The following is a 144,179-nucleotide window of genomic DNA, read 5'->3' as shown; positions in this document are numbered from 1 at the left end:
GATTCTGTGTCTCCCTCTCTCTCTGCCCCTCGCCCGCTCATGCTCTGTCTCTCTCTGTCCCAAAAATAAATAAAAAACGTTGAAAAAAAAATTTAAAAAAAAAACATGGTTAAGATAGTATTTAAAAATAAAAATAGAGACAAAGTTTAAAAAAGGCAAAAATAAAGATTATTAGGCAAAGCTGTACTTATTCTCACGATCTCTTTTTAAAACCAGACCATGTGTCTGTTACGTGAGTATGGTCAATGTATGTAATATACTGATTTTTATATTTTATTTCATTGTGACTATGGTGCATACATTGTTACTGTATAATATACTGAAGCAGTTGTATTTTAAAGTAAAATCTCACTTGCTGTGTGTATTCATCAATATATCAATATACATTCACAAAGAAAAATCAGAAAATGAAAAACCAATAAACCAAAGCAAATAAAAATATGAAATTCTAAGGGATAAATCTGATAAACTCTCCATATACACTGAAAGCTAGAAAATATTGCTGGGAGAAATAAATGAAGACCTAATGAATGGAGAGAATACTGTGCTCAGAGATCGGAAGATGCAACATTATGAAGATGACAGTTCTCCCCCATTGTTCTATAGATTCAGTAGTCTCCATCAAAATTCTAGCCGGCTTTCCTTTGGGTAAGAACTAATAAGCTATATCTCAAATTTATGTGGAAATGTAAAAGATACAGAACCGACAAAACAATTTTAAAGAAGAGCAATGTTGGAGGACTTATATCAAGCGGTTTCAAGATTTATTATACGTTTTCAGCAAACACAATGTGGTATTAAAAAAAGAACGGATGTATAAATCAATAGACTAGAATAGAGTCCAGAAATAAACACATATAGAGCGCATTGATTTTTGCACAGGAATGTAAGGGAAGTCTAAAGTAAATGGAAACATATACTATGTTCTTTGATAGCACAACTTATATTGCAAAGGTGTAAGTTTTCATAAATTAATCTATACATTTTGATTATAAGCAAAGTTCATTTGGAAAAGTAAGTCTGTGCCAATATCCAGGTAGCTTTTTTAAGAGAAAAATGAGTGCAGGATCCGTTCTAATATGGAAGCTTATGAAGCTATGTGGAGATCATATGATAGAAGAAATATATATCCAGAAAATCAATAAACATAAGTTCATAAGATCCATATTGAAACTTAACTGATTACAGTAATGGAAATATTCTAACCATAGAGACAGAATTATATCCAGACAAATCAATAGATATAAAGTCCATAAAAAAATATTTTCTTTAAATGATAAATGTGTTAGGTGAAAATCAGTGATGGGAGGAGGGACTCAATAGAGTTAAAACAGCTAGATAATCATTTGGATAAAACAGCTGGAATTTCTACCTTATTCCTTGTATCAAAGTAAAGTTTAAATAGATCAATATTTAAGAATTGAACTATAAAGTTTTACAAAAAAAGATGAGAAAATGTATGTGTAAACAGGGCTTGCAGAGAAGGGTACAAAACCCAAAACCATAATGGAAAATACTGAAAAATTTGATTGCATAAAGACTCAAAACTTCTATAGGTCATAAATAACATAAGGTTAAAAAAATAAAACAGAAAAAATAGTTGCAAATATATGACAAGAAACTAAATTGATTACATACAATTAGCTCATACATATTAAAAGAGGAAATAGTCAAAGATCGGAATAGTCAATTGACAGAAGATAAAAAATAAGTGGCTGATAAAATACAAAATATGCCCAATCTTCCTCATAATTGAATAAGTGAAAATCAAAACAAAAGATACGCTGTCAGATTGGTAGAGGTTAATTTTCGTAGGCTGGGGAAAGTGTGGGAGTAGAGTGGCGTTAATTTTGCAAATTTTTAGAGGGGAATTTGGAAATATTTTTTTTTAATACTGTGATCCCAAACATCTATTCTAGGAAGTAAGTCAATAAAATAGAGTATCATGAAATTATTCTTTGTAATCAAAAGAACGCTTATTGAAACATTTTTCAACAGTAAAATGTGGGCTATAACTTGGATGTCCTTTAATACGGGCCTTATTAACAAACCCATTATATTTATCCAGTGGAATTATATATCTTCTATAAATGGGTTAGTTTAAATGCAATGATATAACAAATTAAGAATGAAAATGTGGACTTCCATTTCTGGACATAATGGAATAATAGAGAACAGATGTGCCCCTTCCCCCACCCAGCCTCCAACAATTAGATAATTGAACAAGGTATGCGAAAAAATGGTTTTCAGCACATAGACCACACCTGCTTTTGATCCCTAAGAAAAGGGAATTAATGGGGTAGGTGAATGCTATGAGTTCTTATTTTTCTGTCTGGAGGTAATTTCCAGGCTCAATAATGAGAAGGGAAACTTAAATATACCCTGGGAGTTTTACTGAGTTTAGGAGATGGTGAATGTATTTTCAGAAGGTCTAGGTGGCTGGAATTTACTGTCAGGATACCAGAGAGAAAGGAGCTACACACCGACAGAGCTTCGATATCCATAGTGGGGTCGTTTTTAGTCTTTGGCTAAGTAGTAATCTGTGCATGTAGAGGAAGAAGATTTACCCAAGGCTGGAGAAAGAATACTAAGAGACGGTAGGCTTAACAATTCTTGGAACTCACATGGGGCTGAGAAAAAAATTGTGATTCCAGCAGCAAAGTAAAAAACATGTCTTAATGTGCAGGGCATTGGGTAGATCCTTGAGAAGCACTGCTGTATTACTTGAGCCAAAATATCCTAGACTATAAGCTGCTTTGAACCTAACCTGTCAAACCGTATGAACAAGCCTCAAAAGGGTACAACCGACTCTAAATAACTTAATAACATTCAACAACAAAGTCAAACACTATTTATAGAAACACAACCAAATCCAGAACCTCAAAAGTGTAACATTAATATTAAAAGTGTATGTTATCCGGTAAAAAAATTACCACACATGCAAAGAAGCAGAAGAATATGTTTTACACTAAGAAAAATTAAGCAATAGATACAGACCCAGAAATAATACAGGTTATGGATTAGGAGACAAGGTCATTAAAACATAAATTGTAATATGCTCCATTTGTTCAAGAACATGGAAGAAGGCAGTAACATGATAAAGAGAGAAGTGGGGGGAATAATGACATCACTAGAACTTCTACCGGTGAAAAATGCAACATTTAAAATGAGGAATAGTTTCGATGATGTATCAGCTTGCTAGCGCTGCCATAACAATGTACCACAGACTGGGTGGCTTAAACAAAAGAGATTTATTTTCTTATGATCCTGGAGGCTAGAAGTCCAAGATCAAGGTGGTGTCAGGTTTGGTTTAATCCTGAGGCGTCCTTGTCTTTGGCTTACAGACAGTCATCTCCTGGTATCTTCCCATAGTCTTCCCTCTGTGTCCTCATATCCTCTTCTTATAAGGATACCAGTCACGTTGGATTAGGTCCCACCTCAGTGACCTCATGTGACCTTAATTTCCCCTCTAAAGAACTTTTCTCCTAATACAGTCACATGCTCAGGTACTGGGGGTTAGAATTTTAACATTTAATTTTGGGTGGGAGACAACTGAGCCCATTATAGGTGGGATTAAACAAGACAGAAGTGGGGCGCCTGGGTGGCTCCGTCGGTTAAGCGTCCGACTTGGACTCAGGTCATGATCTCATGGTTCGTGGGTTTGAGTCCCATGTTGGGGTGTGTGCTGACAGTGCAGAGCCTGCTTGGGATATTCTCTCTCTCTCTCTCTGCACTCCCTCCCCCCCAGCTTGTGCGCTTTCTAAATAAATAAATAAACAAACATTAAAAAAACAGATAAAACAGGGTGGGGGGAATGGTATGAGATGGAGCAAAATAGGCAGGATTTAGATCATGATGAGCCATATAAGTTGTGGGAGAGTTAGGATTTGATTCTAAGTGCAGTGGTAAACAACTAGGAGTTTTAAGCAATTTGGTGACATGATCTGATTTAAATTTTCTTTTAAAAGCAGTTTTTAGAGGAGGCAAGATGGCAGAAGAGCATGGAAGCATTTTGTGTGTCTCGCATCCATGAAATACAGCCAGACCAACACTAAACCATCCTGCACACCTAGAAAACTGATGGGAGGATTAACACAACAATCTGCACAACCTGAACCACAGAATTCAGCAGGTACACGGTGCGGAGAGCTGAACTTGGGGAACGAGAAGCTGTGGGAAGGGAGGTGCTTTTGCATGTGGAGAGAAGACAGAGACTGGGTTGGGGGGGGGGGTAGAGAATATGGGAAAATACCCTTCCCCAAAAGCAGCTGGGGAGAAAGTGGAAAATTGGAAACAGCCACAGGGACTAACTTAAAAAGGGAGAAAGGAGAGAGTTTAAATTCCATTAAGACTGTAAACAAGGGGAGTGCAGTCTGCAACTCCACAGCTCCATACCTGTTGGTGCTCTGGTGGGAAGGGAGAATCTCCAGGAACAGAGTGGGGTCGAGGAGGTTCTCGGGCCACACGGGGCAAAGTGGTTCCACTGCTGGAAGGACATCTGGTAGAGAATGTTGAAGCCACCTGGTCCCAGCAGCCTCAGAAAACGGCGACATTCGTTGGTGCTGGAACAAGGTCCTTAAGGGTGAAGGCTGGTGCCAGATGTGTGTTGTGATTTTCCATAATCCCTGAAACGCTGCTACTACACTATCTCTTGAACTTTTTCTGGGGCGGGCTGGCACCTGGCCGTAGTCTCAGGGCACCGGCAGTAGCAGGGTCCAGCAAGCGTTCCTGGGTGCAGCCGACATTCAGCCCTTGCTCATTCGGCCACTGCTCGGTGAGACCCTCCCGCAGAGAGAAGGAACGGGTCAAAGCCACAGTCCTTCAGAAGTAAGGGGCCGGGGAAAACAGCCGCATCTGAGACAAAACTCGGGAGAGAGATACTGCCTGGGGCCTGGTCACGGAGAGTGAAAAAGCGGGGAGTGGATGAGAGCTAAAGACAGAGGAGGAGTGCATGATTGCTGATCCCAGGAGAACAGACTGGGTAGCTGGGTGCCACCATTTTCACCTCTGCCGCGCATGCGCATACACACCTGGGAGCGCCGCAACAATCCACCCCAGTAGGCTAGCAGCACCATCTAGTGGAGAGCAGAGCTGTTACACTGAGCCCCGCCCAAATGGGCCAATTTCGCTCTTCAAGAACACGAGTCTCACCCACGGACTATAAAGCACTACATAGACTTCTAGGGGAAAATGAAACAATTTCAGTCCTGTTTCAATCTGTTAGCAGGTTCATCTATTCAATTTTCTTTCTTTTTTGTTTTTTTTTTCTTTTTCTATTTCTCTTTTACACTTTTCTTTTTCTTGAATACAGAAAAAATGCATTTTTATTTTCAATTTTTATTAAAAATATTTTTCTTTAATTTTTATTACTATATATTTTACTTTTGTGTAATTTTTTTCAAATTCTATTTTACTTCCATCATTTTTCTTTAGTCTACTTCAGTGTATTCACCTTTTCACATTTGCAAACAATTTCCTTTTCTTTCTTCCTTTTTCGTTTCTTTTCTTTTTCTTGAATGCAGAAAGAGAAAAACTTCATTTTTACTTTCAATTTCTATTAAAGTATTTTTATTTAATTTTCTTACTATATTGTTTGCTTTTATGTAAATTTTTTCAAATTCTATTTTACTTCCATCATTTTATTTTAGTCTAGTACGGTGTAGTCACTTTTTCAAATTTTCAAATTACTTCTTTTTTTCTTTTCTTTTCTTCTTTTTTTATCTTTTTTTTCTTTTTCATTTCTTTTTTCTTAAATACAGGAAAAGAAAAAAATCAGATTTATCTCTAATTTTTATTAAAAATATTTTTCTTTAATTTTTTTGTCTACTATATTCTTTACTTTTGTGTATATTTTTTCAAATTCTATTTTACCCCCATCATCTCATTTTAGTCTACCTCCGTGTATTCATTTTTTCAAATTCTCAAACGATTTCCTTTTTTATTTTCTTTTACCCCCTTTTTGTCCTCTAATCTGTCAAACCACTTTCAACACCCAGACCAAAACACACCTAGGATCTAGCATCATGTATTCGATTTTTGTGTGTGGGTGTGTTTTTATTTTTTAATTTTAATATTTTTTAATTTTAATTTTTTATTTTAATTTTTCTACCTCATTAATTCCTTTTCTCCCTTCAAAATGACAAAACGAAGGGATTCACCCCAAAATAAAGAGCATGAAGAAATGACAACCAGGGATTTAACCAACACATATACAAGCAAGATGTCTGAACCAGAATTTAGAATCATGATAATAAGAATACTAGCTGGAGTCAAAACTAGATTAGAATCCCTTTCTGCAGAGATAAAAGAAGTAAAAAATAGGCAGAATGAAATTAAAAATGCTATAACTGAGCTGCAATCATGGATGGATGCAGTAGCAGCAAGGATGGACAAGGCAGAACAGAGAATCAGCAATATAGAGGACAAACTTATAGAGAATAATGAAGCAGAAAAAAAGAGGGAGATTAAGGCAAAAGAGCACAATTTAAAAATTAGAGAAACCAGTGACTCATTAAAAAGGAATAACATCGGAATCATAGGGGTCCCAGAAGAGGAAGAGAGAGAGAAATAGGAGTAAAAGGGTTATGTGAGCAAATCATAGTGGAAAACTTTCCTAACCTGGGGAAAGACACAGACATCAAACTCTAGGAAGCACAGAAGACCCCCTTTAGATTCAACAAAAACCAACCATCAACAAAGCATATCATAGTAAAATTCACAAAATACTCAGGCAAGGAGAGAATCATGAAAACAGCAAGGGAAAAAAGTCCCTAACCTACAAGGGAAGACAGATCAGGTTTGCAGCAGACATATCCACAGAAACTTGGCAGGTCAGAAAGGAGTGGCAGGATACATTTAATATACTGAATCAGAAAAATATGCAGCCAAGAATTCGTTATCCAGCAAACCTGTCATTTAAAATAGAAGGAGAAAAAAAAATTTCCCAGACAAAAATTAAAGGAGATTGTGACCACTAAACCAGCCCTGCAAGAAATTTTAAGGGGGACTCTCTGAGGGGAGAAAAGATGAAAAATAAATAAATAAATAAATAAATAAATAAATAAATAAATACCAAAAGCAACAAAAATTAGAAAGGATTAGAAAGGACCAGAGAACACCACCAGAAACTCCAACTCTACAAGCATCATAATGGCAATAAATTCATATCTTTCAGTACTCACTCTAAACATCAATGGACTCAATGCTCCAATAAAAACACAAGGGTAACAGAATGGATAAGAAAACAAGATCCATCTATATGCTGTTTATAAGAGACCCACTTTAGACCTAAAGACACCTTCAGATTGAAAATAAGAGGATGAAGAACCATCTATCATGCTAATGGTCAACAAAAGAAAGCCAGAGTAGCCATACTTATATCAGACAATCTAGACTTTAAAATAAAGACTGTATCAAGAGATGCAGAAGGGCATTATATCATAATCAAGAGTATATCCATCAAGAAGACCTAACAATTGTAAACATTTATGTGCCAAATGTGGAAGAACCCAAATATATAAATCAATTAATCACAAACATAAAGAAACTCATTGATAGTAATATCATAATAGTAGGAGACTTCAACACCCCACTCATAGCAATGGACAGATCATCTAATCAAAAAATCAACAAGGAAATAATGGCTTTGAATGACACACTGGACCAGATGGACTTAAAAGATATATTCAGAACATTTCATCCTAAGCAGCAGAATATACATTCTTCTCCAGTGCACATGGAATGTTCTCCAGAATAGACCAAATACTGGGACACAAATCAGCCCTAAGTAAGTACAAAAAGGTCGAGATCATACCGTGCATATTTTCACACCACAATGCTATGAAACTCAAAATCAACCACAAGAAAAAATTTGGAAAGGTAACAAATACTTGGAGACTGAAGAACATCCTATTAAATAATGAATGAGCTAACCAAGAAGTTAAAGAAGAAATTAAAAAGTATACAGAAGTCAATGAAAATGATAACACCACAGCCCAAAACCTCTGGGACGCAGCAAAGGCAGTCATAAGAGGGAAGTATATAGCAATCCAGGCCTTCCTAAAGAAGGAAGAAAGATCTCAGATACACAACCTAGCCTTACGCCTTAAGGACCTGGAAAAAGAACAGCAAATAAAACCCAAAACCAGAAGAAGACAGGAAAAAATAAAGATTAGAGCAGAAATTAATGCTACCAAAACCAAAAAAGCAGTAGAACAGATCAATGAAACCAGAAGCTGGTTCTTTGAAAGAATTAACAAAATTGATAAACCACTACACAGTTTGATCAAAAGAAAAAGGAAAAGACCCAAATAAATAAAATCACGAATGAAAGAGGAGAGATCACAACCAACACACCAGAAATACAAACAATAATAAGAGAATATTATGAGGAATTATATGCCAATAAAATGGGCAATCTGGAAGAAATGGACAAATTCCTAGAAACATATATACTACCAAAGCTGAAACAGGAAGAAATAGAAAACTTGAACAGACCCAGAACCAGTAAGGAAATCAAATTAGTAATAAAAATCTGCCAAAAAACAAGAGTCCAGGGCCAGATGGCTTTCCAGGGGAATTCTACCAAACATTTAAGGAAGAGTTGACACCTATTCTCTTGAAGATGTTCCAAAAAATACAAATGGAAGAAAAACTTCCAAACTCTTTCTATGAAGAGAAATCATTACTTTGATTCCAAAACCAGAGACCCCATTAAAAAGGAGAACTGTAGACCAATATCCGCGATGAATATGGATGCAAAAATCCTCAACAAGATATTAGCCAACCGGATCCAACAATACATTAAAAAATTATTCACCACCACCAAGTGGGATTTATACCTGGGATGCAGGGCTGGTTCAATATCCACAAAACAATTAACGTGGTTCATTACATCAATAAAAGAAAGGACAAGAACCATATGATCCTCTCAATAGATGCAGAGAAAGCATTTGACAAAATATAGCATCCTTTCTTGATAAAAACCCTCAGGAAGGTAGGGATAGAAGGAACAAACCTCGAGATCATAAAAGCCATATATGAACGACCCAATGCTAATATCATCCTCAATGGGGAAGAACTGAGAGTTTTCCCTCTAAGGTCAGGAACAAGAGAGGGATGTCCATTCTCACCACTGCTATTCAACATAGTATTGGAAGTCTTAGCCTCTGCAGTCAGACAACACAAAGAAATAAAAGGCATCCAAATAGGCCAGGAGGAGGTCAAACTTTCACTCTTCACAGATGACATGATAGTCTATATGGAAAACCCAAAAGATTCCACCAAAAAACTGCTAGAATTGATTTATGAATTCAGGAAAGTTGCAGGATATAAAATCAACACACAGAAATTGGTTGCATTTCTATACACCAAAAATGAAGCGATGGAAAGAGAAATCAAGGAATTGGTCCCATTTACAGTTGCAAAAAAAAAAAAAAACCCATTAAATACCTAGGAATAAATCTAACTAAAGAGGTGAAAAATCTATATGCTGAAAACTATAGGAAGCTTATGAAAGAAATTGAAGAAGACACAAAAAAATGGACTAAGATTCCATGCTCCTGGATAGGAAGAACAAATATTGTTAAAATGTTGATACTACCCAAAGCAATCTACATATTCAATGCAATCCCTATCAAAATAACACCAGCATTCTTCACAGAGCTAGAACAAATAATCCTAAAATTTGTATGGAACCAGAAAAGACCCCGAAGAGCCAAAGCAATCTTGAAAAAGAAAACCAAAGCAGGAGGCATCAAATCCCAGACTTCAAGCTATACTACGAAGCTGTAATCATCAAGACAGTATGGTACTGGCACAAGAACAGACACTCAGATCAATGGAACAAAATAGAGAACCCAGAAATGGACCCACAAACGTATGGCCAACTAATCTTTGACAAAACAGGAAAGAATATCCAATGGAATAAAGACAGTCTCTTTGGCAAGTGGTGCTGGGAAAACTGGACGGCGACATGCAGAAGAATGAACCTGGACCACATTCTTACACCATACACAAAAATAAACTCAAAATGGATGAAAGACCTCAATGTAAGACAGAAAGCCATCAAAATCCTTGAGGAGAAAGCAGGCAAAAACCTCTTTGATCTTGGCTGCAGCAACTTCTTACTCAACACGTCTCTGGAGGCAAGGGAAACAAAAGCAAAAATGAACTATTGGGACCTCATCAAAATAAAAAGCTTCTGCACAGCAAAGGAAATAATCAGCCAAACTAAAAGGCAACCGACAGAAGAGGAGAAGATATTTGCAAAGGACATATCAGATAAAGGGTTAGTATCCAAAATCTATAAAGAACTTACCAAACTCAACTCCCAAAAAACAAACAATTCGGTGAAGAAATGGGCAAAAGACATGAATAGACACTTCTCCAAAGAAGACATCCAGATGACCAACCGACACAGGAAAAAATGCTCAACATCACTCATCATCAGGGAAATACAAATCAAAACCACAATGAGATACCACCCCACACCTTTCAGAATGGGTAACATTAACAACTCAGACAACAACAGATGTTGGCAAGGATGAGGAGAAAGAGGATCTCTTTTGCATTGTTGGTGGGAATGCAAGCTGGTGCAGCCACTCTGGAAGACAGTATGGAGGTTCCTCAAAAAACTAAAAATAGAACTACCCTACGACCCAGCAATTGCACTACTAGGCATTTATCCAAGGGATACAGGTATACTGTTTTGAAGGGACACATGCACCCCAATCTTATAGCAGCACTATCAACAATAGTCTAAGTATGGAAAGAGCCCGAATGTCCATTGATGGATGAATGGATAAAGAAGGAGTGGTATATATATATATATATATATATTATATATATATATATATATATATAGGAGTATTACTTGGCAATCAAAAAGAATGAAATCTTGCCATTTGCAACTACGTGGATGGAGCTGGAGGGTATTATGCTAAGTGAAATTAGTCAGAGAAACACAAAAATCCTACGACTTCACTCATATGAGGACTTTAAGAGACAAAACAGATGAACATAAGGGGATGGAAGCAAAAATAATATAAAAACAGGGAGGGGGATAAAACAGAAGAGACCCATAAATATGGAGAACAAACTGAGGGTTACTGGAGGGGCTGTGGGAGGGGGGATGAGCTAAATGGGTAAGGGGCATTAAGGAATCTACTCCTGAAATCATTGTTGCACTCTATGGTAGCTAATTTGGATGTAAATTAAAAGAAATAAAAAATTAAAAAAAAACAGATAAGACACTGCAGACAAAAAGAATCAATGAATATGAAGGCATAACAATATAAACCATTTAAAATAAAACACAGAGAGGAAAAATGACTGAAGAAAATGAACCCAGCATAGGTGAGCAGTAGAATAAAACAAGCAGTTTAATTTATGTGTAGTTAGGTGTGGGCATAGAAAAAATTCCTAAAGAAATAATGGCTAAAAATGGTGAAGACTGTACACTCACTGATTTAAAAACTCAGTGAATATGAATAAGAGAAAACCACACCAAACATTGTAATCAAATTGTTGAAAACAAGTAGCAGAAAGAAAATCTTCAAAGCAGCAAGGGGGAAAAAGAATCATTATCTATAGATGAACAAAGTACAAATTATTTCTTTTCAGAAATTTTGCAGGTGAAAAGACACAGTGGTAACTCCATTAAAATTCTGAATGAAAAAAAATCTACCAACATGGACTTTTGTGTCTGGAAAAAGTATGTTCCAAAAATGAAGGTAGAGTAAAGGTTTTTTTAGACAAATAAATGCTAAGAGAATTAATTATCAGCAAACTTGTACTCCTATTAACTTCAAGTTAAAAAAAAATGATACCACATGAAAATTTGGATTGATATAAAGGAATGAAGAGCACCAGAAATTCTAAGTATGTGTACACATTGTATAAAATGTATTTTTTCCTAATTTTAATTTATTTTAAACAAATATAATAAAACTATAATATGTAAAGAAATGAAATGTATGAAAGAGTAAAAAGGCAGAATGGGAAAATTTACATGATGCATTTTAATATTATTTGGTATTGATACAGAAAAACTATATAGTAAATACTAGAGAAATCACTAAAAACATAAAACAAAGATATGTACTAATAAACCACTAGGTAGAGGTTAAAAACATCAAATGCAACAGAGTAGATATTTCTTTTGGAGAAATATTGATTTTAAGAGTTTCAGAAGACATTAACAGTGATTATACTTAGAGTAATAAACTCTAGGTGGAGATAGAAAATTATTTTTTTACATTTCATTATATACTTTTTTGGTACTGAATGAATATTCTTTCAAGACTGGATGTATTTGTTTTACAGTTATTGTTTTATTTATTTTTAATTTTTTTTTTCAGTGTTTATTTTTGGGACAGAGAGAGACAGAGCATGAGCGGGCGAGGGGCAGAGAGAGAGGGAGACACAGAATCGGAAACAGGCTCCAGGCTCCGAGCCATCAGCCCAGAGCCTGACGCGGGGCTCGAACTCACGGACCGCGAGATCGTGACCTGGCTGAAGTCGGACGCTTAACCGACTGCGCCACCCAGGCGCCCCTGTTTTATTTATTTTTAAAAGCTAGTTGTTAGCTGGACTTACTGGGCCATTTTGTTTTCTTCATACTTTTCTAACTTAAAAACTACTACTACTACTTATTTTATTTATACAGTTTTTAAAAAAATGTTTATTTATTTTTGAGAGAGACAGAGAGAGAGACAGAACGTGAGCAGGGGAGGGGCAGAGAGAAGGGGAGACACAGAATCCAAACCAGGCTTTATTCAGTCTCTGAGCTGTCAGCACAGAGCCCTACACAGGGTTCAAAGTCACAAACCATGAGATTATGACCTGGGCCAAAGTCAGACGCTTAACTGACTGAGCCACCCAGGTGCCCCCATAATTATTATTTAAAATGCATATAGAAATAATTACCCACATCTCACATTTTGACACTCAAAAGAGTGTCACAAAGCAAATTATAGTCCTCCTTTAAATGTTAAAATTCTATGTCATTTATGAATAGATTTACCTGAATAATTTTTCACTTTTATATGCATTTGTTGATCTTCTACTCAATACTTTTCTTTTTATGAGATACCCAAAAGTAAAATAATATAAAAGATTGCATATGTAATTTAACGAAATATTACAAAGTATTATTTGTCCATAAAACATAATAAAATTAAGTTTGAATTAAACAAAGTCTGCTGAATTACATATGAAACATCCATTTACCATTCTGAAGCTACTTCCTGGGAAAGCACATGTTTTCAGATGACCACCATAAAGCTTTCCAAGAAACGTGTAATTAACAAGGATCTGTTCCATCCCAGCATCCATTTGGTAAGGGAAAAACCACAATGGGAACTCTAGAATCTAAATGCCATTTTAATGGAAAGAGTATTATCTTGGGTATATTTCCTGCTTTGATACCACATCCAATTTTGATAAATGCTTCTGTTTCGTCTCTACATTTACAATGACATATAAACCCGTAATACAAAGAGACAATATTTGATTTGATATAATATATTACAGTAACTAAATTTTTATGATGGTTTTATCAGATCACATGGTTGCAAGTGGAAATGTATGCGAAATGCTATTTTAATAGACCAAGGTATAAATGCTACATCATTATAATTATAAAGCACATAGCAATTCTTAATTTTTCTCTTTGTACAGAAAATGAAGACGCTTTTTTGTTTTTCTTTAGTTTACCTCTTGTTCATAAGAGGGCTTAGAGAAGTATGAATGTTGCCAATGGACAATTGTTGTGTAGGTCTGTTTCCAGACTTCCTTCTCCAATTAAGTTCTGAGGGAAGAAAGTTAAAAAAAAACGGTAATAGGTTCTAGGACAACATTATAAAGTATAAATATTGTTGGCACACAATGTTACCATTTGCTTCAGCTGTACAACATAGTGGTTCCATGAGTCTATACATTATGCTATGCTCACCACAAGCCCAGCTACCATCTGTCACCATAAAAAGCCATTAAAATACCAATGAATATATTTTCTAGGCTGTACCTTTCATCCCGGTGACTGTTCATTCCATAACTAGAAGCCTATATCTCGAGCCTATATTGCCGAGTTTCTTCCTATTACTGATTAACATTTTACTGTATGAATGAACCAGAGTTTGTTAATCTGGATACCAACTGAAGGGCCTCTGAGATGCTTGCACTTTTCAGCAATTATGAATAAAGATGCTCAAACATTCATACAGGTTTTTGTGTAAACCTAAGTTTAATTTCTCTTGGGTAAGTACCTAGGAGTGAAATTGCTGGGTCATAAATATTTAGACATAGGACAAACTAGCACACAGTTTTCTGAAGTGGACATTACGATTTTACATTTTCACCAGTAAGGTTGAGAGTTCTAATTGCTCTCTGTCCTCATGAACACTTGATATTATCAGTATTTTTAAACCAAGTTAATAGGCATGTAATGGTATCTCATTTTGGTTTTAATATGCATTTCCTTGATGAGTAATAATGTTGAGCATTTTGTCATGTGCTATTTGGATTCATATCATCTTTGATGAAGTGTCTATTCAAACTTCCATCTCATTTTTTAAAAAGGGCTGTTTGTATTCTTACTGAGTTTTTAGAAATCTTTATGTATTCCAGGTCAAGTCCTTTGTCAGATAGATAATTGGCAAATATTTTCTCCCAGTGTGTGGCTTGTTCTTCATTCTCTTAACAGGGCAAAGTTAATATGTTGATAAGGTCAATTTATAATTTTTTTTCTTTTATGGATGGTGCTTTTCTTTTGGTGTATCTAAAATCCCTTGTCTGGTGTTACCCAGTCACAAAGTTTCTCTTTTCCTCTCCTATAAGTTTATTTTTTTAGCTTTTCCATTTACGTCTATGTGTTATTTTGAGTTAATTTTCATATAAGGTGTGAGGTATGTACAGAGTTCATTTTTTGGCATATGTGTACTTAATTGTTCCACCACCATTTGTAAAATAGGCCATTATTTCTACATTAACTTGGCTTTGTACTTCTGTCAAAATCAATTGACTGTATAGGTATGGGTCTATTTCTGCACTCTTTATTCTGTTCCATTGACCTATGTGTCTATTCTTTCACCAATGCTACACTACTTTATTACTCTGGCTTTTATCATAAGTCTTGCAATCAAATCATGCTCAGCCTGAATGCTTTTATTTTTAGTTTTTAAGAAATTTGTTCTTTCTCATTCCTTCAGCTTTCCGTATAAAATTTATAATCGGCTTGTCAATATCTGCAAAATAATTCTGCTGGGAATTTGGGCTTGTAAAGAATTTATTGATCAGTTTGGGGAGAAATGACCTTCTACTGATACTGAGTTCCCCAATTCATGAGCAACATGATTTATTTCTCTGTTATTTCAATCTTTGATTCTTTCTTCAACGTTTTGTAGTTTTGAAGATACTGATCCTAGACCCATATGACCTTGTATTTTGTGATCAAGTTAAGCACACTTTTGAGTGGTAAATGATTATTGGTCAATTTCCTGTTATTATTTAATATAGTCATATCTAAAAATAGAGTTTTATTTCTTCCTCTCCAATCTGTACACTTTTTATTTCTTTTTATTGCTTGATGGCACTGCCCAGAATTTCCAGTATGATATTGAATAGAAGTGGAGAGAGTGGACATGGATTGGATGATGCCCACCACACTGACAGGGGAGCAATCTAGTGATTGAAGACAGGGGCCCAGGATAAGTGAAGAGTGACCTGGGCTTTGGATGACCCAGTAAACCAGGGGAGGAGACTAAAAAGTACTCGTTTGGAAAGCTGTGAGGGAAGTGATGGCTACCACAGGAAGCCCAGGTTTCAGTAGCGGCGAAGGAGATGAATGGCATATCCCATGGAAAATTTCAAGGAAACGGAAACATTTCCTTGGAGTGCATGGTAGCAATGAATAAGATTTCCAGTGCATGGTAGCAATGAATAAGATAATCAACATCAAGGAGAAGACAAAGGGCGAAGGGGAGATCTAAACCAAATGGAAATGAGGTTATGGAGGAAGTAGGTGGCTTCGGCAGGAAGTTTGGGGATGGAAATAAAATAACAAAATTAAAGCTGAAAAATCTCCACCATTCAGTTGGATCTGTGGTTGGAGGCACTTCCTGGCGGATGCCACTTTGCTCCTCAGATGACTGTAAGGCCTTAATGCCTCAGCAGGAAGTCTGACTCTGCTTTGCGGTGAGGTCACTAGCAATTTATTTTGCCTCTTGGAAAAATCTTTCTTTGCTAACCAGCTAGTAACTATTACTCGTTCCTAAACTCCTCCCCCAAATTCTATAACTTCCTTCCCATCCATATACTGAACTTCTGTCATCCACAGATGTTTTGGTGCCACTTGGAGAACGAAACAGCACCTCTGGAGGGTTGCGTGACTTCAGTAAATTGTTCAACCTCCCCCAGGTGAAGTTTCTTCAGCTGTAAAATGAAGTGACTGAGCTAGATGATCGCAAAGGGTCTTTGTGGCTCATTCTCTAATTGTATCCTTAGCATAATCATTTCTGTAAATCTGTTTCATACACATTTGGAGAATATAAATAACACAAGCGGCCTGGTGAATTACTCATCCAGCCCTTGATCGTGAACCAATTCCATGTGCATTATTACCAGATTCAGCAAGAGCTTGCAGACCAAACTATGAATATTGGAGAGATACTGCTCATGAGTAAATTGTGCGTTAGGAATTGTGGATAGGGAGGTGGAAGCTATGCTAAATCGTTCCAACCCAAATTATATTCACCAAACTGATGATTTTGGCATTGGCAATGAATGGCACCTGTTTTGCAATTGACAATTAAGACTCTGTAGTGGGGGCAGGGTGCATGAAATTCTGAACCTTTAAAACTTAATATAGAGGTACATCAGACGCAGACAGCATTTAGGGAGTGATTGTATAATGAGTGGGTAGAAACACAAAGATCAACATAATATTGTGGGAGCAACTCAGTTATTTGGGTTTTAACAAAGACACTCTAGGGACCCCATGAAATATTCTTTATATTTATCCTAAGACTGATATTTAGGTGTGGAGCTACTGGATTTAGAATATTGAGATGCTTTCAGGTATTTTGAATGTCCTCCCCAAATTCTCCATGCCTGGATCCCTTTTTTGGGACTTTCTGAACCTTCTTATGACTCGGCAACTAATAGTATAATATTTGCAATATCTTGTTCCCATGCATGACTGTGACACTGATATCCATGTGTCTGGGCTTTACAGGTGATTACATACTTTGATTTCTAACTCTTGTCCATACTTGGAACCATTTTGTTTTAATTTTTTTTTGAAATTAGTTTCCAACATTAAAACATCAGGATATTTCAGGTAAAATTAAGATTTCCTATTTTTCTTGATAAATCAGAAGATCTGATGAGACAGGGTCTGTATGCCAACATGGTAACAGTTGTCTGGAGCTGCATCTTGCTGCCATCTCCAGATCAATGAATAAGCAAACAAAAAACCTCAAACATTCTTGTGCTTTATTTGTTTATAAGTAAAAAAAATAAAGGGAAGGTGACCTAAGGGAAGGTGACCACACTTCCTGGTGTGCCTGCAAGTGTCCTAGTTTAGTCCTATTGATCTATAATTCATTAATATTATGCCCTTTGCCATAAAAAATGTCCTAGTGTAGATGAACAATTATATGGTTATGCTATCCAGAGGAATCGAATCTATGTTCTCTGATGTAAGGAAAATGTAGGATTAGCTATAAAGGATTTATATGCTTAAGTCATATTTTTTATTTGGGATATGATCATTTTATATACAAATTTTATTAAGTACCTACTAATTGCAGGGCGCTGTACTAGAATCTGGGGATAGAGTGAGATCAAGAAGAGAACATATAGAGGACAATCTGTGTTATGGGAACACATAGAGGACAATCTAAACTTGTCTATACAAACCAAAGGGAGGCTTCCAGAAAGAAGCAGAGATCTGACAATGTTAAGGATTTCCCAGGTTAGAGGGGAGTAGAATGGGAGAAAGATATTCTAGAGAAAGGGAATTACATAGATGATGTTCTCACCATAAGAATGTGTCAAGTTCAAAGACTGAGGAAAAATCTCTGTCATTCTACAATAGTCTGGACTAGGAGAAAGAAATGAGGAGTGGATTGGAGATACAGGTGGAGACTTGCAAACTGTGTTAAAGAACTGATCATTTATCATAAGGGCAATGGGCAAAGATTTTGTCAGGGGAGTGACAGGACTATATTTGTGTTTAGAAAGATCACTCTAGATCAACTTGTAGAATGGCTGGGAAGGTCAGGAAGCAGTTCTAGTAATTCAGGGAGATAATGGTGGTATGACCTAGAATAGAGACAGTTAGACAGATAGAAATGGGTAGACCTAAGAAGCAATTAGAGGATAAAATTGGCAAAGTATAGTGGTCAACTCAATATTGGAGATCAAATGTGGGGAGGAATGAAGGACTATTTCTAGACATCTGCTTACAAAATGAAGTGGATGGAATTTCCTTTCATTGAGATGGGAAAGAATTGAAAATAAAATAGATCTGGAGGGGGAAAAGTCAGTCAGTTTTGGACAAGCTGAGTGTGGAGTGCTGAGAGACACTCAGGAGAAGAAGTCCAATAAGAAGTCATAGATATTAGACTGTATGGCAAAAGAACAGGCTGGGGATGTAGATTTCATCTATGGATGAAAACTATCTTGATACATTTTATACACAGAAACAATCATGATACAGTGCATTCAGGGTTGTAATGGAATATATTAAGTACAAGCAGAACATTATTTGATTAGACAAATACATACTGAGTATTTATTATGTATAAGACACAAGGAAAATATTTTCAAGAAAAATTGGCTATAAAAATTAGATTACACAATCATTAGTAGAGGTTGTGGGGTTCAGAGGGTTTTGCTTGTTTGTTTTAAACAATTGACACATTGATCATGTTTAAATGTTGATGGAAAGAAACCAGTAGAAAGTGAGAGGCTGAAGATCCCAGTGAGCAAGCAAAAAGAACGGTAAAAGGAAGCTGAGAGGAGTTGAGAAAATAAAATTAGCAGCAACCCCAGACATTGAGTTAAAACTCTTTTTTTTTTTGATTTAGAGGGACTATCTCCTGTTAATTATGAACTACGTGATTAGCTTTTAAAGTAATACAAGGCACAAACAGTCTCTAGTGCATTCAAAATCCATTTACAAACAACCCATTCCCCTGTCAAAAAGACATTTCTTCATCTGAGCTTGTCTTCTGGGTCACCAAATTAATGACATCTTCAATACTTTTTAAAGTTAAGTATGTTCACTTGGAATATTGCTAGGTCCATTAACAGTAACTCTCCCCACCCACCCTGCCCCCACCCCCAGTTTATGTCCTTGAAAGGTAGCTCTCAGATTTTGTCAGGACAATCTCTTTAATCTTCACATCACCTGCTCTTACCAATAGCTTCTGAATTCTTATTAAATTAATCTGACATCATTGTGTAGGACCAATACACACACACACACACACACACACACACACATACACACTAAAGCTATGGAATTCAAAGGATCTTTCTTCGTTCCTAGAAGGCCAGAGGTAGGATTTAAAGTATTAACTGATTGTTGTTCTTATTTAGGCACTGAAGGGTGGCTTCATTTTTCTGGAAACTAATGGACTCAACAGCTCCAAACAGCTTAGGCAAGACCTCAAATGAAAGGGAAAAAAGAGAATAACTTGACTTCTTTGTTTAGCCATTTCTTTCAAGGAACTCACAGGACATCACATGCATGAACTCATTAATATCTGAGAATTTTTTCATACTCTCAAAAGCATTTCATAGTTAGAACAAGGAGATATTTGGGTAGTCTTAGGAAAGTTTATCAGTAAAAGCCCAAACTAGAACAAGAATCCTTAACTCCTTTGGTGGTCTAACATTGGTTATGTTGTATGAGAAAGTTTCCATTCTATGGAGTTCCTGGATGGCTGAGTCGGTTGAGCATCCGACTTCGGCTCAGGTCATGATTTCGCAGTCCGTGAGTTCAAACCCCGCGATGGGCTCTGTGTTGACAGCTGAGGGCCTGGAGCTTGCTTCAGATTCTGTGTCTCCCTCTCTCTCTGCCCCTCCCCCACTCACACTGTCTCTCTCAAAAATAAATAAGCAAAAAAATCTTTAAAAGAAAGTTTCCATTCTAGAACATAATTATCATTACAAAAAAATAATAAAAAAATCTGGTAATTTGAATAAAACATCACTGAGTCATTGAAAAGTAATCACATCTTTGTTGTTTGTTTAGAGTCTTCTGAAACAGCATACAAATAGTTCCTATTTTCTGGTGTGTCTGTTCTTATCAGACCCCTATTCTCCTATCTAGAAGGGAAGTTTCTCGAATCATACTGATGTGGATTCCATTCACATAGCTTGGCCACTATGGGATCTTGGATCTTTTTATTTAAGTTCAGTTCTTTCCTCTATAAAATGGAGAATAATGATCTCCTATACATTTTCCATTAACATTAAATAAGATTATTATAGGGTGTGTCACATGGTGGAGACTCCATTATGACTTGTTTTTCCTCTTTCTTCAAAATGGAAATTAAACTTTCAGGCTAATGCACACTCTACCCTCCCTGAATTAGTCCCTTCCATTGTGCCACAGATAATCCCTGCCCCTTACATATTCCCAAATCCACATTCCCTACCCTACTCCGTATCTGATTCTTTTATCTTTTGGCTTTTATATAGTGTCTGTATGAAGAAATTAGGGAATATTACTTTTAGGAAACCAGAGCTCAATTTACTAAAACCAATCACTTTCATCTTTCTAAAGGCGTTTCAGGAGTAAGAGGTCATGTCTCTATTAAGGTATACCATATCAATAAACCAAAAAGAAAATTTTTGTTCAGAATTTAAAATTTTTAACCAGGAAGGTTACATAATACTCTATTTGCTATGTTGATTTGACACTGATTTTAAATTCTGGAAATATATAGTGAAGAATTCAGAGATGGATTTGTAAATTATCCATACTTTCTCCAGCTTCTTCCCACCTCCTCCCCCCACCATAGGATTGTGGAAAATTGATACAGGGAAATCATTTTTGGGTGATTTCCAAATTTATAGAATGATTGCTTTGACAAATGAGGGCTTTTTTTCTGACTTATATTGAAAGGTATTAATTTTACTTTTGAAATTGATCTCTTAAGATGGAAAACCAGGTTACCAAGAAAGGGATGATGAGTTATAGGTAATGGTAGAACCAGCACAATTCCTGAATATCTTTACATTTCTAGAAGCTATCAGCTCTTACTGATGGCCTTTTCCAGTATGGAAAGTGTTTAAAACTATCTATATTCATCACAGCTCTTATTACAGGGTGGGAAAAGAGGTATATTTCTACCTGTAACACCTGTACATCCACTTAATGTATTTGTTGAACTTATTCAATAATGCTGTTGAATAATTTGAAATATTGCTTTATCTTCAAAACATATGCAGACATTTAATTATAGTGCACAGTGATTTGGTGGTTTTGTTTTGGTAAATAACTTGCCAATCAGGGGATGAAAACCTGAAAATTTAAGTCCCAAATGGCTTATAGTATGGAAAAATGACTAATTTATAAAAAATGTTTGCAACAATTACACAAACACTTGACTTAGTAATTAGTTTCAGACAATCATCTGCTTTAAGGAAACATGCATTTGTCTAATTTCTCACCATGTTAACAAGACTATATATAATTTAGTGACTCAAAAAATATGAGCTAGCTATAAATTGTCTTAAGAATAGTTGCTGCTGCCTTTTCTCAGGCACATTATTCTAATGCCTACCCAAGTGTTTCTTTAAAGGAATATTTCTTCTTGAAAATTCCATTAGAATAATATAAAATCAGAAAAAATGTGCATACTTTGATTTTTTGATATTTCTGTAATATCTATATCTGTATCTATAGTTATTTATGTGTTTAGATAGACTTATAAATAATATACAAGTGTATGAAGATATTTGTATGTTGGGGGGTAGGTGTCTGCATATGTGTGTATGTGAGCTTTCCATTTCAGTGATCTACTTTTTAAAGGATTAAGCCATTTCTTTGGTTGAGTGATGTCTCTGTTTAAAGAATACAGTTTGTGTTTTTATAATGGGATTCTTGCCCCAGAAATTGATAGAATATATTTAAATCTATTGTAGCAGTTACATAATTCTGGAGGATTTGGAGTACATTTAAACACATTTTTCTACATTTGCCATTGTAAAATTTCCTTTCATATGTGTACTGCTATATTAAGGCATACTACGGTGATTTCTTTTAAATATTTATGAGAGAATTACTTATTTTAACTTATAAGGAAACAATGCTTAGCATAGCAATTTGAAAGTTTTTCTGAGCAGATGAAGTAAACAAAAAGCAAAATTTGTAATTTGTGATCTTTAATGTGAATGCAAATCCTTGTTGAAAGTATTTTGATGCAAAAACTGTACCTTACCTGTATAGCGTTGCTGGGGCCCAGCTTTTGGTTGTGTCTCAAATACTAGACCAGTTTCCTATTCTCTTTCCCTGTTTTCTAGCAGCCCTCGAGGTACAAACTCCTTCCCCTTTCTTGTTCAAATGCTCACTATGTACCCTATTTTGGGGGTTGTCTCTACCCATAATGGCTGGTAAATGCTGGCTTTTCTTATACCCTAATTCACTAAATTCTATTGAAAACAAACATTGAGACCATTTCTCCTCTAAGACTTTGGTTATAAATCTTCCCTCAAGGAAAAGCTTTGGGCAAAGCAGAACCCTGGAGTGTTTGCCTTGGGGGTCTTTTCTCTCCAATTTTACAGTGTAGGTAGTAATGAACTACACTGTATCTTACTTGATTATCACAGTGGGAGGGATTGTTTTCCCCCCACATTACAGATGAGGAAAAGAGAGCAGGGGTAGGCAATTGATTTGCCCATTAATCTCTTATGTATGAGAATTGAAACCCAGTGCTCTGAATCTTAAGTCTAAGACTTATTAAGATGTATGTACAATGCCTTATTTGCTTTTGTGTGTGTGATTTGCAATCTATTCCTTTGAAGTGCAATCTGTGGTTCTGAGAAGTACAGAATATTTTCCAGATTTCAGGAGAGCATGCATAGTATAGCCACTTCTGGAAGCGTGCAGCTGGTCATGTGGTTTCCTATCAGCATAAGCATCCCTAAAATGTTGGGTGAGGAATTTGTTAGATTTAGGGGACATTTTGGATTAGGCTGGGAAAGAGAGAGAACACACAGAAATATAGGTGATGTCAGTGGACATAAACTCTGTTATGGGACACAGAAAAGGTGCTTGTGTAAGGGAGCATAGGCTAGCAATAGCTTCTGCCATTTGGTTTCTTGATGAGTCTGCCTGGATTCCTAAAGCAGAAAATTATAAACAGTGATATGGATTGTGGGACCTGAAGACATGTACTTAATTAAAGTACAATGCTGGCCTAGACCACAGAATAAGGTCTTTTCTCCCTGAAAAACACAGAGCTTTACTTTTTTTCTATTGCATTCATGCTTCCTGGCAACAATATGCGTATGAACAATATGGGGATGGAAACATTTCTGGAAAAACTTCCTTAAGAGCAGGAAAGAGGCCTAGGGTTAGGGGGATGGGTTGAGTAGGGTGAGGACAGACTCTCCACAATAGCCCACTCTCAAGGCCATTCCTCTCTCTCCTTGCCCATGACTGCTCTCAGAAAGTCACAGTTAATTCAGTTCAACCCTCAAGCATTTACATCAAATGTTTACTATTCATGGAAATTATTATGCAACACAACAACCAACAATTTCATATAGCCTTAACAATTGACTATAAGATTTGCATATCATGTTCAAACATTGTAATGGTGCTGCATATTATGAATTTATTAAGTGAATTATTATAATTTATACTGTGTTTTCCAGGTTTTTTTCAAAGTAATATGTGGATTCACTCAATAATTCCTAAGTGCTTCTTTGTTCATACAGAGTTATTTTTTTTCTCAAATATTGGTAAAAAAAGACATAAAAAATTATAATTGATAAAGATAAAAATTTACATAAAATTATTTTTTTAAGTTTATTTATTATTATGAGAAAGAGACAGAGAGGGCAAATGGGGGAGGGCCAGAGAGAGAGAGAGAATCCCAAGCAGACTCTGTGCTGTCAGTGCAGAGCCCTACATGGGGCTTGATGTTTATGAAGCGTGAGATCATAATCTGAGCCAAAATCAAGAGTTGGACACTTAACCAACTGAGCCACCCAGGTGCCCCTAAATAAAATTAATTTTTAAAAGTTAAAATAATTAAAAAAAACCCACACTATTCTGTGGCTCGGGGTCATCTAGTTGGTATATGAATCACGTTTTCCTTTTTTTGTTTTGTAATTTGATGCTTTGACAGCTGGGGCCTTCGAGGGGCTGCCCCCCTTCCCAGGGTTAGCCAGTAGCTAGAGACAGCAAACAACTTGCCTGTGAGCGTGCTTCTCAAGGACAACCTAACCAATACAGAGGCCACACCCCAAGCACCTTCTTTCTTGAGTTCTCACGCTCTGGGACACTATCCACCTGCCCCAGTCACCCCAGGTACCAGATATCGAGGAGCAGCCCTGATACTTCAGAGCCCATTGAAATTATTTAAACTCACCAATTCGACCTAAGCCTGCTTACCCTGTTTCACTTCTTTCCCATGGAAACCACAATAAAGGCTCTTGCCAAGAGCTGCTCTCTCTCCTTCTATCTCTTGATCAACACTGGTACTTCTCCATGTGACCATAAGTAATGTGGTGTAACCCTTCTTGGAAACTGTGTGGCGATAGACTATCTTTTAAATGGCAATGCTTTCCTGATCTGTCAGCCTTACTATGACTTGGATTTTTTATTAATATACTATATTTTTAAAAAGTTGGCAATGTAAAGCACTGCTACTGTGCTTCCAATCTTAATTTTGTATCCCATATTGAATAATCAGGCCCTTGATTTTTTCTCCTCATTCTGGTGTCTGAGTCTAGTATTATGTTTCTTTCTGGGACTAAATTTCTTCAATGGTGGGAATTTTTCTCACTTCATTCATGCAGGAGAAGAGGACAAACAGAATGTGCACTGTATCTCCTAATAGTATAATCAACAGAAGGCTCTTAAGGAATTTCAGAAATCTTTGTTTGTGCCTCCAGTGATTAAAAATGAAGGAATATTGATCAGCACCAACAAAAAGTAATATTGAAAACTGATATCTATTTATCTATCTATTAATATTTATTTGTTTATTTTTAGGAAGGGAGAGTGTGAGCCATGAAGGGGCAGAGAGAGAAGAAGAGAGAATCCCAGGCAGGTTCTGCACTGCCAGTGCAGAGTCTGATGCAGGACTTGAACCCACGAACTGTGAGATCATGACTTAAGCTGAAATCAAGAGTTGGATGCTTAACTGACTGAGCCACCCAGGGGCCCAAATAATTGAAAACTGATATTTAAAAGAAAGAAAGGAACATACTGATGTGAAGACATCAAGCGAGGGGCCTAATTATCCAATATGTGATTCAAAATAGAGATTGGGTTACAAGGAATAAGAAAAAGTGAGCTTGGTGCTTGGAACCACAGAAGAGAAGCATTAAGTCAACTTTGAAGAAGCCCACTTGACCATGGGTGAAACTGTTTTTATATTTGCTCTTGGTAGAAATCACTTTGGTTTCAAAGTACTAGGGTAGGGCAATGTTTATAGAAGTGGGTAATAACACTAGTGGCAAGATTGAGAAAGAGAAAAGACTTATGAGATGGAGCAATTTAATAAACTTGGGAGACAAAACACTTATTCCAATAACATTGCCAATGGGCCTGAATATTGTCCCCCAAATTACTGGCAAGATGAACAGGACATAAACTCGGCAAGCCTCAATTGTATGATCTGGAAAAAAAAATTATAAGTCATGACTTACACACACAGTATTCAAAGAAATTAAAGGAGATAACCTATGAAATCAGAATACACAGTGTTGTGTATGCAGCAAGTACTCAATAAACATTTCCCCCGCTCTTTTCATCGTGATTAGAAAACTTACTAGTTGTATGACTATGAGTAAATTCCTTGATTTTTGTGTCTCACTTTCTTCAGGATGATAACAGAACTCATTTCAGTTTGTTGTAAGGATTAAATGAGGTAATACATGTAAATTTGCTTTTAAAAATAACTGTCATAAGTATTAAATAATCTTCACTATACATATATTTTCTTATTCTGGCATTGCCTCAGGAAATTGTGGTGCATTCTTTTTAAAAATCAGAAGTGGTTATATTTAGAAGGGATTTCAATTTTTCTAGAGAGACAAATGTTACCATAAAATCATGTCTTACATATTTGTATGGTTTATAAACAGCTCTTAACTCAGGAGAGAAAAATGCTGATATTGAGAAAGAGTAGTAGATTCTTATACCACAAAAATATGTAACTTGAGAGACAGCAAAGTCAGAATGTTTAAAGAAGAGGACTTGGGTTAATGGCCAAGTTTGTCATGATAAAACATTGAGACAGAAGTGCTGATGTGCTGATCAAGACTCAGAATTTAAAGGCCTGAGGAATTCCTTTGACTCTCTTCCCAGCGTGCATGTGGGGGGAGGGAGGAAGGGTAAGGAAATTCAAATAATGAGTAGAGGTTGCAAGACTCCTTGTATTCCCTCTCATAGAGTTTGCTAAGGCTGCCATGATAAAGTACCACAAACTGGGTAACTTTAGAGAAATTTTTGGTCTCACAGTTCAGCAGGCTAGACGTTCCAATGTCAAGGTGTCAGCAGCACTGGTTACTTCTGAGGAAAATCTGTTCCATGTCTTTCACTTACCTCCTGGTCATTTGCTGGCTTTGGTGTTCCTTGGCCTGTAGAAGCATTTCTGTGCTTCATCTTGATCTCTGCCTTCATCTCCATATGCATTCTCCCTGTATATCTGTGTCTGTGTCAAATTCCCCCTCTCAGTAAGGAATTTAGTCATATTGAATTGAAGTCACCCTAATGACTACATCTTAACCAATTCTATCTGCAATAAACCGATTTCCAAACAAGGTGACATTCTGAGTACTGGAGGTGAAGACTTCAACATGTGAATTTTGAGGGAACACCTATACACCCCTGTTTAGGGCCATTTTAGCTAGTGGTGGTACTGGAGGTGGCCAGAATCTGGAGATGAAGCAGGAGGTGAATTCCATCACAGGAACCAAATGAAAGTCAATGCTTCTAGAAAACATGGATGTATTCTTACCTGCATGACTTGGTGTGTGTCATCCTCTCTCCTGGAAAATACTCTCCTCCTTTTCTTCTTATCCAAGTCCTGTCTTTTAAAGCTGAGATCAATTTCCATTCCATGGAGCTTTCTTTGAGAACACCAGCTCCTTGGTCATTTCTATCACCTCTAAATTCTTACAGCCCGGTTGTTAGGAGAACTCATTTGTGTATGCAAACCTATAGGTTGAAATTGATAACATTCAACCATTATCTGACCAACAAAAACTGCAATTTCATGTTTTAACATAATACTTGTACTGTAGTAGTTAAGAGCCTGAGAGTTTCGACTCAGAGTTTATGCCAAATAATAGATCTGGGTCCTAGACTGGGCAAGGCTGCTAACAGTCTATGGCTCAGTTTTCTTATAAAATGAAGATGGTAATGCTAACAGTCTCATGAGGTTGCTATGAAGATTAATATATATATATATATGTATATATATATATGTATAAGATTAATTATGTACACAGCTCATTAATATATTTAATGAGCTAATAGATATGTATAGCTCATTAATATATATATGTTTGTGACAGTGCTCTGGGTATGACATCCCATAATTGTTAGATATTATTATTTACTTAAGATTCATGTTTCACCTGATGTAACATTTTTAGTATTGCAGACATTTTATAAATATTTGTAGAAAGAATGTCTCCTTAAATGAATACATAATGTCATCACAAATCAATATGCAATGAAGATAGTAAGTGTTTGCTGATAATTATTAATTAATGGTTAATGATTCATTACATTACTAATTGGAAAGATAAACTAAAAATACAGCTGTGCACAAATTGTAACTCCCATAAGTTCACTCTGACTTGTTTTTCTTCATGTTAAGATTTTTTCAAAGTTTTAACTCACTTTAAATAAAAAAAGTAGGTTCTGCATTGCAGTCTAACTTAACCAGTCTGTCAGGTGCAAGCTCTTGGCTCTCCCTTTTTCTAGAGTTCTCATGGTTAGCTTTCAATCATCACCGAATGAAAGAACAAAGAAAAGCCTTTAGCCAGTTACTGTGGCACTTGTAATGGAAGTGCCCCATTAGTTTACTTACCTGCGGTGTTTACAACATTCTCTGAAGTTGCGTTGGAATCTTGTCAACCCAAGATTGGACAATCTTGACTGTCCATCAGCCCGAAACTAACTCAAGATTGGTCCCCTGACTCCTTACATTAGTGTACTTGTCTCCAAGGATAAAACTATGGACCTGATTGGAGGAAATTTAAACTTAAATTATAATATTTTTCCAAATGTTTCTGTACAGTCTAGAGTTGATAGGAAAGGGTTTGGTGTCTGAGGTCCAGGTAGTCTCTTATTTTATCTGGCTTCTCAAAACAAATCTATTCCAGATCCAAGCTGCTGGGAAATGCAGTGATGGGAGTCATCCAGTCTCCTGTTCCTATGCAAAGTTAAGGAGCACCTTAGGTTCAGAAAACAGGGTGGAATCTGTCAGACAGACTTCAGAGATCATCTGCTCCGGTGTTTTCACTTACACATATGGGAACCTGGAGTCAACACAGTGACTGTGGGAGCTGAACTAGATTTGGGACTTCAGTGATTACTCTGTGGCACTTTTTGTGTATCTCTGTTTCCCAAAGGGTTAAAATAAAAGATTCAGGCGTGCAATGCTGAAAACCCCAACAGAGCGCATATTTCTAAACTGTAATTACTCGAAGATCTTTCGATTATTAAGATGAATGAGGGGATGTGAAGGACAGTAGTATGGTGATCTATAATCTAGACAATATACAAGGGAAGGCACTTAAAGAAACTCCAGAGAATACTGTAAAATCAACCAGCATAAAAACACTTATTCATATTTTAATGAGATTAATATAAATATTTTGATAGGTAGAATGTAATCAAATTAAGGAGCTACAGATAACTTCATTTTGTGCTCTTTTTAAAAATAGAGATTGAATCCAGGGAAAGTAAAACACAAACACTTTTTGTTATTAAAGCACTTCGTTAAAAAAGTTCAAACTGTCAGAGAGAAACTTGATTATAGGGAGAAGTGATAACAAAATACCGTGGCCTTTAGAAATGTATTTCTAAATCATAAACATTAAAAATATTCATGGGGCGCCTGGGTGGCGCAGTCGGTTAAGCGTCCGACTTCAGCCAGGTCACGATCTCACGGTCTGTGAGTTCGAGCCCCGCGTCGGGCTCTGGGCTGATGGCTCAGAGCCTGGGGCCTGTTTCCGATTCTGTGTCTCCCTCTCTCTCTGCCCCTCGCCCGTTCATGCTCTGTCCCTCTCTGTCCCAAAAATAAATAAACGTTGAAAAAAAAATTAAAAAAAAAATTCACTTAAAGGAATTTTGATTGGCAGCCAAGAGCTGTAAGACTGTTTCTCAGTGTTTCTGGGAGTCTTTTAATTTGATGTAGACAGAAATTTCTTCTCCCTTTGTCTCTTTTAACTAATTCTAATACTTTTGCATCTGAGAAGATGAAGGGAGGCAATACTGTCCTGACATCAGATGTCAGAATGGTAGGGGTGTAGGCTACCTGTTGGATGAGACAGAATAGAGGGCCATTGTTACACGTTTGGAAAAGAAAGTTTGTGTCAGCTGGGGGAATTGAGAGGTTTACAAGAGAGCCTGGAAGAAAGTGTGGGCAGAAGTAGACTGAGTTTCTTTCAAGGTTTTCTTTTCAAGCATTCTGAAAGTCTATAGATGTGACTCTTAAGCCATATCAGCCTTGGACAGCGTTATTTAAATTCTAAAAGTTCATGCTCATTGTATAAAATTAGAAAATCCAGAAAACTTAGAGAAAATCCAAAATCACTTATAATCCAATCACTCAAAAAATATCTCTATTTGCATTTTAACACGTTTTCTTTGCAAATAGTAATTAACATAATTAAGAACATAATCCATGCACAGGTTTTGGTGTCATTTTGTTAATAAGATTGAGTAAATATTTCTCAACAACTGTATTTTATTTAATTATTAATTTATTTTTTAAACAAGAATTTTTAAAATGTTTATTTATTTTGAGAGAGTGAGAGTAGGGGAGGGGTGGAGTGAGAGAGAGAATTCCAGACAGATTCCAGACTGTTAGCACAGAGCCCCATGCAGGGCTGGAACTCACGAACTGTGAGATCATGACCTGAGCCGAATCAAGAGTGGAATGCTTAACCCACAGAGCCACCCAGGCACCCTCAACAAGCATGCTTTATTTAGGCATATGGATGTATCTACATTTATTTAGCTACTTAGTTTGCATTCAACATATTTGCTATTGTGTTTAGAACCACAGTGTTTGCGACTCTGGTATTTTCTTTAGGATAGATTGCTGGACTGGAAATACTGGGTGAAAGGATATTTTCAAAATTTTCTCTCCTGACAGGTAATACCAGTGAATCCAGTGTAATTCCCCACAGCAGCATGGGAAAGGTCAACGAATTTAGGAAATTGTAAAAGAGGAATCTACACAGATTTGAGCCAGGTGTGGACAGAGCCATACAGGGGTCTCAAGAAAGAAAGCTGGAAACAATAGTATAGGGGTGGGCATCAGGATTGTCCTCGTCCAGTGCCATGTTTGTGTTTCCAAACCCTGGCTGCACAGGGGAAGGATTTTTTTATAACTTTCTATTTTGAAATACAGATTCACAGGAAGGGGCAAAGGAGTATAGAATATAGAGAAAGCCCACGTACATGTTACACAGTTTTCCCCAATGGTTTCCTCTTACATAATTATAATGCAATTTCTAAAATAGGAGATGGAGGTTGGCACCATCTGTGTATATGAGTCTATGTCACTCATTGCATGCTGGTCCCTCTACCACCACAATTAAGAAAGAGAAACATTCCATTACCACGAAGATCTCCTTTGTGCCACCCCTTTATAGTCACTCAGCCCCCAACATCCCCAATCCCTGACACTAATCTGTTTAACATCTCCATAACGCTGTCATTTCAAAAATGTTAAATAAATGGACTCATACAGTATGTGGCCTTTTGAGATTGGATTTTTTTTAACCCTGCAAAATAATACCTTTGAGATCTATTCAATTTGTTGGCTGTGTCAGTAATTCATTCCTTTTGATTACTGAATAGTATTCCTTCGTATAGATATACCACAGTTTGTTTATTCACTTGTTGAAGGACATTTTGGTTGTTTTCATTTTGGGCCTGTTAAAAACAAAACTGCTATAAACTATTGTGTATAAGTTTTTGTGTGAACACGTATTCATTTCTCTGGGATAAATAAATGCCCCAGGGGTGTAATTACTGTATTGCATGTTAAGTATATGTTTCATTTTTAAAGAGACTGTCAAAACATTTTCAAACTTACAATCCAATCAGCAAGAGATTCAGTTTCTGACCAGCATTTTATATTATCACAATTAAAAAAATTTTTTAATGTTTATTTTATTTTTGAGAGAGAGAGAGAGAGAGAGAGAGAGAACAGGCAGGGGAGGGGCAGGGAGACATAGAATCCAAAGCAGGCTGGAAATCAAGAACCTCGAGATCATGACCTGAGCCGAAGCTGGCGCTCAACTGACTGAGCCACTCAGGCACTCCTGTACTGTCACAATTTAAAAATATTTCCTGCAGCATCAGAATCATCTGGGAACTTGTTTGTAATGCAAATTCTCAAGCCCTACCGTAGACTTACTGAATCTTGATAGTCTAGGGTTGGGACTCAGCAATCTGTTTTAACAAGTCCTCATTCTAATGCACCTTGAATATACGAATCACTAACCTATAAGGTAAAAACAAGAACAAGCTATTTGGACAGAAGACGTCCTCAAATTCGAAAGGAGGGGAGTCAGTCATGATATAAGTATAGACTCGGTGGTGGTAGATAACAGCTGTCTAGGATGGGGAGATTAGGGGCTAAAGAAAACACAGAGAACTGTCTCACGTATTTAAAAACCTCAAGGGCCAAGGGTCTGGGTTTAAGGAGTGGCTCTGGGAACAAGTGACAAATGCTTAGAACTCTGAGGACACCTGCTTGGACTGGCCATGGAATATGTCTAGAGGGATGTTCTTTAGCGTCAACTAGTTTGTATTTTAGAGTTGATACAATCTGGAGAACTAAACTTAATTCAAGTGATATTGAGCTGCAAATAATCTGGGCCACCCTAACAATCTTTAAGTTGGTGTTTACAGTTCATGGTGTTTACCATTTGTGGATTTATGTAAGTACACTAATACTTGCTTGGAACATATATGGATGAAGGTGGAGAAACTGGGGGATAATCAGAGGGAAGAAGTGAAAGGCTACACGGCCTGGGGTGGAAATAGACACTGTTTTACTTGGGAAAAATATGGCCTAACACGTGGTAGCTGGAGGGTCTGATACAAGTGTATCCCCTCTGCTTCCTTCTCTGTAAAATGGGCATGCTTGAGTCCGGCTACAGTGAGATAGTCATGGATCACCCACTGGCTTTTAACTGCAAGTTTTGCTCATACCTTATTAAAACTGCTTAATAATTTTATTGTCACTTGGACTATTTGCTTGCATTTATGCTGCATAGCTTGTTTTATCATTGGATATAGTTCTCTTGCTTAAATATGTTCTGAATGATTTAGATAGAAATATCTTTGGGTGTGAAACCACTCTTATATGGACACAAAGCTTCCTTTAGGGTTACTATCCAAGCTCTAGAAATATTATGATTTTTTCTTGATTTCATTTAGCTGTAGAAAAGGTCATTTTTGTTTAACAATCTATCTACAACACCTATAACAATTACTGGCACATGGTAACATGGGCTTAATAAATATTTGCTAATCACTGAATGAATGAAAAAAATGGCAGCCAATGTTTCTTAAGTAACAGGATTTGCCTCTGACCTGGCCCAAATTTGAAGTTAAAGCATTGTTTTAATTGGAGAGATCTTATGCAGCTAGACCTATAGGTTACTGTCTTATCATATGCTATGGCACTACACCTGGACATTCAAGTAACTTCTATCAGTCTTTATTAACAGGAAATCTTTGGAAGCTACTGTTTCCTGATCCATAAAAAAGCTGAGGATGATGACGTCCTCAGGATGATGGTTTTCTTAGCACCAGAGCCGTTACACGGCCAATGTTCTGCAACCAAGCTGAGCTGTAGGGCTGTCTGTGGGGAAACCTAGCTTCCACGTACGTTATTTCTTCTTAGATAATAGAGTAAACATTATTCTCTATTTAGACCAAGGATGTTGCAAGAGAATAAATGTCTTCCTATGTGGAAAGGGGAAGCCAGCTGTCCAAGCTATCCTTGATCTTGGAGTCAGAACTGAACTTTGGGAGTAGGTGGCATTTGAACCTTGAGTGAAGTTGCCCTTATTGTGTGTGTACCACTGTTACGATGCCCTGCAGAGGCTCATGGGCTTGATCCACCATTGGCAAGGATCTAATGTCATTTATGATTGACCAGAATCCAAAGTAGGGTACAAACCATTCTTTATTCTTTGCCTTAAATATTTATTTCTTAATATTGCGCAGACTTCTCAGAAGTACTAGAAGTCTTCTCTCCTTTTGATTTTTTTCCTCTCGTCTACTCCTCTTTCTGTACTTAATCCTGTAGCAATGCCCTGCGCTTCTGCTGGTAACCTCTATTTCACGTTGATCCTTGGGTTTCCCAGAATGGAGACAAATACCGCTCGACAAATAAACACTTCATATCACCAATATCCATCAGCTCTCACAGAAAAATTTCTATCAGTTATTGAGTTTAAAAACACCCTTGCCACCTAGGGTGAGGCTAGGGTGGGACAAAAGGCTGAAGCAGGCAGAGACCTGTGATTACCATCTCCTTGTCTCTTGGGACTGAGATTCTCTTCATGCTCTAATAGTAGTTTGTCATTGCCACTTGGTGTCACTTCGGAAGCCATCAAATTTTCGCTGTAGTCAGTGAAGTCAGCACACTATAGTCTCATGTGCTGAGGAAAATGAAAGATAATATCATCTCTCATTTCTTCTTTTGTTTTGAGAGAGAGGAGAGAAAGAGAAAGTGCAAGTGGGGGAGAGGGGCAGAGGGAGAGAGAGAATCTCAAGCAGGCTCCATGTCCAGTGGGGAGCCCAATGTGGGGCTTGATCCCACAACTCTGGGGTCATGACCTGAGCTGAAATCAAAAGTTGGACACTCAACTGACTGAGCCACCCAGGCATCCCTCAACTCTCATTTCTTAAATCTGATTCTCACAGAGAAAGTTATTCTTTAAATCTCATTCCTAACACTGAGTTTACCCACCAACACATTAATTGGCTGGGACAACTTAACAAGGATTTATTAATAACAGTAAACAACGAGTTGTCAGGACAAGAATGGGACACTAGATAGATAGGTACTTGTGGGGGTTCTCATGAGCGTGCAAGGAAGAGTGCCATAGCAGACCTCTGGGAGCCACTGGCTTGACTATATCACAGTTTCTCTTTCTTTGAGAAGCAGACGAGATTAACTGCCTGAGAGCACTGCCATTATTCTTAAGTGAGTTATTGCAAGGATCTATGTGGTAGGCTGTTTGCAGGAAATAACCAAGATGCCAAAACAAATGTTTAAGAAATGACGTTTCCAGAAACTGAACTCTTAGGAGTTTACTGGCTTTCTCAGAAGAGGAAAATTATGCAAATATGACCTGTTTATTCAGATATTCAATTTAAACACTTTCTTCAGTGTGACTATGCAAGCTCCAGAGATACTACATATCATTTTTGTCTTTAAAAACATAGACAAACATGTGTGGAGGACACTGCTGGTTTCTATTAGCTTTCATTCTTTCTTTCCTTCTTCCTAAAAGAATCCTTTAAAAAATTATTCCCAGATACTTACCTCTTCCTCTACCAGCCATGTACCTCTGGAAAAACTGATCACATCTCCAGCTTCTGTAGTGGATTCATTGGATTTAAGATAAGCCTAGTGACCCTTTGAGAAGGCTCATGAGCCAATTTTGGCCAATGAAATAGGAAGGCAATTTTTCTAGGGGGATCTGGAAATAGTTTGCCTCATTTCAAAGAAAATTCCACAAGAGAAAATAATATCTCAAAACACTGTCATGTCTAGATATGTTTCTCCAAATTCTGGGTGCCATACTGCTCTAAGTCTAAGGGTAGAGCCAATGTCCAGGACAGCTGAACTGAGCAGAGGAAGGAACCTGGGCTCCTGATGTTATCATTGATCTGCTACATCAACCAATCCTGGAAGGTCCCCATCTCTGGACTTCCTGTTATGTGAGATAATAAACTTTTTCATGGCTGAGTCTGTCTGAGACAGGGTTTTAATTCCTCATGGCTAAGAGAATCCTAGCTGAATTGATACCCTAGTGTATGGTTGGGTGTGGTATTACTTAACCTAATGTCAGTACATTTAATTTATTTTTAAAAAGTGGACAAAGGAAGTGACGTGCTTATCTGATTCCAAATAGGACCAAAAAGAATGGGGTGGGGGTGGGGTGGGGACAACAGAGGTCAGAATGAGAAAAGAATTTGGATATTTGGTGTGAGATTTTCATGTGAATATTCAGAACACCTTTTCATCTTCCAACTGTTGTGGAAGTCTTTAAGATCTAAATATTTGCAAATTTATTAAATTCTTTCTTCGCCCCTTGGCTATTTATGCAAGAAAATAAGAAATGATTTGCTTTCATAGACTATTTCATACATTCTTTTCTCTTTAAGACAACTGTGCTTTGCAAAATAAATACTTGTTTCTTGAATATTGATGAAGATATGGAAAAAGACATTAGGGATATGTTGTACTCTGAAGTTGATTGAAGTTTACACAAAGAACGTGCTGTCTGTAATTTCTTGTCCTGAGCCAGAGAGTACCTTTATATTTTATCTCATTGCTAATAAGCCACAGAACATTTCAGGCTCTGGTTACTGTTTTCTCTGCCTCACAGACACATCTGGATTCTCTGACTCTTTCTCTTTTCATGTTGTTCTTTCTTTTACTCTTGTGTCAACTCTTCTATAAAATCCTCCTTCTCTAAGCTACTTTCAAGCAGGTCAGCTATCCTATTTCATTTTTGAAGTCATTTTTGAAGTAACTATTTTTAAAATAGCAGTTGATTGCTTATGTTTGAATATGATTGTAAAATATTCAGTTTTATTACCAAAAAAGGTATCTTCATGAAAATTCTATTGCATAATTTAAAAATTTAAAGGTATTATAAACTATGCAGATTATTTCTCAAAATAGTATGTTTTCATAGATGTAGTTTCATCTCATTTTATATAAAATATATGAGACACCAAATTTTAAAATTAACATTTTTAGGGACAGTAAATATCTGTGACCACATTATAGTCAAGCATACTTTAAATTTGTTTTTTTTTTTTTAAGTTCATTTATTTATTTTTGAGAGAGACAGAGAAAGAGAGCACAAGCAGAGGAGGGGCAGAGACAGAGGGGAGGCAGATGATCTGAAGCAGGCTCCGTGCTGACAGCAGAGACCCAGATGTGGGGCTTGAACCCACAAATTATGAGATCATGACCTGAGCTGACGTCAGGTGTTTAATTGACTGAGCCACCCAGGCACCCCTAATTTCTATTCCTTAATAATTGGTGAAAAATAATTTTAAAATTTTCTATTTATTTTAAGTGATTGCTTTTACTTGGGATGCTAATAGAAGTTTAACAGTGGTAAGACATCCAGATTATTTTTTAAGTTCTGATTTATTTATGCTTTATGGTATTTTTTTTATTTCATGCATTTTCCTTCTGAATAATTACATCTCAAAAATATGTCGCTTTAAATTCTGAAATGTTTTAACTTCCACACAAAGTTCTACTTTCAGAAATATATTTTATTATCGCAGGATGTTTAAGGAAATTAAAAAGAAAGCTGGAATCATATGGCTCCTTAAAAAATCTTATTTTTTTTTCAAACTCAAATGTACCTTGCCATCAAAGAACTTGTAATTTCGGTTTAAATAAAAAAAAAAAAAACCTTCACATTGTTTGAATGGGTTCAAAATGAGCTGCCTCATCTTTAGGGGTTTCACGTTTTTCTTCTCCCCCTCTCTTGTTTTTAAATGCTTAAATCTGACTTCCTGGAAATTTACCCTGTGCCCTATTAAAATGAGTTCTATAGTTAAGGAAATTGGGAAAATGCCACATGCTATTCCCTCTTGATATTAATAATGCACGTTGGCATATGAAAGAGCCAGAGAATCCCAGTAGTAAAGACATTTTATTCAACCAGCCTTTAATCACAGGGCCGTTACTTCCTGTCACAGCTGTGAGCATCCCATGGACCTGTTTTCGTTTGACACACTTTGGAAGATAGCATTATAAATAAATCTTCCCATCAGCCGGAAGAGCCATTGGAGCTTTTTTTGTTAAAACAGAACAAAACAAAACAAACTATAATTTGTGTAGCCATTGAATTGCTTTATTTTATTTTATTTTTTTAATTTATGTTTTAATTGGGAATTGCTGCCTCATGTTGTCACCAGAATCCTTGGTGACAAACCAGTGCCACGGTACCGCTATCAACGGCTCAGCCCTGGAAAGACTGAACTCGACAGGTTACGAGTTCTTTTAACACATTTCCTCATTTATTAATTGCATTCTCTGTCAGTAGCTTCATAGGGTGGGAAAGGACGAGGTTTCCATTTTCTTTTCGCCTGTATCAATTTTTGCTGGATGGTTTATGGGGGAGAGTGGAGACTTGGCCAAATGATTAGTACAAATTGAAGGGTAATGATTATTTCAACGAGGCCAAGGAAATTTTTTTCCTCACGACAGAGGTCATTTTTAAATGTTTTGTCTCTCACATTGTTACACATAACAGTTTCTAAGCGTGACAAGGGAGAGGAAACAAAGAACACAGTGCCACATGCTGACCTTCCTACAGCCTTGAGATTCTGAAGATGTGCTCTGTGTTCACATGGGCTGTCACTGCATGATCTATTGCTTGATAGAGAAAGAGTCTGTATACTCTGACCCCAATTCCTTCAAGTCTGGAACAACGCTTCACATTAGAAATTTTAAATTGACCTATCAAGTTACCATTAACTTCCCACATATATATATAGAGAGAGGAAATGTTACTCAATTTATTTAAAAGAAAATACTTAGTGTTCAGGTTGCTTTGCTCATTCAAAACGTGAAATTCATTTTGTTTCTTTTTGCTTTTCATACTTCTCTAATGTCCATTCCTTAAGAAAAATTTTCTTTTTCAGATTCAGCTTCAATAAGGCACACTGTTAATGAGTTTTCTTTTTAAATTAACACCATAGTGTGACTGAAATCAGAGAAATTTCATAAAAGTATGTAACTAAAGTAGCACTTTCTCTTAGGGTGCTAGGAGTCTGATTTGTACTGGTGTTTTGAAGTGACCCTAGTCAAAATAGAAGGTGTGCCCCAGAGAATTAGTTTTCTGCTGTAACTTTTTCACATCTTATCATTGAATTTAAAGGCATGCAGAAAAAGGAAGAAATTTAATTTAAAAAGAGAATTTAGGGGTGCCTGCGTGGCTCAGTAGACTAAGTGTCTGACTCTTGATTTCTGCTCAGGTCATGGTCTCATGGTGTGTGGGATCCAGCCCCATGTTGGGCTCAGCACTGACAGCATTGAGCCTGCTTAGGATTCTCTCTCTCTCTCTCTCTCTCTCTCTCTCTCACTCTCTCTCTCTCTCCCTCTCCCTCTCTCTCTGCCCTTACCCTGCTTTCATGCATGCACTCTCTCTCTCAAAATAAATAAGCAGACTTACAAAAAAAGAGAGAATTGAATGTTCTCAATTAGTCTCTTTGTAATTTTGGAAATATGATCATTTATGCATCCACTTTTTTCCTTGATTCACTGACTCAGTGAACATTTATGGGGCATCTGACTTTCCCATTTAAACCTTTGTCTATAATTGGATAGATGTGCTGCCCGTCTTACAACTTCAGCTTCTACTGGTCCTGGGAATATGTCATGCCCTTGTTTCCTCTTGGGCTGTAAGGCCTTCCCTTCTACTTTTTCCTATTTAAACCCTATGCATGATCGAAAGCAGTTCTAATTCCATTATATAACATAGTATATATAGTCTCTTAGGTACATATTATATTTAGTCATATCATTTACCTGTAAAATATTTGTCTTCCCAATTGCATCATTACATTGTAAAATCACAGAGGCCAGGGATCTCTGTTAGTATCCTTCACAGCACCAAGAACACAGTACATGCCCAATAAATGAATGTTATTCAACGCACTGATTTTAAAAATTTTTTGGGGGGGTGCAATTCAGTTTAAAGAAATGGGCTATGGTATCAGACTATGTAGATGAAAATTTCAGCCCTGACATTTATAAGGTGTACTTTTGGGTAAATTGCTTAAATAAATGTCCTCTTCCCCCCCAACCATCTGTTAAATGAGGGTAAAAATAGACTCCTCCTCCACACACACCATGTAGTTTTATTGTGAGAATTTAATGGCGCTGCATGTAAAGTATACAGCCAACAGTGCCAAGAATTTGATAAAAACTCAACGAATATTAGTTGTATTGTTACTAACGCAGCTAAAACAATACTCTTCTTTCCATCTGAAATGCAATTGTTGGAAAGAAAACTATTAGACAAGACTCAGGAGTGGGGGCTAAGTAGATTAGGTCAGAGTGGGAAATGAGAACGCGATAACGCTAATAAACCTCTTGCATGTCTAATTCTTGCCTTGATATCTGTTTCTTAGAGGACTCAAACTAACATAGTCATTTCAAAATTGGTCATTTCAAAAAAACACTGTTGACTTCCATTTGCATATCACATATATATAGATTCCTGTCTTTTGTTTAGTTCCATTATTTTGATTCGGATCTATATCTATATTATTATCTATATTATATTATTATATAATATTATATTATATTATAATTATATATATATTATATATTATATATATATTATATATATAATATATATATATTATATATATAATATATATATAATTATATATATATAATTATATATATAATATATATATATATAATTATAATTATATTTATAATATATTATAAATTATAATTATAATATATATATATATAATTATAATAATATAATATAATTATATATTATTATCTATAATAATCTATAATTATAATATATATATATATAATTATAATAATATAATATAATTATATTATATTATTATCTATAATAATCTATAATTAGAAGTAGATTGAAGACCCATAAAGAAGTGACACTTTTTCCCCATGAGAAATAAATGGATTAAGAATCGAGTCACTAAAAAAAAAAAAAATCATTAAGTCACACCAAGAATGTGTGCCTTTCCTTTGTTATTCAGCAAGAGGATGTGTAATGCTTACAAAACTCCTATGAGAAGCTCCTCATTATCCAGAAATTCTGCTTGTTTACAGCTCAAAGTTTCTACTAGACAATGCAGAGAAGCTGTCCTACAGCATCTTAACTGAGCTTAATGTTTGGATGTCACTTTGAACCCACCTCAAATGAGGTAAGAGTCGTGGCTAGATATCACTTAAGGGTCATGACCTCTGTCACTGGGAGGTAAGAAAGGAGGCCAGATAACCATTCTCCTTGAAGCATCTGCTGTTCATGCATCAGAGCTTGTCTTTGGGGGCACCATGTGTCCAAGCAAGTTTATCAACATAGGAATCTGCACTTAAGATGTTTGAAGTAAAGCCCATCTTTGGCTGAGAGCTAGAAGCAATGCAAATGTTATTTGAATGCCTTGGGTAGGGAACAGAGGAATAAGAAAGAAATCTGTTGGGTTTTGTTTCTGGGTAGCTTGAAACTTCTGTTTGGTGACATTTAAAAAAATCACAGCAAATGGCTAGCCCAAATAGGGGAGCTGCTATCCACTTTCGCAAGGTTCTAACATTTTGATCTGTTTCATTTATCACAGAATGAGCCCCTCACTTCGTTCAAGCTACCTTGTAAATACAATTCATGAACACATGCACAACTTGTTAGAAAATTAGGATTTTGGAGAAGAGTTTGTGATTATGTCTGCATAGATATCACTATGCTTCTTTCAAAATTAGAAGAACACTTAAAGAGTTCTCTCAAGTGGTTTCAGAAAGTTTGTTTACTGTCTCCTTTTTGAAGCATCAGCTTTTTTAATCCATGAACATCCCTAGATGAGGTAGGTGGAGGTTGAATGACTTATGTACTTTGACGATTCTGTGAAAACTGTGCAATCCACATTCTTTGATGATGTCACAGTGGAGGAATCTAGGTAGGGGGTGTTGCTTTTTAAAAGTTGGTTGCCAATAACTAATAACAATAATGTACTTGAAATCTTCTTTTAAATAATGATCCAGTAATTTTCTTATTTAATTAATTAATTTATTTATTTATTAATTTATTATTTTATTTATTTGTTTAAGTTTATTTATTTTGAGAGAGGGGGAGGGAGAGAGCATGTGAGTGTATGAGTGGGGGAGAGGTGGAGAGAGAGAATCCCAAGCAGGCTCTGCCTTGCCAGCCCAAAGCCCTATGTGGGGCTTGAACTCACGAATCATGAAACCATGATCTGAGCTGAAATCAAGAGTGGGATGCTTAACCAGCGAGCCACCCAGGCGCCCCAAGAGCTGTTTATTTTTTTAACATCAAGACTGAATGTGGTGAAATAAGAGTAAAATAAAAACAATATTCTCACCATCTTGATTCTGTGTGCCCAAGACACAAAATGACTATATTATGGTCTGTGTTGCTCAACTCTTATCATACTTCAAGATTTCTTTGACTATGTTTTAAAAAAATGATCCTTGCAGAACTGAATTCTCTGTTTCTATAGGTTTCTCAAAAACTGCTACAATACTAACAGGAAATGTGTGCACTTAATTTTAAGAGAATTGCAGATTATTTTCCTATAAATGGTTTACATGAGGAAGATGCTCACTTAGTATTTGTCAGTTGTTGAATCTGTCCAACCTTTAAAAAGAACACAAATTATGAAGTCGTAGAACAGCTCTTAACCACTTCCGAGATCACATCTCTCTGTTTCCATTTTACCATGCTTTCATTTTGTAATAACAAAATCTCTATCTGGCATTTGTACATGTTTTCATGTGAGTTTTTGCAGATGGTACCGTGATGTAATGGTGAAATATTAGAGAAGGTAGGGAAATCTTAGATCATCCATTTTCCAAGTAATCCCCTATCAGAAGCATTTATGTCACCTGGGACACTTGTTAGAGATGCAAATTTGCAAACGCACAGAATCTGAGATTTTAGGAGCCCAACAACTAATGTTTTAGCAAGTCCTCTGGGTGATTCTGAGGCACACGGAAGGTTAAGAACCGCTGATCATAGTCAATCCTTTCATTGTATGTTATGAGATTGAGACTGGGACTAGCTGAGTTCTTTTATTCCATACTCTCTCCAGGGTCTCATATCACACATGGCTTCAAGTACTTTCTTTATGCTGCTGGCTTCCAAATAGGTATGTCTGGACCTTTTCCCTAAGACCCAATCAAGTGCTTACTTGGTGTTTCACAGTGCTTCGTATTTACAGGTATAAACCCCTTTTCCTCTCCTCCAGTGTCACACATCTCAGCAAATGTGCATGCTTTTACCCAGCTGTTCAAGCCAGAAGCCCGGGAATCTTCTTTCACACTTCTCCCTCACCCTTCTTTATGTAATTCATCATAATGTCAGTTCTACTTCTGAAATAGCTCAAAATAATTCTCTCTCCATCTCCATTGCTACGAGGACAGCGCAAACCATCATCCTTCTCCTTTACCTCCTCAGTCCCCCATTCCTCTTTTGATCATTCCAGTGCTTTCTGTAGGGAGGAGCCATAGCAGTCAGTTCTGTCTAACAGCTTTCTGTTGTACTTCGGATAAAATCCCAAACCCTTCAGGTTGCTTACAGAGGGGCCAAGAGCTAATGTCCCTTCTGAACCCATCTCTCAGCACCTTCCTTTTATTTCCTAAATGTGGTAGACTCTTTCTAGTGCTTTGACAAATACCATTCTTTCTGCCCTGAAAACGGTTCCCCCAACTCTCTACTCAGCCTCTTCTCACCTTCCAAAGTCAGCTGAAATCTCTGGTCCTCAATGCTGGCCACAAATTATAGTCACTTAGGCAAGATGTTATTTATTTATTTATTTATTTATTTGAGGCAGGGAGGGGAAGAGAGAGAGAGAGTGCATGTGGGGGAGAGGAGCAGAGGGAGAGAGAAAACCCCAAGCAGGCTTTGCAGGGTTTGGTCTCATGACCCTGGAAGCATGACCTCAGTCAAAATCAAAAGTCGGACACTCAGCTGACTAAGCCACCCAGGCACCCCACTTGGGTAAGATTTTAATAAATAATGCTATCTAGACCTCATTCTTGGATTCAGTTCTTTTGATCTGGTGGAGAACCAGGCACTCATAATTTGTAAAGCTCCACAGGTGATTTCTATGTGAAAAGTGAAGGACGACCAGCTCAAATGTCACTTTCTCAGGCCTTCCCTGATTCACCAGTCTCCCTGTTAGAATCCCTATTTTTTTATAGTATTTGTTGCATATTATATGATCATATTTAACATTTACCAGCACTGATAAATTGTAAACTTCATGAGGGCAGAGATTCTATCTCTTTTGTTCCCTTCTATCTCTAACCCCGAATGGCGTCTGGCATAAGGTTGGTGTTCTATCAACGATTGCCAAATAAATTAATCTACAAGGTTTTAGAGCTAGCTCATGGCAGAACCCACTCTAAAATCAAGCTTCCATGACTTCTGCTTCTATAATGTTAGAATGCAGAGAATCTAATGGGTTTTTTTTTTTTTTAATCTTCCATGCCCCAACTGGGACAGTTCTCCTCTCTCCTCAGCTTCTTCTGGTGGCAGATAATGTGGGCTGTTAGCTCAGTTCTGTTCCTCTTAATAGCAGCTCCACACCAAATGGCTACATTTTGCTTCATTTCTGAATGTTAAATGCCAGATTTGTTCTAATGTCTCCTGAGGATATCCTGGATTCTTCTAATGAATGAAATACCATGGCATTTTTATGATACTTACATATGCTTTAACATGAATTTCAATTCAAATCTTGTGATATAGAGGGCACGTGGGTGCCTCATTCACTTAAGCCTCTGAGTCTTGATCTCTGCTCCAGTCATGATCTCACAGTTCGTGGGATCAATCCCCATGTTGGGCTCCATGCTGTCAGCATACTGCCTGCTTGGGATTCTCTCTCTCTCTGCCCTTCCCCTGCTCATGCATGCTCTGTCTCTGTCTCTGTCTCTCTCTCTCTCTCTTTCTCTCGCTCACTCTCAAAATAAATAAACTTAAAGAAAAATCTTGTGATGTAGAGAGCTAGTGGGAAATAGTAGCTCTTTGGGAAAAAGCTGGTATTAGATGATTTAGGTAGTTTATAGTCACATATGTACTATTTTCCTCTTTAATGTCCGATCTTATATTCTGTTATGTTTTATTAATATGTAGCTGCAACCAAAAAGTCGAAGACACCAATCGGACAATACTCCATTGGAACGGACAAATTCATACTTTTTGAATAATGACCCCCTTTCCCCAAATAACATAACCACTTCGCAATAGTTGGTTGGCAGATAAGCACTGCTTGTGGATATTAATTATTATTCAAGAGGCCATGGTGCTTCTTTTTTTTCTGAAAAAGGAATCTAAACTCAGTGGCCAGCTCCAAGCTATCTTGTCAGCTGCTAACGTGAACATGTTCCTCCATCACATTATTTATTGTTCTATTTGGGTTGTGGTTCTTAAAACAGATCCACAAATTCTCCAGGATAGTCCTGACTTTAAATATCCTACCTTACTAATGCCGTCATACTTCGAAATGCCCTGGGAATTTTCCACATTTGGCAATAAAGAGGAATGACTCAAGCCAGAGGTTGAAGAGAAATAGAAAATTCGCAAAAACATGCATAGGTAATTCTGCATGCTTTCCTAACCACACTCTCTGAGAAAGCCTCCCTAGTATTAAATGCCAGAGCAATTGTTGCCTTTGCCTGAGCAAGGCAAAGCTGAGTCACAGATTCCAGGTGATAAGGATGGCAAATATTGCCAAATGTAATTGAAAGCAGTTACTTGCCTACATTGCTAGCATTCTTTGAAGTGTGTTCAAAAGGAAATTATCTTTCATTTTAATGTCAAAATGAAGGTAAAATTCAAGAAAACGTGTGCTTTCAAGGCACTAAGTAAAAGGAATACCTCATTTAAAAAAATAACCAGTAATCACAAGTGATATTGTGCACATTGTTGAAGCAAGATAAATTTTATTGCTTTCACTGGGAATTTGATAGGCCTTTATATACTCAGACAAAGAAAATTGATTTATTTTAGGCCCTATTAACTTACAGGTAGAAAGAGGAAGACTTTATTATTATTATTATTATTTTTGTAAATTTAAAGAAGATTTTCTTACTTTTAAGGAAATGATCTTTAAATAAACATGTTCTAAAATTGCATTTTAATGAGAGTTTGCTAGCAGAATAAGGCCAGTAGAAAGACTCTACAGAGCAGTGATGGCTAAGAGGATATAAAGATGTTTGGCATGAGGAAGGACATTAGGATTCCAAACACAAAGAGATTATGTGAGTTCATTGCCTCTTTGTTATGTACAAATGCTACGACAGAAAGTTTGTTTTTCCTTAATATTAACTTTCGGGCCACAGAAACACATGTATCTCTAAAATGGGCATAACCCTAGTACAAAATCAGACTTGCCACTGTTTTTAGGAAAAAAGATAAAATAAACAAACAAAAAAACCAGACTAAAGTTTTGCTAAATCTAATAAGATATTATCAACCCTACAGTAGCGAAATAACTAAAATTACAACCTATGTTTAAGTGGTTATGTTATTGAATTTTGCATTTCACATAACTTTATTTTTTCAAGAAAAAGTAGTCATGTGACATAATTTTATATTATCATATAGCCTTAAATATTAATTTAGAGGTATGGAAAACTAGTTTTATTAAGGTGTCTCAAATTTTGTCATGAAACATATAGATAATAAAAAATATGTGATAACTTTCTATTTGACTCCTGTTCTGCACCACAGTAACTGATTTTTTTCAGTTTGGAAGTAAGTCTTTCAACCTAGAGAACTTGGTTATCAGCTCTAGGGAGTGGCCATGGGGTTAGAATTTTTAGACCTTGGTGTCTAGAGTTACTTACTCAGGATAAGGTACCATGTTAAGTGTTGTGGCACACAGAAATGTCCAGAAAATGGTCCTTTCTATGGAGAGGGATCTCATCTGATGAAGAAGGCAGTCATGAACACAATGAATCACATAATCAAGTCAGGTGGTAGGTACCAGTGCTGAACAATAAAGAAAGAAATTTGGGGGCAAATAGGCAAATAAGGTTAATTCTGACTTAGAAGCTGCTGGGTGCCTGGCATCTGACTGAAAAAAATTACTCTTTCTATTCCCATGTTGTTTAGTAGTATGTCTTGCACATATGAGGTAATCAACTGTTAGACAAAATTATACCAGTACAGACACTTGAGCCATCATCCGTGGGATAGAGAAGGCCTTTTGTATTGTTTCTGAGATAGATGCCTGCTCGCCTTAATTTCACTCGGGGGCTTGAACATTAAAGCAGCACATTTTAAGATTAAACAGTCAGCAAGGTAATTTCCTCTTAACCTTACAATCTTTTTTAAAGAAGTTTTTACCGAATATTTTCCATCAACAGACTATGCAGATCTTGAAATGACATGATCTGGAAAGAACTAGTGAAAAACCAGGTGGCTGAAAACATTGTCTTTTTCTTACTTAAAATTCTGCAGCTGAAGGTTAATTTCTTGGTTAAACTCTCAACTCCTTTTGAATGTAAATGTCCCTGGGAGCGGTCACATGTAATTCTGTTACAACATCTAAGTCAATAGATTCCTTTTCAGACCACTGATGTTTTTGTCTGTACAAAGCCAGTGAGGTATGTCCAGGGAAGTTGTAAATATTCATGGAAGGTAGGGGCACCTGCGCCAGTGCGAGACATCCGTAGGCAGACCCAAAGAGGGGAGCAGAGTTTTGGAAAAGGAAAGAAAAGGCGTGTTTGCCAAACCTCATTTGTCCTAACTATAAGGCTGTGCCCCGTGTATTATGATGGCTTGGTAAATCTAGTCACTGCATTCGACAAACATAAGTCCTTCCAGTTGATTTCATTGAAATTTAATTTAATTTAATTGAAGTTGAAATTACCGAAATTGAAAACAATTGGAGAATCTGCAGGTTGTGAGGCAGGTCAAGAAAAATCCCTGTTCAAACTCAGAGGCTGCCTCTAGAGAGAGTGATGCTGGTTAATGATAATATGATGGGTCAAATAATTCATTGTCACACGGAGGGGGAGAGGTGGGGAGTTCCACACCACACATATGGAAGAAGGTGATCCCCCAAAAGAACAAATGTATAAACTACTTAAAATAGCCCACTCTTCCTATTTTTATCCCTTCTGATTATTAATGGTAATTCATATATGTCATATATTGACCTTGAGAATAAATAATATACTGTATATAAATAGCCAGCATTTATTAAACCCCTACACTGCATAAGGACAGGTGGCAATACCTGTCATGCAGTGTCCTATTCAATCCTCAGCATTGAGGCTCAAGTCAAGTGACCTAGATTCACACATAAAGTTAACATAAAGCAGAAAGCAGGATTTCAAAGCAGGACAGTCACAGTCTGATTCAGAGCTCTTAACCATTCTGTACTATTGCCCTTAGAAAGAGATGGAAAGAAAGACAATTGGGGCCTAGAATCTGCCTTGCCTTCACTCCACCTTTGTGTGGGCCACCTACTCTCTGATGGCCAGCTGGATCAGGAGAGCACGTTACATCAGTGCGACAGCTCCTCGAGCTTAAACATTCCACACTTTTCTTTACCTTGGGATTTATTAGAGGTGGTAATGGGGTGGGCATTATCCCCAAGGGAACTTGATCTCTTACTTCATGATAAGCACATTTGGCAAATGAGAAGAATGAGCCATTTGCTCTCTTACCCATGTGGAGCTCAGTGTTCGTGACCTGTGGTCTCCCAGAGCCTGATTTTTCTGCTGAGCCCCTTGGCTGTTAACCACAGCACATGCCATTGCCATACATGGATGGGGCCTTGGACTGCACGGGTTAACTGGGATTACCAACGACTGTAATGTTGGTGTCTTGATCCTCAGCAACTAGGCTTTGAAGCTGAAGGGCAGGGCACAAGCATACTTATGTGTCTTAATTTGGTAATAATAGCGTGCTTTTCTGATGACAAGGCATGCTGTGAATATCCAAGTTTATACTATGCATACTGTTGATATTTGATACAATATTAAGTTAAACCATGGTTTGTCCATTTGTCTAAGTTTTGTCACTTCACCTCCAAACACTTGTCATGAATAGACTTGGGATGACGTGGAAAGTAATTAAGAATTGGACCTTTTACTTCTGTAGCTGAAGTCATACTTTTGTTGCCTTCTTAGAGATTTTCAAATGATTTTGCTTATCTTTGCTTACCCTTAGCTGTTAGATTAAAATGGATATAAATTGGAGGTTGCTCTGAAGTTACTGTTGTGATAGGCAGATATAATAGTATGGATTTCTACACCCACAGAATATTAGCACTGAGAGCAATTTTAGGGATCAGTTAGCCTAATTCATTTGTCAGGACAGTTTCTCCTATCTTAATGAAGTATATAGATGTTAGCATCAGAATTGCCTTCAAAATCTTGCCTTACCCATAGTAGCTGTGCATCCATGGGTGAGTCACTGGACCTCTCTTAGCCTAAATATCCTCATCTGTAAAAAAAAAAAAGGGGGTCAATTATACCTATCTTTAGAGATCTGTGCAAAGTAAAAACATAACATGTAGGAGAGTGCTTAGCCTCAGGGCCTGGAACAGAATATTAGCCTAATAATTGTGGGGTTTTTTTTCCTTTCTATTTTAATTGTATAAAAATATACTTTGTTTCAATTTTAAATTAAAATAGTTATATCATGAATCATTTAAATAAGGTTATAAGATGTACTATCTTTTATCATAGCCCTTTCTTTCCTTTATTCTGGGGATGTAAGAGTAGCCATGAGATCAGATGTAGGGGTTTGGATGGAAAAGGACACTGGTGGGAGAATACATGAGGATCAGCCTTCATTCAGATTTCTAGAGAGTAGATGCAGGAGTAGTGAAGTGAAGAAGGAAGAATGAGCTCCTGAAAAATTTCTGGGGTGGAAATGGGAATGGATTTATACAGAGATCAGAAGTATAATTTAAGAATACTATGAAGGGTAAAGATGTAAGATAGACTCCATGACAATAAAAAATAAAATCCTTTAAAATGAATGGTGTAAGCCTACTCAAAATTTTTCATATTCTAGAAACCATGTAGGAGACAGAAGGTGAATACTTGAACTAAACTAAAAATAGATTCATCAAATACATTGTCTGGAATTCCGTGAAGAAGGTCAGGGGCAAATGTTTTCCTTCCTGTATCTTTTTCTGCAATAAAGATATAAATTGTAAGATTTAGAAACATGGCTTCAAAATTTTAAAACATTTATCAATGTTTCTACTTAAGGTGAGATTAATCCATCATTCATTCATTCCTGCACACTTTATTTTATTCAACAAATATTTACTAAACATCTGTTGGATAATGGGGGAGATTCTTGCTGGGGGGAGTAAAAACTGACAATAACCCTGGACCTCTTAGTGTTTAACAACCTGGTAGGGAGAGAAAGGCAATAATTATGCACATACATAAAATTATGGGGATGGATGATAGGTGCCACACAGAAAGAGAAACTTAAATTAGGGGGGAGAGATAGGGAGTAACAACCAAGGAGCGGGCTGTGGTTTTAAGCAGTGGGGGTGGGGATGCCCCTAAACTGAGAGTGCTTTGTATTCCTGAGGGAAAGCCTGGAGGCTAGTGTGGCTAGGACAGAGCTGGTAGTGAGGGATTAAGTCAAAGGGGACAAGGTCAAAGAGGTAACAGGAATCTTATCCTACATACCTTATAGAGCATTTTTTAGGATTTTGACTTTTACTCAAAATATAGCAATTTATTTATAATATTTTAAAGAATGTCCGCAAAGAAAATTAATTCATGTAGTTGTCCCAGAAAACTCTCAGGCCTTCATTTCTTTCATCTTTTCCAAACCAGCTTCCAGGGCTAGGTTTCCCTTCTCTGTCCTCTCTGACACTCTTGTGGTCCAGACCCTTGCCATCTGTCACCTGGACTCTTGCATTAACCTCTTAACTCCTTTCAATGCCTCTGTCTCTGTATTATCTCAAATCCATCCTTCTCACTGTCACTGATAGCTTTCAAACCACTAAACTGTTTGTGTGGTGCTCCTGAAATATCCTTTGAAGTGTATATTTTTTTTCTCAAGTCTGGCTCCTTACCAGACTATCCACAGCCTAGCTTGTATGCCCACTTCTGGTCTCAACTATACTACTCCTCTACATGGACTCCATGCTTTTCAAATATGCTCTGAGCTTTCACACCTTGGGGCTTGTATGTACACGCTCCCCTGCTAGCATGGTTTCATGTTTTGAGTCTGTTATTCTCTTATTCAACCTTGAGACACAGCCACAATTCACCTGAAAGAGCATCTGCCACCTTTCCCAAGTAGAACCAATGGATCTTTTTACTGGGCGCTCATAAAAGTGTGTCTTTCTCGGTCATAGCATGGATTACTCTATAAATCACTTTTACATATGTTTCTCTCTGCCAGATTCTAAGCTCCTGAAGCATTAAAGCTATGTCTTATTCCCTTCTGTATCCACAATATCTAAGGGCCATGCCTAGTAGTTAGGAAATATTCATTTTTATGTGTATAGATAAATATACTACTATATGAATGGGTATATGTGGGTAGTTGGATATAGCTATGTTCAAAAATATTAACATGAGCAAAAGTAATCAGAGGAGCTTATCAGATGTTTCTATTATTAAAGTTTGCAAAAATTAATTTCTTTGCATCAAGTATTTTGGCCTTGGGATTTGATAAATTGAAAAGGTTGAACCGGACCTTTAAGAACCCTTGAACTCTGAACACTTCATTCATTCATCCAGGCATATTTAAGTGCCTGTTATGTACAGAGCATGTGACTCCACGAAACTATGAATCATTCTTATTTTTAGTTTTGCATTTGACTTAAATAGTTTGATGAAGCTATAAATGAATGTGTGGTATTTCTTTTTAGTCTGTCATAAGCTCATAAGATGACATGTTCAGGTGTACCCTAAACATACAGCATTAAGGGAATTCAAGTGAGAAAATGGATACTAGAAATTTAAAATAGCGTTTGATGCTGACTGACATCTTAATACTGCTAGGACATGGAAAAACTCATGTCATCCTTTCTACATAAGATAAAGGGATTTGGAAGAATATCTTGTTACTATACATGCTGGAACATATCCATAGCATTGCTATAATAGCATTTCAGCCTCCTCAAACAAGTTCTTTACATTTAACAGATGAGAAAATGCATTGATATCTATACTACTTGAACTTGAAATCTCATAGAGTGAAAGCAGGAATGCAATTTATAACAGAATTCACTAACTTAAAATAATCTTCAATCTGTCAGTATTTCCCCAAAAGTAGAATTTCTTTTTTAAACAAAGAATCCTGCCTGTGAAGAGTCTTATCAATATAAGGCAAAGGGAAACAAACTAGAAATGTATTTTCTAGGCGTGAATGGAATTGGAGATTATTTTCAATTAAGAAATACTAGTTATAAATCATTCTTTCTTTTCATCTTTAACTCTCATCTCTATGATCTTCAAATTTTTTAAGCAGAAATATGCTACCATACAATGCCTATCAAAAGACGATTTGGATCCAAATTAGGTATTTCATAGAACTGCCTTTATATATCTGTCTTTATATTATATGTCTGCCTTTATGTACTGGGTGTGATCCTGTTGTTAACCAAAGAAATGATCCTTTGATTGCTGGCTATGCAGAATTTGTCACCATGTGCTGCTCTATAAGTAAAACTATATGGGATTTTTATATAGCAAAAAGGAGCATCTGTAGAAAATGAGGCAAATTCCTGTATATACCAGCTTTCTGAATTTTATACTGTAATTCCTTGCCTCTAGGCCACATCTTCTGCATTCTAAAATAGTCCACAAATATTTCATCATCAAGGACTTTTATATATATATATATTTTAATCAAAGTGCATTCTGTGAATAATAGTTCATTTTCTCCTTTTATTTTTTTAAAATTTTTAACTTTTATTCATTTTTGAGAGAGAGAGAGCATGAGTGGGAGAGGGGCAGAGAGAGGGAGACACAGAATCCAAGCAGGCTCCAGCCTCCGAGCTGTTGGCACAGAGCCCAACACGGGGCTTGAATCCATGAACTGTGAGACCATGACTGAGCTGAAGTTGGGCGCTTAACTGACTGAGCCACTCAGGTGCCCTGATTTTCACCTTCTTTTAAATGAAGCAAGTATATGGTCTTCTCCCTGCCTTTCTGAGCCTATCTTGACCACTTTCCTCCTTATTATCCATTAGCTTTACTGTTTTTCTTTTTCTCCTTTGAGTCACTGAACTTGTTCCTACCTCAAAATTTTTGCTTGTGCTGTAATTTATGCCTGGGATATTCCGCATGGAGATTAGTGATTCTCAACTGGGGGGCAATTTTGCACCCTAGCAGACATTTGGCAATGTCTTCAGACATTGTTTTTCATAATTACTGGGGTTGGGGATGCTACTGGCATCTAGAGTATAGGGATGAGGGATCCTGCTAAACATCTTTCAGTGCACATGACAGTCATATCTCTCATATTTGCCACCAAAATGTCAATATTGCCAAGGTTGAGAAACCTGTCTTTAGATTTCCTCATAGCTTTCTTTCTCGGCATTTAACCTAGGTTTTGGCTCAGACATTACCTATCCAGAAGAGGTCTTCTCTAACCATCCAATATAAACACTTCCACCCCTCCTATTGCCTCATCACTTTTTATTCTATTAACTTGGTCTTATAGCATTTTTTGAGCTTAAAACTTAATATCATGGTTCTTCAATATAAGCTATACACATCAGGGCTTTTTCTCATTTGCTATTATACTCCTTATAATATATACTCCTTATAGGAGTGGCTGGCACACAGTTGACAATAAATATTTTGAATGAATATTGGAAGATGGATGAGAACAGTAGGTCATAACTCAAGGTTATATATACTTAGCTCATGAAAATTTTAGCTTAAAGAATAAAAAAACCTCTTCCAACTCTCCTATGTAATACAATGGCAGAGAATGTGTGCTTTCTACATGTTTAAAACAGATTGGAGTGGTGATGCTTTCAATAATGGTAGAGTAGCTTCTATTAGTCTGTACTTCTCACAGATAATTATAAACTTAAGACAAAATTTTTTTAAAAAACAAAACAAACACATAAATAACTATTTGAAGTCAATAGAGAGTGACAGACACCTGGAAACTGTAGCAGAGTTGACCCTTGAAAGAGAGGCACTGAACTGGATGAGTCCGACTTTTATGTGGCTTTTCACTTGAGGATATTCCCCAGTTCAAATGTCATGGTGCGACTAAAACTCAGTGGCAAGTTATAGTCATACTGGCTTGAGGATCCAAAGCATGGAATTCAGGGCTGCCAGAGTAGTGGAAAATGAGGTGGGGGGGGGGGGTGGAAATCTTGGAAAAGGGGCTGATCATAAAGGATGAAGTCCAAAATCTTTTTATAAACTTTGTTCAAATTTTGGCTGATTCCTAAAATGCAGATACACAGGAAAGACTATAAGAAGATGATTGGGGAAACAAAGTAGTTGGAAGACTAAAGATGATCACAGGAAGGCATACATTGGAATTTGAATTTAGTCAAGGTGACCACCTCTGATAATAAAATCAAACTTTTTTAAAGGATATATAACCCATAATCTCTACAATGTAATACCCATAACATCTAGTGTAAAATAGAGAAAGACATATTAAGAAAGAAGAAAATAGTAAAATGGTATCCATGGTCAAGGAAAATAACAGTCAGTAGAGACAGATGAAGAGCTGAACCAGATGTTGGAATTAATAGACAAGGACTTTAAAGTAGCTTTTATAAATATGAACAAGATATATAGGGAACCATGGCCACAATGAACACATCAGAAATTTTAGCTTAAAAAAGAATCACGTGGAAATTCTGGCACTTAAAAATGCAATATTTAAAATGGAAAAATTTACTGGATGTGCTTAACAAAAGAGGCCAATAGAAATTACTCAGTTTTAAGGGCAAAGAGAAAACAGAGCCTCAGTAACATTAGAGTAGTGGTTTCATTTTTCTCCTCTTGGTCTCTGAGCTATTGGTCTCAAACTTTTACTTCTCCTTCTGTTACAATCCTGAGATTATATTGTTATTTTTCTTCCGTTAGCTTTTAAAATAGTCAATTCTCTTTCGAAGGGCTTTAAATAACAAGAGAAATTTATATTTACACATGAAGTTATCATTTCTGGTGTTCTCCATTACTTTGCATAGAATCATATTTCCGTCTTGTATCATTTTCCTTCTGCATGGAGGATTTCTTTAAATTTTTTTGTCATATGGGTTTGCTGGTAACGTATTATTTCAGTGTTTGTATGTCTGAAAGTGTTTATTTTGCCTTCATGTTTCATAGACTTTGCTTTTTAAAAGTTCTGTATCTACAGAAGAATTAAAAGATATTATAAAGAGTTCCTGAAGATCCCACACCCAGTTTTCTCTATTATTAACATTTGACTTTAGTATGATACATTTCCTAGAATCAATGAAGAAATAATCACACATTATCATTAACAAAAGTTTACACATATTTTCTTTATTTTTAGGTAATGCTTTTTTAAAATTTAGTTTTAGGGCCCCATCCAGGAAACCACAATACATTTTGTTATTATGTCTCTTTAGACTCTCTTGGCTGTGACACTCAGGCTTTCATTATTTTTGATGACGTTAGTAGTTTTGAGGGGTACTGGTCAGGTATTTTGTAAAATTCCTGTCTATTGGAATTTGTTTTCTGTGTGTGTGTGTGTGTGTGTGTGTGTGTGTGTTTCATCATTAGACAGTTGCCTTTACTTTTGAGAGAAATTTTCACTGGGTAGATATGATTGATAGATTGATAAATTTTTTTTAAAAGTATTTTCAAAATGTTTTCCACTTAAAAAAAAATGTTTTCCACTTTATGTATTATGTCATTTTTCTCAGGATAACTTTAAGATTTTTTTCTTTATTACTAATTTTGAGCAATTTGTTTAAGCTGTGACTTACTGTAATTCCTTTCATGTTTTTGTTATTGTTTTGGTTTCATTGAGTTCTTGGACTGGTGGATTTAAATATTTGGAAAATTTTGGCCATTAAGCCTAGAAATATTTTTCTACCCCCTCCTCTCTCTTTTTTTTCCTTTTGTTACTCTAATTACACTTATTTTAGGCTGCTGGAATTTGTCCCATATCTCATTGATACTCTGTTTATATTTGGAATTCCTTTTTCGCTATGTTTCTTTTTAGATAATTTCTATCGTGTCTTCAAGTTCATTAATATTTTATCATGAAATAGTTAATCTGTTTTTAATTCCATTCAGTGTATTTTAACTTTAGCTTTGAGACACTGTCATTTTCACCCCAAGATATTAAATTTCAGCCATGTGATATCTTTTATGTCTCTATTTGTCCTTCCTCCAGCTTGTTGAACAAACAGGATACAGTTGTAAGAACTATTTTCATGTCCTTGTCTGATAATTCTAATGTAAATGCCAGCTCTGTTTTGATTTTGATTGAACTTTATTCTCATTATGGGTCATATTTTACTGTTTCTTGCATGTCATGTAACTTTTTTTTTTAAGTAGGCTCCACACCCAGTTTTGATTGAGCCCAACCTGGGGCTTGAACTCATGACCCTGAGATCAAAACCTGAGCTTAGATCAAGAGTTGGACTTAACTGACTGAGCCACCCAGCACCCCTTATGTCATATAACTTTTGATGGGATATCAGATATTGTGAGTTTTTACTTGTTGAATGCTAGATATTTTTGTATTCCTCAACGTTTTTATTTATTTTTTGGGACAGGGAGAGACAGAGCATGAACGGGGGAGGGGCAGAGAGAGAGGGAGACACAGAATCCGAAACAGGCTCCAGGCTCCGAGCCATCAGCCCAGAGCCTGACGCGGGGCTCGAACTCACGGACCGCGAGATCGTGACCTGGCTGAAGTCGGACGCTTAACCGACTGCACCAGCCAGGCGCCCCAATATTTTTGTATTCCTAAAAATATTCTTGACCTTTATTCTGAGGTGAAGTTAAGTTACTTGGAAGTAGGTTGATCCTTTTGCCTCTTAACTTTTTAAAATGTCTTAGGTGGATCAGAACAGTATTGAATCTAGGGCTAATTTCTCACTAATGAAGCAAGACCTTATTCTTCCTAATGTTCCCAGGAAGGTTTTGTAGTCTGGTTAGTGAGAAGAGGTATTACTATAATTCCTACGTAGACTTTGAGGATTGTTTTGTTTAATCCTTTTGAGAAAATTTTGTCCAGCTTTTGTTAGTTTCCTTACATACAACACACTGATCATTATTCTGTAGAATACTCGAAGGGGACCCTCTGCAGATATCTAGAGTTCTCTCCCTGTGCGTCTCTTCCCTCCAGCACTCTTCCCTGTGAGCTCTAGATGTCTTGGTTTCCCCTGATTCTCACTTTATTTTCTCAATTAAGGTAGTCTCCTCCCTGCATTGTAGCCTGGACACTCTCTCAAGGCGGCTAGCTGGGGAAATTTACAGTTCACTTCATTTATTTCTCACTTTTCCAGGATTACTGTCCTTCATTGCTTGATGTTTCATATCTTAAAAATTTGTATCTTATATTTTGCGTTTTTCATTCGCTTCAGGTTGGAGGGTAAATTGGTCCTTACCATTCCATCTTGACTATTAGTAGAAGTTCATTTCCAGCAGGGTTTTTGTTGTTGTTTGTTTATTTTAAGTAGTATTTATCAGATCATTACACAAGTTTTTGGAAATGCAAAAAATCTTGTGAAAGAAGAACAGATGCAGAGGACCTACATTCTATTTCCAGGTGTCACTATCGGGATAAGGTAATTAAGCCAGTGTGGTTCTGTTCAATAATTTTTTAAAAATAAATCACAAAGCATTTCAATAATGAAAGGAAATTCTCTTCAACAAACACTTTTGGAAAAAATAGATATCAGTATCAAAAACGATAAACAGAACCTCAACCGGTATGTCTCACAAAGTATCAAAATTGATGGCTCATCTAACTAAACGGAAAAGTTTAAACTGTAAACACTCTAGGAGAAAACATTAAAAAAATCTTAGCGGTCTTGTGTGCATAAGTTTTCTTTTAAGACCAGACACAGCAGCAATGAACATTTAAAAATTAATAAGTTAGACTTCCTCAAATTTAGAAATATATGCTCATCTAGACATAGTTAAGCCAGAGACTGGGAAAGTATTTACTAAACATATGTTTCAAAGAGGATTTATATCTGGGAAACGTAATAATATTACTATGATACAATTATAAGACAATTGAATAGACAATAAGCAAAAGACTTGAGCAGACGCTTCAAATAAGAGGTATATGAATGGACATAAGCCCCCAAAGTGGTGACCAGTATCATTAGTTCTCAGAGAAATGAACATTGGAACTACAATGAGATGATTCTACATACCCATGGTAATGGCTAAAATGAAAAGAACTGACAATATCAAATTTGGTGAGAATTTAGAATTTGGTGAGAAAATAGAGGAAATGAATGGAAGTATCATTTGGGAGTGCTTCATGATACAATGATACAATCACTTTAGCAAAAAGGTATGGCAGTTTCTTATGAAGTTAAACACAACCTACTCTATGACTTAGAAATTTCTTTTGTCGCTATTTCTCCAAAGAAATTAAAGCATATTTCCAAAATAAGACTTGTACGTTAATGTTCATAGAAGCTTTATTCATAATAGCCCCAAACTGGAAATACTCCAGCTACTCATTAACAAGAGAATTGAGAAACAAATTATAGTGTAACAATATAATGGAATACTACTTGGGAATTAACTGCTGATATAAACTACCACACCTATGAAACTCATGGAAACACTGAACAAAAGAAGCTAAACACAAAAGAGTGTATATTGTGCAATTTTTTATGTGACGCTCTAGAATAGAAAAACTAATTCATGGTAAATAAAAGCAGAGGAGTGGTTGCTCTGGGAATGGGAGGTTGATATGGAAGGAGCACAGGGATCTTTCTGAAATGATGGAAACATTCTATATATTGATAGGGGTGTTGGGTTACATGAATATTTGCATTTGTCAAAACTCATCAAATTACACACTTAAGATTTATGCATGTCATTATTTATAAATTTTACCTACCCCCCCATAAAAATATTGAACTCTAACTGGTGGGTTTCCTTTTTGCAGTGCTATGATTTAACAGTTCTGAAACTACTTCTGTGTTTCTAGGATTAAGCAAATGAGTAAGTACAGTGAGAATAATAATGGTAGTCAGGTTTTATACAGTTAATAACAGATTTACAAACATTTAAAGGGGTAAGATTTGAATGTATACTATGGTTTTGGATTGGAATTGATATAGTATGAATCCATAATTTTGAATGAATATGTACATATTTATAATATATATATATTTCTAGCACTGTCTGCTGCTGAGAAAACCCAGAAACAATGACAAAACAGTAACAATGAACTCAACTGGTGCCCAAGTATTAGTTGTTCCATATAATTCTGCATTAATTAGAACCATGGATTTTTAGGAAAGTGACTAACACTGGGACTGGGACATGAAGAGTTCAAGAAGAACCTGGAACATCTGTGTGCCAGCAAGTGGAAAAAGGCTTAAACAATTGTGCAGGTATATTAAAAGGACACATGACCCATCTTGAGAAGACCTGTTAGCCAAATCTGGAAAAATCAAAACATTAAAATCAATAGTGATAGCAATAGACTATAGCCTATTAAATAAAATAAGAATACATGAGTTCATATTTGCATCAATAAACAATTAAATAAATAAAAGAAGAAGAAGAGAAAGCTCTTTCCGGACTGTAGAGTGGTAGTTAATGAGGTTAGCAATCATCAATGGATTCTAAAACTAGTGAGGGAAAGTTTGATGAGGATCAGAATGATTATCTCCCCATAGGATTTTTGGTTTTTGCTTTTTGTTTTTTTGGTTTTTTTGGTTACAAAGAAAAAATTAATAACTTTTTAAGAAAAAGTATGGTAGATATCATTTTATCTAAGTGATCAAAACTGGGTGTTCAGTATTGGAATGAATTTCACGTGCCTCCTGACATGATACATAAAGAAGAAATAACACCCTTTCTCTTATTCCTGTCCAAGATATCTGACCTAAATTGAATTATGGAGAAACATCAAATAAGTCAAGTTGAGAGATATATGACAAAAATAACTCTCTATTTTCAAAGTAGACATTTTGAAGAGCTTTTCCAGATTAAAGGAGACTAAAGAGACAATAAATGTAATGTGTGATCCTGAACTGGATTCTGGACCAGGAAAAACATAGTAAGGGATATTATTGAAACAACTCTTAAAAATTGAGTGTGAACTGTCAATTAGATGATAGTGATGTACGAATGTTACGTTTCTTGATTTTGATCATTGAGCTGTGGCTATGCAAGAGAATGTCCTAGTTCTTAGGAAATGCATATTGAAGTATATAGGGGCAGAGGGACATTATATCTTTAGCATACTTTGGAGTGGTTCAGCATGATAGAGCAAAGGGGGCAAAAATGTAAACCATTGGTGAAACCAGGCAAAGGGTGCCCAGGAATTTTTTATAACTTTTTCTTTATGTTTGACATTTTACCAAAATAAAAAAAAAGGCACAAAAAGATTTGAAATAACTGAACGCCCCCATGTCCATCTTGACTGTCCATGTGGGTTCAGGACCCGTGACTGGGAATCATTGATCTGGTTTGTGTATGGGGTGGCCCAAGTGTGTACTCAGAGCTTTTTAACTTCCAACCCTATCATGTTTCCTAATGGAAAGTGGTAATATTCTTTTCTCAGAGAGATGTTTCTATCAGTCATTTGTAAGGCTCTTCTGGAATGTTGAGTAGAGTGTGGACATTATTCTTTCTGAGATGATGGAAACACTCTATGTGAATATTAATGTGGGCAAGTCCTTTTTCAAGTGCGTTATGTGTGTGTTTCACCTCACAACAATTTAGGAGTTGGGGTTTGCCATCACTATTTTAAACGTGAGACAACTGCAACTTGTTCAAAGGATTTGGGTAGTAAGCAGCAGAATCATAATTTGGAATTGATTTATTTAAAGACAAAACCTAAGGCCTCCATCCGAGCACACATTTCTTCCCTGACCTCAGGTTTCACTTCCTACACTGAGTTGTAATCAGTCATCTGTTTTCCCAGTAGGGAGGGCACTAGGGAGATGAGGATTGTTCTCACTTTCTAACTTTCCTCTTCCTTTGTTTCCAGAACCCAGAACATTGCTTTGCCCATGATTACTTAGTGCAGGTAGTGTAATTATGTTTTTAAGCCTCTCAAAGGCAAAGATCCTGTTGTATTTATGTTTTGTATCACCCCTGCAACCCAGTATTATGCTAGAAATACAGTGCCCCTAATCATGTTAGTGGTAGGTTAGAGAGGTAATTTGGTGAAACCGATTTCACTGATCAGGTGTCAAAGGAACCTTTCTATTATTTGTAGTGTAATTTTGCCTATTAAGGAAAATGCAGTGTTTATTTCATGTGATTATTTATATATTCATTTTAAAGAGGATAGCAAGCTGCTGGTGAAGAGATGCCGTTGGATCTGCTTTATTTCCATCACTTTGGCCCTATGTGTTATTTAGACCCCTTAGCCGATTCTTCATCTGACTTCCCATCATTCATTCATGCAGGTTCTAGTGTGGTGGACAGGGTATGGTAGACATTTCCGCTCATCTACACAGCACACACCACCATGTTTATCACTCAGTGGGCATAACTTTCTGTCCTGCTGTTAAGATTCGGTGTTGATATTCTCCCTGTGAGTCAAGACCCTCAGCACATCTGTACACAATGTGCAGAAATGTAGAGATGTCAAAACCCAGGACACATGCAGCCCAACACTTGACAAGCCGAGTGTTATTAGCATTGGTAATAAGACTACCTGGGTCTGTCTGCAGAGGTCCCTCAGCTTGGGCTCATTTACATTCACTGCACACAGCATTCAAACCTGCCTCTTAAATGAGCCAGCCTCAGTGAATACAATGGAAACCCTGACAGTAAGCTGAAAAATTCGGGTAGAAATCCATTCATCCTAATTAAGAACCTCTCAGACCTGCCTTCTGGCAATTAACACACCTGTGTGTGGTCCTATTATTTGAACTGACAACAGCAATCTTAGGTTCTACACACTCAGTGAGCCCTCTTTTCTTCTGAGCTCCACATTCCAGCTATCCTCTCTGTAAATAGATTCTCTTTGACTTGCAACAGCAAATACTTCGAACATTTGCATTTCACTCATTACTTGTGCTGCTACAGGCTGAGCATGACCCCATCATAGAAACAAATCCAGCTGAAAACCACCTAATGGCATCGGTTATATAACTATTAGACTTCCTTGAAATATACTTCTTAGGACCAAAAGAAAGAAGTGGGATATTTGCCCCATGGGATTATCTTGGTCTGGTCTCATTTTTCATTTATTTCAGCAAAATGGCTTTCTCTTTAAACCCAAATTATAAGAAACTCAGCTCTTGTCCGTAGTAAGAAGTCAGTGGAAAGAATGTCAAACTTTGTATTAGAAAGCATGGTGGGAATTTACAACAGTTTCTAATGCATTTTTTTCCTTGACAATTATCATTCTGACAGATGGAGATTGGAGTATTTAGGAATGGTTGGCAACTAGATTTTTTTACGTGTGGGTTAAAAAAAAATCTCAAATTGAGTTTCAAAATCTCAACTGGTGCCCTTCCTTTGATCTGTCACATTGTGTTGCCTTCCATCACATTATTGCACAACTCCTCAAATTTAAAGGAACAGGCTTTTCTTTTTCCAGGTCAGATATTAATTTGGAAATTTGGTGTGAAGTAATGATGAATAATGGATGAAGTGGCTTTCTGAATTGGAGCCCCAGGTTCCGAGGAACTTGGGAAATCTTCAAAGCCAGCTGAAATGTGTGAACTTGATGTCAGGAAGAGACCCACCTGAAGGAACCATTAGCTTCTCCAGCTGCCTGGTCCTCCACTCACTGCCAGCTGGAATTTGTTTCTCTTGGTTTTGAGAGCACATCGTCACATGTGCAATTGGTGAAACACTTCGTTCTAAATTCCGTTTTTATCTAGAAATCTTGCTTTCATTACCTGCTAATAATGCACAGCGCTCCTGGCATAGGTTTGGAAAGTGCACCATACTGCTTTCAGGAGTCTTTGGTTTGCTAATAATATCAACGGCAACCCATTTCTGCTTTCTATGCTTGCTGTTTAATAAGATTTCTTTTTTTTTAAGAAAAATTTGTCTACTTTTTTGATGAACAAATGACACTGAATGGAGATTTTTTTTTTCTTCAGAAGACTTGCAATAGCGCGTCTATAGATTAGGATTACTGAAGTTTGAGTTTTTAAAAAGGTCTGATTGAAAGGATATTAGGTGATATAGAAATTCCCACCCAATCATAATGTTTTTATGGTTTTCTAAATTTTCTATAGCTACATCCCTTCTGGAAGAGGCATTCCATGGTAGCCTCCTAGAGGTGATGAAGAAATAGAGATGAATGAGAGTACAGTTAGAAGATTTGTAACTGGTTATACTACCCACAAAGGATAATGATTGGTGGCTCCAAGTTATCCTTCTGTGGGACTTTGTAAGCCGTGTCCACCGTGGATTGGTAGGTGGCAGGTTTAATAAACAAGGGAACTTACAAAAAAGGTTGTCTTGGGCAGCCACAAGATGAGTAGATCTCTATGTCTGCCTGCCAGAATCTTAAAAGTTTATACAGAGGTCTTAGATTCAGTCCAGATGGTATCAACAACATATTTCTCTCTCGAGGCTACGTCCTTGAAATGGTATAGCTATGGGAACGGTGGGCAGAATGTACATTCCAAGGACAGGGAAGGGGGTGAAGAGCCTTCAATTGCCTGGGTCCAGCTTGTGCATCAACCAGCGGTCACAGTCTCTCAACGACCTCCCCCAACAGCTCTCTTGGGATATTTTTGGGTTTTCACAACTTGTAGGACACAAGCAAACTTGAGTGTGATAAGCAGCAAGCAACATCATATATGTGAAAGAGTTAAAGTTGCTAGAGGAATTTAACCAGGAGATTAGAAGCTTCAAATTGATCTGATGGGTGTGTTTGTAAGAAATGTCATATGGAAGAAGAACCAGGCTTTGTCTGGATGCCTTCAGTGAGTTGAACTAGGAACAACAGGCAAAAGTTACAGGGAGACAGATTTGTTCAATTAAGAGCAAGAAAGGCAAAAGTGGCAAAAGTTGCACAGGCTGCCTCGCTGAAAACATCCAAGCCAAAGCTAAATGACTGCTTTGAAGAACTCTTGTAGGGAGAATTCAGATGCGCAGTTAGATCTGAGAGCTGGTTATAGCTCTTTTTGTCCCCTGAAATTCTTCATTGCCAACCTTATAATGATAATGTGCCCAAATGAACAAACCTAGTTAATTTTGAACTTGAATAAGAGATTATTTATCCCTTACACATGATATAGAGGTGGTAGGAGAGGAATCCCAAGGAGTCCTTGGCCTTGGACACCTTTAGGAGAGACAATTGCTGTTTTAGCTTAGAGACTTTCATTAGTATAGATTGGCATCTGAAGCAGGTAGTTTCTTGGGCTGTCTATAGTTATTTGTGTACCAGAAATCTGTATTCCCTCCTTATCATTATAGCTGACCAGACTTTTTCTACAAAACTTTAAGCTCATTTGACCATGCATAATTTCACTTTCTGATGTGGAATGGGCTTTTATGGCTTCTGGTTCATGCTAAACAGAGAGAAAAACATGGTCTGTGATTGTTTGTCTTCTCCCCATGAGTTGCTTCTCATTCCTTATCTTGAATGGTTTAAAGGATGTGAATTAAAAAATACCACTTGATATTTATTTATTTATTATTATTATTTTTTTAATTTTTTTTTCAACGTTTATTTATTTTTGGGACAGAGAGAGACAGAGCATGAACGGGGGAGGGGCAGAGAGAGAGGGAGACACAGAATCGGAAACAGGCTCCAGGCTCTGAGCCATCAGCCCAGAGCCTGACACGGGGCTGGAACTCACTGACCGCGAGATCGTGACCTGGCTGAAGTCGGACGCTTAACCGACTGCGCCACCCAGGCACACCGATATTTATTTATTTATAAGACATTGTTTTAGTTGATTTACTTATTTTGAGAGAGAGTGAGAGTACAGGTGAGCAGGGGAGGGGCAGAGAAAGAAGAAGAGAGAGAATCCCAAGCAGGCTCTGCGATGTCAGCATAGAGCCCGATGCCAGGCTTGAACTCACAAACTGTGACCTCACGACCTGAGGCAAAACCAAGAGTCGGATGCTTAACCAACTGAATCACCCAGGTGACACTGACATTTCATATTTAATAATATTATACATTATATAATACTAATATTAAGATTCTTTGACATGTGGTGAGAGGAAAATAGCAATACAATTATTCCTAGAGTATAGATAACCAACTTTAATTAAAGTGACACACTTTTGGCTCAGTCACCTTGATATGTACATGTTAGGAGAAGGGACAACAAGATACAGTACCAAGGTGAGGAAAGGTCACAGAAATGTTTGGTGACAGTTGGCTCAAATTTACTGATCATCAAGATTACTTGGAAATTAAAAATTCTGGGAAAGTTCCTGATTGAGTAGTTTGGAATGGGGCAGAGGAAGCTGCTCTGGGGGTTCTTAATGATCAGACGAAGAGAATGCTGTTCTAGACAATTTCTAGTCACAGCTCAAGCAAAGCGGAAATTACAGATGAGCAAGAAGCTGTAAGGGGCAGACCTAGCATAAGAATTATAAAAGATGTTGCTGTTTTTCAACAAAGGTGTCACAGAACTGATATACTCATCTGTGCAAACCTAAAAACATTATGCTTCAGTTTTTTAAATGATGAATTATTGAATTGGTTCTTGTGTTCTACCTCTGCCAGAATATTGCTTTCCACATGCATTCTGGAAAGAGCCTCAGGTAAACCATTCTCCTTGCACGAATCCGTCTTATGACTTTCAACACAAACCAGTTTTCTTCTTTTGAAGTAACAACCAAGCCACCAGTAGATGATGTAATGAGCAAAGGGTCCTTTTCCTCGCGGAAGAAAACAAGTTGCTCAGCAGCTCAGCGGCTGCTCAACTGCAATATGTGGGAAGAGATTCGGTCAATAGTTTCTTCTCTGCTTTGCAAGCTTATGTCCTTGCTCCTCCCTTTCCCCTATTTTTCATAGGCCATTTGGTCTTGCTCCTGTACCCGTATGGGCACGATGTTAACACTGAACTGTGCTTGAGGTGGCTGCTAGTCCTTCTCCCCTTTAGATAAAATTTGAAACAAAAATCTGAAATTTGGAAGGATACATTATAAAAACTGCTTTTCAATGAATGCAAATTATCTTTCTGTCACTGTTTTTCTCACAAAAATACCCATGAGCTTTATCAAGCAGACTTTGTCTTAACTATCTTTTTTTTCACATATGTGGGATTTCCAGGGCAAGTAGGAAGGTTATATACACTCTAGATGACTGTGAACTTTCCATAAACAATTAATTCTCACGAGTCTTTGCTATTCAATAAATGAAGGAACTCAAAGACTACCGTAATTTCAAGGGTTAACAGTAGATGAGGGATCTAGACATGAATGCTAATTTCCTCTTTTCCCCTTACTTTTAAGGAGGAAACATTCAAAAGCATAGGCTGAAGAAATTGTGAGATTAAATAGGGTGGTTCATATTGAGAAATGACACAAAGATGAATTATGGAGAATATTTCAGTATCTGAATTGAAGTTCGTATGAATTGATTCATATCAAATCATTTAAAGAGGCACATAGAATCTGGAGGACTCTTCTGTGCTTTTTCTGGCTGTGACATTGCATGCAAAAGGCGTTAATTATTTTTCTCTTATTATCTACATGGGTATTCCTTGTATTTGAGGCCACAATCTGGCAATATTCTTTAAGATTATTTGAAGGTCAAACAGAGGTTGGACCGAGTTCTATGGTTCACAATATTTTATGGAATTCTTCCTTTTTTTAGTTTTATTTCTCAGAAGGTAAATATCTCTTTTAAATGTTTTTCAAGCTATGTAGTGTTGTCATGTCAAACTGAATATTTCCCTGTAAACGTTTTGGTAGCACTGTTTCAAGAAGTCTTGGTTAAAACATACTACAATTCCTCAGGTAATTTCATTACTTTCTAAAAATGTCTGTGAAAATTTCTTCTGTTTTCTTTTTTTCTTTTAAAGCATCTCATTGACATATAAAGCTTTTATATCATTCTCATCTGGAAACTCTAGTCTTTCAATTAATATTTATATTAGTGTCTGCTGTTTAATATCCCTTTACACTTTACAAACCAAACCTGTCAACATGATGCATGGAATATTATTAATATATTTTATGTCGAGGTAAGTTGGGTAAACAGTTTACACATACATACACACATGCAAATTAGGTAATACATCTTACACATGGCAGACTGGAGACTTAGTGAAGGAGGTAAAGTGACTGTCCAGTATCACATAGCTCGGAAATGGCTCAGCTAGCTGGCGGGCCTTTGTGACCAATGCTCTCTCTGCTTACATCATTCTGTCTAATGGTAACTTCTGCCATTGCTTTTCTTTTCAATATATTGTGTGGCTTATCTGCATTTCTCTTTTGTAATATTTTGGCATTTGTTTCTCTTCTGCTCTAAATTCCAGGACGCCTGTGGCTTATAGAGTGAATTAAGCAATTTCTTCAAAACCTGTACTTCCTGTATTTAGTCAGTAATCACTAAATTGGTAATTTGCCCATGAGTTGTTTCAGGTTTGCAACTTAAAGATCAGCTTATTTAAGTGATAGCTGCTATCCTAATTAGTGATGCCTAGTAAATCAGATGCAGATGTTTAAGAAAATTAGCCCAGGACACAAAAGACCATAAGCCGGTGCACATTTGTGGCTTATGAAGTCAAACTGAACATCTACCAATTTGGAAAATATTGGGAAATTATGAATAAATTGTTAAATTTTCTGAATTATAAAACATTAATTCCCTAAATATGATAGGGCATATAGTCTATCATGATAAAATATGCATATTTAAAATAAATGTGACTCATTTCCATGTGTATGCAGTAAATGGAACTGTCAGGATTATTTACTGAGTGTCTACTGTAGAGAGGTAGTGAGGGGCAATGAAAAGAAATGGGTTTTCCTTCCACCTGTTCTGAATTTGAACCTGAGCAAGCTTTGGAATTCTCCAATGAAGTAAACTTTTTTAGTTTTGTTCATTTTTTCTGAATATAAACTCTGTATTCTAAAAATGATGCTAATAATCCCTGCTCCATAGGAGGTTAAATGAGATCACATTAGTAAACTGCCCATCATAAAGTCCTTGATCAATCCCTTCTCTGCCACTAGTCATTTGCTTTTCTCAGCAAGAGATAAAACAAAGAGAAAAAATAGGCTACAGATTTGAATTATTAGATGGTAGTCGAAATGCACCTTTTTTGGGGGTGCCTGGGTGGCTCAGTTGGTTAAGCGTCAGACTCTTAATTTAGGTTCAGATTATGATCTCATTGTTTGTGAGATCAAGCCCCGCATCAGGTTTGTGCTGTCAGTGTGGTGCCTGCTTGGGATTCTCTCTCTCTCCCTCTGTCTCTGCCCAACTCCTACTTGCATGCACATGCACATGCTTTCTCTCTCTCTCTCTGTCTCTCTCTCTCTCTCTGTCTCTCTCTCTGTCTCTCTCAAAATAAATGAATAAACATTAAGAGAAAGAAATGCACCTTTTTGATAATCTACCCTTCAATTCTTCCCTTTTGTTTTTCTTCATTCATTCATTTATCTATCATATATTTATTAACTGCTTGTGATGTGCCAGGTACTTTGATGAAAGGAAGCAATAAGAAACACAGGGCCTGAACTATTGGTTGAGATCATAGAATTAGTCCTATTACAGGACTTTTTATTTTTTTTAAATGCACATGCTCTATAGTAAGAAAAACAAGAACATAAGCAAAAAAGAATGAACTCTATAAAATAACGTATAAATGAAATCCAAACTGTTACCCACAAATACTTGAGGAATCTCAGCAAACATTGACCAAGCAGGCTGAAGGTGCTTGTAGTGGGGGGAGAATAAAGTCCAGTGGGGCTTTGAGAGATGGGAAACACAGATGTTCCTTGCAGGGAAGGCATGGAGGTGGGAAATCAGATGTTCTTATCTAATAGTGAAGTGGCCCAAGCTAATGAATGGAAGTTCATATTATAAAGACATCTGAAAGAAGTATGTTAGGTTGAGGTGAAGTTTACTTAGGGCATCTTGGAAATTAAACAGAGAAGTTTTGTCATAATAATAATAGCTAATATTTTGCTAATAATAGTTTATATATTGCACGTTGTGTACCAGGCATTGTTCTAAATGCTTTTAATATACTAACCCATTTCATTCTTGTCACAACTCTATGCTATAAATCCTGGTATTATCTCCGTTTTATAGAGGAAGAAAATGAAGCATAGACAGTTCGAATCATTTGCCAAAGGGCTTATAGCTACAGTGTTGCAGAATTGGGATTTGAGGGCAAGCAGTCTGGCTCTAGGATCCATGCTCTTACCACCTCTGTTAACTATCTGATAAGGAGTGGTACAGGTAGGAAATGGCAGCTTTCCATCAGGAGATGGACGCAATCAAAGCTGTGTATAAAGAAGTATGTACTGGGGAAGAGTAGGAGTCAGGGGCCCCCACGTGGCATTCCAGTATGAGTTAATGCATCTGTAGCCTACAGTGGAGTTACTGTCATGGAGAAATTGGGAACTTCGTACATGTGGGCTATGAAGAATATAATTCTAAGTTGCTTCTAGATATTACGACTGACTGGTTGGAAGAAAGATGGTGTCATTGACAAAAACAGGAAAGTTACGGCAGGTGGCAGTTTTCAGGAAGAACACAATGAGTTTGGCTTTATGCACACAGAATTTGATTGGTTTTTGAAACTCTGAGGCTAACACTTGGAAATAAAAGAGAGATGGCTGTGTGAATTTGGGCATCATTAGCAAAGAGGTGATAGTGAAAGTCACAAGAATAGATGCATTCTCTTAGGGAGAGACTGTAAAGGAAAAAGAGCAGATGGCAGAAGGAGTAGGTTAATTAGTAACACCAACTAATGGCTAACCAAGGGTTGCCAAGCAAAGTACCTGCCAGATTTGTTTAAACAATACTTTTTAAATTGTGTTTACACTAGTAATTTGCTTAGCAAACTCTGTACTCCACATAGTTTGTATGAAACAGGGCAACTGTGAATCAGTTTTATCCATCAAAAGTTAAGAGTTTTCAGAGAGCCAAATAAATGAAGTTTGTGCTAAGCACACCCACTGACTCCCTTCCTGGCTATCACCTTTCTTTCTTATGTACCTCTCATCTTCCCAAAGAGACCATATTCTTCTCATTCACACCTTACCTTTCCTGAAAGCCTCTTTTGACTTTTTACCTAAAGGACAATTAAAATGAATTCAATGGCTCAGCATTTTACCCATCATGGATTTAATAGTCCTCATTTATTAAAGAGCTCACACGTACTCTTCCCCCCCCACCTTTGCCCCTTAAAATATGTATAACAATATCTTATTCATTCTGAATTTTAGAGCTTTTAGCTTTCCTTGGAAATATCAATTTACTTCCTCAATAATTTTGTTTACCACTATTCATTCTTCATTCTTCAGTCTTTTTATTTTTTCAATGTTTATTTATTTTTGAGAGAGAGAGAGAGAGACAGAGTGCAGAGTGCAAGTGGGGTAGGGGCAGAGAGAGAGACATAAAATCTGAAGCAGGCTCCAGGCTCTGAGCTGTCAGCACAGAGCCAAATGCAGGGCTTGAATCCATGAACCAAGAGATCTTGATCTGAGCCAAAGTTGGAGGCCCAGCCGACTGAGTGACCCAGGTGCCCTTTCTTCTTCAACCTTAAGACCAAAACCAAAAACCCAAAAAACAAAAAAAAATTTTTTTGTATTTCCTTTGGAAACAGGAAGTGTTTACACTCAGCACAAACTTTCCTTGTACATTCTATATGTTATTTTATTCCAAGGTATAATTCTTTAAACTGTGCCTTATTCCAACCATCATTCCTGAGGTAAGTGTATTCTATTAATCAAAGCTTAACTTGCTAAATACCCAAAACTGTTGCCTTCAGATTACTTACATCTTTTTAAAAACATTTTTAGATTTTTTTCAAGATTACTTATATCTTGATTTGCTATGTGCTGCTGCGTCTTCTTTTTTTTAAGTGGAATACTAAGTTTTTCCAAATGACCATTCTATCTTTTTTGGTGACCCTCCATAAGTCTTTGATGATGCTCAGTTAATAGAATATGTGGTTCAATGATTTTTTTAATAAACGATAAAATAACCTATCACATTACTATAGTTTGAACCTAATTACTGAACAGTAAACTCTATAATTTCATTCTTCTTTTTAATCTTGAAGATCGACTTCTAACTCCTCTCGATAGAGCTTTAGCCAAACATCTGCCTCTTCATAAGCTAATTGCTTATAGGTTCCATGGCGTTTGTTTCCTTTTTCATCAATTCCAGATGGTGAGTGTTCCATTTTGCCAACTTTTCATGAAGAGCTGCCTTCATTTCCCTTCGGACCTCGGATCACGGGGCTGGAAGTGCTGACAGCAAGGCCATCCATCCTAAAGGAGCGGCACTGCCATTAGCACTCCTCTGCCTGCTTTCAATCTCTATAGTCCAGGAAGAGACAGATTGGGACAGAGCTGGGATATCTACCATGTTAGCATTTGAAATGTCATGGTGGAACCCAGTTAATGGTTAGAGTACTGTGGTTTATGGCCACATTTCCCAAAACATATTCCTAAATGCTATATTATATTAAAATGCTACAAATAAAAAAAAAAGTATTCCATGGTCAAATACGTAAAACTCTGGGATAATCAGTGTTAGGAGTCTCTGCTCTCTGACTTCTCAGAGCCCTGAAATATATGTGTCGTGAACTCCCAAGAAGGAAATATTGTATATTTTGCATTCCCAACTTTCTTCCCCTTCTTGCATAGTACAGGCCCATTTCACCAGACTACATTTTAGGAAGTGCATATCTAGTTATAGATTCCAAAATAAACATTTTGATGGGTTGTTTTTCCCCCATTAGCTTTCCTTGATCCCAAGATCACATTTTAACTTTGAATATTTTGTTCCAAATTTATTTTAATTTCTGCATTTCCCAGTGAAGCTGTACACATGTTTAACTTTTATCTTTGTAAAATATTTTGAAATCTCTTTCATATTTTGGGAAACGTGGAACTTTCATAAAATTATATACCTTCTTTTTCCATGATAGGAAATTATTGTGCTCGGTATTCAAAATTACTTTTACTGAAATTGTCACTAAATGCATTTATTTTGGAAATATTTGTTGAGGGCATATACTCAGAGGGCAAATGACCTTTCCAGTCTGCTGGGGCCTGAGACAGTTCCCAAAACACATGATTTTTGGTACTAAAACTGGGGAAGTTCCAGACAAATTGGCACAAGCTGTCACCCTCAAGAGGGATTTAGCAAGAGACAAGTTTCCTGCTTCATGGAACTCATTGGAGATTGGGAGTAACAGACAAGAAACAATTAAACAGGTTAGAGAGTAGCATATTGTATTAAAAAAAAAACAGATGGATATTATTATAGAGCCAGTGGGAATAAGGTAGGAAGGAAGTTGTCATTGAAACTACCTTAGAAAGATGGAAAAGAAAGGGATCTCTGGGAAGGTGATAAGTTTACTGGGACCACAATGATGAGATGAAACCAGCCATTAAAAACCAAAAGGAGAGGAGTTAAGACGGCGGAGAAGTAAGGGAACCCTGGGGTTCCTTATTCCTCGAACACAGCTGTATTGAGGTCAAATCACTTGGAACACCCAGGAAACCCATCTGAAGAATGGCAGAAGGATCTACATGGTTGGTGGCAGACAGAGTGACAGGTGTGAAGTACATGGAAGTGAACTGAGGGAGAGACAAATGGCGGTGCTGTGGAGAGACAAAAGGGAGAGAAAGAGAGAGGTTGAGTGAGTGCGGTATCAGGTCTGCACCAGAGGAAAACCTGTTTGATCCATGGACTGGGGAGCAAGAAGTATTGAAGGTCACAGGGTTTTTTTGTTTTTTTTCAAACAGCATTTGGAGCTCAAACTCTGAGGTTCTGAAGTGCACAACTTTCCCCAGAGTGGAGCTGTGACTCACAGTCCTGGGGAGGAGGGAGCTGGCCCCGGAGTGCATAGCATGGTGTAGAGATCTCTGGGGTGCACTGGGGGAGAATATTCCGCTTTCTGGAGTACATTTGGAAGAGGGTCTATTGCCTCTCCAAGGACAAAAGACCCTGCTGGCACCAGCAAGAGGCCTTTCGTCAGCAGGGGACACAGCACACCCAGAGGGAATATAAGCCATGCTGCTGCTTTTGGTGGGGCTACACTGTGGATTCTGTGCACTGTGCAGCCGTGGGGCAGTTTTTCTGGGACAAAAGACTTCAGACAAAGCATAGATAGGCTCTACTCTGGAGAAGGGGTGTGGGTCCTCGTGGTGCCAGGTCCTTTAAGACTTCAGGTTTTGAATCCCAGCCGTGAACCATAAAGGAAACTCAAGAGAGCTGTGGTGCAGGGTGTGCTGACTGCCCTCACTATTCTTTGAGGGATACCTGAACAGCAGGTGGCATGAGAGGCCCTGGAGGAGAGATGGGGGTGGTGCCATTTTACCCCCAACACCGACACACGGTGGGACTTCAGAGAACAGCACAGAGGTCCCCAGTGGATGCGGGACCTGCTTACAGTAAACCCCTTTCAACTGTGCCTGGCAACTGCTGACATACTAGGGCCACACTAACTCTGAGTCAATGCGGCTGGTCTAGAAGACCAGCACAGGTAATACCCCACATAACACCAAGTATACTGAAAATCGAGCTTCAAAACAACACCTACAGTTCTGGTGGAAATAGGACTAGGCTTACTTTTGTTTTTCTTTCTCGTTCTCTTTTTCATTTTCTCTTTCTTTGTGTTTTCTCTCTTTTCTTTTCTTTTTTTTTTTCATTTGGAATCAGGCTCATAGTTTCTTGTTTCTTTGTTACATTTCTTTAATCTCTCTCTCTTTTTGGAATCAGGCTTCAATTTTTCCTTTCTTTTTCTTTCCCTTTTTGTTTTGTTTGGAATAAGCCTTATGATTTTTTGATTGTCTGTTTGAATTTATTCATTCCCTTCCTTTTATCCCTTTCTGGAAACAGGCTCCCCTTCCCTTTTTTTCCAGGCTTATTCTAACAAATCAAAGCACACCTAACTAAAGGTCCAAACACTGCCCACTGCGAGCAAGGAGGAGCTCTGCAGAGGACTGACCAGTGGGAAGAGGCAGCCAAAATGCAACAGCAGACACCGGAAACACTTCCTGAAGCACCAGGCCCTGGACAATGTATGACCTATTTTCACATAACATTAAGCTCAGGTGCAGGAAACTTAACAAGCTTTTAAAACATGCAAAAGACAGAAACTTAGACAAAATGACAAGATGGAGGAATTCTCCACAAAAGAAAGGTCAAGAAGAAATCACAGCCAGGGACTTGCTAAAAACAGATATAAGCAAATATCCAAACAAGAATTCAGAACAACAGTTATATGGCAACTAGCTAGGCTTTAGAAAACATGGAGGACACCAGAGAAACCCTTGCTGCAGAGTTCAAGGACCTAAAAACTAGTCAGGCTGAAATTTAAAAAAATGCTGTAACTGACATGCAAAACTGACTGGATACAGTCACCATGGAGATTGAAGAAACAGAAGAGAATAGGTGATATAAAAGGTAAAATTATGGAAAATAAGGAAGTTGAAAAGAAGAGGGAAAAGAAACTTTTAGATCACAAGGGGGGACTTAGAGAACTAAACAATTCCATAAAACAAAACAATATCCATATGCTAGCAGTCCCAGAAGAAGAGGAGGAGGAAAAGGGGGCAGAAGATTTTTTTAAACAAATTATAGCTGAGAACTTCCCTAATCTGTGGAAGGAAACCAGTGTTCAAGTCCAAAAGGCACAGAGAACTCCCCTCAAAATCAACAAAAACAAGTCAACACCATGACATACAGTGAAACTTGCAAAATACAAAGATAAAGAGAGAATTCTGAAAGCAGTTAGGGACAAAAGGTGCTTACTACAAGGGCAGACACATAAGGTTAGCACTGAAATTTCCCAGGCCAGAAGCAAGTGGCAGGAAATATTCAATGTGATGAATGGGAAAAATATGCAGCCAAGAATTCTTTATCTAACAAAGCTGTCATTCAGAATAGAAGGAGAGATAGAGTTCCCCAAACAAAAACTGAAGGAGCTCCTGACCACTAAACCAGCCCTGCAAAAAATTTTAAGGAGTGGAATAAAAGAAAAAAAAACACACAAGGACCAAAAAATATCACCAGAAACAGGTAACAAAATGGCACTAAATTCATATCTTTTAATAATCATTCTGAATGTAAATGGGTGAAATGCTCTAATCAAAAGACAAAGGGTATCAGAATAGATAAAAAACAAGATCCATCTATATGCTGCTTACAAGAGACTCATTTTAGACCTAAAGACACCTGCAGTTGAAAGTGAGGGGATGGAGAACTATCTATAATGCTAATGGAGGTTAAAAGAAATCCAGAAAAGCCATACTTATATCAGACAAACCAGATCTTAAAACAAAGACTGTAACAAGAAATGAAGGACATTATATCATATTTAAGGGGTTTATTCACTGAGAAGATCTAACAATTATAAATATTTATGTCTCTAATTTGAAAACACCCAAATATATAAATCAATTAATCGTAAACATGAAGAAACTTATTGATAATAATACAATAATAGTAGAGGACTTTAATACCGTACTTACAACAATTGACAAGTCATCTAAGCAGAAAATCAAGAAGGAAACAATGACTTTGGATGACACACTGGACTGGATGGACTAACAGATATATTCAGAACATTTAACCCTAAAACAGAGAGAATATCAATTCTTCTCATGCAGAAGAACACATGGAACATTTTCCAGAATAGATCACATACTGGGTTACAAATCAGCCCTTAACAGGTACAAAAAGATCGAGGTCATACCATGCATATTTTCAGATCATAATGCTATGAAACTTGAAGTCAATCACAAGAAAAAATTGATAAAGACCACTCATACATGGAGCTGTTAATACTAGGTACATGTTACTAAAGAATGTATGGGTTAACCAGAAAATTAAAGAAGAAATGAAAAAATATATGCAAGCCAATGAAAATGAAAACATGACAGGCCAAACCCTTTGAGGTGCAGCAAAGACAATCCTAAGAAGAAAGTATATTGCAATTCAGGCCTATCTCAAAAAGCAAGAAAGGTCCCAAACACACAATCTAACCTTACACTTAAAGGAGTTAGAAAAGGAACAGCAAATACACCTAAAGCCATCGGAAGAAGGAAAATAATAAAGATTGGAGCAGAAATAAGTGATATAGAAACAAACAAACAAATAAAACCAGTAAAACAGATCAATGAAAGAAGGAGCTGATTCTATGAAAGAATTAACAAAGTTGATAACCCCCTAGCCAGATTTATCAAGAAGAAAAGAGAAAGGACCAAAATAGATAAAATCTTGAATGAAAGAGGAGAGATCAGAACCAACACCACAAACATACATACAATTATAAGAGAATTCTGTGAAAAATTATATGCCAACAAACTAGGGAAATCAGGAAGAAATGTGCAAATACTTAGAAACATAAAAACTACCAAAACTGAAATAAGAAGAAATAGAAAATTTAAACAGACCCATAACAAGTGAAGAAATTGAATCAATGATCAAATATCTCCCAACAAACTAGAGTCCTGGGCCAGATGGCTTCCCAGAGAATTCTATCAGACATTAAAAGAAGAGGTAATACCTATTCTCAAACTGTTCCAAAAAGTAGAAATGGAAGAAAAGCTTCCAAACTCATTCTATGAAGCCAGCATTACCTTGATTCCAAAACCAGACAAAGACCCCACTAAAAAGGAGAACTACAGGTCAATATCCCTGATGAACCTGGATGCAAAAATTCCCAACAGAATACTAGCAAATTGAATTTAAAAGTACATTAAAAAACTATTTACCATGATCAAGTGGGATTTATTCCTGGATTGCAGGGCTGGTTCAATATTCACAAATCAATCAATGTGATATACCACATTAATATAAAAAAAAAAAGGATAAGAACCATATGGTCCTCCCAATAGATGCAGAAAAAGCATTTGACAAAATACAGCATCATTTCTTGATAAAAACCCTCCAGAAAGTAGGGATAGAAGGAACATGCCTCAACATCATAAAAGCCCTATAGGAAAGACCCACAGCTAATATCATTCTCAATGGGGAAAAATTGACATCTCACCACTGTTATTCAGCATAGTATAGGAAGTCCTAGCCTCAGCAATCAGACAACAAAAAGAAATAAAAGGCATACAAATTAGCAAAGAATGAGTCAAACTTTCACTCTTCGCAGATGGCATGATACTGTCTATGTAGAAAACCCTAAAGACTCCATTAAAAATTGCTAGAACTGATACATTAGTTCAACAGAGTCACAGGATATAAAATCAATGTACAGAAATCGGGTTGCCTTTCTATATGCCAATAATGAAACAGCAGAAAGAGAAATTAAAGAATTGATCCCATTTATAATTGCCCTAAAAAGAATAAGATACCTAGGCATAAACCTAACCAAAGAGGGAAAAGATCTGTACACTGAAACTATAGAAAGCTTATGAAAAAAAAATGAAGAAGACACAAAGAAATGGAAAACCATTCTATGCTTGTGGATTGGAAAACCAAATATTGTTAAAATGCCTATACTACCCAAAGCAATCTACGTATTCAGTGATACCCCTATCAAAAATGACACCAACATTATTCACAGAGCAATAACAAACAATTCTAAAATTTGTGTGGAACCAGAAAAGACCCTAAATAGCCAAAGTAATGTCGAAAAAGAAAACCGAAACTGGAGGCCTCACAATTCTGGACTTCATGCTGTGTTAATACAAAGCTGTTGCCATCAAGACAGTATGGTGCTGCACAAAAACAGACCCATAGATCAATGAAACAGAATAGAGAACCCAGAAACGGACCCACAAATGTATGACCAACTAATCTTTGACAAAGCAGGAAAGAATATCCAATAGAAAAAAGACAGTCTCTTCAGCAAATTGTGCTGGGAAACCTGGACAGCGACATACAGAAGAATGAAACTGCACCACTTTCTAATACTATTCACAAAAATAAATTCAAAATGGATGAAAGACCTAAATGTGACACACAAAAAAACATCAAAATCCTACAGGAGAAAATGGGCAGCAACCTCTTTGACTTTGGCCGCAGCAACTTCTTACTCGACATGTCTCTGGATGCAAGGGAAACAAAAGCAAAAATGAACTATTGGGACCTCATCAAGATAAAAACCTTCTGCACAGTGAAGGAAACAATCAACAAAACTAAAAGGTAACTGATGGAATGAGAGAAGATATTTGCAAATGACATATCAGATAAAGGGTTAGTATCCAAAGTCCATAAAAGAACTTATCAAACTCAACACCCAAAAAACAAATAATCCAGTGAAGAAATGGGAAGAAGACATGAATAGACACTTCTCCAAAGAAGACATACAGATGGCTCACAGACACATGACAAGATGTTCAACATCACTCATCATCACGGAAATATAAATGAAAACCATGATGAGATACCACCTCACACCTGTCAGAATGACTAACATTAACAGCTCAGGAAACAACAGATGTTGGCAATGATGCAAAAAAAAAAAGGGGAACCCTCTTCAACTGTTGGTGGGAATACAAACTGATGCAGCCACTCTGGAAAACAAGAGGTTCCTCAAAACATTAAAAATAGAACTACCCTATGACCCAGCAATTGCACTACTAGGTATTCATCCAAAAGATACAAAAACACTGACTCGAAGTGGCACATGCACCCCAATGTTTATAGCAGCAGATAATAGCCAAATTATGGAAAGAGTCCAAATATCCATCTACTAATGAATGGATAAAGAAGATGTGGAGTACATATACAATGGAATATTACTTGGTGATCATAAAGAAAGAAATCTTGCCATGTGCAACAAGATGGATGGAACCAGAGAGTATTGTGCTGAGAGAAATAAGTCAGTTAGAGAAAGACAAATAGCATATGCTTTCTCTCAAATGTGGAATTTAAGAAACAAGGCAGATGAACATAGGGGAAGGGAAGCAAAAATAAGATAAAAACAGAAAGGGAGGAAAACCATAAGAAACTCTTAAATCCATAGAACAAATTGAGGGTTACTGAAAGGGTGATATGTGGGGGGATGGGCTAAATGGGTGATGGGCATTAAGGAGGGCACTTGTTGGAATGAGCACTGGGTGTTATATGGAAGAGATGAATCACTAAATTCTACTCCTGAAACCAATGCTACACTGTATGTTAACTAACTTGAATTCAAATTAAAATAAGTAAATCAAAATCATTTTACATATAAAACAAAAACAACCCAAAAGAAAACAGGAAAACTAACCATATAAACTCCATAGCAAGGACATACTCAGTTAAAGAATCTGCATGTATCAATGTCCTGAGGCATGAACAAGCTCATTGTGATCAAGAATATAAGTTTTAAAGGAGGTCCTTTCAGAGAGATAGGCAGGTGCCAGGTCAAGTAAGGCTTAAGTCATGGTATGAGATTATGATTTTATTTTAGGGACAAAGGGAAGGAACTGGAAGATTTTAGTAATGACATATGTTTTAAATTAAAAAAAAAGATTATTCTGGTGGATGAATGGAAAATAGAGAATAAGTTAAAAAGGTGCTATTATAGAAGTCCAGGTAATAGATGATAGTATCACAGAGAAAGGGAGTAACTATGGAAGAGGATATATTGAGAAATATAATTGACAGGAATTATTTGTGGATACTAGCTGTGTTGTAGATAAAATGGATGGATGGAGTATCATTTACTGACATGGGGAATATCAAAAAAAAGTACAGCTTTAGTAGGCAGAGTATCTGTGGTCCAGGTTTTCCGATTTGGAACTATGAAGTTGAATTGCAAAGCAGCAATCAAATGAAAATGGGAGAGTTGGATATGGAAGTCTGGCCTTACTGGAGAGGTTGGACATAGTGCTATATATTTGGAATCCATCAGCACGCAAGTCATATTTTCAGTGATGGAACTACCTGTGCAGAGAGCTTAAAAAGTGAAAAAAAGGGCCAGGACCGAGCCTTGAGGTTCTCCAACATTTAGATGTTATTTTAGTACTTATGAATAAAATGACTCCCTCAGTTCAGACTGAAAATAAGGATTAGCTGTGGTCTATTTGGAACCATCTTGAAGAGAGTGCATTCAAATTCCTGGTGACCAGCTTTGGTTTTCAAATATTTCTATCTTTAGAATGGAAGAGGTGACCCATCAAGCTACAGTAGCTAGGTGAAAATTACCCCTGATCATCTTCCTTATTTCTTCTGCCCATATTTGATAGTTACATTAAAAAAAAAAAGAACTGGTTCTAAGAATGTAATGGATCCAGAAGACCACCTATGAAGTCATAAAAGCAAAACATAACTAAGTTTGGAAAGGTCTACTGTCATTGTTGATGCTTATGTGTTTAACATGTTCCAAATATAATCCATGAAAAATAAATGCAATTAAAAATATCTGTGTCATTTCTTGAAGTCTATATGAAACACAGGGAAAGAAACATGCTTTAAAAAAACATGGATTCTGTATCCAATATTGGTAAGTAGGAGTCAGGGGAGGGCTTTCATAGAGGGACCTTTGGGGTCTATCACAACTGTTACTGTTCTTTTGGCAGATATATCTTGGCAGAGGGAGACAATTCATCAGAATGGTATAGGTTGATGAAAAATTCCTTAAAGCCATGTAATTTCCTGTGTTTTAGTTTTTACTCACTAATAGCTTTGGAAGTTTATTTAGTTTCTCAAGTAGTTTTTCCCAGTGGGAAGAGAAAGCATCATTTAGCAGTATATCTTTCATAGAAAATTAATAAAGAAACTGGAATTCTTGTACAAATTCATCTTTGGGGCTCAGGAAACATGAGAACATTTTCTCAGGACTGTGTGATCCTATGAGCCAAAGGTCCAGGTTGTGAATCTGAGAGATTCGCTGAAGGAGCCATCAGCGAATGGCGGAACTCAGCCAATGAGTCTTTCCGAAAGGGCTCAGATGCACAGCTGCCTCCATCCGGCAGGCTCAGGTGAAGTCTCTCCCTTACCTGATATCTGCTTTAAAGTATATTTGGAGGATTTGCTTCCTAAACCGGTTTTCTCTTTTTGGTCTGTGACGGGTTATACATTTTTTATTTAGACCATTCCCTTTATATTGAATTTTGCACCCTCCCTTGCTACTACAGACACACTCTCCGCACCTTCTCACAGGCATGAAAACTGCAGCAACCTAGAGCAACTCAACTGCATTCCAGAGCTGGCTCTGTCCCTTCTCTGGTCTTCCTCAGATGTCTTGAGACTCAAGCATAGAACTCTAGGCAATGTGGTCCCAGGGAGAGATCATTATGTCGGCTTGCTGGATTTCTAGAGCTTTTTTTCAGTTTTCTGGAAATAAGTGTGAAGAGAACTTAGATGGAATGAACCAATTTCTTTAACCTTATATCCTTTCGAATGAGCGCCCTTTGAAGTGCAGAGCTTAGTCATTGTAGGAGTTTCTTAGGACTGCCATAACGAAGTACCCAAAACTGAGTGATTTAAAAGAACAAAAAAAAAACTATTGCCTTAAGACTCTGGAGCCTAGAAGTCTGAAATCAATGTGTCAGGAGGGTTAAATGCCCTAGGGGAGAATTGTTCCTTGCCTCTTCCTAGCTTCCGGTGGTGCTGTCAATTGTTGACATTTTTTGGATTGCAGCTTCAGCACGTCAATCTGCTTCCAATATCACACAGTGTTCTCCCCTTGTGTGCCTGTGTTTCGGTGTCTATTCTCTTCTTACGAGGACAACAGTCATGTGGGATTAGGGACTGCCCTAATGGCCTCATCTTAACTTGAATATAAATGCAAAGATCCTATTTCCAAATAAGGTCATATCTGCAGGTTCCGGGGCAAGGACTTCAGTATATGTTTTTGGAAGACACAAATAACCCATAGCGGTCGGTACAGACTGCACTTAAGATCTAGAGTCAGGGTTGAGGAAATATCTCCCCATTAGCTTTACATGAAGATATGGACCTGGCTCCTGTGGCTGCAGATATGTTCAAACATACCCCATTTCCTCTGAGAAGACTCTGCCTTTTAACATTGTAGCAGAATAAGATTTTGCTATTCTTTCATTCTTGGAACTGTATTTTGCCCTAGGTCACTATGTCATTGGGATATCTAGACATAACACATGTACTCCCCAAGTAGATAAAAAAATTTTCAGTTATTTACTTATCGACGTTGGAGCTTCAGAAGGAAAGGACCTTGTCTAAAACAACAGAACTGGAAAAATACTTCCTGATATATGTTTTCCCTGTTCGAGTAGAGATGAGAATTCTATGATCTGGGGAGAAAGAGAAGAGCTCTAGAGGAGTGTAATATAGTGAAACTGAGGAAATGAAAGCAATAGAAGGCATGGATCTCTGAGGGGAGACCCTACCTCTGCTACTTTGGGTTGGTGAGATCAGTAGAATTTCCATAGAGATTTGGTGACCTGAAAGTAAGACACCTGTGCTCCTTTGTCTGGGAGCCCTGGGCATGGCAGCCTTACAGTGTTTCCTGCACTTTCATAATGTCAGCTCTCCAGGAAAGAGAGTTTCAAGGGGTAATGAACTGAGAGGTCTTGAGACAGCCTCCGAATGAGAGGATATTCCGAATATTTCTCATAAATCTGTGAAGGGTGCAAACAGTGGCTGAGGGGGCAAACTTATCTACTTGATGAGGTCTCAAGGGAAGGATGACTGTGTAGGTGTCTATCAGATGGAAAAGTGGGTGACCCTATAGTTGTTGCTGTAAGGGCATAGTGATGTCGGGGAAGACAACGTGACACTCAATCTTTCAAAGAATGCCAGAGTGGAGAGGTGGCTCACAGGGACCAGACAACTCTACTGCCCACATAGCTTAATGCTATGAAGTCTGGGGAAAGAGATGAAAGTCCATGAAAAATAGTGAAGGGGGAAACCATGAAAGTATGGAGACTTCCCTCCAAACTAACCAAGATTACTTTTTGATACCTAGAATGAGGTCTCAAGATTGAAGCTAAGTTAATTTGTAGAAAAAGAAAGTTACCTTCTTTTGATCCCTCCTGAATTTGTGGTCTGAAATATACATACCCAATGTAACATCTTTGCTGGAAACAGCTGAGTGAGTAAACACATTCTCATCTTTCCTGGGGAAAAGGAAACATCTTTTCCCAGTAAACAGATGCGCTCCAAGGTACTCGGCAAACAGGATATACCCGTGCATTAGACAGGAATCCCCCAGGAGGAAAGGGCCAGAGTTTCTGCCATGATTATACATCTCAAGTGAGTGACAAAGTATGCCCCCATAGAAGGTGCATTTTCTAAATAATGAATGTTCTTTGGGTCCAAAGGAATCCTATGGTGAAACTTACTACGTAAAGGAGAGCATTTAAGACAATGACAAATGAAAAGGAGTAAATACAAATAATGTATTTGTAGGAGTAAATGACAATGTAAATGACAATGACATTTACATTGTCAATGACAATGACAATGTAAATGTAGGAGTAAATGACAAATAAAGGAGTAAAATGAAACTACGTAAAGCAGAGCATTTAAGACAATGACAAATGAAACTAGTTATCACCATTTTCCTTCTGGCCAAAGTAGCCAAGACTCTCGAGTTCTTAAGCACTAACTCAAGGAGTAATAAAATGCTCTTCAACATTACTGAGCCCTGATTGCCTTATATCAGTCATAGTTTTTTTTTTTTTAATTTTTAAATATTTATTTTTGAGAAAGAGAGAGAGAGAGAAAGCACAAGCAGGGCAGGGGAAAAGGCAGAGTCACAGATTTTGAAGCAGTCTCCAGGCTCTGAGCTGTCAACACAGACCCCAACGCAGGGCTCAAACTCATGAGCTTCAAGATCATGACCTGAGCTGAAGTCGGCCACTCAACCGACTGAGCCACCTAGGCACCCCTCACATCAGTCATAGTTCTATGTTACTTTAACTCCTCTCTAGCTACCTAGTTATTAAGATAACATAATAATAATGACTAACATTTATGATAAGTACAAATTTGTTAAGCTCATGTCAAGCTTTATGTATTTTATCTCATTTAAAAGGCACAACATGAGGTAGTAATCACTCTTATTCCCATTTTCCAGATGAGGAAATTGAGGCTGAAAGAGAGAAAATAAAAAAAAAACTCAAACATAAAACCTGGGCTTGCTTTTAGCCATTATGTTATATTGCCTCTAGATTGTAAGCCTATATTCGGAAGCCATGTGGCTTTAATTTTTTATTTTTAATATGAAGTACTTAATATTTTAGACGTTTTATTTTTATCTATTCTAAGAGATAAGGAGAGTGTGTGCACAAGCGAGTATGAGTGGAGGAGGGGCAGAAAGAGAGGAAGAGAGAATCCCAAGCAGGCTCCCCGGTGTCAGTGCAGAAGCTGACACGAGGCTGGATCCCAGAACTGTGAGACCATGACCTGAGCTGAGCCATGTACAGAGTTAGGCATTTAACCCACTGAACCACCCAGGTACCCTGAAGTACTTAAAGTTTTAAAAATACTTGTAATATCCACCTGCTTCAGTAGTTGCAACCACCCTCTCTTTTCCAGCCCATCAATATGGCGGAGAGGGAAAGAGTAGTTCTGCTAAGAAGATAACTGCAAACTGGAGAATTGATTGAAGTCATTGAGGGCACAGAGAAAAACTGCTGCTGAGATAGGTCACTGAAACCCATCTTTGATTGTCCTCCTTCGGTGATTGCAGAGCTGGGTCTCTCTGACCATATCTGGGCTGCAAAGTGCTGAAGAAAGCATATCCATTTCCGCAGAACCCCTTGGGTCACACTAGTTGCTTAGGGAAAGTATTGAACAAACATGCCTTTTATCTCTTGCCTTTAGCTTTTCCAGTGCAGCTGGCATGGCTGCTCCAGTGGGGCCCCCGTCACCCTATCAAACTTATCACACCTGGTTTTGCTGCTATTAGCCATTGAGTTTCTGGTTTGCTTAAATGGACAGAATATCATTTCAGCGTACTACTTCATGTAATATTTATATCATCTTTTCCTCCTTAGCTCAAAATAGGACTTTAAAATTGCTTACTGTATTGTTTTCTAACTTCACCATGTGAATTCATCTACCACTTTCCCTACAGTATACAACTCTCAGCATAGCTAGATATGCTGGAGCTAGATATGAGTTTGTCAAACATATATTTCTGAAAACCTGCCCCTTCTGCAATAGTATGGTTCTCTCCATTCCCAGTCTGCTGAAAAGGCCACTTTCCTTCTGAGCAATCTCTTCCCTAACTATTATGAGGAGATACAGGCATGTTCTCAGGGTGTGGATCTTATTGTTAGAATGAGAGCCCTTTTCTGAATATGATGATGATGCTTTATAACTTAACAGTTAATAGTTGCAGCCAGGCTTCAGGTTCCTCCATCTATTATAGGGCTCTGCTTCCAATGCTCAGCACTGGGTGTGTATATTAGGGATGATTCCCCTTTCCAACCTGCCCCCGGCCTTTCTTACAAAAAAAATCTCTCTTGCTTACACTGTAGCTTAGACCAGGATCAGCAAATGATAGCCTGTGAAACAAGTCGGGCACAAAACCTATTTTTGTAAATAAAGTTTTATCAGAACACAGCCATACCTATTCATTTATGCATTGTCTGTGGCTGCTTTTGTGCTATAATGTCGGAGTTGAATAGTTTTAACAGAGCACACTTGGTTCCCAAAGTCTAAAATGTTTACTATATGGCCCTTCACAGAAAAAAATTTGCCAACTCTTGGTGCAGACTATTGCCATGATGCTCATCATGCACTGCTTTTATAACTTCAATGGCCAACACTCACTGGACCAAGAGAACCAACCTGGAAGATTTTCTCCTCTAATCAGAGTCTCCCTCCAAGAATTTATGATGGCATTAGTCAGGTGGTTAATTTGTAAGCGGAGTTAGGAAGCGGGTCCATGTCAAGATTGAAAAATGAAGCCAATTTGCAGAGAGAAAGAGAGATGTCAGATCTTGTTTCCCTAAGAAAACAGAAACGTTGGAAATAACAGCTGTGTTGGCTCCTTCTGACTTTCCTGTTCTTGGTCTTGGTCTCTCAAAGACCCAGCTGCATATTTTGACCTTGGATTTCAGGAGATAGTCCTGTATGTATCCAATAAATTACCTCTTTTCCCTTGAGGTCATTTTGTGACCAAGTCAGTGAGTTTAGGCTTTAGGTATGCTTAGGGTTTTCATTCAACATCCTTTCTTTTATAAAGTTTGCTTCATCTTCCCTTGGCTGAACTATTCTCCCCTTGAACAGCTAAGCCCAGGGATGGCCTACGTGACAACAACATGAATTAGATTGGCTGTTGATTCCTGTTGGTGGAAAGAAGGGTACCAGTGGGAGAACAGGGTTAGGAGATGACTTCCTCGTGATCATTTGAGTTATTTGACAATGAAGAGCATTTCACTCTCTTCACCCTCTGCTTTTGTGACAGCACAGATGGAAAAATATTTTTTATTCACTCTGCAATAACATGGACCTCCTTTTCCAAACCTAATGTTTTTGGCCTCACTAATCATGTGATGATTTTTGGGGGGGTAATATTTGAGGTTTTCAAATATATTCCCCAAAACACAGGGAAGAGGAAAAGTCTCTGCACTTTGGAGGGCTTCTCCAAACATCTAATCATCACGGGGACAGTTGAGAATTTACAATGATACTTTGGTTAAAGCAGGTGGACACGGTGTCTTGTTGCCGCCCCTTTTCTTTTTGTGTTGATTTGATTCCTAATTTACTTCAAAACTTGAGCCTCATTCCCTATTTTAAAAATAAGCAAGGGGCGCCTAGGTGGCTCGGTCAGTTAAGCGTCTGACTTCAGCTCAGGTCACGATCTCGGGGTCCCTGAGTTTGAGCCCCATGTCGGGCTCTGGGCTGATGGCTGGGAGCCTGGAGCCTGCTTCAGATTCTGTGTCTCCCTCTCTTTCCGCCCCTCCCCCGTTCATGCTCTGTCTCTCTCTGTCTCAAAAATAAATAAACGTTAAAAAAAATAAAAAATAAAAAAAAGCAACAAGCAGACAACCAACCAATAAGGTCATCGTAAGTCACAACCATCAAATATCTCTGTTAGGGTTTATTCGTTCTTTAAAAACAGAGTACCATGATCTTTTGTTGGTAGATAGAGGCAGACATCTGATGAAGCTGTAACCTGAGAAGAAAGTGATAGAGTTTAGGGGGCACAGCACTTATTGATCTCTGGGCCGTTTACACTTTTGTAGGATTTATAGAACTTATAATTTTTCTTCTCTGTGACAGTATATGGCACTTCTCTCTTAGAATGCTTTAAATACAATTAACAGTTTACTTAAAAGGTTTTAAGCAATATTTCATGGGTTGTTGGAGACGTTAAACTTTACTTCGGGGAAGACACACTGGCTCTACTAGGAATCATGAGGGTTTTTGAACTTTATCCAATGAAATACTTTATAATGCAATAGTCTATTGACTAAAAACCCCATCAAACTCTTGTACCCACAGTATTTAAGTTTTTCAAGAAATCTGAAATTTATTCCATGTTACTTCATATACACCAGATAGATGGTAATATGTATTTATTGTTGTTGTTTAGATTTGTCTTTACTCAGTAACTTTAGGTAATATACTTTGTATTTATCTGCTGAATTTACTTTATCTTTAACAAACACATAGTGCCTTCTGTGTGCCAGGCACAGTACTTTAAAAAAAAGAAACGAGTTCATTTAATCCCCACAACCATATGAGGTAAATGCTATTAGCTCTGTGTACAGTTGAGGAAACTGAGGCACAGATGGATTAGAATAGCTTGCCCAAGGTTGCATAATCAGTAAGGTTGCATGGAGGATCCAGGATTTGAACCCAAATCATCTTGCTGCAAAGTTAATGCTTTAACCGCTCTGAAGTGTTAAATACTTGTATTAACTTCACTTTGGAAACAGTTACAGCTATTACTCCTAGGAAGTTACCTCTCACAATACTTGTCCCATAGAGTAAAAAACAGGCTCTCTCGAAACATGAGTCAAGGAAAATACACATGTGAGTCAGTGAGCTCTCTTGGTCAGAGGTACAGCCATCAACCACTTTTAACCATGCCACCATGTCCAGGGCAGAGCAAAAGAAGAAAACGGGCAACAGACTCAGTGACTTGCCAAGGTCAATGCCAATTCTAAACACCATGCAATACCAGCCCTCTTCTCTTTGGAGGCTAGGTTTAGGTTAGGACAAAATGATTGGATGAGGAGTCCTCTATTCTAAACTACTTTTCTGGACCTGAGAAAAGGAAGAATTACTTCAATCAACCCAATTTTCTTGCATTACCACAATAGCTTCAAGTTGTCATAGGAGAAAAAAGCAAATGTGCCCAAGGTCTTAAGGGAAAAGTTTATTTTTTGAGGATTTTCTTTCCCGGCCATTTTTCTTTCATTGTTTCATTCATTTATTTAATTTTTATCATTATAAATTTAAGAGGAGGTTATTTGACTTAAGTGTGAGTTGATCATGCTATTTCCATTTATCCTTTCCCAAGAAAAAAATGTAGACATGGGAATTATCTTAATTTTCTTTTCTCTTTCTTTTTTCTTTCCTTCTTTCATTCTTCTTTCCCTTTCTTTCTCCTTTCCTCTTTCACTCTGTTTCTTCAACTCAGGAAATAGATCCACTAAGTCCCCACTGTGGCAGAAACTCCTTTCAACATCAAGGATAACAAGGAGATTTAGGTCATAATCCCTACTCTAAGGAGCTCAAAGTCTTATGGGAGAGACAGACGTCAAAACACAGACCTGGAAATCAATGAAATGAGCACCATAATGGGGATATTCCCAGAGCATGGTATGTCAGAGACAAATCCCTTAAAACCATGCCAAATGTCCTCACTAAAGAAATTAGTTAAGTATAGAAAACACTGGTAGGCAAAAACAGAGTTGACAGAGACCATCAATGCTGAGGATCAGAGAAAGCCCATGAGTGGAGTGAAACAATATTCATCTCAAGATCTCAAAATGATGCAAAGAAACAATTATGAGTAAATTAAAAAAAATGTGTGGGAGACCTATTTTCATTTTATTTGACTGAGTCTTGCTACCACAGACTCCTTTGAAAGGAGCAAGAATGATGAGGCTTCCACAGAGAACTTCTGTCTGCCCAATTGATGCTGGGTGCTTGGGACAATAAAAGAAGACAGAGAAGGTAGTGATTTATTCTACCTGTGTGGACTGAGAAAGGGTTGCAAAAGAGATAGTTCGTTCCTTGAGCTTTGTCTCACAGATTGATAAATAGCAGTTCTCCTAGGAGAGGGTTGGGAGGTAGAAGTGGTAAGAATGGCAGATTATGGGCAAAAAAAATACTAGGTGAATTTGAAATAGGCTGACCTGTCTGTCCGCTGTGATTGGAATATAGAATATATACCACACCTTGTCTCCTTTTGACCTGCTAGCACCCCCGGTTGCTCCTGCTCGAATCATGTCCTGGGATCCCAGTGGGGCTGTCAATCATAGTACTCTCTGACTCCACCATGGGGGCGGACCAATTACTAGGCATAACCTATCAAAATTTCTTTTCCCATGGCCACAGTGATTCTTGTAGAGATGCTTGGATACCAGAGTCTCCCTGTTGGCCATTTCTTAACTCAGTGGTCTTGAGCAAGTTACTCCACCTCTCTGTGCTTTACTCTCCCCCTCTCCAAAAAGGGGATGCTGATCATAGAGTTTTTGTGAAGATCCAATCACTTAATGTATACAAGCATGAAGAACAGTGGCTGGAACATGGTACACACTCTCCATGTGGTGGCATTCATTTATTTCTTTAGGGTGGAGAAATGTTGCTTTGCATTTTGGGCCAAGAGGTTGCAAGAAAGCGAGGTAGGGATTGACGGTGGACTTTCATTCTGTCACATAGAACAAGCCTGTCTGCAGCATGAGTGAATGTGGCCTGCACCAGGAAGCAACAGAATCAAGATAGCTGTTCACCCATATATACACGAGTCTATCTCTCTATTAATATTTACCTGTTGTGGGAACAACAAATTCCTTTACTAGTTTGGGTTGGGTCCTGTCACTTGCTGACAGAGGCCTGAATGAGTTAGTGTTTATTGGAGGGCTCTGGAGACAGTTAAGGCTGAATGAGATTAGTTGGGGACTGTTAATTGAATTTGGGTTTCATTCTTTGGTCCTATAGTTAAAGTTTTTCAACATGCAATGACACAGACATTTGAACCAAAGAAAACTCTACTTACTGGATGGAAAATACAGTGATATTCAAACTTTTTCATACCTGTTGTTTCATCTGTGCTTATTTCACAGATGGGCTTAATTGTGTTATGAAGCTGTATTTGGTTATTACTATAATAAAGGGAGTTCTCTCCCAGATGACTCTTTGCAGAGATAAATACATTGATTCTGAGTTTGATTCTCTTTCAAAGTAACAATGATGAGATTAGGTTCGTCGAAGGGTAAGGTTTGACTCAGGAAGGAATTGTCTTTTACTTGCAAGTATTGAGCATTCTCATGAGAAACACTGAACATTTACACAATGTTATGCTGCTGAGCTGAACTGCTTTGGAAGGATTTGAGGGGTTTCGGGTCCTACTTTATTACTGCAGTATACTTCTAACCTAACTTTAGTTTTTCCTCTGTTTTAATTACTCTTCCAGATGGAGCCTCCTAAAATAGTCCTCTGAGCATATCACTTCCACTACTGAGAAGTGTCAGTGGTTCTCTTTTCTGTTGAAGAAAAAATACAAAATCTCCGGCCTGACTTTGAGGTTACAGTCTGGTTCTTACTATAGTTGGTTGGCAAGTATTTTATTGTGTGCCTACTGTGTGCCAGGAACAGGCTAGAACATTTCTAACAAAAATATAACGTGAGTCATATACATAATTTAAAATTCCTTAGGAGGAATATAAAAAAGTAAAAATAAATAGGTAAACTTAATTTAAATAACACATTGATTTAATCCAACATATACAAAATATATAAAATGTCAAAATATAATTAATATTAAAATCATTAGTAAGATACTTTACACTATTTTTTAATACATATCAGGAATCCAGAATGCATTTTATACTTATATCACATGTTAATTCAGATGATAAATTTTCATCGAAAACCCTTAATTGGTATTTAGATCTCATAAGATATATAGTTGGAAAAGTAGACCCACACTGCTAAGTTGCTCCAAACTTACTGATTGTGTTTTCCGTAACTGAATTGAATATCAGTTTTTAGATTTAAATTTTAATTAATTAAAATGAAATAAAATTTTATTTATTTATTTTTTTAAATTTTTTTTTTCAACATTTATTTTATTTTTGGGACAGAGAGAGACAGAGCATGAACGGGGGAGGGGCAGAGAGAGAGGGAGACACAGAATCGGAAACAAGCTCCAGGCTCTGAGCCATCAGCCCAGAACCTGACGTGGGGCTCGAACTCCCGGACCGCGAGATCGTGACCTGGCTGAAGTCGGACGCTTAACCGACCGCGCCACCCAGGCGCCCCTAAAATGAAATAAAATTTTAAAGGAGCCCCTGGTGGCTCTTGTTGGTTAAAGTGTCCAACTCTTGATTTCGGCTCAGGTCATGATCTCAAGGTTCATGGTATCAAGCCCCATGTCAGGCTCTGTGCTAACAACAGGGAGCCTGCTTGGGATTCTCTGTCTCCCTCTGTCTTTACCTCTCCCCTGCTCATGCTCTCTCTCTCTCTCTCAAAATAAATAAATAATAAAAATGAAATAAAATTTAAAATTCAGTTCCTTAGTCTCTCTAGGCAGCGTTTCAGGAGTCGTGTATATCTCACAGCTCCTGTATTAAACTGCACAGTTCTAGAAGCATAGGCCATGCTTTCATGGAGTTTACATTAACTCACCTTTCCAGCTCTTTCTTCTGCCTCTTCCCTGCAATGTCAGATGGATTATACCCTATCTCCAGACTTTTGTTCATGCTTTTTCAGGTAAACTTGTTTTGTCCTTCAAAGGGTACACTTCTCACCTGTTGAAATTCTGCCTACCTTCATGGCTTGGCTCAACTGTCAACCCACACAAGGAGACCCTTCTTGGTCATCTAAGCAAGAAGGAGTCCTCATTCTCTGAACATGTTCAACACTTGAATTACACCTTTCTTTTGACACTGATCACGTGCTACCCTGTGGGCTTTGGAGTCAATAAACCCAGGTTTGATATCTGGCCCACCACTCATCGGCTGTGTGATCTTGGGAAACTTCTTTAACTTTTTGAAACCTCTGTTTCTTCATTTGTAACATGGGATTGTTAGAGGGAGATAATACTGAAACAATGCTTAACTCAGTGCTCAATCCATAGTGGTAGTAGTTGTATATGGTCCTTATCTCCCCAAGTATAATGATTTACAAATAGTAATATTAGTAGTGATAATGATAATAACAATGATAATACATTTGTGCTAGGTACTATTCAATCGCACTACCTATCATATTCAATCCCCCCAACCTCAAATTATCTTAGGCATGAAGTATTGTTATACTCATCTATAAAATGATTTATAAAAAGGTGAGAGAATAAAAGCAGACAGGAATTAAGTGACTTGCCTAACTTCACACAGTCAGAAAGAAATGCAGTTGGATTTAAATAATAGAAAGGATAGAATACAGTCGGAATATATTTCATTAATATTTTATCTTGTGTAGTTTTGGAGGTGATATAGAGGAGTTGGCAAAGGATCTGGAATCAGACAGACCTGATTGTGAGTGCTATCATTGATCAGAGATATGAGGTTGGCAAACCCCTTTAACCTCCTGAACCTCTAATTCCTGCTCTGTAACATGGAGATGATGCAACCCAGGGAGAAATACATAATGTAGACAGTAAGTACAAAGTGTCTTGCCTGTTAAACTCAAGTTTCACCTTGGAAATTCCTAGCTTTGCAACTTTTAGCAAGTTACTTAATTGCTGGGCAACAATTTCCTCATCTGAAAATGGGAAACATAATAATTCTAACTTTGTAGATTTGTTCTAAAGATTAAATGATGCAATCTCTGTGAACGCTCACAATTATATCTAGATACAATAAACACTCAGTAGGTATTAGTTATTATTGTTACTATTCCAAGTCGGGGCCTAGCATAGGTAGAGCACAAAATAAATTTAGTTAACTTTGTGTTTCTTTTCTCCTACCTTTCCTCCTTGTATTTGTATCTTTATATTTGTATTCTTTATAGAAGATAGTACTAAATCTTGTAGATGGTATGTACTCAATGAACAGTTAGCTGAATGAATGGAACATCTTAAGAAGAATTTTATATTATTTGTATTTTGTACAAGTACATCCATATTATTTTCAGAAAGTATAAAATAATTGCATGTGAACTAGAGATAGTAAACTGTTACTAGTACATAATATTTTATATTTCCCTTGGGCTTGCAGTGATTTTAGGTATTTTTGAGGCATTTTGAATTTTATATGCATTAAACTTCCTAACTGTTATTCAGTCAGTATAGTCCTCTGTCCAATTCTGATCATCTTAAATTAGAATATCTTTCAAATTCAACTGCAGTACAAGACTGTATTGAAAATGAATTCATAAGGGAGGCAAATATTGTCATAAGCAGTGATAAAAAGACTTGAATAATGTAAAGCGTTACAGCAGAAACTGTAGAGGTGTAATGAATATTATGTATAATGTGCTTTATTTCTAGGTCTTAGATATGACCTTCTTCCTGTTCTGAATCTTTTTTATTGTGCTTCCAATTTCACTTAGCAACTGTTATGATCTGTTCAGTCTCGAAGCAAAATCATTCACCTCATTTTTAAGAACCTAGGTTTTTAAGAACCTAGTCTGTTTCTCATCAGACTTTTATTTGACTCAGCCTCTCCTAAATTAAAATGATGTACATTATGGTGTGTGTCTTGTTCTTATATATTGATATGATGAAAGTTTTAGAAAACTCAGTAGTCACTTCTTGGCCATAAACTAAATATATAACCCTCTGCCAGGCACTGTGGATCAGGAAGAGGACAGTCCCTGACATTTTGGAGCCCACAGCCTAGTGATGGTGACATCAATGCATATACAAATCTAAAACAAAGCAGGTGATGGTATGTTTTATCATAATAAAAACCAACAAGTAATTTGGAATGTGGGGAGGGTGAGAACAGTTCTATTGGTAGTGAGTAAGTAAGAAGGAAGCCAGACTTCAGAGTGGAATTGAGCTGGGTCTTGCCTAGCTGGTAAGACTTCTACCTGAGAGGCAGGCTGAGGGAGCGTCTCGAGCAAAGACACATTGAAAAGGAAGAAAACAATAAGTAGACAGTCAATAAGATGAGGTCAATAGGTGAGGTCAGGTCACAGGTTGGGAAGAAAATCAGAATCCAACTGTGGAGAACATTGTCGGGCAAGACTCCACAGTTTTCTTTGATGTTTTGAGATGTTTTGAAATAAAAGTGAATGTTTTTGAAACATTGAAAGTTTTTAGTTTATTCAATCACAGTTTACCAATCCTCAATCAAATCTATTATTTTATCCTTCATGTTACTTAATTGAAGATATTCACACATATTTTTAAAACTAAAAATGCAGGTGATCCGAAATCTGTACACCTTTAATACATTTTTTTTGGCTTGATATGTGGATTAAAGCTCTCCTCGGGAACATATTTTAATAACACGATTCAACATAGTAAATCAAATGATTATTTTGAAAATCTACCTTTCCCACTATTTATTATATTATGAGGTTTTCATTGGGAATTCACAAGTGTTTCTGTATTATGCTAAATGATTGTATTCTTTCCTATTGCTGTGTAGCAAGCTATTATAAACTTAACAGCCAAACACAACATTGATCACTTCATAGGTATGTGGGTTAGGAGTCCAGGTACAGACTAGCTGGGTGTTCTTCGCAGGGTCCTTGTGCACAAGGCAGAAGTCAAAGTATCCGCCTGACTGCGTTCTCATCTGGAGCTCCGAGTCCTCTCAGATCCATTCAGGTTGTTAGTTGAATACGATTCTTTGTGTTTGTAGGAATGATGTTCCCATTTTTTTACTGGCTGTCAACAAAGAGTCACTCTCCTCTCCTAGAGGTCACTCTCAGTTCCTACCCACATGGCAGGAATTTTGCCTTCTCACAACAAGAGCACATTTCTTCCTAGGGAAAACCATTGCAATTTGTAAACTTCCAGATTTTTACCTGTGCATGTACATATACAAAAATGTGTATATAAATATAATCATATAATTTACTATGAATATTTTACATGCCATAAAACAGATTGAATTATTTTAATGACTGTGTAGTATTCCAGGATATAGCTGCATGATATTTAACTCATTACTTTGCTTTAAATTTTCAATATTGCAAATAAAGAAGAATCCACATATATATTGTAAACATCCTTGTGCATTCCTGTAGGATAGATTTTAAACTCCTTAAATGCCAAATCTGCCACTGCTGGAAGGCACCACTGAAAGTTATGGTAACCATCACATTTAAGACAATCTCTATGTTAGTGTTGAGACAGGTTGCAATAAAACCCATAATACTTCTGTGCAGTTGTTCATATTATTAGAAAAATCAACAGCTTGGGACACTGGCTGAAAGGATACAGTGTAATGTTAATGATCCCTCACATCTAGTATGTGCTTGATGGTTAATTTTGTGTCAACTTGACTGGGATACAAGCACCCAGATATTTGGTCATTTTTCTAAGTATGTTTGTGAGGGTGTTTCTGAATGTAATTAACATTTGAATCAGGAGGCTGGATAAAAGCAGATTTCTCTCCCTAATGTGGGTGGACCTTATCCAATCAGTTGAGGGCATAAAAAGAACAAAAAGTCTGAATGAAAGGAAATTGCTCCTGCTGGCCCACCTGATTACCTGCCTTTGAGTTGAGACATCAGCTTTTTCCTGTCTTCAAACATGAATGGAAATATAGTCTCTTTCTGGGTCCAGAGACTGCTGGCCTTCAGACTGGAACTACACCATCAGCTCTCCAGCTTGCTGACTACAGACCATGGAAATTGTCAGTGTCCATAATCATGTGAATAGATTCCTTATTCTCTCTGTCTTTCTCTCTCTCTCTCTGTCTCTCTCCTCTTCTCCTTCTCTCTCTCTCTCGCCCTCGTTCTCCCCTCTCCCCACACAGCCTCTCTCCATCCCATTAATTTTGTTTCTCTGCAGGACCTTAGTACAATGCGCTTTACTTGTGGGTGGAATAAGTTCATATGTTGGCAGTGTTAACACCTGCCAACATTTAGAATTTCATAGTATACTATATCCAGGGACCTTAGGTTTTCTTTTTTATAAGATGGGTGGAATTCTCTTGTTATATTATCTAAACAGCATGGAGTCTCAGTTTCCTCATCGGTACAAAAGGGCTTAATTATAAAGTTTAACTGAAATAATTTCATTGAAATTTTCAATTTCATGAAATAATTTAAGTGCTTCATAGAATATTAGAGTTTTTTTTCCTCCTTCTCTTAAAGAATCTTAAACATCAGGCAGATAGATTATTTCATATGTCCTCAGAAGCTGGCCATCAAGATTCCTTCAGTAGAAGCCATGTTCACTGTGTGCCAGTAATTCTTGGGAGTGAATTTACACTGCCTACTGTTGCTGAGTAATTTGGTAACAATATCCCATTCTCAAACACATGGGGTGGCACTGACTAACGTCCAGGGAAGTTAAGGATGACTAGGTCTCCAACAAAAAGAGAGTTTTATTGCTGCAAATGTGATCTGGCTTAACTTCATTTTAAACCACTAAAGCACCTAAGTACAGGAACACCGAAGATGCATTAATGCTAACTCTGAAGTGTGGAGTCCCCAGAATTTATATATGATGTGGGAGCATAGGTCAGATCATTCATGCATTTCTATTTAAATGTATGTATACTTTCAAGCTCTCTTCTTCCAAAATAAATTGAATGGTGTTATGTCTTTATTGCATGTTCAGCACAGAAAAGAAAACAACTCTCAATATGATTGAATTAAAAATAGTTTGCTATTTATTTAAAAAATGGAATGCAGAATTCTTGTTAGATTTAAAAATATTGAATACGTTTATAATTCTATTTATTAACTTAAGGTCCTGCAAAAAGCTCACTTCCAGATACTTTGCATTGCTAGATTTTAATTTGATTTTGAATTTAATATAGTTTTATTTACATTGGCCTTTGCTTTTTGACTATTTATTAACACTTGTTAGAAATGTCAAATATTGTGCTTTCAGCAGCTATAATGACTTTTATAAAGAATGATCCATTTTAATTGCATAATTTCCAGGTAAATGATCTCATGCTCATTGACATGTATTCAGCGAGTGGTTGTTCATGAAATGTTGATATCTGCTTCACTTGTTTACTCCTTTAGTTATCCACCAGGCATTTCTTCCTTTCCTTGGAAGCTGGAAATATGATATGAACATTGAGAAGTAAGTTAAAAAGAACCTCAGTCTCTTTTGTTCTCTTTTCATCCATCTTTGGGTTGTTGGAGTTTAAATTTGTCTTGCTTTAGTCCTACACAGGCTCCCAAAAATAAAATATCTTCACTTTATCTATTGTAGCTGCTAAAGTCTGCTAACAAGAAGAAAGCATTGGTTAAGAAAAGAACATGGATTTGATTTAAAGAAAATTTTGGATTCAAAATCCAAGCTCCACTTCTTCATTGGCTGTGTTATTTGGGGAAAATCATTTACCCCATTAAACCATGTGTTTCTTCCAGCTACAAAATGGACTGTAATAGCTACTTTGCAGATTTTTGATGACTATCTATGTATCTATCTATCTATCTATCATCTATTTCTATTTTCTATCAAAACATGGTACCTGATTGTGTGTAAACACTTTACTCAAACTAGGGTCCAGTTGCCAAAGATTTTGGCTAGTCTCAGTGATTTTTTAATATCTAAGAAGGGTCTGATCTAAAGGAAGATCTATTGTCCAAATGTTGCTTGAGAAAATAAACTTAGAGGTCCAGAAGTAGCTAAAGTCATCAGTGTTCCATTTTTTCCAAGAATGACTTCCCTGTCCAGCCTAGGCATGGTCTCTTCGAGACTTTTTTCAGGTAGCTAACCCTAACCCTTCCTCAACTTCTCTCTCCTGCAGACAACCATCTTGAATACTTAAGACTGTTCTTGACCTCCATTCTCTCAGCTCCATGCTAAATTAAATTTTGAGGAGCTGCTGGCAGGATGTTCTTTGCTAATCTCTAGTCCTACCAAGTAACTTACGCAGAAGCCTATTTTCATTTAATATAGCTCTTGACATGATTGTATTTAGGTCTGCTGTGTTGCTATTATTTTTTTGGTCATTTCTTTTTGGGTTCCTCTGCTTTGGTCTCCTCTCTTCTCTTCTATTCTTTTAGGTTAAAAAATTATTTTAGTGTACTATTGTAATTTATTTTTGGCTTGGTTCTTATATATATTTTCATTATCTGTTGTTGGTTTCTTTAGGGATTATAGTATGAAACTTTAACTCATTATAATCTCCAAGATTTAACAGTGAAGGCTCTGGTTCTGTATATGAAGGAATAAATATGTTAATGTTCTTCTACTGAATGCAGCTATGAAAACTTGAGAGAAAGCACAGGTAGCTTTCCCTGAACAGAACTCTGAGAAGTAAATGTTAGCGTGTACATTGGGAAAGAATACCAGATTCTGAAGTCCTACTGAACTGGCAAAGAGTTTGCCATTTTCCCCTCCCTTATCTCCCAGCCTGAATTCATCAGTCTGTAACCCTGATGTGAACACTGCAGGACATAGAAGGAAGGATCTAGGAGAAGTCCTTGAGTGCTGGCGTGAGGAGTAGAAAATGGAAATGTCAAAACTCAGAGAAAGGAGGGAGGAAATCCCCACTATCTCCATCCATTTAGGTTTCTATTACAAAAATACCATAGACTGGGCAGCTTATAAACAACAGTACTGAAGCCTGGGAAGTCCAAGATCAAAGCACCAGCAGATTTACTATCTGGTGAAAGCCGTCTTCCAAGTTGCGAACCCCTGACCTCTCTCTGTGTCCTCATATGGAGGAAGAGGTAAGGGAGCTCTCTGAGGTCTCCTTTACAAGGGCACTGATCCCATTCGTGACACTCTGACCTCATGACCTACTCACCTCCCCAAGTTTCCTAATACCGTCCTTGAAATCTTCTAATACCTCACCTTTCGAGTTAGGATTTCAACATATGAATTTTGGGCTGACACAAACATTCAGGCCATAGTACCCAGTCTCTTTTCCCTCTCCTTTTTTCCTGTTCTTAAATCCCCAGGACAAGGCTCTTGTGCCATGAGGGCAGAGATATGCTAGAAAGAGCAATCTTCCTCTTCTTTTGGTGGAATTGTGGCTCCATGTGGACATGGCCAAAGACTGTCAGTTTTTACTTTCCTGTCTATGTGGCCTCCTTCCACATGGGACAGGATGTAGTACAATTATAGACATGAGCAGTCTCTGGTCAGAGGAACCACAGGAAGTCAGAAACTACTGGAGAAATAGCAGAAAGAGGGAAGCATAAGGAGATGCACTCCTGGGCTCCTTCTTGACCTGCATTTGCAGAAGTCTGATCATTATTGGCACACCAATAGCTTTGAGAACTAAGATAGAGATATAGTGATATTTCTCAAATATAGTTCTCTTATTTGAGAAATAAGATACAGACTGACACTGGGTAGCTAACATGTAGGAAAAATCCCAATAGTACTACAAATAGGGTTGCTGGATTTAGCAAATAAAAATATAGTTGTGCCAGTTGAATTTGAATTTCAGATAAACAAAGAATGTGTTTTTTTTTAGTATATGTATATCTCATGCAATATTTGGCATTCTGTATTTCATCTGGCAGCTCCAACTGCAAAGACATTGATAATTGAGCTGGCTTTGAAGCTATAGGCCACTAACAAAGTCAAGTGCTTACTAAAACAAAAATATCACTATTTTCCACAGGGTTTAAACATGATAGAAATTCCCGTAAGGGAATATTCATTTTTTTAAATGTTTGTTTATTTTGAGATATGGGGAAGAGAGAGAGAAAGCTGGGGGGGGGCAGAGGGAAAGGAGCAGAGATAGAGAGGGAGATAGAGAAAATCTCAGTGCTCAATCTCATAAACCATGAGAGCAAGACCTGAGTCTACATCAAGAGTCGGACGCTTAACTGACTGAGCAACTCAAGCACCCCAGGAAATATTCAAAACATCCAAAATACAGTAAAAAATCATTCTGCATACGAAGGTCACAAAAAAAACAACCTCAACTTTCATGGGGAAAGATGACTAACAGATGCCAATGGCAAGATAGGCATTGCTTGACAAAGACTTTCAAGCAGCTATTATAAAATTTGGAAAGAGTAACTACAAACATTCTTGAAATGGTAAGTTAAAATTCAGAGGATTGACAAAGAAATACACAATATAAAGAAGGACCAAATGGAAATTTTGAACTGAAAAGTATTAAAACTGATAAATATTTCGGAATATCAGGAACAAAGGAAGAGAAACAGAATTAGTAACTATAGTGGGAAAATCTTGAGTTCTTTAAAATGCATTTGGCAGTTGAAAGCAAGAAGAATAATATTGTCTGATGGGGTTTTCAATGTATATGAATGCAACATATATGACAACTATAATATAAAGAAGGGAGAATAATAGAAGCTGTATAACGTGTAAGATTTCTGTATTACAATTGAAATAGCAAAATGTGATTTTAAATAGAGTGTGAAAAGTTAATTATGTGTTTTATGATTACTAAAACAGCTGCTAAAAATACAAAGAGATACAGTCAAAAATTATTATAGACAAATTAAAATGGAATACTAAAAGTTAGTATTGAATTACTTACAGTGAAGTATTATAGAGTTCTAAAACATAGGTATAGTTTTATACCCACAATACAGGGTGATGATTTTTGCTTTTAAGTATCATGTGGCTTTTAAAGAAATTAAGAGAAGAAAAGAAATATATACAGATATAGACATACATGCACATAGTTTTTTTGTGTTTACTCACAGAAGAGGATAAGATCATGTGGTTTGCACCAAACCTGAAAAAGCAAAATCAAAGAGCTTCCCGGAGGAGGTGATAAAGTCAAGAAAGTCTGGTGATGCACGTGGTGATGTTTCCATTAGTTTAGTATAGATGGGACAAATGTGTTGAGTCAAGAGTGATGAGAGGTAAGACAAAAGACAGATTTTCTGGGATTTTCCTGACTCTCACCTCTGGTGAGGTTGTCATCCAAAGTTTCCATGAAGAGTAATGACTGTGTGAGTTTCCCTCAGTGTTGTAAGCTGTGTAGTTAACATAGTGCCTGGCATATGAACAAATATTGACTGACTTAATGAATGAAATGAGTGTTCTGAACGTGGACAACTCTCCCATTCTGACCTTATATTCACCTCATCACCATGAAGCTATATAATTTTCCTTTTTTTCACACTCCCTTCTTCCCTATATCCTTAATCAAGGACTTGTAAGGTCTATAGTCTCAGCTTCTACTTCAGTAGGGAGGGGGCTCCCTGTACGGCAAGGCATGCTCTCGGGAACAATGTATAAGGCTACTGTTTTTAGAAATCCTATTGAGATTTGATATATTTCTTTTGGGGATAGGGTTGATAACAGTTGACACTCCATTTTCCTATAAAGCAGCTAAGCTCAATGCTCCTCCCACCTGTCCCCATGTACACATACACACACACACACACACACACTCACACATGCACACACTTTATTAAACCAGCTTTCTTTAAACTTCACAGCAGCTGATGCAGAAGGAAGAAAGAAAGAAAAAGAGAGTCTGAGAAAACAAAAGTCAGAGAGACAGAATAATTTTAAACACAGTTATGTAACAGTGTTTTTCCAAACCTTTCTCCTAGCATGGTTGACTGTGACATATAAATTCTAGAAAACTCCTTCAAATCTTGTGCCTGTACTTATCAGGCTGCAGCATTTTTCAGGAATGTGAATTGTGTGGAGCCTTGTACTTGTACTTTGCCGGAGTCTAGTTAATTATCAATGACTAGCATTAAAGGTATTAATTTAGATTTGAAAAGTCTCAAGTTAGTTCGGGATATCATTTCCTCCAGCACTGAGAATATCTTACTTAAATAGTTTCTGAGTTTTTTAATTAATTAATTGATCATTAAAATTTTATTCCTACAGTGATTTTATTTTCTAAGTAAGATCTTGATTTTAGATTTTCCTCCTGTCTTTAGTCTCAAGAGCCCTAACTATGTAAATCCTATACATTAATAAACCCAGGTTTGAAGAATGTTATAAAGCCTGGTTTTGGTGTAATGTGGTCGTAGATCATTTAGAAATTAGGTATCCTTAACTGGAAATGCATGGCTCATTTTTACCTCTACTACCTGTTGTATAGTAGCAAAATGAAAGAAACAGAAAAACACTATGGTGATTTCCTTTAAATTGTAGGGTTAAAAAATAATTGAGGAAATTTAACCAAAAAATCAGTTCCCTTAAATGTGGTTTATTGCTATTCAATTTTTTTTACCTTTATTCATTTATTTTGAGAGAGAGAGAGAGAGAGAGAGAGAAACTTGTGTGTGTGCGCAAGTGGGAGAGCGGCAGAGAGAAGGAGAGAGAGAATCCCAAGTAGGCTCCTTGCCATCAGCACAGAGCTGGATGTGAGGCTGGAACTCATGAACTGTGAGATCATGATCTGAGCGGAGATCAAGAGTCGGATGCTTAACCGACTGTGCCACCCAGGTGCTCCACTCTTGGTTTATTGCAATTTTAATATTTTACAGCTACATTTTAACTTTTATCTCATAAATTAAATATTAACAGTCATGCCTAAGCTGGAATATATTTTATCCACTTACAAAAATGCATTGACTAACGCTAATTAAATTTGCTTAATCAAGCTTAACAATGCTGCATGCTGTTACCAAAAGTAAGTGCCATACACATTTCCCAAAGTGCTCGAGCTACAACACCACAGATTTTTCCTATTGGGGTATCCAAGGGTTCAACCATCTGTTATTTGCTCTAATTTTTAATAAAAGTTATTATTCATCTTTATTTCTAATCATGTGTGTTGCAAACAAAACACATTTTATGATTATTATTGTCATTTTAACTTCACTATAGCCAAGGAGACACAAAGGAAAATGGTTTGCATTCAACTGCACAACATTAATGTTTGCAAATGGTTTAGCTTCAGTGACAGGAAGACATAGGTATTATGCAGGTAATACCTAATATCAAATTATACACTGTAACATTTAATCACATTGTTCTAATACCTTCAGCACAATGAGCTTTTCTCCAATGAAATAGGAAAATGTGATCACCCTTAATGCCCTGAAGGACAAGACAGTGGCTGTGTCATTCTTTATTGTGTATTGCTTTTGTTCCTAGCTAATCATATTTAGACTATTTCAACCCGGGCCCTGCAGATATACAATAAATCATACCTGATAGAGCAAGACTAAAACCTATTGATGGGATTGCCTTCAGGCTGCAGTGAGCACAGGAAAAAAAAAAAAAACCCAAAATAAAATATGGGTTGAGATAGGTGGGGTCAACTTCAGAATGAAGAGCAGTGAATAAAGTTCTATGAAAAGAGAAGTTGTACATTAGGGACACTTAGTGTGACATTGTAATGCAGTGTCTCCAATGATTCTCTCTAATACCTCGGTATGAAGCAACTCATTCCAGGGTACCATTTTAAGATGGTATCCAGGAAGGTTCACCGTGCTGGCAAAGAAAGATATGATAAATGCAACTCAAGCATTAAAGGGGTTAGAAGGAAAGATAATAATAAAGCCTAGCACTTACTGACTGTACACGGTACGTAAGACACTATATTAGGCACCCCATATGTGTCATCTTATCTTCCCATTGACCCTCTGAAATAACCACTTCCATACAAATTAGATAAAGGTACAGGCTGAGAGGAGTTAAATAACATTTCCACTGTCTCACAGAATTGAGATTTATGGCCTGCAAGTCTCAGGCTGGGTCCTTACTCACGTTGGTATTTAAGAGAGCTAACAAGGAAATAAGTCATCAGTTAATATTTACTAAGCTTATTGGAGGGCAGCAACATGTTTCTTAACGACTGTGCTCCTGGAAAGTACAGAAGTTATGGTTAAGCTTGGTAATAAGAATCCATAGGAGGTATGATACAGAGATCATGGAATGATCCGCATTTCTGAAAATGGAAATAACCCTCAGTTCTGAAAAGGAACAAATGTTGCAATAACTTCAATCTGTCTTGCCAAGGTCACGAGACCAGGGACTCCCCAGCTTTAGGGGTAGCATTTATTCTGAATGGAATGGGTGTCCCAGATGTTCATGGGAAGAGGTAAAATTTGCTCATGGTTGGAGGTAGTGCCTTTTAACTCTTGCTAGTGCTGGGGGTCAGGTGGCTTATTCTTTACATCTCCTGAGGCATTCCCAAGAAGCACACATGCTAACATGGATAGAGAGGCCAGCATGAGGCACAGTACTGTAGCCCAGGCACTCCACAGGACAAAAGTGTAGGATGAACAAGAACCATTTCCTTAAGTTTCTTAGTGAATAGGAACCCTCTGGATATTCTTTACGGTGATAGCGATTCATAGGTGCAGAGCATTTGGAACACATGTCAAAATATGTGATTCTGCTTGACATAGTCTTCAGTCATCTCACCAGAGACTTGAATTAAAGATACCTTCAAATCTTATTCCATATAGAAACTGAAACTGGGGAATCTTCTCGACTGGTGGAGTCAGGTTTTGAGAGCAAGAATGGTAAAAACCATGTAAGTTGCTCTCATTTATAAATGCTCTTTTAATGAATCTTATTTCTGGTGGAGTAGGCTGCAAGCAATGACTGAGCAGAGCTAGGTGGGGGAGGAAGATGGGGAGAGGAGAGACTACCGCCCGCGCGTTTCTTTTAGCATGTTGGTATTGGATAAGAGATACCTAAATGCGTAGAACTGTTCCCCTGACCTTGAGGAGCTGATAATTAGCTAGGGAGGTAGGAGGTGTATAGGTTGTAAAGTAAAACAAGTGTAGCATAAAGATGTCAATTATTCTCAGAACTTACTCAGGGAAACATTCAGGTCTTGCTTTTCAAAAAAAAAAAAAAAAAAAAAAATCACTGTCCTGGCATTTTAGCTCTATTAGCAGGACTTAGAGCATCTTCCATTATCTAGATAGTTCAGTTTGAGCTCCTGATAACAGGAAGCCTGCTTTTAATTGCTTTTGCTGTCATTTTGGTCCAGGTTTCTCTCTTTTCCCTCTTTCAGCTGTCTGGAAAACAGAGAGCTGCCAGGTAGCCATTCGTAGCACGGCTGTGCCCATGTTGAGGAACGTTAATTATTATTTCCCTGGTTCTGCATTGAACCCACAACAAATTCATCCTCTTAAGAAAAAGTGAGTGTTCTGGGTTCTGGGTTTCCCTTTCAAGAGGTTGAGCATGTAGAGGGACCTGATGTTGGAGAGAATTCCTTACCCTCTGCCTTCCTTTAGTGGACCTGCTGGAAGCTTCCCCTGCTGTCTTGGAATGGAGTTAAGGAAACCCCTTTCCTCTTTTTGGATCAACACAGTATGACGGCTAAGGGCTTGGGCTCAGACTCAGCCTGACTGGATTTGAATTCAGTTTCCATCATTTCTTACCTGTGTTGTGCTGGGAAATAAACTCTGGGCTTCAATGCAGCAGACCACCGAATAAGAACGTTAGTTTCTCTCCCTAGGGCTGCTGTAAGCATTAAATGAGATAATGTATACAAACTAGCAAAATTCACGTCAATATTCCATAAAGTGATCTGTCCCAGTTATTATCATTGCAGAATGTATTGCTACTTGATATGAGAACTGATAACTCAAAATGTACATAGAATTTAAGTTTCAATTCTGAGGATTTTCTAGGATTCTTCCTGGCATCTACATGGTATCCTGTGGAGCCAGTCCGGGACAAGCTTCCCACCCCCCCAAAACTCAATAAGAAATGATGCTGCTTTGCAGACAGGACATATTAATTTTCTCCTGTGTTTATTTACATGGTTTATAGGGCATTAATCGTAAAAAGAAAAAGTTTTCTTAACTTTTCATGCACAGCAGATATAGACCAAACCCAGTTAAAATAGAAAAAAAGCCTTCAATGTTTTCTTTTGAAAAAGATAGCTGCTAGAATTTAAAAAGCTTGTTCTTATTAACTATGCATACCTAAAACCATAAGGACATGTAAAAATATAAACCTTTTTTCCCCAAATCCCAGCCCTCAGTTCTTTAAAAAAATATTTGTGCCCAGAGAATCAGCATTACCAGAAGGCAATATTTATAGAAGTGATAAGTCAGCCAGCCCAGCTGTCATTAACACTTATCATATCATCTGAGCATAACTTTCCTTAGAGCACCTGGAAGTGAGGAGAATTATAATTACATAAATATAATTAACTATATATTTTAAAGTGTGCATATGCCTGCATGTGTTGGAGCCCTTTAATGTTGTTTGGCACAACTTGGAGTTCAGAACTCAAACTTCTGAGGACCCTTGCCACTAAGGTTAATGCCGGTTAAAGTTATACAGGATGAGCAACAGAACAAATAGCATTTTACCAGAGTCCACTTTTTATCAGATGGTGGCTTTTAAAAGTTTATGGCTGAAGACAGGATGGAGACCGATACAAACAGTGAGATGGGGCGCCTGGGTGGTGCAGTCGGTTAAGCTTCCGACTTCAGCCAGGTCACGATCTCGCGGTCCGTGAGTTCGAGCCGCACGTCAGGCTCTGGGCTGATGGCTCGGAGCCTGGAGCCTGTTTCCGATTCTGTGTCTCCCTCTCTCTCTGCCCCTCCCCCGTTCATGCTCTGTCTCTCTCTGTCCCAAAAATAAATAAACGTTGAAAAAAATTAATAAAAAACAAACAGTGAGCTGTGGCCAAGAGCAACGACTGTCCAGTTTTGCCTCAACATCGAGCTCTACAAACTTCCAATCCAGCTTTCTACCAGATTCCAAGAGGCCCCTGATGCTATTACCATAACATTCACATCCCTATTCTAGCTTATTCCTTGGTTCTTGCCTTGTCTGGCCCTGTGATCAACACTATCTTTACCACACTCCGTTGGTGTTGGAGACCTTTCACACTTGATCTATTGGCATTTGCTCTTTTACAACCGTGGGCCCCCCTGAGTCGCCTACCAGAAATGTGCCAAGTCTCTACTGACAGTAGCTGCCAATATGGAACCTGAGACCTAGGACATTTTCCTTGATTTCCTACTCATCCACCGCCATTCAGATTGGTTCTGGGTCATGTATACTTTTTGGTAGCCTCCGTATCCTCAGAAGAAATAGGGATATAAAACGAGCACCACAGAATGATTATTTGAATGAAAGTAAATGGGATAATTCATATAAAATCCATAACACAGAGCTAGGCACAAGGAAGGAGTTCCTCAAAGAGGGTGTAGTAGGTTTTAGAATAGTACCGTTGGTTGTTTCTGCTTTAATGGCATGAGGTTGGCAAAAAGGCAAATATATGCGACAGCTATTGTCTTAGGCTTGTTCCAGCAGAAGAACTGTTGCTTAATTGTTGTGAGAAAGTTGAGTCACACCACATAGCCTGCTTTCACTTCATTTTCCTGTAAAATCAGTTCTTATTTGTCCTTATAGACTTTCACATATTTGCTTTTATCTCATTGAAGTCTAGCCAAAAAAAGCAGTGGGATTTACTTGCCTATTGTTGTAGACTACATGTTTGTGTTTCCACAAAATTCATATGTTGAAATCCGAATCCCCAGTGTGATGGCAGTAGGACGTGGGGCCTTTGGGATGTAATTAGGTCATGAGGGTGGAGCCCTCAAGAATGGAATTTAGCACCACAAGAGACACAAGAGCATGCTTTCTGCCATGTGAGGATATAACCCAAAGTGGCCATCTGCAAACCCGGAAGCCAGCCCTCACTTGACATGGGGTCGACCAGCATTTTCGTCTTGTACATTCCACTTCTATTTCCATTTCTTTTCCATTTCTAGGACCTTGGGAAATAAATGTTTGTTCTTTAAACCACCCAGGTCTGTGGTATCCTGTTAGAGCAGCCTAAAATGATTAAGACACATATTTTGATTCTAAAGCATGTTTCTCAAATTTGCATATGCATATGATCACCTTGGGTCTAGTGGAGATGAAGGTTCTGATTCATCAGATCATGGGGGTGAGGCCTATATCTCTAACAAGCCCTTCTCCCCTATCTACAAGATGCTGCTGATGTGTGGACTGCACTTTGAGTAGCAAAGTTCTAGAAGATTCTATATCATTCTGGTATATGACAAGTGGGGCAAATGATATATAAAATATCCCTGTTATGTTGGGAAATTTAAACATAAGCAAATGTCTTTGAGCACCTAATCTTTACTTTAGGAAGTAAGAGTCATAAGGTTCAAAGAATACTTTATATTAAAAAAAAAAGAGAGTGAATATCCTTTATCTTATTTCTTTCGAGTCAAGTTTTGAATATTATTGAGAAATGGTTCTATGGTATATTCAAAATTCAGATGAAGTCAGATGTGATTTCTTTAAGCACCATTTTAGGATTTAGATAATGGCCAGGATTAATATTGTTCTTTTTGACTTTGGGGAAAGAAACAGAATGAGCCCATCGACAGTGAGCCCTTCCTAATGTCACAGGAATAAATCACATATAAATTCCAGAAGTTCCAACTTATTAACTAAAATGGAGATTGATAAACTGCTTTGTACAGGTAGCTCTGTTCAGAAGAATAATCAGGTTGCACATGGGCCCTGCAAAAGAGCTAAAGATGATTTTCAGCAGGTTCAATATGGTGTAGCATGCTTTGCCAAGATTTTCCTTCACTGACTGAAAGCAAAGATTTCCAAAGAATGCTTAATTCTATGCCTCTGGTCCTTTCCTACTTATCCCATCAAAAATATCTGTTTGCAGTAGCTATATCCTGGAATAGTAAAGTTTGAACCGACATCAACTTTTTTGCTGAATATAAACCCAAATTCAAATACAATGATTGTTACTATTTTCATTTTTTTTTCAACGTTTTTTATTTATTTTTGGGACAGAGAGAGACAGAGCATGAACGGGGGAGGGGCAGAGAGAGAGGGAGACACAGAATCGGAAACAGGCTCCAGGCTCTGAGCCATCAATCAGCCCAGAGCCCGATGCGGGGCTCGAACTCACGGACCGCGAGATCGTGACCTGGCTGAAGTCGGACACTCAACCGACTGCGCCACCCAGGCACCCCTACTATTTTCATTTTTTAAAAAATTTTTAATGTTTATTTTTGAGAGAGAGAGAGAGAGAAAGAGAGAGAGAGAGAGGCAGAATGTGAGTGGGGGAGGGGCAGAGAGAAAGGGATACACAGAATACGAAGCAAGCTCCAAACTCTGAGCTGTCAGCACGGAGCCCGAGACGTGGGGCCTGAAGCCACAAACTCTGAGATCATGACCTGAACCAAAGTTGGATGCTCAACCGAGGGGGCCACCCAGGTGCCCCTGTTAGTATTTTCTTCATATGAAGAATGAGATGTTTAAAAAGGTTAGATGTTGGGGTACCTGGGTGGCTCAGTCAATTAAGCATCAGACTTCGGCTCAGGTCATGATCTCATCATTCGTGAGTTCGAGTCCCACATTGGGTTCTCTGCTGTCAACGCAGAGAGCTGACTTTAGATCCTCTGTCTCCCTCTCTCTCTCTCTGCCCCTTCTGCACTCAAGCTCCCCCCCCACCCTCTCAGAAATAAAATAAACTTTAAAAAATTTTAAAAATAAAGGTTAGATGTTTTTCTAAGTATATTGGCTCTAGTCGTCCTTGGAAATGGAGTGTGTTAGACCCTCGAAATGTTTGCAATTTCCTCTGTGGGGCTGGAGGTATGGGGTAGATGAGCTAATCCTTCTTGAGCCCTGAAGTACCTTCCCTTGTCACCTTTGCCTCTTCTGCTTTCACCATTCTGCCCCTCTGTACCCCCAGGGTCAGCAAACAGCCTGTCCACATCTGCAGGTATTTGGAGATTTGACAACCCAGATGTGGAAATCCATGGCAACCACTTAGCATGGGGGCTGATTCTGTGCTTCTGCTGCCCATAGCAAGTTTCCTCAGTGACTCTGATGCTAATGCATGCCCTGTACATATAGAAAGAGGCAGGACTGTGTGAGGAAATCTGCTTGTGATGTAGAAAAATGGAGAGAGATTAGCCAACTATATCATCTCTTTTCTTATCTTGAGATGAGGCAGGGATGCCTCTGTCAGGCAGCGGAGATCACAGAGATGGATATATTTGTCTTTTGATCTCAGACAACAAAACCAATGTTTCTGTTTTTGCACAGCTTCTGCTATGATAAGGAGAAGAATCTATCTGTGTATTTGGGGATGGGGTGGGCCCTGAATAGCTGATGGCCTTTTATCTTGCCTTCCAATTGTTAACAGTAATTTCTTCTCGGTTTGTTAAATTAAAAACGTGGTGAAAAGTGAAAAGTGGGGGCTCGATATACTTATTGAAATGGCATTCATTCCTTCTTAATGAATAATTAAATTTCATATCGTATTATCATATTTATAGAGTGGGCCTTTACATCTGAGGAAAGGGAATAAAAGATTATAACCAGGGCAAGGCAGTCTCGCCACCTTTCCCCAAAGATTACCATGTTGGTCAGAGGAAATTCTATTGTATAATAATGCAAGAGGACACCATCTCTGTTTATTTGGCTACTCTGCCCAGATCCCGCACTGACAATGATTTTTGACTGAGTCTACCCCTATGCGATGAAAAGCGTTCTGAGCTTTGAGACGAAATGCTCTGTCACTCAGCCGGCTTGGAGAGCAGGTGAATTGGGGAAAATTGAAGAATGGCAAGAAAAATTATTGTCTTTTCATTCACAATATGGGAGATAAGAATTTTCCACGTAGGGATAACGGAAAACCTAAATTCAGTGGTCCAAAGGCCAAATAGTGTTCTTGACTCATGCTTTCATTTATTATGTTTGTTCATTCACTCATCACTCCTGCTTTCAAAACGTACTTATTAAATGCTCTTTTTGTGTCAGATACTGTGCTAGGGATACCGGGGAAAATAAGACATAGGTGTTGTTTACTAAATGAGCTCACCCTCTGGTAAGAGAGGAGACTGCCATATTAAGAAATAACAATACAATTCTGTATTATATGTATAGCGTCTTGAAGTAGCTACCAGGTACATAGTGGAAGAGAATAGAAAACGGTGTTTTTTCTGCCCGTGAAAGTGTGCTGTAAGGAGGTGACAGAGGTCACGATGTGCGATGTGGGTCTTGAAGACTGTGTAAGGATATGAAATTTAGAAATTAAAACTATTTGTATCCTGTGAATCAGCAATTTACTTCTTACATACTTAGGATAACATCTTAAGAAAAGAACCAGGCTATTACAACAATGTATAAGAACAAAAATGCAATTTTCAACAATATAGCATTGAGTAAATAAATTATAGTGCACCCACACTGTGGAATATTAATGTAGCTGTTAAAAATCATGTCCTAGAAGGTTGGAGAAAATGTTCGTTATATTGTGGAATGAAAAAAAAGTGAGCTTTAAGTTTGCACATTTTATTTCCAAGTGTGTGTGTGTAGTTGTGTATATACACAGACATATGTATGCATGTATGTATATCAACATACATATAAGAAGAAAGATATACTCCACAATGCTAGCTCTCATTGTCTTCATTTTATTCCCAGCCTTGTGGAGATATAATTGCCACATAGCATCGTGTAAGTTTAATGTGTATAGTGCGTTGACGTGATGCACTTACGTGTTGTGAAAGGACTGCCCTGGTAGCGTTGGTTAATACCTCAATTATCTCACGTAATTACCGATTCTTTTCTGTGGTGAGAATATTTAAGATCGACTCCCTTAGCAACTTTCAAGTACACAATACAGTATTACGAACTCTAGTCACCCCGCTGTCATCAGATTCCCAGAATCTATTAATCTTATTCCTGGAAGTTTGTATCCTTTGACCAGCACCTCCCTGTTCCCCCACCCTCAGCCCCTGCCAACCACCATTCTGCTCTGTTTCAATGAGTTCGGCTTTGTTTGATTCCACATATAAATGAGATCATGCAGTATTTGTTTTTCTCTGTCTGACTTAGGTATTCAATAATCTTTTTAAAATCAATAAAGTTTTTCATCACCCACTTTCCTCCAAGGGCAAAATTCCTTGAGGAATTTTGATTATGCACTTTATTTTCTATGAAAGAATAACAACCTGATCTCTAGTGAGAATACAAACACAGAAAACTGCCCTTCCAGATACAGCAACTTCCAAGTATTACCGAAGGTATGGTGAGGGAAGTGATGTTTGACGGACACATAGGCCAGTCATTTCTCTACCTTTTCTCTGCTCTCTCCTTGGATCCAGACAGCCTCCAGATCCAGAGGACAAAATGCTGGCCTCTTGGACCACTGTTTCCACCCAATAGGGCATCAGTGCTCTCTCTTTGGGTTCACGGAGTGATCCTCCAGGAAAACATGAAACCTGTCACATTTCTTATAGAAATATTTTGAGAATACTGTGTCCCTCTAGAGGAGCCTATATGAAAATTTTCTTTTATTGAAAAAGTACTAGGAAAATGTGTTGCTTCCTCTAAGGATGGCTTTCATTTCACCAATAAAAACTCAATTTTTTTTTTTTTGCTTAGGCTATTAAAAGCTTAAGGTCAAATATGTGGGTTGCTTTTTTGTTGTTGCTGCTTTTTTTGTCTTTGTTGCTTTTTTTTTTTTTTTTTTTTAGCAGCTACTTACACCTCTTGTGGAAGTCTGGGATGGGAAGAAGTTTCATCCTGCATGGCAGCCTCCATCAATTCTTTATGGATATCTGCAGCACTGGCTGAGGAGTTAGGTGGCAGCATGCAAACTTATAGGGAAGAGTGCTGTGACCCACCGCTCGCTCTCCCATCACTCAGATTGTAAGGGAGGTGGTGAGTGTGTGCATTTGCTGGTCATGACCTCGGTATTCTGTGTAGGTACCCTGTCTTCACTTTCAAGTCTCTTTAACTTCTCTTGGCTCCAGGTTTCTAAATATATCTTTTTAGCCTGGTAATCCATGTAACTTTGTATCCATTTCCCCAGGCAATTTGTTCCATGGTGTATTTCAGGGTGACAGAATCAACTTCCCAAAAGTAGGTAACATTTGAAACACAGAGCAAGCAGTCTTTCCACAAAATAATATTAAGTTTTAATTAATAAAAATACTCTAAGGTAATACTCTATATTACATACAGAGAATAAAAAATACTCTAATATTATATATCATATATAAGTTGTATATATATGTTATTTGAAATATACCAAAAACAGGAAGACATTAATAATATCTAGGGGACTTCAGTCTGTAAAAACTATTCGAATCATCACTTCATAATCAGTAACTCTTAATTTCTTTTCCTGAATAATATGGAGATCTATTTCTCACCTTTTCTATCCTTTCAATTTTCCTAGGACTCATGAGTATGGACTGATTTTTAGAGGAATTATTTCTTAACTTTGGGTCAAACCCTCTTCCCCACTGTGCATTTATGGCATGCCAGGTCCTGCTCCATGTGCCAGGAATTTAGTAGTGAAGGCAGATGTCCATCGCCCCTGCTCTCTAGGGCTTCCAGCCCAGATCGGGCCTCCTTGAGCCGGGTCTCTTGACGTTTGTCTTCAGGAAGCCATGATGGTAAGTAGCTCTTCCTGTTAAACAGAGGATCATATGGCACAACCACTTTCCTTAAGGTCCTCTGTTGAAAGGGCATCGCTTATCACTTTTCTTGTCTCTTATCCTTCCAGCTGTCTATTTTGACTTGGAAGAATTGCTTCTTGCAATTCTGATCAATGGCTAACATGTCCGTTAAAACAACACTCTCTCTTCCTCCCCAGTTATACCCATTTAATGTGTTTGTAGTAATGGGTTCCACTTTTTCTTTATATGAGGCAGAAGATAGATAATTGATATTCTAATGAAACCTTGGCATGAGATGGGTATGTGTTTTCTATTGATACACAACGTAGGCCTGTTAAATATGTGGAGATTTGCAAGACTCCTGGAAACTGATGATCTATTTAACACAAACCTCCAATGCTTAAATTGATCTCTTCTCTTGTCTTTGCTTTTTCTTTTTTCCCTCATCTTCTGTCTGTACTTTCTTTCCCTTTCAATACTTTCTGACTATAAGCAATGTTCACATCAATTGATTAGATTTACATTTCCCTCAGTCATTGCCTGATTTGTCCTTAAAAAGAAACAAAGGTTGTTGCCCTACATGACGGTGATAACTTTTTCCTGAAAATTTATGGTTTGAATTAATTCATGCTGCTGATGGCTATAGGCATTTCTTACCTTGTGGCAATTATGCTGAACTTGGTCAATGTGATGGCCCATTGGATGAAACCAGGGAAACCTGGAGGCTGTTAAAAAAAAAGAAGAAGAAAAAGAAAAAGAAACTGGAGTCATCAGAATATTTTCAAGCATAAATTTAATAAAAGAATGCCTTCACTTCTCATACTCCTCATTAAACTTTGATATGCAATTCCCTCAGGCGTGAGGATTTGCTCTATTCTAAGTCTCTGCTGAAACAACTTCTGAAGTGTGTTTGATTCAGCTGGGGATTACTGTGTGAGAGGGGCATTGGGTCTATACTCTTTAGGAGTGTTAGCCTCCTAAAAGGTTACTTTTTCTTCCCTGACTTAAATGTATAAGAAAAACAGAACATTTAACTGCCAGTGAATTGCCGAGACCCTCCCAAGGCTGCCCAGGTGAGTCCCATCTGCTATGGGACCTAACACTCTGCCCAACTCCAATAGAGCCAGAAAGAGCATTGATGAAGGAAATAGCAGATCTCAGCTCTGCAGGCTAGCACCCTTAGATGAAATCCACATCAGCTATTTAAAGTACCACCGGAAGGCTCTCCAGACTGGCTCTTGTCAACTCGGCTAAAGCGCTCTAGGAAACTGCCCAGTTTATTACCACTTCCAACAAGAAGCCGGCCATGGGCAGGGGCCAGGGCGTGTCAAGCGCACAGGGAGCTCTCTCGGTTACTAATTGTCCAAGACCAGAGCAGCAGTTTGCTCACTCAAACTTCTTGAAGCCCAAAGTGCCACTCTGTTTCCTGTGACACTTGAAGGAGACTTCAGAGTTTGCCGTTCCTTTCTCTTCGATTTTTTCCCAGCTGGGAACGTCAGTGAAGTTTCCAATGCAAGGTGTAAGTTTCTCTTGTTGTAGGAGCAAAGTGAGATTCAACAGAGTGTGAGGTGACTCTAAGGTTAATGTGCCAGTTTGGGCAGCCATCAGTTCCCACTAACAGCTCTGGCTCAGTACACCCTCTACCCCAATTTTCCATAGCTGTCACAGACACAGAGATGGAAAAGATCTTGAAAGACTATTTGGCTCAGGTTCATGCCTTCAGCAAAGTCATGGCCCAACTCTACCAGGTCCTCAGGAGCACAGTCTCAAGGAGTAGCCTCTGAAGGGTGATTTTCAGTAGCAGCACAGTTGGCTGAATTACAGTGCAAAGGGAATTACCTTTATCTTTGGGGGCTTTCACTTCCCTTCTGAAACCCTTTACCATCTTCTCATTCCCCTTCCCCCAAACCGTTAGTTGAAGGTGTCTTTTCAATGATTGGAACAGATCATTTGGCTATCTACCCAGGCTCCCCCTCTCTTCTTTCTGTCCCTGGGGTCCTAATTTTCAAATGTTGGGGTGCATCAGAATCACCTGGAGTGGTTATTAAAGAAATTCAGGATGAGGGTTACTTCTTGGGAAGATTTTGGAGGTGGGTGATCTAAAAAAATTGAAAACAGGGGGAAAAAACATGCACATTTTGCTGAAGAGGATACATAAATGGCAAACAAGCACATGAAAAGGTGTTCAACACCATTAGCCATTAGAGGAATGCAAATTAAAGTCACAGTGAGATAAAAATAAAATAAAATAATAAATAAATAAAATAATAAATAAATAAAATCACTGAAATGAAAAATAAGAACATCAAATGCTTGCAAGGATGTAGATATACAGTTTGGTGGGATATTTCAATACTATACCCTCTCTAAAATACTTTGGCAGTATCTTTCAAAACTAAGAATGGACTTACCACAAGACCTAGCAGTTATATCATGGACATTTAATCTAGAGAAATTAAGACTTTCATATAGAAACTTGTACACAAATATCCCTACCTACTTTTTTTCATAACTTTTCAAACTTGAAAGTACTCAAATGTCCTTCAATGGGTCAGTGGTTAAATAGTACATCCCTATCATGGGATACAATTCAATAATAAAAAGGAACACGTTATTCATACACGCAGTAACTTAGATGGGCCTCAAGAAAATTCTGCTGAGTGAAAAGGGCTAATTCCAAAAGGATAAACACTTCATGATTCCATGTATGTAGTATTTGTGAAGCAGCATAATTATGGAAATGAAGAACTTATAGTTTACAGTGGTTGGGAACTGGGGGAAAAGGGAATGGGTAGGTCTATGAAGGAATAACATGAGGGGGTCTTGCGATGTTACGTTTGAATATCTGGATTGTGGTGGTGGTTATGTAGGGCAACACATTTGGTGAAATTGTATAGAGCTATATGTAGGCACACATAAACACAAATGCACACACAATGCATGTACAGCTGGTAAAAATGAATAAGCTCTATGGATTGTATCAATGTCAATTTTGGGGGTTAGATACTGAACTATAGTTGTATAAGGCATTAACACTGGGGTAGGCTGGAGAGGGGTGCTTGACATTGCTCTGTACATTTCTTTGCAACATCTTATGAAACTAGAATTTGTTTTAAGTAAAAAGCTGAAGTTTAGGTCCAATCCAGATGCTAGGAGAGAGTTTTTACAAGGGTGAGAAAATCAAGAGTTGGAATCGATGAGAGGGTCGTCTTTGAATACTAATTATCAGACATCTCCAGCAAATCATCTCAGACCATACAATGGCCCTTGGCCTGCAGACTTGTGAGTTAACTAATGCTTACAGTAAATGCTGCTGAGACTGAGTGGTTGTTGTACAGCATAAGTATGGTCAGGATAGAGGTAGGATCTGTTTTGATTTTAAAATTTATTCCTGTGTGTCTAATTAAATACTCAAAGAAGACAACGGTGATAACTTACATTTATCTGCCGTTGCCATGATTTTTGATAGCATGGTCAGAATATGGTGGTGCTCAAGAAATATGGATTGCTTTCTAAATATTGATAAGTACCAAGTTCAAGATAATTTTGATAAAAAAAATTCCCCAATCCTTTATATCATATGACATCAATATGTTGAAAATTTTTCATCATGAGAAAGCAATGGATCTTGCTCTTGAAGCTTTAGAACACTTCATGTTCAAGATATTAATAATATGATAAATTTGTTCTGGAATCAATGCCACCATCATCTTTTCTGATGAATTGATACGCTTTGCGAACATTTTTCAAGAAATGCAAATATATAAACCATCATGTTTCCATTTCTCTCTTGGCAGTCATGACACTCAGAGCCAAATTTAATGTTCAGTAATATCAAATTTCATACTAATTTTATCCCAAAACCTCTCTTCCCACGTATGCTCTATATTTTTAGTCAGTCAACAATTTCATTGGTAACTTAATAATTTAAAGTTTTCATGAGTCAATCACAAGAATGTTAGAACATATGATGCTTTGTTTTCTGTTAAAGTTTTCTGCAAAGTTACCCATTTTAAGTAAGTTTAATTGAAGTATAACATATATACAAAAAAAGTATATAAATCCTAAGTATGAATCTTAAGATACACAAAAAGAGCATATCAATTCAACACGACTCATGTCAGGAAATAGCATTGCTATTATAGCAGAAATTCCTCTTGGTCCCCCACCCTCTCCAAAGGAAACCCCTCAGAAGTTCTCCACAATTCTAACCCTACAATTAGGTTAGCATGTCTTTGAACTTTCTATAAATAGAATTATACAGTATTTACTCTTTTTTGACTATGTCACTTGAATCAATCTATGTGTGTGAGACTCATCCACGTGGTTGTGCACAGCAATAGTTCATTTATTTTCATTATTGTACAGAATTCCTTATGTAGATATGTCACTGTTTCATATTCTACTCTCCATGGACATTTGTAACACTGCATAGTTAAGTGTTACTATGAATAGCACTAACAGAAGCATTAATGGACATGCCTTTGGTAAAAGTATTTATGAATTGCTGTAGAACGTATACCCAGGAGCACAATGGCAAGGTCAAAGAGGATGTCTAGGTTCAGTGTTCGTAGTTATCACCAAGCAGTTTTCTAATAACTTAAACTCCCAGCAGCAGTATGTGTGTTCACCACAGTCCACCACATTCTGGCTGAGCCTTGGCTTTACTAATCTATTTTGTTTTAGTCATTCTGTTGGTGTGAAATGGGATCTCACTGAGTTTGAATTGGTATTTTTCAGATGAAGCTAAAACTCTTTCATATGCCTAATGGTCACTTGGATATTTTCTTGGTGGGGTGCCTCTATGGACACTGTTGCTGCTATGCCCAGAAGCCCCTGGGTCTATGCGTTTCTCCCCCAGCTTCTTGGCACAGTCAGTTCTAATGGTCATACTGGAGACTGACTCTCTTCAGAAGAGCATCTTGGACCCTTGAAGTTTGCTTAATCAATCTGCTGATTTAGATTTTTCTTTAATGCCTTCAGCAGATTTTAGAATCTAGGTTATGGTTTACTAGTAAAAAGAGTTAAGAAGTATTTGCACTTTTTCAAACTCTGGAAGAGTTTGTGGAATGTTGTCGTTTCTAGTTTATGAAAAGCCATACTGAAAAAGTACTTTCCTTTCACCTTGAATTGCAATTTTTCCCATTTCCACATTTACCAATGATCATAATTCTGAAATTGGGGTCTCTGTATCTCTAAGGGGATCTCTAGAAATTATGCAAAGCCACAGTGTAAACACATCATATGCTCTAGGACATCCATTTACATAAAGACAATTACTTATATAATAAAACAAATATGAATGTATTATGAAGTAGGAAGCAAAATCTGTGCAAATTTTTTTAAGATAAAACTTGCTATCACGTCTGGCTATTTCTAGTCCTCTCTGGATTGTTTCCTACTCTCTTTTACATTAAGGGGACTTTGGGGTGGGAATTTGGAGGAACATTGAAATAATGTGTCTTCCATATCATCAGGAGGGTGTCATGATACAGTAGGAAAAAATCGTTATTTTTTTTTTAAGTTTATTTATTTATTTTGAGAGAGAACAAGAGAGCAATCAGGGAAGGAGCAGAAAGAGGGAGACATAGAATCCCAAGCAGGCTCTGCAAAATTAGCTTAGAGTCCAACGTGGGGCTCGAACTCACAAACGGTGAGATCATGACCTGAGCTGAGATCAAGAGTAGGATGCTTAACCAACTGAGTCACCCAAGCACCAGGAAAAAAAATTTCTTTTATCGCCAAAAGAGATGTGGATTCAGATCTTAGGTCTGTCTCTCTGGCTGTATTACCTTACACAAAACATTTGTTTGTTTGTTTAAAGTTTTAATAACTGTAGGTTGTATATAGCACAGAGTAATTATATGTCCATACCATACATGGACAATGACTAGACATAAAAGTTACTTCCTGTTAGTTTTACCAGCTAGGTCTGGAGCCTGTGTCAAGGATGAAAATACTAAGTAGAGAAGACAGACCAGAAGAAATAGAACCGGAAGCCCTGATTGGGATGGAAGTCACTGGGGCAGGGGTAAGGATGTGGGTAAAAGCAAGTCATGAACTGTGGGTTCAGAACTTCTTCCGGTTGCTGAGCACTCTCATATGTGTATTGACCTGTCAGTCCTCAACTTTTAGTGTAGGTGAATAAAGGTTTCAGGCCACACTGCTTCATATCATCTTTGAACTTCAGCAGCACCAGGCTGCACTAAATAAGTTCTTACAGAGTAATCTGTTTCCAAATATAATCTTTTTTTTTCCCCAGGTAGACTGTAAATTCCCCTGGGACAAAGACCTCCCCCCAGCATCTAGCACAATACAATCTCATACATAGTAGAGACCCAGGCAGTCTTGTTGGATGTGGAATATTTGAAAATACTAAACAAATTGCAACATGATATAAAGACTTGGTTTTTCTACTGTGAACAAACTCTTCCTTCCTTCACTGGTCAACAGGTTATTCAAAGAAATGTGTGGCCTTTATAATAAAATCTACCTGGATATTTTTTTCTTTCTTGGTGTGAAAGAACTGTGTCTCTTAAGTTTAGCAACTTGTCTGTGTGTTTCCCTGTCTCCCCCACCGAACACACTGATACCACTGCAGGGAGCTTCCACTTGGGGCAGATACATGAGAAGACATTTTCACCAAATATGGACTTAAAATAAGTCGTTTGGTGACTTTTGTGGTATAAGTCTTTTTTTTTTTAATGAAATTATCCTGAGAAACTTTCCATCTTGCTTATTATGAACAAAGTGTTTGATTTGGTCTTTCATCATTAGCAGAAAGTAATTATTCTGAAAACTTCTTCTTGTATCTCACCCAACCAGGGTTGGCCAAAGGATAAGCCTGCTTCTTATGCCACAATTTCCAAAATTCTGGAAGTTCTTTGAGGTAACTATGTGTGTTTCTAAAGTTCCCCTGTTCTACTTCAACTAGGTTAACTGAATGAGAACAACATCAATGTATTAATATCTTGTATATTAATGTATCAATCTGAATACATTTTGGAAACCAGGGGTTTAGTTTGCTTAGGGATTAGGAAAATGGTCCAGTAAGTTTTATAGGGAATCTAAGAGTCAAGAAAGGCCAAAATCAAGGTACCTGGAATCTGGGTATTTTGAGATAGAAAGGAAAACACACCTAAAATGTACATAAGCTTATAGGCTTAAGATTTCATTTTCTGGACCATTTTCCCTAAATTTAAGAAAAATATATAGTAACCTCATTGATCTAAGAGTGTTGAAATCTAGAACTCAGAGAAAGTCTGCATATTGCTTTAGCAGAAATCACCAGTGGAATTGTCTGTAGGTACCAGGCAGGGGGCTTGAAAATGTGGATTGGATTTGATGAGGCCAGTGGTGAACTGGAGACTCTAGACCCAATAAAATATTTTTCCATGGACCAAATTTGGCTGGTGAACCAACCAATTCCTACTGCCTCCTTTCAATAATTGTTACTTGGATGGATATAGTTAGAGTAGCAACTGATTTTGTTTTCTTTTTCCTGAGCTGAAGGGTAGACTTCACAGGACATCCTACAATTTACAAGTCAATAGTCACAGAATTGGAAGCAGTAAATGGCTTATTTTGTTAGTTTACTGGTTAAGTCAACTTAAGGCCCTTTTATTGAGTCTTCCACATAGCCAGATATCTCAAACATGATTTTAATCAGATGTAAGATAAGAGCATAGGATGCTATAATAACGAAGAGAAACTATTAGTTTACTAATTTGTGTGTTTGGAAGTGAAAGGTGTGCCTCGACTTTTTAAGAAGGCTACTTGGTACTATCTAGTATTTCATGTTCCATGAAGCTGCACTTGAATCAGTGTGGAAATACTTTTACTTTGCTTTCTTGGAGGCATATCCAACCTTGTCAGTCTCTTTCTTTTTTTCCTTCAAGAAATCTGCAGCAGATACATGGACATCTGAGCTGTAAATGTTTAGTAGCATAACCTAAAACCTAGCAGAGATATTTGAAGGAAAAACTATTTTACTGTAAATACTTCGCTGAGGGATTCTTCATGCATTTCCTTGGCTATTCCACCCAAACTCCAATCCATTTGTCCCCAGAACAGAGAGACAATTGCATGAAATCTCTTTTAATTCCATTGCATTCTCCCTCTCTCTCTCTCTTTTGGTTTTTACCAATGAGTGGTTTTCCCAAGATCTTACTTTAATGTCACTGCTTAATTAATTGCAAACTTTCTTTCCACAAATCTTTTCTTACAGTGGAAGTGTGCCTCAGCGTTGCAGTAGTTAATATTGCCAATAAAGAACCTCTTAAAGATGTTTTTGAAAGAATAATTCATTGTGATTCCCTTGTGTTTATTTGTTATTTTTGATGTGTCAAAATCTTATGTATGAATAAGTCTTCTACTGCACCACAATTTTTTTATTGATGTGGTAACATCATACTTTAGTAAATAAAGCCACAAGTGTGAGCTGTGTTGAATTAATCACCAGTTTAAGAGCATCATCAGCTAGGAGTCAATGGAAAATGCCTAGATTGCAGTTTTGACCCTGTGTTTTAATTTTCCTATATATGAATTTCCTTATATACAAGTTTCACTTTGGGTTCCAGCAATCAGTAAATTCAAGGAAATGTTTCTTCAAAACTCGAGACACCTGAACAACAAATAATCTGATTTTTTTGAGGTGTCCCTACCACGCTGGGATAATTGAATTTTTTCGTATGTGTCTGGTGCTATTGTATATATGGAAGATTGTAGTACATTTGGTACAGTGATTTTCCATGAAATCCCAAGGCTCTGCCAAGTGTGAAAGGTGTGGTGTATTAAATATCTTTAGATCTTAAGTTAACTTAGTATTGAAACTTACAATTCTGGCACTTCAAAACCCCAGATGGGCTACAGAGTCTCAAAAAGTTTAACATTTTCTGACCTTCTGTGATTGAAAGAGAATTGGACTGGAAGCCAGAATACGTGGGTTCTCATCTTGGCTCTGTTACTAACCAGCTGTGTAATTTTGGACAAGTTAATTTTCTTCTGTGATCCAGGATCTATCCCATTATAAAATGAAGCAGTTAGGCTAAATCATTTCATAGGTCCCTAGTGACCTAACCCTATGTTATTCAGGTAATCTCTGGGTTCAAATCCTAGGTATATCTCTTGCTAGCCAAGCCTGCTAGGGTAAATGAATTTCTCTGTTCCTGATTTATTAATGGAAAAATAATAGTACCGGGTATGGAATAAATGAGCTGTACACACATCTTACCCCACAGTTAGTGTTCAATAAAGAGTAGATTTTATTATTATGGGTCCGAGTCTAGCAAATTGAACACTGAATTTGAGTCACATCCCTTGTATTTGAAGCCTGCAATCTCCAATGCATGTTACCTTGTAAGAAGTCACTTAATTTTGAGAGAAATAACTACACTCTTCCAACCTCTTCCACTTAAAATTAAGATAAATTAATAGCAAACCAAAAGAGGTCTGAGTCTTTAAGAATCCATATGCTATATAAACAAAGAAATAATGATCGCACAGTCCTTATGTTCTTAAACACATTTCTTTGTCAGGGTTTTCACATAGTGAAACTACATTTCATGGCAAAGAGATTGTGGGAGGGTAGTTGGAAGCATAAATTGATCTGTAGATCTTGAAAGTTTTATGCTAAATGCCATGGCATGTCTAACTTACACTAAAATTAACTCTGTCTTTATTAAAAATCAGAAACCTCTGAAGTTTTTTTTCATGCACTTAATGTAAATGTTATAGAACTAGAACTAGGACTCTCAGGAAGAGGGCTTGGGTGGTCAGTTTCTACTTCAATGGTAGTTGTTGACCCGGGTTTCTGTGGAATATACAGAGTAAATAGCCAAAGATGCACTGAAAACACCTAGTTATGTGGCTTCTTAAATATAAATAATGCAAAAATTTTAAAATGGTAAATAATAGTCCCCTACTCTGGCCTCCAGTTCCAGCCCCCCACCCTCTGAAGTGATTTCTTCCTACTCCATTTCCCTACTTAGTTCCTCTGGTGTTTGCCTCTGCAACTTTATTGACCGTGCTACCATGACTGCTGTTCAATATTCTAACCTTAGAAATTATTATTATTATTTTTTTTAAATATGAAATTTATTGTGAAATTGGTTTCCATACAACACCCAGTGCTCATCCCAACAGGTGTCCTCTTCAATGCCCATCATCCACCCTCCGCTCCCTCCTACCCCCCATCAACGCTCCGGTTCTCAGTTTTTAAGAGTCTCTTATGGTTTGGCTCCCTCCTTCTCTAACTTTTTTTTTCCTTCCCCTCCCCCATGGTCTTCTGATAAGTTTCTCAGGATCCACATAAGAGTGAAAACGTACGGTATCTTTCTTTCTCTGTGTGACTTATTTCACTTAGCATAACACTCTCCAGTTCCATCCACGTTGCTACAAAAGGCCATATTTCATTCTTTCTTATTGCCAAGTAGTATGCCATTGTGTATATAAGCCACAATTTCTTTATCCATTCATCAGTTGATGGACATTTAGGCTCTTTCCATAGTTTGGCTATTGTTGAAAGTGCTGCTATAAACATTGGGGTACAAGTGCCCCTATGCATCAGCACTCCTGTATCCCTTGGGTAAGTTCTTAGCAGTGCTATTGCTGGGTCATAGGGTAGATCTATTTTTAATTTTTTGAGGAACCTCCACACGGTTTTCCAGAGTGGCTGCACCAGTTTGCATTCCCACCAACAGTGCAAGAGGGTTCCCGTTTTCTCCACATCCTCTGCAGCATCTATAGTCTCCTGATTTGTTCATTTTAGGCACTATTTTTAATGTTTATTTATTTTTGAAACAGAGAGGGAGACAAAGCGTAAGTGGGGTAGGGGAAGAGAGAGAGGGACACAAAATCTGAAGCAGGCTCCAAGTTCTGAGCTGTCAGCACAGAGCCCGACACAGGGCTCAAACCCACGAATCGTGAGATCATGACCTGAGCTGAAGTCAGACGCTTAACCCCAGGCACCCCTAGAATTTATTTTTAAATTTGCCTTCTACTATGTGAGATATAAATGTTCTCATTGACCCACCTCTGTCTCTGACTTATTGCTAAATGTATATTTTACTGGTCTCCATTCCTTCACTTCAACTTCTATCCACATAATTTAAATATTTATTTCTTATGACATCAATCATATAGAATACTTTCGTATTCACCCTGGAATATAAGGACATTATTTCCTTTGCCCATTCTCATCACTTTTACCTAGAAACTTATAATGACCTATGCACAGTCAAGCCTGATGACTTCTGCAATTTGTCTCTAGATTGATATTAAAATTTAAAAAAGGAAAAGTGTGCTTATTCTCATAATGAGAATTAAAACTTGTTCACTATATACCCAAGTCATCTACAAGGATTATGTATCTTTTCTTACAGTTCCAGGGTCACAATGTCTGTGACTCACAAAATATACCAGTCTTGGTATCAATTTCAAGTTTGTTTTTTTGGTATATGTTTCACCAATCACCCAAACTCATGCTGCTATGTTATAGTTTTCCTTTTGCTTGGACCATATCTTTCTTGTATAGCTGTATTTCTTTTCCTGGGAGTTCTTATTACTTTATTCCTTTTCAGTTTCTGCACTTACAGGATTTTTCTTTTCTTTTTTATTTAAAAAATTTTTTTTTAACGTTTATTTATTTTTGAGACAGAGAGAGACAGAGCATGAACGGGGAGGGGCAGAGAGAGAGGGAGACACAGAATCGGAAGCAGGCTCCAGGCTCCGAGCCATCAGCCCAGAGCCCGACGGGGGCTCGAACTCACGGACCGCGAGATCGTGACCTGAGCTGAAGTCGGACGCTTAACCGACTGAGCCACCCAGGCGCCCCACTTACAGGATTTTTCAAAGTGCTTTGGATGAATGTTAAAAGCCTGATATTCTCTTGGTCGGAGGTATGGTGGTTATCTCTCAAATTGTTATATTTATATGGCAGTATGAAGAACTGGGGTCTTAATGCTCTAGTAACTGAACAACAGCTCAGTAAGGCCAAGGGGCCAAGACCAAAAATAGGATACAAGAGCAATACTTGAAATCTGGGCTCTCCTTGCATCTTGTTGCCAAGACAACTGAGTACTGCCTTACCTGCTGTGGGTACCATCACCACTCAGCCTATCAAAAATCACTATAGAACTCTGAACCACTTACTTCTAAGAGGTCAGAGGTGAAAATAAATTCCAGGAGACATCATTGTGAAACATTTGGTGCTAAAGCTATTATGATAATAGCAGCATGCTTAGAGGGCTTGCTGTTAGTTCATAATACAGGTGTGCCAATATTTTGTCTCTTAGGACTTCTGAACTCTACTTGGACACAACTGTGGGGCCGTATTTACCTCTGATCTCTGAATTCTTTGGTTCCTCTTGAATCTTTCTAGAATACCTAAGCAAATGACCTCTGAAAAGAATGTGGGGATGGATTAAATGAAGACGACAGCTGGCTGAAGCATAATTGCCACCTGAATTCAAGGGACATTTAAACATATTAAGGCTGCCAGACAGTGTGTGTTTCAGACTAATATGTTGTGGGATCACTGGGGACAGACACCCTGGTTGTTTCCTGCCTATAGTGGAAGTGGGTAGGTGGGGTGGTAGATGGGCTTGGATGCATTCTAAAACTTTTCTCACCTTAAAAGCTGGGTTCAGGATCTTATTCAAATGACCACAGGTTAAAAGTCTTCATAGTTTTTTTTTTTTTTTTTGCCCAAATAGTGTTTGTTTGTTCAATGGAGGTTTGAATACAGAAGTTCAGATTCTCCTGTGTTTTTCCTGAGGGAGAGTACTTGTCGGACAGCATCCTCTCTACCAGATGGTAGGCTTTGGAAGGAGTAGTGTGAGAGAAAAGCATAGCACACCTACCAGTTAGATACATTGGACCACAATGCTGACATTGTAAGTGTGACAGATATCAAAGCCAGATTATGCTAACATCCAATCCCTGCACACGATCCCCTTTGCCAGCTTTTTAAAAAATATGATGTTAAATAGTTTCAATGAAATTCTATCAGGCTAAGAAAGAAGATCAATAATTACTCAAGCCCCTAGAAGTAAAATGGCTCTCAATCTATGCAGGCTCTGTGGATTACTAGAAGGATATACAAAAATGAGTCCTGATTTCACCTAGGTCAGGGCAGAAGGTTTTCAAGTTGGACTTTGCTACCGCCACGGTCTTGTTATTAACAATTCCATCATTCACCCACAAATGGCTCAATTCCATGTAAAAAATGTGTTCTTCTTCTTAAAAAAAAAAGTTAAATGGAATGAGGTTAGGCAGTCAAATGCCCTAGAGTCCTTTAGCACAGAAGCAATAGAATAGACCAGAATTTTCTTATAAAGGTGAAGTAAATTAATACTTTTCTGGGCAATAGGTACTTTTATTCATTCTTATTTTGCCTAGAGGACTCAAAATTTTTTTTTGCATATTTGAGGGACTTCCGTGTGGAAAAGGGACTTGATTTATTATATGTAGCATTAGGGAGCAAAAGTCAGACCAAAGGGTGGCCGTTAGAATTCTCAGAGGCAAACTGATGTCCCATTTTTAACAAATGTACAGGATCAAGGACAGTCTTGTATGCAATAATTTACTTCCTGGTTTTCCCTTATTTTCTCTTCCATTTTCTCTAATTTTTCACTTGTTTAATTTAAATTTTATTTTATGGTATTTAATTGTGTACATTTTCCTAAGTAATGAGAGAGCATCAAATAAACACATAAATAGCCAGTGAATGAAACCAGCAGTATGGCAGATTTTCTCTCAGTATTAGGGGAAAAACAACAACAATGAAACTTACTGGTTGTGTGGCAGATGCTGTCGGTTTCCACACAATATGCCCACAACCACAATGATATAGGCACTGGGGTGATGCCCTTTGGGGGTTTTCAAAGATTTAGCAATCTTTTTTATGCTGATGCAAAGTTTTAAAGAATGTCCTATTCTCTACGAATTCTTAGTATAATGAGAAGGAAGAAAAATCTTTTGGAGTATAAAAGGAATGGAAAAAAGATACACCATCAAGATTCCTTCTTGGACATATCATTACTAATTTGTGTTGCTTCTGCTAAAAATGGAAGGATAAGACTGACTTTTTCAGTTGCTTCTAAACTGTCTGGATAACAATCACAAGTGATTATGCTTAGAATTTTGAAGACAGCTGTTTTATAGAGAACGTGTTTTACATCAGTTCATTTATGTTGCAGGCAAAAAATCAAATCGAGGCAGAAAAAGTTGAAGGACTTGACCACAGTGGCCACCAATCAGTAGCCAAGATGGGAAATAAATTTCAGCTTCCTGTTATTCAAGGTAATTTGCCATTTATCAGACACATACTAAGGTGTGGTCACTTTCTAGCTGGTTATGTACCTAAAATGGCTATTTTGATCAGTATTTTATAAAACAAGCCAAATTCAAGGATTCGCTGCTAATGAAAGATACGTAATCTCATTTCAAACTGGCATTCAGTGGACACACAGTCCACAAATAGCCATGAGATCTGGTTTAAAAATAAATCCAGTCAGAGCCCTACCTTAGATTTAATCTCTCTATAATCCTGACATAATTATAGCATTTTCTGAAACTCCTTTTGCAGAGATAGAACTTTTGCAGGTATAGAACTATCTGTCATCCCATCAGGTTTTCCTGTTTCTCCATTAGTTTTGAGTTAAGGGCCATTATAAGAAGCTCATGGCCCCAATTTACTGAGAGAGAATTCAGTGAAAGGCAGCTGCTGTTTTTGGAAAGAAGGATGCACTATACAGGACAGAGACCAACCATGTATGGCTACTTGCATCCATGTGATTTGGAGAAGCACCAAGGAAATGCTATGGGAGATACAGGACTAAGAATAAAGGATCAAGCAATAGAGTGTCACTTGCCTGGCTCAGTGGGTAGAGCACATGACTCTTGAACTCAGTTCAAGCACCCGTGTTGGGTATAGAACTTACTTAAAAAAAAATAAAGTAGAATAAAGGATCAAGCTATAGAAAAGAGAGAGAAAAAAAGAAAGCTGTAGAGAATAAAGTTTGAATTTAAACAGTTGGAGATAAATAAAAACAATTTTTGAAAACTTGAATATGTCATCACTTCCCCCAAATAGAATTACAAGAATTTAATTATAATTCAAAATGCACTGGGGTGCCTGGGTGGCTCAGTCAGTTAAGCGTCTGATTCTTGACTTCAGCTCAGGTCATGCACGATCTCACAGTTTGTGAGTTAGAGCCCCACATCAGGCTCTGTGCTGACAGTGTGAAGCCTGTTTGGGATTCTCTCTCTCCCTCTCCCTCTGCCTCTCCCCCTCTCTCTTCCTCTCTGTCTCTCTTTCAAAATAAGTAAGTAAACTTAAAAATTTTTAGCAATATACGATGTCCTGTTAAATTTGAAATTCAGATAAATAATGAGTAATTAAAAAAATTCAAAATGCATTTACATTATAATTTTAAAGTTAGAAAATAGGTAGTGTTTAAGAATAATGTGAGATAAGTTTTTTTTTTTAATTTTTTTCAACGTTTATTTATTTTTGGGACAGAGAGAGACAGAGCATGAACGGGGAAGGGGCAGAGAGAGAGGGGGACACAGAATCGGAAACAGGCTCCAGGCTCTGAGCCATCAGCCCAGAGCCTGACGCGGGGCTCGAACTCACGGACCGCGAGATCGTGACCTGGCTGAAGTTGGACGCTTAACCGACTGCGCCACCCAGGCGCCCCAAGATAAGTTTTTAAACTATCAGCTCTCCTCTAAATTTCAAATGTGAGGAACAACCTTTCAACAGAAATTATGACTACTCGGTTTTTTATTTCGTTTTACTTTTCTTTTTTAGTTTTTAAGTTTTATTTAGCTTTATGGTTTTAAGAACTGCTTTAGGTTTACAGTAAGATCGAGAGGCAGGTACAGAGGTTTCCCAAATGTTCTCTTTCCTCACACACACATAGCATCTCCTATTATCAACATCCCCCACCAGAAGGGTACATTGTTACCAAGGGTGAACCTACCCTGATACGTCGTAATCACCCAAAGTCCATTGTTAACCTTAAGATTCACTCTTGGTGTAGATTCTATGGGTTTGGACAAATGTGTAATGATGTATATCCATCATTGTAATCTTAAGTATTTTCATTGCCTGAAAAGTCCTCTGTGCTTTGCCTATTTATCTCTCTCCCACTTCTATGTCTGGCCACCACTGATCCTTTTACTGTACCAATAGTTTTACTCTTTCCAGAACAGCATATGGTTGGAATTATGTGGTATGTAGCCTTTTCAGATTGGCTTCTTTCACTTGGTGCATATGAGGGCCCTCCACCTCTTTTCATGGCTTGGTAGTCCATTCGTTTTAGAGCTGAATAGTAATGTATTGTGTGGATGTCCCACAGTTTATTTATCCATTCGCCTACTGAAGGACATCTTGGTTGCTTCCAAGTTTTGGCAGCAAGTTTTGGGTGAATGTAAGTTTTCAACTCCTTTGGGTAAATACTGAGGAGCATGATGGATAGATCATATGGTTAAAGTATGTTTAGTTGTATGAAAACCATTGAACTGTCTTCCAAAGTGGCTGTATTATTTTGCAATCTTACCAGCAATGAATGAGAGAATTTCTATTTCCGTTGCTCCACATCCCTGATAGTATTTAGTATTGGCAGTGTTCTGGATTTGGGCCATTCCAGTAGTATATAGTGGTATCTCATTGTTACTTTAATTTGCATTTCCCTGATTACATATTTTCATGAAAGCATCTTTATGTGTGTGTGTGTGTGTGTGTGTGTGTGTATCCATATATATACATTTTTTTCTGTCATTCTTATGTCTTCTTTGTTGATGTGTCTGTTAAAGTCTTTGGCCTATTTTTTAATCAGGTTTTTTGTTTTCTTGTTGAGTTTTAAGAGTACTTTGTATATTTTAGGTAACAGTCCTTTATCAAATGTGTCTGTTTCAAAAAAGAAAAAAAAAGAAAAAGATATCACACTATCTTAATTAGTGGAGCTTTCTAGTAAGCCTTGAAGTTAAGTAGTGTCAGTCCTCCAACTTTGTTCTCCTTCCATATTATATTAACTATTTTGGGTCTTTTGCCTCTCCCTATAAATCTCAGAAACATTTTGTCAATATCCATAAAATAAGTCTGCTGGTCTGGGGCGCCTGGGTGGCTCGGTCAGTTGGGCGTCCGACTTCGGCTCAGGTCATGATCTCACGGTCCGTGAGTTCGAGCCCCGTGTCAGGCTCTGTGCTGACAGCTCAGAGCCTGGAGACTGTTTCAGATTCTGTGTCTCCCTCTCTCTGCCCCTCCCCTGTTCATGCTCTGTCTCTCTCTGTCTCAAAAATAAATAAACGTTAAAAAAAATTAAAAAAATTTTAACCTGCTGGCATTTTGAGTGGGTCTACATTTAATCTAAAGATCAAATTGGTAAGAACTGACATCTTGACAATATTGAATCTTCATCTCTATGAACATGGAATGTCTATTTATTTGCTCTTTGGTTTTTTTCATCAGAGTTTCATGGTTTTCCTCATATAGATCTTGTATTTGTTTTGTTATATTTATACCTAAGTATTTAATTTTTGGGGGTGTCAATGTAGATGCTATTGTGTTTTTAATTTAATTCCACTTGTTCATTGTTGGAGTATAGGAAAACAATTGACTTATACACTGACTTTGTATCCTGAAATCTTACTATAATCACTTATTAGTTCTAGGATTTTTTTGTCAATTCCTTCGAACTTCCTACATAGACAGTCATGCCATCTGTGAACAAAGATAGTTGTGTGTTCCATCCCAATCTGTATACCTTTTTTTTTTTATTGCCTTAATGCATTACAAAGGATTTCCAGCACAATGTTGAAAAGGAGTGGTAAGAGGAGACATCCTTGCCTTGTTCCTGATCTTAGTTTGAAAACTTTGAGTTTCTCACCATTAAATATGATGTTAGGTATAAGGTTTTTGTAGGTAGTCTATATCATGTTGAAAAAGTTTTCTTCTATTCATAGTTTACTTAGAGTTTTTATCAGGAATGGACACTGGATTTTGTCAAGAACTTTTCCTATATTTATATCATCATGTGATTTCTTTCTTTTTCTTCTTTCTTTCTTTCTTTCTTTCTTTTCTTTCTTTCTTCTATTGATGTGCTGGGTTACACGGATTGATTTTTAAAAGTTTTTTTTTTTAATTTTTTTTTTCTTTTTTTTTTTTTTCATTTATTTTTTTGGGACAGAGAGAGACAGAGCATGAACGGGGGAGGGGCAGAGAGAGAGGGAGACACAGAATCGGAAACAGGCTCCGAGCCATCAGCCCAGAGCCCGACGCGGGGCTCGAACTCACGGACCGCGAGATCGTGACCTGGCTGAAGTCGGACGCTTAACCGACTGCGCCACCCAGGCGCCCCTGATTTTTAAAAGTTTAATCAGCTTTGCATACCTGAGATAAATCCCAATTGGCTATGGTGTATTATTCTTTCTATAAATTATTGGATTTGATTTACTAATATTTTGTTGAGGGTTTTTTTCAGGTATGTTCATGAGAGATATTGGTTGGTAGGTTTTTCCTTATCTCACTTACTATTTCATAGTAAATTATGACTAGAGGAGAACTTTCCCAACTTGACATAGACTATCATTGTCTGGAGTTGATATTAGGGTAAGTCTGGCATCTAAAGTAAGAGTTAGGAAGTATTCTCTCTGCTTCCATCCTCTGAAAGAGAAAGTTGTATAATTGTAGAAAGTTGTATAATTTATTCCTTAAAGATACACAGGTTTTAAAAATGCATTAACCCCCATACTTATTTGATCATGAGAATAATCAGGAGTATGTGTTAAAAATTTAGGTTTCCAGAATGGACTCTATCTACTGATCAGATTCTCCTGTGAAGTTACTTGGTAATCTGCAATTTTAACAAGCATCCCAAGGTAATTTTTAAGATCTGACATATTTGGAAAGCAGGGCATAAGAGAATGTTGCTTAAGAGCCAAAGTCATTGGCATAAGCTGTCTATGGAGGGAAATTACTTTAGGTGGATGCCTTGGCCCAACGTGACCCTCACTTCATTGGTCACCCAACATAAACTACTGGTCATAGTAACTTTCTCCCCAAATTCATAGAACACTGATAAAAACCAAATCTGTTCCAAAATTCACCTTTTCTTGGTTCTCAGTGTTTTCGGAAGAACTGCATTAAAATGACGATCATTGTTATTGTAGTCACTCTTTATAGTCCCTCTTTAGTTAGAAAGAGAAAGTTAAATTAACTTTACAAGCCTCATGAAAGACTTTATTTTAAGCCACCACACATGGCTAATTAACAGCATATGTTGTGTGGAGTCCAGTGACTGCAGCCACAATAGATAATTTATATAACAATGGAAAGGAGAGTCACTTTGAGGCCAATTTCACTTCTTTTCTAGGGCTAAGAACAGAGGAGTAATTGATGCTATCGATGTGAGTACTTTCATTTGTTTTTGCATCTTTATCCATTTTATAGCAAAAAGACTCTACCACCTGCAAAATTTCAGCTTTTTTATTTTTTAAAACTAGGAACATGAGTGCTATAAAAGAGATTGTTGCTGTCATGAAAATTGCATGGGACCTATGAAGTCAAATTATACCTTCTTCAAATTCCTGCTTATGCTTTCATTTGCTGTGTGGAATGGGGCTTTTTATTTAATTTATCAGAGCTTCAGTTTACTCATGATTATGATTGGGATTCTAACACCTCTCTACATGGAGAATAAATGAGATAAACCACCTGTGTGGGTTGAACTGTTCCCCAGTCTTCATTCTCTTATACCGTGTATAAGGGTAAGTACATATACTGCTGACCCATTGATCTGGATTTCACCATGTGGATCATTTTGGTGGATGGAATAAAAGCGGATGTGGCAGTGTGTGTTAGTTTCAAACTAAAAGAGATTTTAGAGTTTACCCTTTCACTCCTGTGACCTGTCATAAGAAGAACATAACTTCGGAAAACGTTGCCCCTTAGCCTAGAATGATTCCGAATGAATATATGTGGGGAAGTCTTGTATATCTGAAAGACTTTGAATCAAGGATGGCCCAACCAACCTACAGACTCATTGGCAAGAAATATGAATACTCGTTAGTCACTGAGTTTGTGGTGGTTTGATATGCAAGGTTACTGTAGAAGCAAAAGCTAATTTACTATGTAATACTTCTGATGTACTAGGCTCACAAAAGTATCAGATCTCCCCTTATTTTATTTAGTACTGTTTTAATTTAAAATATAAAAATATATAGGGAAGTCTAAGTAGGTATAATCAATAAATGGGTGTCTACTGTTATAGGAATGCTGGTGGGCTACACATGAAAGTGCATGTAGGTACATGAAGTTACAAGTATTAGGAGCATTTAAGAAGTGAGTGGGAAACTGGGGTTTTAAAAGGAGAATCTGGCACAGAATTGATAAGGAAACTATAGAGAAGGATCAATAAAAATAATTAAGGGAGCTAGAAAAGGCAATTCTTTGAACACTGGAAAATAAAATTCAGTTTGGAAAATGTTCCATCCAGATTTTACTTACTTTGCTGAGGTACCATGGCAGCATAAAGAATTTAAAGACTGAAGTTTATAAGCCCACTGGGAACATAAGACCCACAGTCATGTAAGCTAACACAGTAATGGTGTCACACACAACCAGCACAGTAGCAAATGAGAAAAAATATGTCCACAGTATCTAACCAGTGTCAAACACAGAATAGATGTTCAATACGTTGTGGTTGCTTTTCTCCCGGCTTGACACAGAAATATTGATGGTTTCTTCCCAATCAAGGACAATATTATTTTTTCCATTTGACTGTGGTTATATATATATATATATATATATATAGTTTATTGTCAAATTGGTTTCCATACAACACCCAGTGCTCCTCCCAACAGATGCCCTCCTCAATGCCCGTCACCCACTTTCCCCTCTCCCCCACCCCCCATCAACCCTCAGGTTGTTCTCAATAGTTAAGAGTCTCTTATCATTTGCCTCCTTCCCTCTCTGTAACTTTTTTTCCCCCTTCCCCTCCCTCCTGGACTTCTGTTAAGTTTCTCAGGATCCACATATGAGTGAAAACATATGATATCTGTATTTCTCTGCCTGACTTATTTCACTTAGCATAATACTCTCCAGTTCTATCCACATTGCAACAAATGGTCAGATTTCATTTTTTCTCATTGCCAAGTGGTATTCCATTGTGTATATAAACCACATCTTCTTTATCCATTCATCAGTTGATGGACATTTAGGCTCTTTCCATAATTTGGCCATTGTTGAAAGTGCTGCTAAAAACATTGGGGTACAAGTGCCCCTATGCATCAACACTCCTGTATCGCTTGGGTAAATTCCCAGCAGTGCTATTGCTAGGTCATAGAGTAGTTCTATTTTTAATTTTTTGAGGAATCTCCACACTGTTTTCCAGAGCGGCTGCACCAGTTTGCATTTCCACCAACAGTGCAAGAGGGTTCCTGTTTCTCCACATCTTCTCCAGCACCTATAGTCTCCTGATTTGTTCATTTTAGCCATTCTGACCAGCGTGAGGTGGTATCCCAGTGTGGTTTTGATTTGTATTTCCCTGATGTGGAGTGACGTTGAGCATCTTTTCATGCACCTGTTGGCCATCTGGATGTCTTTAGAGAAGTGCCTATTCATGACTTCTGCCCATTTCTTCACTGGATTATTTGTTTTTTGGGTGTGGAGTTGGGTGAGTTCTTTATAGATTTTGGATACTAGCCCTTTATCCGCCATGTCATTTGCAAATGTCTTTCCCCATTCCGTCAGTTGCCTTTTAGTTTTTTTGATTGTTTCCTTTGCAGTGCAGAAGCTTTTTATCTTAATGAGGTAGGGCCAATATTCTCCTAATCTTTGTGTTCTCAGAACTTCACATAAGAGAAAAATATGTATAGAAAGCACTCTTTTTCTTCAGAATATAAGCTAACAGGAAAGAGTTAAAAGTCTCTAAAATACGTCCTGAATTAATCAATGGCAATATCCGCCACGTAAAAGTTTTAAAAATTCACTCTCTTAAATTATCACTAAGGGTGATTTATGCTTTCTTGTAGCTTTGTTTTTGACAGGTGTAACTGACCTGCTGGAAATTTCTGGTCCCTGATACTGTGATCCAGCTACTTGTCAAATTAAAAGAAAAAAAATCTATTTGTTATGGGGAAAAGTCCTTTAAATAAACACAAGATTTATTTGCTTGATTGATACACTTGTTTTACCTAGACATAAAAGGAACTAATGAGTCTGGTATTCTTCAGTCTTGTTCACTTTTATTGTATTAAAATTTTTTAAATGTTTATTTACTTTTGAGAGAGAGAGAGAGAAAGAGAGAGAGAGAGAGAGAGAGAGAGAGTGGTGGAGGGTCAGAGGGAGAGGGAGGTCCAGAATCCAAAGCAGGCTCCAAGCTTCGAGCTGTCAGCACAGAACTCAATGCCAAGAGCTGCAAGATCATGACCTTAGCCAAAGTCGGTCACCCAACCGACTGAGCCACCCAGGTGCCACAGTCTTGTGAACTTCTAAAATAGAAGACCAAGACCTCAGGCTTCACCTTATGTAGGTCCTATAACAAAATTTACAGAGCATCAATTATGATTTGTGCAATACGCTTCATTAAGATCTTTACAGGAAGACCTTGTGTGGAAAAATAAAGCACTGTCCCTCCTCTCAAGGAGATTACAGTCTAGGAAGGGAGGTTAGCAATATACACAAAGATCAAAACACAGAAAAGTAAGATAAAGCTATAAATGGCTTTCAAACAGAGACAGCATTTTATATTCAAAGAAGGTCCCAGAGAAACCATGTACATGCAGCCAAATAAAGCCAATGAAATAAAGGAATTTACCTAAAATCAGTGCTTGGTTCATCGCTCAGAAACTTGGCCAGAGTTAAGTGGGAAAATTTAATCTTTAATATGTACTTTCTTAATGGAGCCTCTGAGAGTCTACACAGTAAATACAGAAGAGCATTCTTGGCATACTTTAACAGCAAAATGGGAGAGTAACCTGATGTACTAATGAATTCTTTAGAAGTCCTTCTAAGCATAGCTGTAGGACTCAAGTTTAGAAGGCAGTCCTCTCAGCCGCCTCTCTCATAGAGTGGAGCCCCAGGAATCTGGAGGGTTTTTATCTGATCAGGTGGAGGGAGAAGGGTTCAAGGGTTTCCCAAATTGTGGGTCTGTCAGCCTGGAGGCTGCTTGTTTGTGAGGAATGAGCACTGCTCTATGCTGTGAGTAGGTTGCAGGGAAGATGCTTTAATGTTAAATACATTCAACATTTCCCCCCATTCCCTTTTAAATATCATTCATCTTCCTAAATTCAAATCGCTTATCTTTATCTTCTTATTTCAGGATTTCTCACATTGGAGAATGACAAATGAAACCACATTTGAAGAGCTACACCTATCATAGCCAAACAGATATTAAGCTTATGATGGAACAGGTTTTTGTATATGCATGTCAAAACTCATTTATTTTTCATATCCACAAAGAACAGAATAAGGAAATAGGAATATAAGATATTAAGGTAATAAACTTTCCATAACCACTTACAAGGCCGTGAATTTCTCTTCTCCGAATTTAGTCTGCCAGCAGTGTTCCTTTCCGCATCGGTCTAACTTTAGCATAGAGGTGGCCTTAATGATAATTACTTGTGTCTTTAGAGATGAAAACAAAAATGACAACGTCCACCCAACTGCATCTTAGCAATGTATGCTGACTGACCCCAGCCGGTACAGGTTCACCAGACTTTACAAATCAGCTGTTAATCACAATTTCATTACTTAAAATGAAATTATATAGTTAAAATTAAATAAATTACACCAAAAGCAAAGGTAATAAATTGCTTTCTGGTTATTTCACTGCCATCTTAAGTTTATTTATACCCTTCAGACGTAGAAATGCTAGTTAACGCTGTGCACTGCACAATTCTTTCCAAACCTGAACTAATGATGTCATCATGTTGGTCGCTGGAGAACCGTCGCGGTGAAAGTATCTATCCCATGGAAATCAGCAAATGCTATGATAAAATCTTGGTTTATTGGTTTTTTTTTTTTGATTGTCAAGACTTAAGAATGCAAGGAAGAAAATGTTAATAATGAAGACTAGAGTTCAAAGTATTTCATGTCTAGTGCTGAGGCTGACAGAAGTTTCAGTTTACCTTAAAGGTAGGGCCAGTATTTTTGCACAAAAGTGAGAATTGGCTTCACCACACATCACGTATCACAATAATGACAATAAGGTTATTGGGGAAAAAAAAATCCCTGGATCGGGATGCAATTCCATTTGTCCAGTCATGGTTGAATTGCCCTAGAGGTTGACTATGCATAAAAGACTGGCAAAAATCACTGAAAGCATTCTGTGAGAATCAACTGGTGACATGGAATGTGTAATAAATAGTATTTAATATGTTCTTATTTTTTTGAAAATCGTGTGCTATACATCTTAAACTCATAGTAAATTCCATACACATAGTAAATTTACACATAGTAAATTCCATGCACACATTTCTTTTTCCCGAGAATTCCTCATTAAACATCTACCAGCTGACCAACTGCAAAAGATTACATGAAAGAAAAATACAATTCCCTCCCATCCAAAATTTTGAATATTTGAATAAAATACTTCTTAACCAAGTCATTATCAAGCTGGGGAATTCTTTAGCTTTTTTGATATTGCGAAAAATAGGGCATAAGGAAAGGGGAAAAAAATCTGTGGATTAAAAACACCATTTAAAAAACACTGAACCAGTGACCCCTCAAGGTCGTGTTTAGTTCTTAAGTAAGTGACACTGGTGGCTCAAGTGTGAATGGACTGTAAATTAGATTTGGTACAAGTCTTTTTTTTTTTTTCTCCCTAGTATTTATTGTCTTTGTCATGAAACATGGCTTTATTTTAAAGGTTTTGAATTTTGAATCCCACCCTCTCTGGTGTTTGAGTCAAAGCTTTTAAGCTTAGGATGGGATTTAAAAGGATAAAGGGTCTCCCTTTCATCCACTGAAAGGATGTGGGGAAATCTGACATTTGTGTTTGAGAGGAAAAAATAATTTTTGTCAAAGCCAAAACATGGTGTTAAGCAATAAATTAATTCTTTTAGGCAAGACAATCAATATAGAACTAAAGTAAAAAATGGTATTTCTTTATTAATTATTGATAGGAGTAAGGTCTAATACCTGGTCTTTATCTAACATTGAATAAGAATGCTGATTGACCAGGCAACATAAACATATCGACTAATTTGGGAGACTATTCCTGACATGATTAAACTTTGAATAGCACTCTTGGGGCACCTGGGTGGCTCAGTCTGTTGGGCATTCGACTTCGGCTCAGGTCATCATCTCATAGCTTGTGAGTTCGAGCCCTGCGTTGGGCTCTGTGCTGACAGCTCAGAGCCTGGAGCCTGCTTCAGATTCTGTGTCTCCTTCTCTGCCCCGTCCCCATTTGTGCTCTGTCTCTCTCTCAAAAATAAATAAACATTAAAAAATTAAAAAAAAAACTTGAAAAAGCACTTTTAATTAATGGTATTTGGGTGTTAGGGAAACAAGAGCCAAATTTACTGTTGCATTAATTTAACCCACTGTGTCGATTATCTATTGCTGGATAATAAACCGTCTCAAAATTTAGTGGGTAAAACAATGTTTTATTATGCTTCACAAGTCTAGGGCCTGCTGCTCTTGCCTGGCATCACTCATGCTTTTTGTTCATTTTAAAGGTCACCTGATGGAGTTGGAGAACCTACTGTATCCTCATTCATATGCCTGAGATGGCTGAAGTCTGAGGCCTTTCTATCCATAGGGTCTCTCATTATTTTGTAGTCTAGCCTAGGCTATTTTTCACAGTGCAGTGTTTTTTTTTTTTTAATGTTTATTTATTTTTGAGACAGAGAGAGACAGAGTATGAACAGGGGAGGGTCAGAGAGAGAGGAAGATACAGAATCTGAAACAGGCTCCAGGCTCTGAGCTGTCAGCACAGAGCCCGACGTGGGGCTCGAACTCACGGACCATGAGATCATGACCTGAGCCGAAGTTGGACGCTTAACCGACTGAGCCACCCAGGCACCCCCACAGTGCCGTGTTTTAAGAGTTAAGGTGGAAGCTTCCAGGCTGTTTGTGGCATAGGCGTGGAATCAGCATAGCATGACTTTTGCCACATTTTATTGGTCAAAGAAACCATAAATCCAGTATAGTCACAAGGGGAGAGGGAACAGGAGACTTCTCTTGATGGAAAGAGCTGCAAGGCTGTATAGTAAAGGTTCATAGGAAAGATTATGGTCACTCTCTGTAAACAGTCAACCTCAGTCACATCCCCTGGAAAATCTGTACAGGTTGCTTGATAATATTATTTTATGTGTGAATTTCCATTCTTAGTTGTATCTTAATGATTAAAGCAGCCATCCTACAAATGTTGCCTGAGAGTACATTAACTAATATAATTTTCAATCATAAAAATATATGGCATATTAAGGATGAATTGTTCTGGCTAATAGACAAGATGAAGACCCAATGGTTACCTTGATAATGTGTAGAATACACATTTGCATTAATTTCAAGTCTCTGGCACTGATGATCATGGAAGGCTGACATTAGTGATTTTGTAGCTGAGTGTTCAACAGACTAGAATGTCTTTTCTACCCAAACCCGTTAGATGTTTCTATGTTTGGAATGTGCCTACTATTACCTCTTTTTCTAAAAGCCAAATTCCCTGAACTTAAAAAAAAACACGTTTATTTATTTATTTTGATGAGCAGGGGAGGGGCAGAGAGAGAGAGAGAGAGAGAGAGAGAGAGAGAGAGAATTCCAAGCAGGGTCTGTGCTGGCACAAACCATGAGATCATGACCTGAGCCGAGCCGCTTAGAGTGTCCAATGCTTAATCAACTGAACCACCTAGGCATTCCTCCCTGACCTTTTAAATAAAAGGAAAGTAAAACACAGTGTCATTGCATTGGCTTGCATGTATTTTGAATATTTTCTTAAGAAAATTAAAAAAAAACAAAAGAGAAGTTTAGAGGTTCTTAGAGTTTTGAAGTGTGTGGTTGTGGTAAGAATTGTCATGGAAGTGATGGTATTTTTTTCCCTCAATAATTAATTCCTCTTTCGACACTCCTTGAATCTTGAGTTCTAGATCACATTCCTGTGATCAAGGAAAATCAAGACCACTGAGGCAGAATGTTGTGTGGCTGTCACAAGGGAGAGAGAAGAGAACTGACTTCTTTTCTGCGAGGGAGAGAGTGCAAGAACTGGAAAAATCAGAATCAGATTCAGCCCCAGTGTCTTCTTAACCCTAAACTAGTGGGAAGGACGTTTTAAAACAGAAGTTTCGATGCTACAGTTCACATGACTGACTGCATGTGGGAGGATGTTATTGCAGGACTCTAGAACGTAGGTTTTTGGACCAGGCAGATTTGCCTTGTATGACCAGTTCTACCAACTGTAGGCATTGGGCAAGTTATTTAAATTTTTTTGGTCTACAGATAACAAATAATAATAATATTTACCTCAAAGGATAATTGTGAAGTTGAAGTAAGGTACTGTCAGCGATTAGTATGGCAACTTTCTCCATTGAGCTCTAAATAGCTGGAAGCTACAGTTATTATTAGCTGTAATTAGATATTAAAATTAAAAAAATATTTTTTTGGAGTTATAAGGGCAAATATAGCTTCAAATGAAACTATTAAATGGACTTATGAGACATTATAAAGCATTATATTTATGTATGTTTTTCAAATTGGTATTCCTTTTGAATATAAATCTGTAACTGTTCAATTTGTATTATTTTAGTAGAATTAGGGTAACAAAAAGGAAGATAAATTAGTGTACCTACTTCAAATTCTGAATATCTCCATTAACTTGAATGCAACTTGAGAGTCCTCTTCAATAAAAGGCATACACAATCTTACAGGGTGGGACAAAGGGTTATACAGAGCTCTCACTTGATTTTAGGTCCCATTCCTTTCTCAGCAAGAGATTTGTTCACTTTTTGTTCTCTTATTTGTAATATTCTTTCAGCTTCTTTTTTTAATGTTTATTTATTTTTGAGAGAGAGAGAGAGAGAGAACGTGAGCCGGGGAGGTGCAGAGAGAGGGGGACAGAGGATCTAAGTGGACTCCGTGCTGACAGCAGAGAGCCTGATGCAGGGCTGGAACTCACAAACCCCGAGATCATGACCTGAGCTGAAGTTGGGCGCTCAACTGACTGAGCCACCCAGGCACCCCTCAGCTCTCAATTGTCCTCTAGCTGATGTTTTTCTTAAAGCATAGAGTTTTTTTTCTACAGCTCTCCTACCTCACCTCTCTTAAGAGTTAGCTTGGTAGCATGGGAACTTTCTAAGGGCTAATGCAATTTCTCAATTTCCTACTATGATAGTCCTATAAACTTCATCAAAGTATATTTCTGACCAGAAAGTTTCTCACAGATTCCTTTTATTTATATGTTTATTTCTTGGTCACTTTACTCCATGTAAAATGACACAAGAATGAAATCACAGCCTCTCAGAAGGTTTCTTTTGCAGAGGTGGTTGGTAAAAAATAGTAGAAGTGGCTTTTGAGTCAATCTGGTTATTCCATCTGAAAGTTTGGGCCACTTCCTCACTCCAACCCCCAATCTCCAGGCATCTATTGACATGACTCAAAGTGCAGGCAGGAGATAATCTGCTAGGAGGGAATTTAGGGTTAATGCTCCTTGCAGAGAAATAGTGAGAATGGCAGTGTGGCGCTTGGCCAAGGCTCTTCAGCTGCTTCTTATTTAGAGGTGTCTACAGCAGAAGCTGAAAGGCATGTTATCATGCAGGGATGTCTAGTACTTGGGCAGGCATATGCTTGGAATTCACGTCCAAAGGTCCACATAGAGTTGGGGACGTTGGTATTCACCTCAGTTCTGTGTTGAAATATGTGTGAGTCTAACGAAGGAGGATTGTTTCAGCTATGTAGCGCTGCATAACAAACCAACCCCCAAATAGTGGTTTAAAGCAATGATAGCATTTCCTTTACTCAACTTTTTTGGCAATTTGAGCAGAGCTTGGCAGGAATAACTCATTGCTGCTCAAGTAGGTGTCAGAGCACCTCCGAAGCTGGGCGTTGGTGTGGCCTGAAGGTGTCTCTTTTCACACATCTTAGAATTGATGCTGGTTGTAGGCTGAAACCTTAGCTAAGGATGCTGGTGGAAACACATGGCCTCTCCATGTGGCTTGTGCTTCCTCACAACATGGTGGCTGGGTTCCAAGTGCCCAAATCCTAAAGAGCCAAGAGAGCCGGGAGAAAGCTATGTCCTTTCTGTGATCTAGGGTTGGAAGTCACACAGCATTGCTTCTGCCTTACTCTATTGTTCGAGACATCCATAAGCTACCCAGGTTCAAGGAGTAGATTCATGTAGAATCTACTTCTTAATGGGGGAGTGGCAAAATCATGGAAGAGCACACTGGACCAAAAGTTATGCTGTGACCAATTTTGGAAAATGCAATCTTCTGTAAAGACTCATGGGGTGGCAGAAGTTCATCAGGGTTAAAGAGTTTTAGAAGTACTGAGGAGATATTAGGCATGGAGGTTTCTCATGCAGCATCCAGGCACCAGTCCTGTCGTGAGGTGGGCTTTTCTCCTGGCTCTTATGTAGAAGATATCACAGGGGATCCAGATACAGAAACAGGAAAGGAACAATGCTGGTCTTACACGCACCACCCCAGGAAACCCTGACATTTTGGAGGCAGTGTTGTGAGTGTGGAATATTAGCTATGGAAATCTGTCTATCAATGCTGATGTGTGTTCTTTTGGATCACTGGCTTCTAAGACCCAGAGCAATGCAGACTAATGATAATATCCACCAATCACTGAGTAACTTTAATTCAGTATGGTGTTATGCCAAAGATTTTGTTTCTCAGTATCATGGAATTATTTCCCTTCTCCCTGAATCCATCTTCAAAGTGACTCCTTCTTCAGATTGAAACCAAAAATTATTGAATCCTTTTAAGATCAACAAACAATTGTCTTTGTTACCATAATTTTATAGACATTCATAAGTAACCTGTTAAATTTCTTATTTGAACAACTGGCTTATGTTACAACTGCATTCTTGTCTTATCTCTTGTCCATTCATGTAGAAATGAGATATTCTTTTAACCAGTCCACTTCTCAAAAGAGATTTCAGGGGTGCCTGGGTGGCTCAATCAGTTCAGCATCCAACTATTGATTTTGGCTCTGGTCATGATCTCACAGTTCGTGCTGACAGCATGGAAACTGCTTGGGATTCTCTCTCTCTCTCTCTCTCTCTCTCTCTCTCTCTCTCTTTCCCTCTCACCCCCTCCCTACTTGTACATTCTCTGAATAAATAAATAAATAAATAAGGCACCTGAGTGGCTCAGTCGGTTAAGCATCCAACTTCAGCTCAGCCCATGATCTTGCAGTTGGTGAGTTAAAGCCCTGCATCAGGCTCTGTGCTGACAGCTTGGAGCCTGGAGCCTGCTTTGGATTCTGTGTGTGTGTGTGTCTCTCTCTACCCCTCCCTTGCTCGTGCTCTATCTCTCTCTCTCAAAATAAATAAATAAACGTTAAAAAAATTAAAAAAAATAAAGAAATAAACATTAGAAAAAAATCTCAGAGAAATTTGACTTAATTTATGCTTTGACTATTGGTGTAAGTTGACTTTCTAGTGCTTTCATTTTTGCTAAAATCCCAAAGCACCGAAGCTATGTGGTAACTTTTCATGGTTCTGATTTTCTCCACTTAGCAAAAGCAGAGTCATTGGCAGATTTAGCAGTCAGACTCTATGTCCCTACCAAGTGACCTCCTAAGTTTCAACTCCTTCACATTAAATATGTTGTATTGCACAATGCCAGAACCAAAGCTGGACGCCTGGTGTCTAATTATTAACTTCATTTCTGGCCACTTCTGTTCACAAAGACTGCTGCTATGACTTTCACAGCAACTGACAGTATCCTGACCTTTACCCTCCGGTGACTTCTTTCCTTTAGTAATCTGTTATAAGGAAGCTTATCAAAAAGCTTTGTGAAAAACTGAGCAAATATAATTATTTGGTCCCTTA

The 144,179-nt window shown here is 37.6% G+C and overlaps 1 long non-coding RNA gene across 1 annotated transcript; it reads right to left on the bottom strand.

Moving 5' to 3' along the window:
• Positions 1–27,172: 27,172 nt before the first annotated feature.
• LOC123379799 lies at positions 27,173–106,188 on the bottom strand. Its single transcript, XR_006584668.1, has 4 exons — positions 106,078–106,188; positions 105,136–105,217; positions 48,843–48,903; positions 27,173–27,412 (listed from the first exon to the last, which is right to left on the bottom strand). It is a non-coding gene; the product is annotated as an uncharacterized LOC123379799 (long non-coding RNA).
• Between the last annotated feature and the right edge of the window lie 37,991 nt (positions 106,189–144,179).

This window comes from Felis catus, chromosome C2, assembly GCF_018350175.1.
Source record: "Felis catus isolate Fca126 chromosome C2, F.catus_Fca126_mat1.0, whole genome shotgun sequence".
Taxonomy (NCBI): domain Eukaryota; kingdom Metazoa; phylum Chordata; class Mammalia; order Carnivora; family Felidae; genus Felis; species Felis catus.
The sequence above is the reverse complement of the archived record's forward strand: the minus strand, read 5'-3'. Positions and strand labels throughout refer to the sequence as shown.